At 39.0% G+C, this 130,064-nt stretch overlaps 2 protein-coding genes across 4 annotated transcripts in view; one reads left to right on the top strand and one right to left on the bottom strand.

The window, feature by feature from the left end:
- Positions 1–9,044: 9,044 nt before the first annotated feature.
- Positions 9,045–88,382, top strand: PRDM6 (PR/SET domain 6). The gene is made up of 8 exons (XM_050330194.1): positions 9,045–9,147; positions 9,746–10,279; positions 19,455–19,762; positions 60,118–60,245; positions 63,794–63,918; positions 66,787–67,129; positions 77,091–77,267; positions 84,203–88,382. Exons 2-8 carry the CDS (start codon positions 9,754–9,756, stop codon positions 84,315–84,317), a joined length of 1,722 nt encoding a protein of 573 aa, XP_050186151.1. The 5' UTR covers positions 9,045–9,147; positions 9,746–9,753; the 3' UTR covers positions 84,318–88,382.
- Positions 88,383–127,420: 39,038 nt separating this feature from the next.
- The window catches only part of CEP120 (centrosomal protein 120), a 39,244-nt gene continuing 36,600 nt past the window's right edge, over positions 127,421–130,064 (bottom strand). For all 3 annotated transcript variants that reach the window (XM_050330186.1, XM_050330185.1, XM_050330187.1), the window contains exon 21: positions 127,421–129,675. In XM_050330186.1, the coding sequence (XP_050186143.1) occupies positions 129,435–129,675 (241 nt within the window). In that variant the 3' untranslated portion in view covers positions 127,421–129,434. The remainder of the gene's footprint in view (positions 129,676–130,064) is intronic.

The raw sequence follows: 130,064 nt of genomic DNA, 5'->3' as shown, positions 1-130,064 counted from the left end.
CCAAGCCCCTCAGTCTATGCTGTTGTGAAAATTAGGACAATGTATCTTAAGATCACTGTAACAGTCTTTTCTCATTGGAACAAAAGAAGCAGTGGTGATCCTTTTGGGATTAAGTGAAAGGAGATATCCCATACATATTGCTCTAGGAACTGTTTTCATGCCAAAAATGGAGTTTGGGAGGAATAGCATTCCAAGGTTTGCTCTTGGCTTTGGGATGGAACTGAAGTCTTATGATCACAGCAGTGGATGCAAAGGATTTGACATCCTGGCATGGGAGTATGGTTTAACCAGTTGCTCTGATATGTGGTTGTCAGGCAGAAGCTGAAACTTTCATTCACGCTGCTTCAACCAGGCATCCATGCAGAACAGCATGCCATCTGAGTCCTCACATTCTGGTCAAGTTCCTTCTGCCCTCCAAGCCACTAGCTGTTCTGTAGGCAGTTTGCACAGTAAGGATACAGATAACCACCACTGCCTAAGTCTCTGATGCTTTCCTGTTTGTTGCCAGGAAGATAGATGGAGTTTTGTAGTTTGCTGTTTGATTCTTATCTCTTCATTTTCCTCACTGATTATTCCAAAATGTCAGCACAGGTGTTACCTGATCCCAGCTGCTATACACTGTCTCCCACCTCCTTTGTCCTTCCATTGTATCGCTATATACCACAATGGGGTGGTTAGCCTCATTTTTTTTCTATTTTTTCTCTATGCAAAATCATGTTCTGAAAAATTAGCTCTGCGTGTCTTACTTCCAATTAGGAATGATTACAAATGTACTGATGTGCTCCATGTCTTGGAGGGTTCATAGTTTTTACTGATCAGGTTTTCTTATTTTTATGAAATAAATCTGACCATTATGATTTGGTCTGGAACCTTTCTGCTGGACATATTTATTTCCTCTGTTCTAAGGTCCCCTGGGCATTTTCGCTCGGCCAACTCTTTTCTCAGTGCAGATGTCCAAAGCATCAACTGTTTTTCCATTTCTTTAGTTAGGGTGCATTGTATTCTGGAGATTTATGGGGGGTTTTCCCCATCTTTTTTACTGAAAGCCTCAAGATTGTTATTGAGTATTTTGGGGGGAAGAAGGAAAGCATACAGTTCAAAGAGATGATTTCTTTTTTAACTTTTTGGAATGTAACAGCTATTCCACAACTGCCTCCAACGTCAGTGTAGGAAACTTGGTGACCGAAGTGTTTCTTTCCAATATATGCTTTCTCTCTCTTCTTTCTAAACCCAAAAATTCATACATGCACTGCCAATGTAGCAGAATACCTAACCAGTTCTAGCCAAAATGTTGAATAGCTCAGTTTTGCCTTTTAGGGTTACCTTTTTTTTTTTTTTTTTTTAATATTAGTTCAGCTAGAGGGAGACCAAGTACCTATGGCAGGCTATGGAAAGCCTACTTGTTTTCTTCAAACAAGGGAGTTAGCTCCCAATACAGATTTAGCACAGGTGCACAAGGTAAAATAATAAGGTCAGTTTGGTTCTCAGAAGGCAAACAGGAAACTAGAAAAACTGATTCTTTTAGTCAGAAGGGAAGAGTTCAGGATTTCACAATGGGGTGCTCAGGTAGGTTTTTAGCCTACAGTGTGTGGTCATTCCATATATTTCACTACATCAGCTGTTTTGGTTTTGGCTCCTCTGCTGTGAATAATTCGTGCTGGAGGATGTTACAAAGTAAGCCTTGCTGCAGAAAATTGCCAAGTATGGTATGCTTGCTCTCTATTGAAAAGCGAGTTGTTTTATCTATGTAATTTTTTCTTTGAGTAGCTGTATTTCTGGATTCAGTTCTGGATGTCAGTTGCCAAGAACCCCTATTCTAGATAACTTTATGGAAAGTACTTAACCACATGAAGAAGTGAAACAAACATCTATCTGTCTTCTAAAGATCCAGAAACTGCACTAGAGCAACTGTTGTGGAGTGGCAAATACTCTACTGCTAAAACTACTGCAGTTTACTGCAGTAGAATACTAAATACTCTACTGCAAAAACTAAGTATTTCAGTTTTTGATTTAGATAGTAATCCTTGAGAGTTCGTCCTCATATACTGTTCAGTTTTGTTCATTTACCCAGTAAATTCCTTAGGTTGTGAGGTGCTGCTGTAGCAGCTAAATATTGTCTATTTGGTACTGAAGCTGTGACGAGACATTTTTCACAGTATGCATGATACACATCACACAGCTCTTTCAAAAGAGATATGACTCTTCCCCCCAATTCCTTCTTTACACACAAAAGGTTACTAATGTATCTGTTTTGTCTGGGGTACAGTTATTTTTTTTCATGGAAGGGCTATCTTTTGAACTTGTACTGAACACAGGGTTGATATATTTCTGTTATTGCTCAGCAGGGCTTGCACAGAGCCAAAGCCTTTCTGTTTTTTGCACTGCCACACTGGCAAGGAAGTTGAGGGTGCATGGGAAGCTGGGAGGAAACACAGCCAGGACAGGTGACCCAAACTGACCAAAGGGATATTCCATACTGTAGGACATCATGCTCAGGATATAAAGTAGGGGGGAGAAGGAGGAAGGGAAGGATGTTTGGATTGATGGTGTTTGTCTTCCCAAGTAACTGCTACCCATGATGGGGCCCTGCACTCTTGGAGGGGCTGAACACCTGCCTGCCCATGGGAAGCCGTGAATTAATTCCTTGTTTTGCTTTGCCTGTGTGTGCAGTTTTTATTTTCCTTATTAAACTGTCTTTATCTCAACCTACGAGTTTTCTGGCTTTTACCTTTCAATTCTTTCCGTGATCCCCCTGCTGGGTGAGTGAGTAAGCAGCTGCTGGGTGGGATTAAACCATGACAATCAAAATGGCTATCACTGAATAACGATAACAGAATGAACAATTATATTCCAAAATTTGACTTTGGAAGTTAGTTAGACGGATGAGCTTATCTTCAGCAAAAAAAATCACCTCCCATAGTCCAGTAAGAAAAACAGAACATTAGCAGGGTAGGTATTACAGAATTGTTCTTGTAGCGTGTTACCAAGTGGTACACAAAGCAAGAGAAGACATAGTCCCTGTTTTGAACTTGAGCCTATCCTGAGCCTGTCAGTCTTTTCTTTCCCCATCAATAGATTCAGCAGTGATTTACAAAGGAAAAAAAACCAAAACAAAACACTCAAAAAACCCCAAACAAACAAACAAAAAAACCCCACCAAACTAACAAAAAAATCAAGCTACCAGAGTTCAGGCCTAGAGAAATCTCTTAGAAAATTGTACATTGTGAAGTAGCACTTAAATGGAAAACATAAAGTGTGGGGGTTTTCTGTTAAAAAAACATTGAGTCATGATTATGATGCTTCACCAAAATTGGAGAAGAACCCCATAATTTCCATTTATTTCTGCAAATATTAAGGCAAACCCACATTATTCTTATGACAATATGAAACACTGAAATAGTACTATTCTTGAGTTTTGTCCAGACCTTATCATTCTCATATCACATGCAAACAATCCTATATAATAGATTCTGTATTTCTGAGGACTATTTTTAGATAAAGTAAACTCTCTGTGTTTCCCTGCTTTAAGTAGCCATGCAGTGTTGCATTCAAAATGTTGAGTTGCCTGATTTTGGAAGGCTTGTATGGGATTGTAAGGTAGGTCTACCTTTCAGACTGTTCCTTTACACTTTTTCTGAAACTGTGGTAAATGAAGTACATGTAAGAGTGTGCACTCAGCCATGCAGAAATAAAAAAAAAAAAAACAAACAAATCTCAAAAGCTGTACTTAAAGATGTCAGAGATTATTAAAGTATTCTGCCTATTAAACCTGTTATCACTCAGAAAATAGATTTTAAGTTCAGTAATCCTATCTGGAAAAACATCTTAATGTATTGAATTATAGATTTAATAGCGGTTTTGGGTTAAAAAAAAAAAAGGGAAAGGAAAGGAAAGAAAAGGAAAGGAAAGGAAAGGAAAGGAAAGGAAAGGAAAGGAAAGGAAAGGAAAGGAAAGGAAAGGAAAGGAAAGGAAAGGAAAGGAAAGGAAAGGAAAGGAAAGGAAAGGAAAGGAAAGGAAAGGAAAGGAAAGGAAAGGAAAGGAAAGGAAAGGGAAAGGGAAAGGGAAAGGGAAAGGGAAAGGGAAAGGGAAAGGGAAAGGGAAAGGGAAAAGAGACTAAAGACAAAACCTATGTTCAAATAGCTAATTTAATTCTTGAATAATTGAGAATACTTTCAGATGGACTGTGCGTGAAAATAGAAAAGAAAATAATACAAATTTGTCATGGTTTATTGCAACTTTGTACACTGAGTTGATTTATTTTTACTTGGTCTTTACAGCTGAGAATTCCTTTTCTCATCCCATCTGCAGCGTGTCTTGCTTGGAGCAGAGTTTGTTTTGTTGATGGACATAAATATTTGAATCTGTCTATGAGGAGGATTTGGTGGCTGGGGAAATTGGTAATAGACTATAGCGCATTTCGCCCCAAGGGTCACTAGTTCACATCCGTATCAGGTCAATAGCAGCAGAAAGTCATTATGGATCTGGCTGGCATCTGTCTTGTAGCCACTGCCAAATCATTTAAAAATCCCTGTCCAATTCCACGTGGCCAGGTGTTCTCCCTTTTCCCCGAAGCAGTGGTCTGCAGCAGACCTCCTCGGCTGGCCTCTCACTACCTGCTCCCAAGGAAGGGACACGGCCCCGTTTCCTGGAGGACCCCTTCATCTCCCGGGCGTCCCAGGCATCAGCGCATTCCGGTACCTGCCGCCTCTCAGCACAGCCCTGGAGAAGGCAGCAAGGTGCCTGTCCCGAGTTCCTGGACGTACATTCCTGGAGCGGGTGTCTCATCCCGGCCCCGGCCGCGGCCCCGCCCGCTCCGCCCCGCCGGCGAGGCCGAGGGCGCCCCCCGGGGGCCTCTCCCGGCTCTGCACCGCCCGCGGGCGGCGGGGCCGGGCGGCACCCGGCACGACCCCGGCACAGACACAAGGCAGCCGCCCCCGGCACCGACCCCCTGCCCTGCCCCGCCTGCCCCACACCCCCTGCCCGGCCCCGGGGGGCGCTGCCAGAGCCTTTTTCGGGCATTGTCAGAGATTCTTGCCGCACTTCGGCCGCTTTCTGATTTCGGGGAATGAGAAAGGGGAGGGAAATGCGTGACTTCAGTTCGGGAACCGCTCGGGAGGCGGCGGTGCCACCAGGCCGCCTGGCCCTTGGCCGCTGCTTGGGCCCGGGCAGCGGCGCCCGGCGGGGCTGCCCCGGGCGGGCCCTCGGTCGGGGCACCACGTTTTAACCACGTGTGTAGAAAGAGGTCCGTGTAGGACCATTGTGTAGAGCCTTCCTCCATCCCTTCTCCTCCCCCTCTTCTCTTCGAGGGGAACTGAAATCCGAACGGTGAGATGTAGGAGAGCGTGAATCCCCGTGAATCCCATCTGAATAAATGTCTATATTAATGAATTATTAACTCTGCCGCTCGTGACCTTAAAACTGGAATGAGGAGATGCCTAGGGCAAGAAGGAAAGCTGCTGAATCCTTTATCGGACTCCTGTCAGAGGTAACCGACCATTTGTCTTCCCCAGATCAGGAGAATTAATTAATATGAAAGGCAAACTTTTTAATTGTGTGTCAAACGAAATCAGATAGGGTGTCCCCGATTCAATCCCTTTCTAAAGAGGGTTTAGCTCCTTTTTCTACCCCCAGCGTAAAATAAAGCCTTCGAGTTTCCAAAGAGAAGGGCATCTCTCTTAAGTGTTATTTACAAAACAAAACCCAAGCAACCAAAAAAAAAAAAAAAAATCCAAGAAAAATCCCAAACCCGGCCAAACACCCTAAAAGGGAAAAAGAAACAATCGCAGGGAATATGATGAATTTGGGTAGTTAATTTATCGATCTTGGCTCCTCTTCTTGCTTGTTTTATTTTAGAGGTCATTAATCAATGAAGAAAAACACCACCGTGTTCCCCTTTTGCATTTAATACACTTACCCTCCTTATTTATTTCTTTTGAACAAATTCCTAGCAAATATTCACCAATCGATTTGTAGGCGATGGATTTTTATAAAGGTTTGATCGCTTTCTAAATGGTCAATGTGATTTGTTTCAGCACTCGTCCTCTAAATAATGAAAAAGCCTGAGAGAAGAGAAAGAAGCAGGCAGTAGTTGAAACCTTCCCCCCCCTCCCCCCCCCCGCTTCTCTACATCCTGGAGGAAGAAATAAAATAATTTTTAAAAAAATAATGAAAAAAAACCGCAGAGGAGAAATAGTAATAAACAGACCGTAGACAAACTCGGTGGAGGCAGAAGGGACGCGCACAAACCTCTCTGCCTTGGGAAGAGAGACCAGAGGTCAGGTCTGGCTAAAGACACCCCAGGGAGGCGCAGGTTCAGGGCTGGGAGCTGGTGGATCTGCCTACTCTGCTCTTCCCGAGGGGGTGAAAGGGGCCGGGAGCGGCGGTGTGTCGGAGAGGCTGGGGGAGAAGCCATCCTCTGCCCTGATGAGGCACGCCGCTCCCTTCCCGCCGACCCGGTGCGGGGAGCGCTGCTCTCCCCGCCCGCCGCTCGGCACCGGCACTGACCCGCTGCACGGCGACCTTCCCCGCGGCAGCGCTCCTGCTCTCCCACCCCGGTCGAGTGGACCAGGCACAGCGGGGTAGCTCGTCGTCAAGGAAAAAGGCCATAGGACAAGGCTTGGCTTATGGGGTCCGCCCGCCCCCGCCGCCCCCGCCTGAGCGAGTACCGACCGGACCGGCGGCAGAGCCGAGGCCGCGGGCCGGGATCCCTCCCTGCCGCCCGCTGCCCGCACGGCCCTGAGCACCGGCGAGGACAGCGAGCCCTGTACTTCTTTCTACTTCTTTCTTCCTTTGCTCCGGGTCGGTAGGATCCCGAGGTGTCAAGGGAACCTATGAATTTTATTCTGCCACCTTGATCGCTCAAGGAGCTACTTTGCTGTCTGTAAAAAAAAAAAAAAAAAAAAAAAAAAAAAAAAAAAAAAAAAAAAAATCACAACACCACAGCAACAGATTATAGTCCTACTAATATGAACCCGCATGGAATACTTCTGCTAACAACTCGAGGGAAGTGCGGATATTGACAATGTACTTAAGCCCATTAGTTAGGAGCTTTTCCCCACTTCATCACGTTTTTCTAGCACGAAACGAATTTTAGAGATTGCTGCCACAAAAAGCAATTCGGTATTTTTAAAAGGCGTCCAGTAAGGAATACAACCATAACGCAGATGTACACGTTTAAAAAGGAAGATAAATGGAAAGAGTCGGATGGGACGGAATAAAATTTGAGCTGGTTAGGGACGAGGCACTGTATTAATGCAGTGAAAACAGAGAAAACTAAGCGCACCCACTGTCAGTGTACCCAGCACCGCGCTGCGCACACTTCAGCCACTGTGGAACAGACTCCCAGCCCATACCTCTGTCCCTCAGCTGAGCGGTAGCGCTGTGAAACTTCAGAAAGTGGATTAACAGAGAGAGGGATGAAAATTATTACATGTTGCACGATGGAATTGATCGAAGACATAAAGAAGGTTTTTATAGCCAACTTTATAACCCATAAAAATGGTGGTTGGGGGGGTGTTCCTATTCGTGTTTGCCTTTAGCTTAGGTGTTATCAATCTATACAGCAGATGATGGATGACCTTGTCAAAATGACGCCAGTCAAAACATTTTTTGCCCCAGCCCTGTTCAAATTTGTGTTAAAATGTCCTGCCTTAGACAGACAGACAAAGTCTAAACAGCAGCAGCTTTCCCAGGCTCTGCGAGAATGAAGGGTGGGAAAGAAATAAACTAGAAATAGGGCGGGGGGGGTGGTAAGCGAAAGCAGTTTACACGCGCAGACGTTATGTTTGTAGGAAGTTGAACATTTCGTGTCACCTGTCTATGGAAGCTAAGATGTTTTGGTGAGATAAACACTTTGAGTAAGGATTTTGTCCTAAATGCAAGGCATACTATGTACACGTGATATATCTAATAGATCATAGCTCTCGTCTGGTTTTTCATATGGTGTAGGAAAGAAACTGAAAAAAACCCCAAACCTGTTAAATATTCACTGATACGTGACTGCTCAACAACTGAGCAGTAGAGCGGAAAACTTGTAAGCAAATTTCTAAGCTAAGTGGAGAGAAAAAGTCGTTCGGGATGCGAAGTTTCTTGCCACAGGTTTCATCTCCCTCTGTCATACTTCTTGCTCTCTGCTGTAACCGAGTACAAAGAGCAGGAGAGAGGCGTGCTAGTAGTGCTGGAGGGTGCGACGTCTGAGGAGGGAGAAACTAGGGCGGTTCCCTCAGATGTGTTGGGACCCCCTGGGACTAGTCTCAGGTAGAAGACGGGAATGGGAGGCAGGTCATCCCATCAGACACGTTAAGTAAAGTGGCTGGGACAGTATCAGGTCAGGGTGAATAGGTCTTTAAAGTCGGTCCTAGCCCCCGAGGGGCGAAAGGTAAGCGACGAAAGACCACAGCTAACGGGAGGCTGGCCGCCCGCGAGGCTCTTGGGCCGGAGGAGCCGGAAGCTCCCGCAGCCTGGCGCTGGGAACGGTGCGGAGGCAAGGATCCCGCTCTGGACGGCGCCGAGCCATTGCTCCCCTCCCGTCAGGATAAAAGCCCAGCTCTTCCCGGGGCGCTGTGGTCCCGGGGCTAAGGAGAGAGAGAGAGACAGAGACAGAGAGAGAGAGAGACAGAGACAGAGACAGAGAGAGAGAGAGAGAGAGAGAAAGAGAGGGAGGGAGGGAGGGAGGCTGGAGAGAAGGAGAGAGGGAGGGAAAGGTAGAAGGGTGAGGGGGAGGGAGGGAAGGAGGAGGGAAGGGAAGAAAGGGACACCTTTAAAAGTTGAGCAAGGAACAAAGTGGGGGAAGTTGCCAAAAAAAGGGCTCTGTATCCAGGCTCACTGGTAACTTCCCGATCCCTCCCCTCCCTCTCGTGCACACCACACACACTTGTATTTTGCGCTGTCGTAAAACCCACGTGTCTCGCCCGGAGCCTGCCAGAGCCGAGCCGAGCGCCCGGCCGCGACTGCGATGAGCAACCACGGCAGAGGGAGCCCGGCGGCTCGTAGCTAGCCGGCCCGCCGGTCCCTGGCACCTGAGAGAGGATCACCCCACCTCCCCGTGGACAAAGACCAGAGAAGTCTCTACTTTCGGTCCTCCTCTGGCTCGAAGGCTCCCGCGGCTTCCGATACCTCCGCCTGCGCAGCAGCGCTCATCCAGCTCAGGTAAGGCAGGCTGGGGCCGGGCACAGCGGGGCACTTTCGCCCGGGACAGGGCTCTGGCGGGCCTCGTCCTCCGCCTCCAAACGCCAGTGTGGAAAGCAGGAGCAGCCGGAGAGAAGAGACCTGCGTGCGTGTGCGTGCAGCTGAACTTTCCTCCTCTTTATCCTCCTCCCTGTTGTCAGTGGAGAGTCGTTTGCTCCCGCGAAGAGAGGGAAGGGAATCAGAGGGGAGGACTTCGTGCCCCTGCGACGCGGTGAACTGCGCTCCTTGCGGGGCGGTCGGGGGCTCTCCGGCCGTGGGCTCGGCGTGACGAGATACCCGCTATTACCCGCACTCCGGGGGACAGTTTTGTAGCCCCGGCCACCACGGTTCTCCCGTGTCCTCCCTGAGGCTCTTCGGGACGAGATTTTCTCCTGAGGAGCCCGACACGGGCAGGGGAAGTGGCGCGCGTACGGTCCCGCCGCCGGTCCCGCACAGCCGGGGCAGAGCCCACGCGTGGCCCGGCGTGTCCAAGCGTGGAAAGCGCCGCGGGGTCGGGGAGGCCCTGCCGGGGCGGGGCGGGGGTCTCACGTCTTCTATCCCCTTCCTCCCCGCTTCACAGGCAGAGCGATGCTGAAGCCCGGAGACCCCGGCGGATCCGCGTTCCTGAAGGTGGATCCCGCCTATCTGCAGCACTGGCAGCAGCTCTTCCCTCAGAGCAGCCAGCTCAAAAGCAGTGGGGCCCTCGCCCAGCTTCAGCCGCCCGAGAGAGCCGAGCCCCCGGCCGACAGCCTCCGCCAGCGCCCGACCTCCCTCTCCTCCGTCTCCTCCTCCTCTTCCTCGTCCACTCCGTCTTCCTCCTCCACCTCCTCGTGCGTCGCCGCGGCGGCCGCTTCCCTGGCCGGCCTGACCTCCCTGCCTGTGACCCAGCTCCCAGTCTTCGGCTCGCTACAGAGCTCGGAGCTCCCGGCCGCAGGAGTGCCCGCTCCCCTGCAGAGCAAGGACTTGTGCGCGGCCGTCAGCGGCGGCGGCAAATGCGGCGACCGTGCGGCCGCTCGGTACCGCTGCACGGCCGAGGAGCTGGACTACTACCTGTACGGTCAGCAGCGCATGGAGATCATCCCCTTGAATCAGCACACCAGTGACCCCAACAACCGTACGTATCGTGCCCCTTCTCGCAATTCTCTACCCCTCATCCTCCGCCTCTTCCCTCACCGGGCCGGCCTGGGGACGCTCCAGGCTGGGAGACCGCAGTTGGTGTTTGTACCGCTCTCCTTTCACGAGAAGCATCCTCCACCCTGCCCTTGTCTTCCCTGAGCTGTCTTTGAGTTGTTCCCAGTTTTTTCAGGAGACGGGCGGCAGCCCCTCGGTGGCAGTTTTTCTTGCCTGAGACCCAGGTCCTTCCGTGGAAGGCACACTTCACCGGGAAGGCTGTGGTGGGGGTTGATTTCTTTCGGAGGCCTGCTTAGGAAAACGGATTCAGAAATGGTTCAGACCAACTTGCTAGAAAGGTGGTCCTTTCTCGCCTTGAATACCTCACTTTGTTCCTACCTGGAAATCCCAGGCTTCGCTGAATACTCAGAAAGCAATTACTCCTCCGAGCTGGGCAGGCAAAAGTTGCAGTTTTCATCCCATGGTCTAGGACAAAGTTTTCCTCCCTCTTATCTAAGAGTATCGTTTTCCTTTCAGACCTCGTTAACACGTCGCTGGTTTTAGTTTTCACCTTTACGGAAATGCATGACATGGGCACTTAATAAGAAAAACTGATTTCTAGACGAAAAAGTCTGCATGAGTGTCAGAATTCATTTAGGACATGGTGGATAGAAAGTGTTTAATACAGTTGCTGTTGCCAATTATACAGTTGGGGTTTTTTTGTTTTGTTTTTGTTTTTTTGGGGGGGCGAAGGGGATGCCCCTATTATTAAACATCTGTATCGATGAGAGGTTTGTAATTTTAGAATCTGGTTCTGTCTCTCCTTTGTTCCTTTATCTGTCAATCCTATGCAATTGAGGAAATTCACGGGGCGAAAAGAACTATATGAACTCCTAATAGCTCAACAGTTTTATTACTAACATCCAGAGCACACGGATCTGCTGTTGTTATAACAGTGCACCATGGCTTCGGCGAGTGTACTTTTTTTTTTTTTTGCATTGCTTCAAACACTCTCCTTTATACTAAGTTTTCTTAAAACTATTTATTTTTTGTTGTTCTTCTCAACCCCCACTCCCTAAATGTCTATTTAAGGAAGGCTGTTGAACAGAAAAACGATACCCCCACGCCAGCGATCCATAAACACACGCCCAAGCAAAACGCAGATTCGTTTAATTTTATTTCGGATGCAGAGCTTGTTTTGAAAGTTTCCATGAAACTCTGCTGTGTGTTAATTGAACTGCGTAGATGCTAGCAAAGTCTTGGGAGTTGGGGGTACTTTCAAGAGAAAAGTTGAGTCGGAGTTTGGTGGAGATTTTTCCCGCCTTCTTAACATTGCAAGTCTTTCTGTATTGGATGTCGACTTTATTTTAAGTGACTTCCTTATGCTTAGTTTCACCCTCTAGTGAAACGTGTTCATGTATATTTCTATTCTCGGGTGCAGAAAACGTGATCTCATAAATTACATGCAGTAAATGTAATCCGAAATGCACTTCTAATGGCCAACCGAACCGTTCAGACAATACATGTTTTACTTCTCGGAGCAGCTCTGTAAATTTAAAAGATAAAGATTTTAAAATGAGAAAGGAAGATTAAAAAAAAGAATTTGTGGGGAGCATTTTTAAGGGTTGAGTGGAGTAATAGAACCCCGCAGAGTCGCAGGCGAAGCCTGAATATTTTCTTCCCAACCGCTATACTAAAGGGGAATTTCGGAAAGCAAACGGGTTGATTTCAGAAAGGACGCTTGTGTGTGGCGTTCAACTGGCAGGGGACAGCCCTCGTCTTCGAAAGAACGGGCAGGGGGCAGCCAGGGCCGTGTGTCGAGCTCTTTTTTTTTTTTTTTTTTTTTTTTTTAAACTTGTTTATAGGGCGACTTTCGCTCCAGCGGTCATTAATTGAGCAAAACTTTTAACGTGAGTGTTTCAGCCTTCTGAGGCCAGGTGCATTTGCTTTGGGCAACTCTTGCCGTAAAAAAAGGAAAAAAAAAAAAAAAGAAAAAAAAGAGTAAACTGCAAGTGAAGAAGGAGTGCGGGAACTGCATCCACTACCGTGCCACGCACTTCACGCACTGGGACGATCAGGGGAACAAGCTGCAGGGCACGGGCCTGGCTGCCCGTCTCCCCGAGTCCATGGGCAGGCAGGATTTCCAGCCGCCTTGACTTCCAGCCTCACTCCCCTTTACGCACCAGGGGTACCCGTTTGAGAGAAAGGAGGTGGCAAGCTGTGGGCGAGGTCAGGAGCCGTCGACTTTAGTTTGAGTTGTACTTGCTTGCTGCACTTCCATCTCCGGGCAGCCCTACCGAGACCCCGAAACGGGCTGGCTCTGCGCAGCCTGGCACAGACCCCCAGCGCCGGCATCGACACCCTCACCAGAGCGGGGGCGCCTGCCGCCGGCTCTGCCGGGCCCAGCCCAAGCACTGGGGGTGTCGGCAGCTCCCCGGCTTCTGCCTGGGTTCTAATCTTAGATGCATCTCCCTCGCCAAGCGAGCGAGCGCCTCGTTTCCCCTACTTTTCCAAGTATTTCCCCTCCCCCCACCACGAGCATCTTCTCCTTCTCGGCGGCACCCCGCGTCCCCCGGTCTCCCGAGAGGACCCGTTCTCTCCGAAGAAGCACCGGCGAGCTCCCTGTGTGCCGCCGGGCGCTCTCCGTGCGGCCGACCCGGCCCAGCGGGGCAGCAGGAGGCGGCGGGGCCCGGCGGGGAAGCCCGAGCGGCGGCGGCGGCGCTCCCGGCCCCCGCCACCCCGACTGGCCCCGCTCCGCAGCGCCCGGCCCGGCCCGGCGCCGGGAGACCGCCGCGGGAAGATGGATGGGCGGCGGCTTCCCCGTAGACACACGCCTTGATCGTCAAATACCAGTGCATATGGCACGGTCTTGGGCGAGGGAGGGGGCCGAGGGCCGCCACGGAGTTGCGGGTTAAGCGTCTGTGTTTAATTGCTTAAAATTGAAAGGGGGGTAGCTAGGGAAAAATAATAATAATAATAATAAACAATCAAGAGACAAACCCCTAATTAGGGCCCTGCAGTCTTTACTCCCAGGGAAGTAAAGGGGATTATGTTAAAGCCGTGATAATGTGGCAGGCGACTGGGGACCGTTTGCTTCCCAGCCTTGAATCTGGAAGGATGAGGGTATTTCTGGGCGCTGGGGGAGGGGCGCTCGGGAGGCCAGAAGGAGAGCTCCTAGGATGAGTCTGGGGGCTGCGGCTTGGTCCCATGGAGGCTTGCCCTTGATTGCTGAAGAGAGGCTTTCTCAATGAGAAGTCTGAGACTCCTCTACCTTCTCCAGAAAGCGCCAACCTGCCACTATAATAAATACGCTGTGTAAAACTGAAGTGTCACGCGACCAAGCACTTTGCACACCTCTTCCCATTCAATTTACGGGGAGACAGTGTATATATAACATGCTGTGAAGTGGATCGGTGTGGAAAATATTTGGATTTTTTTTTTTCCCTCTAGGCTGCTGGTAACCTGTATGATTTAGCTATTTTACATCATTAGTTACCCAGAACCCTTAAACATAGCAGATAGCCATACATTAGATTGAGGTTAGAGAAGGTGGTGACTGTTTATTTAGGGTGATAAAATGGTCCATCAGCAGTAATCTCCATCGATATGTGCCACCAGGAGATGAAGGATGAGGGGACAAGCCACAATTAATTGCCCTATAGTTTTGTAGGAGAGAGTGGAGCCGGTGCGGACTGAACTTCGATCTCCTCTCCCAGAGCCTATTCATCATCTCTACATTGTATATGGGGGTCTCTCAGGGGCAGAGGGTGGCAAGGTTTATCTACACACAATATTCTCCTACCCTTCTCATACCTGACATAGAAATTCAATTCATTCATACCTTCAGCAGAAGGCAGGGAAAATAAAGCCCACCTCCCTCAACCCGCCCCCCACCCGCCTGTTAAAAATAACCCCAAAGCCGCTCCATAAGCGGGACGTCCGCCCTGACCCACCCCAGGGTGCCCAGGCGGCCCTCGCACAACATCTTCCCCCGAGGAGCCGGCGCGGGGTGTGTCTGACCCTCGAGCGGGGTCTCGGACCCCGCGGCGCATCTTGCGCCGGTGCGGGAGCGGGACGAGGGCTTCTCTTCGTGTCCCCCGCGGCGGAGGCGCTCGGAGTCCCGCTGGGGGAACGGCAAGAGGAACAAGGGGGGAAAAGCCCATGAAGGGAGGGCGTCGGGCGCCCGGAACTCGGTGCCGACCGCGGGTCTCCACCAGTTGGCGGCGACTCGGCACCCCCGGGCTGCCATCCGGCCCCTGGGGCAGCAGGCTGAGCTTGGTCTCGCTCTCTGAAACGAGTATTTAGAATAAATAATCATATAAATACAGAGCACCCGAGGAGAAAATGCATCTGTGTTTTGTTCTGCCGCAAGTCTGCCTTGAGTTAGGCTGTCTGCGAGAAACTGCTATTAATTTTGAAAAAGGACGTTGATACCAGCTTGTTGATGAAGCAATTGAGGTACAAGGGCAGCTGTGATCTCCTGGAAAACTCCAACCCTCAGGAAAGCGAAGGGTACTGTCTCATCCAGCCCACTCTCCCGCTTAGCTGGGTACCCAGGCCCAGGAAGGGATGCAGGGCCAGCTGTGGTGATTTATACTTGCAAGTGAGTAATACCATGTGAAATGATGGCCACTTACACTGGATACCTGCATGCTTGCGGTGAATTATGAAGCACAGGGTCAGAGGCCACCCTTCTTTAATACCAGCAAACTGCAGGTATCCAGTATAACTGCACCTTTGAAGCATATTATTGCTGAGACAAAAATGTATTTCTTTCATTTATTGTTACAGCTGGTTTGCTGGTTACAACCCTACCTTTCACTGACAAAAGCTTTCTCCTTTCAGATTTCCTTTAAAGCATGCAGTAGTAGCATTTTTTAGTTTGGATTAAACCAACCTAAGAGAAGAGTGTTTAGAATTCTGGTTAGGGTCAACGATATGTCCTTTTGCTTGGTTTTAGTACTTTTAAGTGTACTCACATGGAGCTATAGTGCTGGCATTACACCGTGTTCATTTTTATGGAGGCACATAAACACTAACATATTGCAATTCTCTCAAAAGAGCCATATCAAACAGCTCCACTAGGAAATCCTTTAATTTTTTTTTCTTGCTTCCTCCTTTCCTCAGTCCTGCTGTCTACAGAGTATGAACATATAAAGCGAGGGACTGATCTCCTTCCGAAGTGTTTGGCCATATCTGGCCCTGCAGTGGAGCGTTCTCACTTACCTTACCTTCTACCTTCAGATTTTATCAGGAGACGCTTTGCTCTGGCTGCACTCCTACTTTCTTTTTCCATTTTCAGCAAATCCCTGAATTTTCTCACATTTATTGCTTCTTGGCTTGATTTAGGGTTTGACTGATGTTATTACAGACAGTAGAAGTGTTCATTTCATCTGTCCTTGGAGAAGGCCTGTACTCACACAGCTACTCTTCGAGGCCAAAACAGGAGGAAGGGCACAGTACATATCTCCTTGTTGCCCTGTGTGGAAGTTCTCTGGAAGGTCCACACTTACACAAGTGTTTTATGTGTAAAACATACTGTTTTATGTGTACTTCCCACACCTGCATGGGTTGCCATCCAGGCTGGAGACTCCAGCGATGTCAGTGGACCACAACACTCCCCCTCTCCATCCCCTTCCTCTCTTCTTTTCCATGTATTATTAAGTGAGTTGGTGCATTGTATTCCATTGTTCTCTGCTGGATACATGAACATGAAGATGATGCTGTTGATTCTACCTGTGGGATAGGGTAGTGTGCAAGTCTTGGAGTTCTTGCTTTTACCTCCTATCTGATATTAAGACATCTTTCCCTTGTCCTCTGACGCAAAGGAATCCACTGCCTACAGTGATGGTCTTTAAATGGATGCTTTCACATATTATGCAAAAGTTAGTCACAGAAGAGGAAAAGATGCACAGTAGCCTTTTTACTCAAGGCATGGTAAAATATGTCTAGGATGGGTTCCACTCCTTTAAACATTTATGAGAATTTTTTAAAATTTTATTTGTACAATTGCATAATGACTAAAGATAAATGTATAAAACATGGAACTAAGAAGAAATTCAGTACTGCTTAGTATTAAAGACAGATTCTTCCACCCTCATCAACAAGCTACTAGCCAAAGTAGTTTCAAAAGATGTTCCATTTTCCAAATTTTCAGCTTTGGCAGGACAAAGAGAAAGGAACACAGCAGGGGATCAGATACTGTGGTTGCCAAGCATTAAGACATTACCAGTATTTTTGGACAGTGGAAAATAAATATCACCATGTGTGACTTTCTGTAATAAATGACGGTGACACAGGGTTTGTTTATACTCCTTGAAAATTTCTTAGTTTCTTTTTCTTGGAAATGTAGAAATAAAATATTTAAGCCACACTCATGCCCATATATTGTCAGGACAAACTGAAGAAATTCTTGTTCTGGGTAGGTACATGTGTGTGAATTAGAAGTTATATATATGTTGTGTCAGGATGCACAAAATTGTCACTGAAATTATTTGAGTGGCATCATGAAGATACCTTAGAATGTTTAATGCAAATTGCTTCAGAGACATGGTGTCTCTAAGAAAGCCATTAGTAATCGAGTGGCTGTGAGGGGAGTTACACATCTAGAAGATGGTCAAAGAGTGCAAACAAGTCAAATTCAAGGACCTGCCCTAGGTGCTAATTGACATCATTGTTAGACACCATCTCTTTTAAGTCCTCAGTTTTCCTGTCAGATGTTTTTTTTCTAACTTGCATGGTTAGATGCCATATTATAGAATCATAGAACCATTTAGGTTGGAAAAGATCTGTAAAGTCATCAAATCCAACTGGAGATTATAGTGTTCAGCCATAATCTGCTTAAAGTGTATCACATGCCAAAATATTTGGGATCGTGGGTTTGGTTTTTATTTTTTTTCTTCTCTTTTCCTATTTAAGATCCTTTCCTATGTGACCTCCATTGCCAAACTCCAGTGCTGCCCCTAGCATCTTTGGATATGCCAAAAACACAGAGGTTTTTGATGACTGGTTTTGAAGAGGAGAGGGAAGAAAAGATGCTGTGGTGATACCTCACTTTCCAAAATAGCTGTGGAAATAATAGTAATAATAATAAAAAAATAATAATTAAAAAAAATCCAGCATGTATTTGCTGCCTTTTATTCATCATGCCTGGAACTGGCTGTAGGAATATCTACTGCATAATAATCTTCTCTCAGGACCAGCCAGAAATGTTTTCCCTGGGGTCCTGCAAACCTTGTCTTCCAACCACCTCTAACTGACTTGTCTGAGCGAGCAAACCCTTCTGCAGTTGCGGCTTAACCCAACAGAAGAGTCGTTTTGCGGCAGGGAGTATGTCTTTAAGGCAAGGCAAAATTTCACTCTCCAACCAGAAGTTGTGTTTTTGCCAACGTAAGGGCGGTCTCCACTAGGGGGCTTTATCCTGCCACGCTGGCCGACTCCCCTCCTTCCTGCCTCCTGCCCTGACCTGTCGGGGAGGGATGGCACGGGGCGAGTTTCATAAGCAGACCTTGTTCTGCAGGGGCACCCGTCGGAATAATGCACAACTCAGGGCTTGATGGCTTGCTTTCTGCTAAGATCTGTAATCAGTGGTACTGGTGGGGAACTTGGACAGACAAGCACTGGGTAGAGGCACATGAATTTCCTGCAAGACCAGAAGGTGTAATGATTTTGAGGGAAATTAGCTTCCACATGTAAGCGACAAGTATTTTCATATTGCTGAATGCACTATTTTTGTATGATAGAATTTCAAAGAGGATAACAGGAAAGAGTGCTTAGGTAGCACGTCTGAAAGTGGAGAATGCACATAGAAGCTGTATTTTGAAAATACCTCTTTTATTATCCTCTACTAGGTTTGACTGAATTGAGTGGAAGGTTTTCCTTTGAAGGATCTGTAGGAAAGAGGCCTACTTAATACACAGTACATCCACCTCAGAAAGAAGAACATCTGAATCAGGTCCCCTGAGAATTGAAACTGTGGTTACAGGCAATCTAGCAAGTCTAAATTTGTGACATAGACCAAGAAACTCCAGCTTCTGTGGTGAATACTGTTTTTATAAGAAGGGGTGTAAGATCTATAAAATTATTAGGGGAAAGATGTAGGACTTGTTACATGAGTACTATGACATGGTTATTGTTTTTTCTTTGTGTTTCTGGAATAAATTTAATGAAAACCTTTATTGTGCTACACAAGTGAAATGTGCAGAAGATACTAACTTATTTCAATTGATTTACTCGTACGTTAACATATCTCCAGATTTCTTGAACATGAAACATTTTCCTGGAAGATGTACATTCATGGCATGTGCCATAGTGTGCAGTGGAAACATTTAATCAAAGTTTTCTCAGGAAAGGAAAAGGATTGTGGGATCTTCTCAAAATAGAATCACATCATCTGTTCTTAAAACAGTTAGGAAAATGAACGTTTTTGGTGGTTTTTTTTTGTTGTTGTTGTTTTATTTTACATTTTTTTTCCCCTAGCCTCAGCTACATATAACAGGTAAAGAACATGCATTCCTATTCAATAAAAAAAAGTGTTCATGTGTGTGCTAGGAATCAGTAATACTCGCTACATAATTTCAGTTTTAATATTAGACTTGGCTTTAAGAAAGTAAATGTCCATGTTCCAAATTGTCATTCATGAGGTTCTGGTTTATTTATTTTATTTTCTAAACAAGCAGGCATGCACACACATGTTAATGTGAAAACCAGAGTGAATGTTCATTTAAAATAAGGATTAAATGAAATCCTGTTTCAATTAAACCCTTGGGCTGAGCTGTGGTGAGGCAAATGAGAGGGACTGGTAAGGCACTCTGACTGTGCTTTAAAACGTCTTGCTGAAACACATTGGGATGGTTTAAATGGGCTATTTATATTAGTCAAAAAATGAATCTTAAAAAACTCAGTTAAAATAAATGAGTCTTGGCAGGTCTGTGAACATACCAGGCTTGCAAATTGTCTGCAGGGTTTCTGCTCAGCCTTTGGAATTTTCTTATTTAGGGCTTTGGCGAGATTAGGAAAACCATCCTAAGCAACGCACAGAGGGGCACGGTGTGTGAGTGCTGGGCTGCCGAGAAATGGCAGGAAAAGCACAGGGATCTGCATGGTCTCGCCCGTGGCATTAGTGGTGGTGGTGGCCAGCAGCACCACACTGATGGTGTTTCTCCCTCTTTGCCCCTCAGGCTGTGACATGTGTGCTGACAACCGCAACGGTGAGTGCCCTATGCACGGGCCCCTCCACTCCCTGCGCCGGCTGGTGGGCACCAGCAGTGCAGCCGCAGCAGCCCCTCCACCTGAGATCCCGGAGTGGCTCCGGGACCTGCCCCGGGAGGTGTGTCTGTGCACCAGCACTGTGCCTGGCCTGGCCTATGGCATTTGTGCAGCACAGAGGATTCAGCAGGGCACCTGGATTGGGCCCTTCCAGGGAATCCTGCTCTTGCCAGAGAAGGTTCAAGCAGGTGCCATCAGGAACACTCAGCATCTCTGGGAAGTAAGTTATCATCTTTCCTTCCTTTGATCATTTTGAAGTAGACATGGAATGCAATTGTATGTAGTACCAGCACTGTCCACTAGCCATGAAAAAAGCAAACAAACCCACAATTTAAGTAAGCTGAGCAAGCAGATTTGAAAATGTAAACAGTGCAAGCAAAAGCAAAAGGTATCCAGAAAACCAGTGGATACCACAGATACCAGAGTGGTTTGCAGAAGAGTACATTGATGCAGAGGCTGTGATGAAGAGTAGAGAGACATGACCAGAGAAGTTTGAAGCTTACAGACCCCAGTGCCTTCTACATTTTGGCCTGAATAACAAGAGCTGATGGAGCTCTCGGGTCACAGCACCAGCTGTATCATCTTAGAGTAGCACTTGTGGGTTGAGATGGCATACTGCACCATGACTGTGAGGCACAGGCAGCCTGAGAAAGCTGCTGAAACATGGGCAGGGGTCTATTCTACAGCCTTGCTCTTTGCACAGTGAAGCTGTTAGTGCTTGTTCACAGTGTAGTTCAGCTCTGGTCCTGTACTGACTGTGCATTCCCTTAATGATGCTTACAGTGCTTTTGTGTGAAAGCCACTTTCACATCCCCCCAGTTTTGGTGGTTTTTTTTTTTTTTTTTTTTTTTTTTTTTTTTTTTTTTTTTTTTTTTTTTTTTTTTTTTTTTTATATTTTTCTCTGTCTTAAAGAGGGTAACAGTAATAACTACTAGGGAAAATGCATGATCCCTGTATGTCAGAAACAGCTTACTTTCTTCCCAGTATCTTCCATTCATTTTTTCTTTGGTTTATGCTGATAAGTGTGATTTTTTTAGTTCTGCTCAGTCCTCTGTAGCTTCTACTCTTCTCTCTAGACTAACTTGTACAGTGAGTCATAGAAACATGTCCATAGATCTGCAGGTGGTATTTGCTCATCAAGACCAAATCTGAATCTTCAGAATAGAACGAGTCCATGAAGATGAAAGAAGTGTTTTTGCTGTCTTCAGGGAGTATAGAGTAAAAGTGGATGGATTTTTGAAAGATTTTTGCTGGTGTGGAGTAGGAGTCCTCACACTTTCCCTATATGCAAACAAATAGTAAATAACGTGTTGAGGTCTTTGTCTCAAAGTCTTTACTCAAAGGACCATTGTGGCAAGCGGATTTTCACATTAAAGAATAAAAGATCAGTCTCAGAACACACTCAAATGTGCTCAGAAAAACTGGATGACTTGCAATCCTTGGAAGTTTTATTGCTGTCTCCATCAATGGAGATGGAATTTCTCTTGTATAGTATATATTGATGATTTGGTCTTAAATCTGTTCCTACCAAAACCCAGTGGTTATGAGAGAATTTTGGGATATATTATTAATCAAATATTTTTTATGGGACACCCTATATGCATGTTGGAGGCTTTATTTTAATTGTTGAGAGGGGTGTTGTCATTTAGACTATTCTAATTAACAGAACATAAAGTAGTAAAATGAGCTTGCCAGATCCACCGATTACATAAAATATTGAAATTTAGATAATATAAATGGACTCAGAGAATTTTACATAGTCCATAAATATTTAAACATTATCTTTTCTTTTTAAGTGTGAATCAGTTTTATGCAAGTTAAGTTGCAAATCTTGACAATATCTTTTTTTAGAGGCAAGAATTTTTAGTCAGATTTCAGGGTAACTTAAAAACTCTTTTAAAACAATGAAAGAAAAGCTAAAAGCAAAGAACCAAAAGATGTTAAGCAAAAATAAGAAATAGTGCTATTGAGTATGTCAGATTCAGGCCATCAGCAGGTCTCAGCTGAGTTTTTTTGTGAGATTCCTCTTCTATTCTTACACACAACACAGATTTCCTGCTGGCTAGCAAAAAGAGTTGTGTGTATTTTAAGTGAATTATCTTAAAAATAATAATTGATTTATTATTATTGTATTGTTCGGCAACTAATGGTCTTGAATTATTTCTGGTTTGAATTAATGACAAACTGTTAGCAAAGAAGCACATACTCTAAGCTTTAGTTTTGGCTGTTTCTCATTTGTTTTGACTTTCAATTTGGTGTGTTTTATCTATTACAGAACAAATGTTTAATAAAAAAAAATAGTAAAAGAAAGTAATCAGAAAGTGTGTGTGATTTTACAAAACCTGACCTATGAAAATAAATAAAAGCAAATGAAAGTATATATCTGAATAGACTGTATTCTTTTAGTCTGTATAGTATACGAGTGTGGATTAAATCCCTGAAAATGAAAAAGGAATGACTCACCACTGTTCCTTTACAACTTTGTGGCTTTAGTCAGTTCTCTTCCACTAATATTTTAAAGATATCTGCAAATACAATCTATCTACAGATCAGTTACTCAGCATTAGGTCTTGATGGACCTTAAAGAGAGAACTTCTCTTTCTTAGTATTGCTATAACATTTTAACATTTTTCTCTCAGCGCTGTAAAGTCAAGTTGATAGATATTTGTTTTAGTTTACAGTTCTTTGTTTTCAGTGTACACCAGAGAAATAGAACTGCTATTGCAAAGACTTTCAAGAATAGTTACTGCTTTGGTGTTTTTTGTTTTTTTTTTAAGCTCTTTGTTGTGGGAAACATCAGAGGCACGGCGTTTGATGTATAGCTCAACCTTGTGGAAATATGCTTCAGTCTGTCTGCACAAGTGTTCCCACCATGCACTCGATGTTAGCTTTGTATGTAGTCCATGCAGCATAATGTACAACAATTCAGAGTAAATTACATACCATTCCATTACCTCACAACAGGCCTTGACACCTATGGGTGTTCATGTGAAATTATAGAGCTCTCTCACAATCATTCAAGATTTTTTTTTTATAACTTACAGAAAGATAAGCCTTTCAGAAAGCCAAAAATATTAGTCATTTTCAGTTGTAGTGCTTTTTTTTCCCCTTTGGCCCACTTCTAGTCAATCCAGAGTTTGCTTGTATTTTATAAAAATACAATAAACTCTGATTTGTTTAAAACAAAAACAGGACTGGGTGTATTAAGTAAACACTCTCTTTGGTAATACAGGCATTTTTTCCAGCAGTGCTTGATAATATTTCTGATCTCCTTTTTTTTTTTTTTTTTCCTGAAGTAGTGAGAATAATTCTTTTGTTATTGCAAAGCAAACAAAGACTTTCTCAGCAATTAGGTCTTACTGATGAGAATGAGATAATTTTTCCCTAATGTGTTTTCTAATAAAGAAGTGAAAAGGCACACTTGATTCCAACATATATGAAAACATTATCTCAATTATTAATGTGTCCTTACTCCCTGAAGATAAATTAATCTAGTTGCACATGGTTTCCCCTTTCTGTTTAACATCAAAATTTAATAAGAGTAGACTTCAGGAAAGTATAAGATATCCACTTAAATTCTGTTAGAAAAAAAAAGAAGTTTAAAAGGAGCTGCATGTTGGTAGTTGAAGTTTTACAGGCTCCAAACTTTAAACTGTGAATTCTGGAAACAGCCAATTTGTAAATGGTCTTTCCCCTGCAAATGTAGTTTAGATGAAAAAACTTTTACTGACAGACATATCAAAGAATACAGTCTTACAGTTTCCTTTTCTTCATTTGCCGGATAAAGAGTTTGCTGTCTTATTTATTTATTTATTTATTTATTTATTTATTTATTTATTTATTTGGTCAGAGGTCAAATAGTTATTTTTTTCTTAAAATAGTCCAAGAAGGTCAAATATATTATTTCACTTTATTTTAGCTTGACTTAATTCAAGGTTAGCATTTCTGGGAGAAATGCTTTTTCATATGCCACTTTTCTTACGGGCATGAGCAAAATATATCAGGATGTTCATTAGTGAACACAAAATGGTAAACCGGTGTAACTGATTTTTCCCTTAAAAATTTCTCCCCTCCCCTGACTCCCAAATTAACTGGTGTTACTAGAACGTGTGCATGTCATTTTTATAAAGTACCACTTGGGTACTTATTGGCCTTTTCGCGTGTCAACTGAAGTAAAAGAAAGCATTCTCTGTAACTTCATCTGGACCAAGAACAGGTATTTTTCTGGGATGCATGTTGGCCAGAGCCCACGCAGCAATACTGTACATTTCTAAACAAATTAATAGGAACAGAGAATTTTTACCTTTCAAATGAAGCACTCATTCCAGCTGTGGTGATAGATTTGTATTCAGATTCTCAAGCCTGTAGTTTTGGACTAAATTCGCTATTACAGCAAAGCACTGGGGAACAGAATTATGCGCATGCCGTCGTTCTATTAAAGTGAAAATTATGTTTCTCAGCAATCCATCATCTAGTGTTCTAGACTGCTTGTCAGCCTTTTCTCAACGTTGTCATGTTCATGAAATTCAAATAATTATGTCTTGAAAAAACCCCTTAGTTATACTACTATTATATCTTTAATTATGTGGAGTAACAGCTGATGCCATTCTGTTACTTTCTTGGTTTGCCATTTCTGAGGATTTTGCATTGTTTATCAACCTTGCATTTATTTCCTATTGGAAAAGCACAATAATTTTTTGCTTTACATGGATTTTAGGTTCATGTACTGCCTACTGGAAATATCTGTAATGTGTTCAGTAGCTTGCTAAGCTGTAAATTCAGTATGAAGTGCCACGGCTTCCTTAATGTGTGTAGCTTAGGAGAAAATTGCACTAAGCCACTACAAAGCAACTTGCTATCATTAGTACTTCTGGATCATTTAGTATCACATTTTTCCAGATCACTTCTGTATGTTACAGATTCCTTTCTTAGGGTCAATGCAGAGTTGGTTTGATCAGAAAGGTACATGGGAAGGTACTTTATATTTGATAATTTTTGTTCTTATAAAAGCTAAACTAACCCTTGATTTTTTTTTAGAAGCCTTGTGATTTTTATAAGACTTTCTCACACATTATCTTCATGTATTTCCATATCTTTGGTATCTTCATTTGATCTACAGAATGATCTACAACAGATCTACATTTATCTACAATAGATGTACAGATCTAATGTATGCCTGGCAGATAAATAAGCCTAAGCACATGTATGCCTGGCAGATAAATAAGCCTAATTTGGCACGGGGACGGATTCTCTTCCTACTTCACAAAATGAAGTTTGGACTAAACTTTGGTGTTGGGAGTTGGATACAGCACCAGAATTTTAGCAGTGTTACTGAAAATAATAGTTCTGTGGACTGCGTGAAACGTGCATGCGTCTGGACACACACTATTGCCAGAAAAAAAAATATTTTCTAAATTACCAGATCATGCAGGGACTATCTGTTTTTCCATGGCATATAATCTCACCTTGGAGATTTCATTATGTAATATGCAAAAATACTGAAGCAGAACACAAATAAATATAAAAGCTCAATTCTGTCCTTATTTGACCACTACCTTTCTGCATAGCTGAAAAGTGATCCAATCACCAATATTATGGAAATACTTGACCTTTTGGTTTTTTATTAGCTAGTAAAACCAATTTTCATTGTTGGATGAAATCTAGTTTGTAAGGCCCGAAATTAAAATTAATTCATGACACCATTAACAGTTAATTATTTCTACTGACGTTTGATTCAAAATTGGTGCATGAAAGCAGTACTTTAATGCCCTATACACATGTCCCAACAGTGTTATGTATCTGATGCCAATAATATATTTTTTATAGATTTGACAAGGTGAAACCACGCTATGCACTTTTCCAGGTGGTGGTGATGCTCAGTATTTTGCAGAACTGTCTCAGATTCCATGGCATCAAATGTGCAAGGACTTTAAAGTGTAGACCTTTGAGCAATTGCTTAATGTAAAAGCTAGAAAATTCAGCCCAGGGTGTACTTTCCCTGCACACATTCGGCACCTTTTCCAGATAAGTTACAGAATTCCATTATCCAAATTGTTACACATGTGTGACAGAGGTTGACCTTTAGTCATGTCAATCCTTTTTGTGTAGGCCTCGGGCTCCAGCCTAATGGCTCAAAGCCTGATTTACTCACTGTAATAAGGGCAGGAGGTCGAGCAATTGTCAGCCTGCCTGCTCATACTCGTCCCAGAGCCTGGTTGAAGGCTGTTAACACAAAGCTTTTCAAAGTGAATTTACAACCACCACCACTGACATAGGCCAATCAGTACACCATAAATGTCAGGTTAGTGAGATTGAGCAGTAAGTAAAGCACTGGCAGCCCACTATTGGCTGAAATCAATTGCTCAAGCTTTAACTGAGAATAGCAATCCATGTACAACTAAGTCTGCAGAACTGGCTTGAGGGTGGAAAACGACTTGGAGGGTGGTTTAGGTAGAAATACTCACCAGCCACAGCCGTGGCATCATGTCCTGCTTTTTTTCTTCCGTATGAACAATGCCTGCACTGATGGCATCCATGGTCAAAAAGTTGTTGGACCTGCCTCTTAGTTATAGAAATGAGATTATTCTTTTTTTATCTATGGAAAAAAAAAAAGGTAAAACAGTGTGCTGTCTTAACTGGACAAAGAGGGCTAGGAAATTTTTTAGTGTATTATTTAGTAATACTCTACTATTTTTAGTCCTCAGTTCCCAGAAGGCTTTTTCATAAGGAAACTGTGTTGGTTTTGCTGTTGGCTTGTAACTGGAAACTATCACAGATTTCACTAATGAGTGATTATGTACCTGATGGTCTGAATATCCATGAGATGTAGTTACCCACAAGACTGAATGTTTTTATCATTTTGTGTAGTGACAGCTTGGACAACAATTCATTTGGCTTTGAAAGCATCAGCATTAAAATGTAGAAATCCATTAAAATGCTGTATGCCAAGATTTATAAATTAGGCAATTTCCTTGATTATTGCAATCATTTACAAAATTGATTGTCCCAGTGTGGTATAGGCAGATTTCAGCAATGATCATTGACAACAGGCACGTCCTCTAATATCTATACTCATTGTTCCCTAAAAGAAAAGCCACTCTACTGTGAGGTTATTCTCCATCTCAAGGTCAATTATGCATTGAAAAAGTCTACTAATGTGGAAGATCACACATCTTTAAAGGAGAACCACATCAGTCATTTATAGACTATAATGATAGCCCAAACACTTTTTTTTTCTTCTGTTTGTAATTTCATTGACGGTCAAGGCATTCACTGGAATCTGTAGTGCATAAACTTTTTGTGATCTGCTATTGAAAGGTAAATAATTTTGGCAAATTGCAGCTGTAAATATTTATTTGATTGAAGATTTAAAAGTCAATAATATGTTTTATTTGTTGCATCTTAAAGTTCTAATTAACCAATAGATATAGTGTCCAGTAACTTGATTTGGGTCAATTATTTCCGCAAGACACAATCAAGATATTATATCACAATGCAAGTATGCTCTAGAAGTTTTCCTATATTAAAACAAATACAATAAAGCCACAAAGTGCTAGCCACCAACCACAAAACCACAGTGCTTTCTACTTACATGGAAATAAGCAATTTGCATGGTAAAAACCTATAAATTCTAAACCTTAAAATACAAGTGATTTCAGGAGATTCTTTTTGCAAACTGCAAATGACGTCCAGTCATAGCTGGCGACAAGGTAATTTGTATCAGGCCTCATGCATATTGTGAGCTTCCAGGACTAATATCCTACGGTTGTTAATCAGTCCTTCCTCAGACAAGATGATAGCCATTGATGTCACAAGGAACTTTGATTTAATGAGATCTTCAGGCATGACCAAATACACAGTATCCCTGTAATCCCAATTCTTAAATATTTTTTTTCGAAGATAGGCCAACCCTTCTTTCAGATCCAAAGAACCACCTGCATATTGCCTACCACTGTCCATACAGCAATAGTAGCACGCAGTTAATGTAAAGGTAACCTTGTATAAATGCATTCACTTGACCTAAAAATATTATTTTAAATTGAAGAAAGGGAGGATTGTGTTTCCAGTGACTATGTGGTAGTGCATTGTGTTTAGTTAAATTAGGATCAAAGAAAAAACTTATTTTTGTTATGTTGAAAAAAAGTTTGCAATTCATAAATTTATTGTATGTACTGCATTGCGTATTTGTTGCCTGGATTTAGCAAGATGTACATAAACAATTCGTTATTTTATCAGTAATTCAACCTAATACTTTCTGTGCAGAGCCCTATTAGTGTGTAAGATGGTAAATTTAGTGACCTGAGGGCATTTGTAAAGATGTTTTGATTTCATATGTGGAACTATAAAGTAGGAAAAAGTGGTTTTACCATAACTGCAAGTTCCTACTGAAACAGAGGTCGTGAAGGCTCTGTTATTTGTGTTGTTCACCTGTAATGGAGACCTAAATTTGGAAATAGAGTAATGGTCAGTCTTAAACTAGAAATCTGATATTAAGTGAAGTGTCATCTGTTAAGCAAATCTAGGGTTCACTATTTTTACCTAGGCTAATCTTTCAGTTGTGTAAACATCAGTGTTTTGGTATTTTTAAATATTTTATATGTTCTTTTTGCCTGGTGCCATGTTAGCATTCACTGTGGAAAGCAGGGTATTAGCTTTTATCAATCTGTCAAAAGAAATTTTACAGCAGTATGGATTGGTGACTGATACTGTTTTTAGATGACAATTTTATGAAAAGGGCTCACCATTGAAGTAAAAAATAATTTTGGAAAAAAAAGTGTTTTATTTTCTATATTCTATTTCTGTTTTTTTTTCTATTTCTGTTTCTGTTTCTATTTCTATTTCTGTTTCTGTTTCTATTTCCTTTTTAAGCTGTCTTGAATGCTGTCTCCATTTCCACTGCTCCAGTAAAAGAAGATGAAAGAAATGCACAATTACTTAGACAAAAATGACAAGAACTTTTGTTTTTGGCTACTTTTTTTTCCATTTGTAAGATTTATTTTGCTAATAAAGTACATCTTAATTTCCAGTTGGAGAGGTGAAGAGAGAGAAATAGATATTAGCCTGGGTTTGTGTTAATTAATTTTATTGTGACCAGCAATTTTTCAGTGACAGCAAAGTGGCATTTGTCCACCACTAAAAAATTATTTGTCTTTCAGAATAAACAATCTGAGAAGATTTTAATTTTGATGGTAAAAAACAAAAACTATTAAAAAAAAATTGATTCTCACCCACAACAAAGGGCCATTCACCATTTCAGAGCAGGAAGACTGGTGTACTGGTTGCTTAGGTGTCCTAGATGGCATGTATTCTGAACATTCAGGAAGGAACACTAACATTTAGTCAATATAAATATGTTTATATTTAACTAATGCAAAAATATCACAGTACTTAAAATTAAAAAATTATGGGGAAAAAAAATTTGATATTTTTAAATATTTGGTTTTCATCCAAAAGTGTAAGTTGCAGATTAGTTTTTGACCAGTTCTAACAGAGATGCACAGAAGGTGACAGAGACCTGGAAATTTCACTCAAGGCTGCTGTAACCCTTTGCGTCATTTATCAGTGTACCACCCTAAGACCTTAGCTGCGTTTTCAGCAGCGTCCTCTTTTCCACGGACCCAAACCTAGGTATTGTTAAGTACTGTATTCTGGCTCTGGCATTTTGCTTCCTTGATAAATCTAAGGTCTTGTTTCTGTGTGGGGACCAAAACTTTTCACCCAGGTGGACCTCTTTTTTTTTTATGGACAAACTCTGCAGAGTTTAATTTGCTGTGTATCTTTCAGCATGTTTAAAAGTCAGGTAAGGAGTTTAGGAAGCTCAATTTCTAATGAAATTTTATCACAAAGATAAGCAAAGTAAAGATGAACATTGGCCTTTTCTTAGACCACACACTAAGCATGAAGATGTTTAGGAAAAAAATGGGTACCATATTGATGATCAAATCTTTGCATCAGTTTTGTCTTATCTGAATTTCATTCTCTTTTCTGATTAAACCAAGATCACATTCAAGTTACTTGGAATAACAGGTAGTATTTTAGGAATATTAACTTGTTAGCTGGTTTCTCCAGAATGGTACTGACATTTCCCCAGTCTAGGTATCTCATGAATTTCCAACAGTGAGAACTCTTCAGAAGAAAACTTGTGGCCTGAGCTCTGGGTGTCTGTAGCCCACCATATGGCAGAGGCACATGTTAGAGTAGTCTAAGTATCTGAGCCTGGGTGGGCTCAGAGTGTAACTCCATCTGAGTAGCTATTTGACCTTGGGGTCTGCCATTCCCAACAAAAGATGGCTGAAGGTCAGGTTGAGGTCTGTAGCCTCCCTATCCTGCAAACACTGCATTTGGCTGTCTCTTTTCTTAACCTTTGTTTTTGTTTACTTAATAAGATGTTAATTTTCATACCCTAATTACCCAAAAGTGACATGACCCAGAGGCATTAGTGTGGCAGTTTTTCCTCATTGTCTGAAATTTTTCTTTTACTTTTGAAAGGCTAATTTGTGTACAATTTTATAGTTTGCAGCCAAGCCAAATCAGAAGATTTCTCATTCAAGGATATAGTAACTGTCATTTTGGATCACTTTAAAGGCCTTGGTAGAGTCTTAATCTGCTTAATCCTTCATTCATAGTTTATATTTCTTCCACATTATTACTTATCTCTTCTGAAATCTCACAGGTCTTCATATTATCCTTTACACTAATCTTTCACGCTCTATGGCCTGCATGTCATGGTGGCTGTATTTATGGTCAGAAATAGCTAACAGTGCCTCTCAGGATGCTATCAATCACAATTTGGAATAACAGTTATAGCCATTGAAGAAGTTTGTGCAGTGCTTTCTGTCCTCTCTAAAGCTGAGCAGCACGTGGCTTCTGTACTGGTGGGCAGGTTAGGAAAAACGCCCCTTTCTCTGTCCCATTTGACTTTGAACCATCTGTTTTAAGGGATGAAACGCATCAAGAATTCAAACTTTTGGTTGTATCCACATAGAAAACAGCTGGATAGAGTGATAGATAAGCCAAAGCAATTCCATGTATTGGCAATAATTTATTATTAGAATCAACTTTGTGAAGGTATGGACCATCATGCCTGCCATTGTGTCTGTTTCACAATTTTTAAACTTTTCCTACTTTTGTTTTATTAATTTCTACTTTTTATTATTTTTATTTTTTATTAAATTGTTATTAATATTATTATTTACTACTGTGAAATTCTGACATTAAAAATGCTTTTTGTGATTTTTGCTCAAAAGTATGTGCATTTGTCTCAGTGCTTCCTGCAAAGGGGACAAACATTCCGGCATTTTCATTCTGTGGGGAAGGTGATTTTATTTATTTGGAGAATTATCAGTAAGCCTGCTGTAGAGAGCATCCATTCTAGCTGTCATCAGACATTAACTGTGGAAAAAAGTTTTCTCTTTCAAAGGCAAAGCTGGACTGAATGTACATTAAGATTTTGACATTTAATTCCACTGTTTTATTAAAATAATGCTACAGTCATTCATTTCAACTTCGTATTGACTTATCTGGTAAATCTGTAGCAGAAATAATGTTGAGAAAGTTCTATATAAGAAAGACTTTGTATTTCAGCATCTAAGGGTCAGATTGCCACAGACTGAAAGTCTGCTTGAATTTCTCCCTCCTTCATACTCTTTCAAAGTCTCAGCACAAAAATCAGAGAGCTAGATGTTTTTCTCAGCAAATTCATCTATATGGACTGAAAAAGTGGACCTTTAGATTATAGGGAAAATTGGGGCAACAGACAGATACAGGCTGCTAAAACGATGTGTTTGAAGAAGATGGAGAGCAGGACAGCAAGGCGGTGTAATGCCAGTGAGTTTGGAGAAAGAGCTAGGGCTTTCTCAGACTATGACTCTTGTAGAAGATTACTGCCATTCTTTCTCTTTGTTCCCAAAGATTACAGGTAATTTTACCACTCTCTCACAAACCAGGCTAGACACATCTCATGAACAGTACAGTGCTATCACTCAGTTTTTTGCTGATGCTGTCTGATGATGAGTTGGGGATATCCAACAGAAAGTCACAGGCAAAACATTAAAAAATGGTAGCAATCAGAATTAGTAATTTTCACCTGCGTGTTCTAATGGTTTTCTGCTCTGGATTTTTTCCACTCTCTTGTGGATAAAGTTAAATATTTTATCTGCTTCAATATTTCAAAACTTGCAAGTACTACAGAAGATAGCCTTGTGAATATTCTTGAGCATGCAAAGCTTTTCTTAGACAGCATTTAGTGCCCTCAGCATTGCACTGGGAAATAGTGGACCATGGGCAGGCACAGCTGGGCACAAGCTTGGTGTGCGTTGTAAGCCATGTGGGAGTGTGTCTGCTAGCACAGTGCAATGCCCGAGGGAACAAGTCCTACCATGGTTAATGGTCTTATGGGCTGAAACCGGGTTGTGCCCAGGCAGTGTTTATTATGAATAGAGTGAGCTGTCTCTCTGTGCCTTCTGACACAACACTGTTCTGTGCATTCTAAGAAAAATTTTTGTGATTATTTAGTCAACATCTAACTAGATTTTCTGAAAACTGAAGGATAAGTTAGTCTTCCACTTAAGCTGCAGGTGATTTTTCCCAGCAGTAATGCCGACTGGGCTACTTAATGGGACCAAGTCAATCAAGAGCAAATGATGTAATTGCAAATGTTAGAGGATGTCTTATATTGTGTGCTTTATAATAGGGCAGTTTTACGCATATTCACAGGCCAGGTCAGTTCTAACATTTGCTAAAACTATTCCCAAATCTTATGATTGAAAGTAGAATGGTTTCGTATTAATGACTGGAAAACTCCTAGTAGACTTCATTGCTTAAACAAAGCAAAATAAAACAAAACAAAGCAATCAATTGCTATGCCTAACTACAATCAATTTCATTAGAAGATTCTTCTCTTGAGTGCATGTCAGCTATAAATAGTACAAATGGAGGCCTGGGTGCTTAAGCTCATACTGCAGTGTCACTGAAAAATTCTGAGCTTTCATTTACTCCTTTCAGCTTTGTTGGGAGCTGGTGATGTTGAGGAACTAACAGAAAACATGCAGTGGCTTCCAAGATCAGGACTCCCAAGATTTGTCCTGATATCGTATTGTAGGATTTTTTTGGTATTTTTATTCTGTGTTTCATGGTGCTTTGTACTTGCTAGTGAATAAAAGACTCAAATGTTACTTTCCATCCAAGCAAAACCAAAAATGCTAGGAGTTCTAAAGAGGGGCAAATATTTTTAATTTATATATCAGTCTCCTAAACTTTTCATCCTGGAGGAATCTGTTTGAAAGGCACCGAGGGACAAGGAGAGAGAACTTAGCTGTGTGCATGAGCACAGGAATTTATGTTTGAGTTGCCCATGAGCATTATGGCATTTAACTCTCCAGCAGAAGAAGGGTCAGGGTAGCTATAAATTGTATAGCATGACTAGTATCATGTGACTGAAATATCTTTGAAGAGTTACCTTGTGTCTAGAGAGCACAACTAGAGTACTGTGGTAAAAGAATACTTTGGTGAGTAAAGGGTGGCTGTGGTGGAGATCAGGCTTTCTGGAAAAAAGCCTTTGAATATAGTTCTTCATGGAGCTTTCATTAAAAAAAACCTTAAACTTGGTTTGACTTCTTAGTGTGGATACTTACATATGTAAATAAAAATCCAACCTGGCAGATGGGATTTTCTGTTCAATGGATGAGATGGGATAAAAAGAATACCATGACTAGAAGCTGAGGCTGAAGTTAGACAAAATGCCTTTGAAAAGAGGAAGATAAATATGTTTTACAGTAGATAAACATAAGAATTTCTAGCTAAAAGAGACTGCTACCTTTGACTTTTGAAAGGTCTTTAGATGTGCCAAGTTTTACATCTTTGGGTTTGATGATCTCGACCTTTGCCTTCGTGGCCTGTGAAACTCCAAAACACTTACTTTACCTCCTAGGCCATACATGAAGAGACCAAGACTGTCTGCATCTTCCTTGTAGCACTTTGCATAAGGATTTCATCTTCAGCGGGGTGTTTTCTGGGTATTTCTTCCCTCAGCTGCCCAGGTAGATTATTTGCTTTTTTGGGGGGCCAGACAATTGCCACGGGGACTTGGGTCAGGGATAGTGGTATGAAGTACTAGTCTTTCATTTCACTGCTAGCACTTAGTGCCCTAAGCTAACTGCCACTGTCCTTGCAGGCTTGTCACAACCTCTGCAGCTTCAGGTATGGCTGTCCTGGCTTTCTCTGGGTCTCTGGGCATTTCTTGCCTTAGCAATTCTTTGCCGATATGGGGGCATCAGGCAGTCATATCACTCAGTCCTCATGCATGTACTGGTCCTCCCACTTTTTTCTTGGTCTTTTCCTGTGTAGCAGTTAATGGTCTACGAAGTGTAGTCTGGACCAGATGATTGAACAGTCCCTTCTAGCTTTGAAATCCATAAAGCTATGAAGCCAACCAAGAAAAGTCACTGAGTCTGTGTAAACCTTATCAAAACTGAGCTCTGCTCATTCTCCTAAGTAAGAGTTTCTGAACTTATAAATTCCTCTCAACCTCCTTTTGTGACAGAGTGCAGTGCATCAGAGGAATTGTCTGATAAAGATGGGGAGAGAGGAGAGGGATTATTATAAAAGCTGGCCATGTGGCTCTGCCCGGAAGTCTGCATATTTCTCTTATACATGAAGTGGCATATACACACTGCAGCTTAACCCAGAGCTCCGGAGAAATAATAACATGGAAGAAATAGCAACAGTAGCTCTGAGTTTTCTTGCAATGATCTTATAGCCAGAACACTGAATGGATGTGCAACCATATACTGCAACCCCCACAGCTGTCACTTTGGCAAACCTTTTGATGAATTGGATCTTGATATTTACAGAATCTATTAAAATACAGCCCATCATGTGTTTGTTTATATGTTGACAAGATGATGTACACCCTGCAGGTCAAGGGTGATGTGAACTGTTTTGGTGTTCTTGTCAAAGCAGCTAAAAAAAGAGCATTTATATAATTTTTGTAGAATAATTGTCTAAGAATGTAAGAGCAACATACAAAATTCTTACTTTGAAAATAAAAATCTCTACTGATCTGACACAAAAATCTGAACTTGTTATCAATCAAAAAGACTTTCCTAATTCTTCCCTAATATGTTAGAAAATTGGCAGCTCAGATAGAAAAAAAAATAAATAGAAAGGAATTGATTTAACTACTTGGGTGGGTATCTAGTACTGTATAAAATTTTTCATTTGGGCTTGTCACTTATTAAGTATTTTTTTTTAACTAATGAGGCTATACAGCACATACAAATCTTTGCACTATTTTGCTATAAATATTCTAAGTCAGAATTAGCTTTATGAGGCATCATATGTATTTTTTGATAATAATTCATATATGGTTGATTTTTTTCTTGCAGTTATGAAGCAAAAACGCTTACTGAACTAAATCATGTCAATCTAGGTGTCCTCACAGACATACCTTGCAATTCCAAATGCAGTTGTACTGCGAGTGTTACCTGTGTAAAATTAGACCCCCAAACTCATTGGATGAAGGATTCCAGAGCATTCTTCCAGGTTCATTGCATTGTTATTAGATTATATTCTCATGAAGTGGGCTAAGAGCTAAGGCAACTTAGTGTGGAAGAATCTCTTTTCATTTCATGTTTTTATTGCTTGCTTTTTTTAGTTCCTCAGAGTCCTGTGCCTCATAAGTAAATAAATAGGGCATGTCCCAACATAACTCTAGCTCCTCATCAGTTTGGTGCTGTAAAAGAAATCATGGAAGAGGACAGATAAAGATGAGTTTCAAGGCAAAAAACCCACAAACAAATCCTGTTTTTTGGGTTTGTTGTGTGCATGTTGTCAAATTTTTGAATATCCAAATGCTTCACTCTTTTAGAATGGATTAGGTGCATTTGGAATGCAGGGTGGCATTGGGATGAAAAGCCTGAGAAAGAAGAAGGCTGTGTGATGGTGAAAATGCAAGAATGGGTGGATAAAGGGAGGAGATGGGGCAAATAAAGAAATGGATCTAGGTAGTGTGAGAAAAAGTGGGTTAGCAATGCTGTGGATGAGAAACACAAGGTGACAGCAGGACATGAGCTGTCCTGAGAGGTTGTGCTGAAAAAGTGGTAGTGTTGGCCCTCATGTTGCTCTTTAGAAGAGGGACATGAGAACAACTGGTAACAACATCTTCAGATTTCCTATTCCTAAAGGTAACAGGCTATGCTCTATTTCAGCTCGGTGGAAGTTTATTCCTGGACCCTGGGGTCACTCAGAAAGCTGCCTCTTGGACCAGGTCTAGAAAGGAAGCAGAGCAACCTATTCTCTTATTCATACCACACAGAGGATGTTCAGGACTTTTCTGAGCTGAAATGCTGCTAGCTTTTTTCCTTTCCTTCTTCCTCTCTTGTTATAGATTTCTAAAGCTGTTCTGGCAAAGAAAAGTGCTTATAACTTTATTTCAAAAGGAAAACCAAGAGATTCCTTCATATATCTGGAAACTTCTCTCTTCCTCTTTATTGCTTCAACTTGCCTTAAAATTGCTCTAAACACATTAATTTAAACATTTTTCTTTCCCCTAACACCAGTCGTTTCGTTGTTGTGGTTGTTGCGGTGGTGGTTTTTTGTTTGTTTGTTTTTGTTTTGTTTTGTTTTTGTATTTTCTGTTGGGATTGCCAACAATGAGCCAGTTAGAAGTAGTTATGAGATTGCCATCTACAGATGCTTGCCCAGAGACAGCTGAACTGATACCACTGAAACCAGAGGCATGGTCATCAGATATTAATGCCCTTTGGTCACTAAGGGTATATCTACCTTCTACACTGAGGTTTCAATATTGCTAACCTGGATGTGTCATTTCAGCGTGCCTGTGTGAGGCACAGTAGGCTTCCTTAACAAGGTTTGAGATTCCAGTTCCGAAGGCACGGAACTCAGTGATCTGAGCAGAGCTCAGTGATTAGACTGAATACAAGATGCTAGTGACCTACAAAGAAAAAAAAAATAAAAAAGGTGTCCCAATTTTTCGGTTGTTTTGAGCTATTATTATAATGGTCCCTAATTACACGCTAAGGATCTTTCAGGTGCATGGCATATCCAAATCTCAAAAAAGAATTACTTTTGTTTGCTTGTTTGTTTTTGTTAAACTTAATTTCAAACATTAAGCTCACAGCAGAATCAGAAAAATTAGTTATCAAACCGATGACAAAACTTGCGCTTAATTTTCTGGAATCTTACATTAAGTTTTGGTGTGTATCATTTAAAACACTTAAGCAGTACACTGTAAAGTAAAGGAAGAAGGTTTTTGAAAATTGAGTTCTCTGCAAAAAATCTAATTCTCTTTAACCTTATTTTATTCTATTTTATTTTTATTTATATACAGGTAATAAAAGTCACACTGTTGTTTATAACTCTGTAAACTGGAGCATGAATTATAGACAAGTGCCACACTTGCATTACATTTTCCAGATTTTCCAAGTTTTTCAGACTGAATGCTCTTTGGACAGTGTTTCTGACGGTTTAATTAATTATAATGGAAATATAACAAAATGCTCATTCCTTTTACTGTATTCCTTGGCAAGTATTACACTTTACGAAGAACTTTAGAACTCTAAAAAGGAAAGAATCCAATATATTAGTTAAGCTTTTTCATTTTTATTAATGGTCTTTGTTATGTTCTTGCTTGTGAGGGAAGCAGACTTTCAAGCAAGAAAAGGGAAAAAAGAAAGAACCAAAGAAACATCTCTTTCAGTGTCGCGTTAATAGGCTTTCATGAGCATTATGGACAGATTAGTTCACATTCGATGATTTTGCTTAGGAAAAAGGGGTGTGGGATTTAGTCACTGGTTATTGGTACAGAATTGTAGAATGGTTTGGGTTGGAAGGGACCTTCAAGATCATCCAGTTCCAACACCCCTGCTGTGGGAAGGCCACCTTCCACTAGACAAGATTGTTCAAAGCCCTATCCAGCCTGTCTTTGAATACTCCCATGGCAACCCTTGGCGTTAAGGTCAGATGTTAAAAAGGAACAAGAAAACAGCCAAATTGCTTACTTGTAACTGTGGCTGCTTTCTGCAGAGGCTACTAAGCTGCTGCCCATGGCTCACTGGTGGTCTCCAGGACCTTGCAAAACATCCTCCAGATTACACCAAGGAATGAGTTCAAAGGAGTCTCACTAGGTGGTATATTCCTGAGCTGTATTTCAGCACCATCATGACAGATGCTTTCCCTGACACAAGACAGGACCAGTACTATGCCTAGCATTGTCATTCCACTAGGATTTCCATACACGCAGTTAAGGATGTCTGTGCGCTCATCAGAGAATTGTTTGCAAATGTCATATTTTTGTATGGATGCACTCAGTTTGCCTGTCAAATCTTGCCCCAGCTCAATACCCAGTGTCAGAGTATGGGCACAGCTCACCTCAACAGGGTGAAAACTGGCCTTCTGTGTAGCTGGTTGCACTGTCTGAGTAATAAGATTATGGCGAGAGTCACTAGATGACACTGCTACATAGTTTCATACAATCATTTTTCTTAGAGCCTGTGTTTAGACTTTGTAGATATGCTGTACTGCCTCCTGTGTCTCAGCTCCTATTAGTTTATACTAATGCAAGCATGAGGATGATTTTCTGTCCAGTTTAATCTTTGTAATTAGATTCTGCTGGAAGGTAGAGTTGGGACTTTATTTTGGACAAGGCTGAGGATAATTTGTGTCCTGGAGACCCAATTTTGGCAACAATGACTTCTGGTCTGTTATTAAAAAGATCTGTAAAGACCTCTACCTTTACAGAACTCAGAAAATAGTTATGTCCACCATGGGACAAAACTATGTTTACACAGGGACTGCTGGGTGATCTGGGATGATGTCGATGGAGAGGAAAGGTTAGCAAGGGGAGCCTCAGCTCCTTTACTGGAATCCCATCTGCCCTCGAAGTCCAACCTGGTTCTGACATAAAGTGATGGACTGTTTGGAGCCACTTCATCTTCCCTGCAGAAACTATACCTTCTGTTGGGCCTTCTCCCAGTGGAGAGATAAGAGCTTCTGGTCTTAAGTAAAGACTTTTTTTCTCCTCCATCTGATTAGGCTGAAATAGGCTCACCAGGCTTTACTATTTTATGCTGTTGTTTGCCACTTCAAGATTTTGCTGCAATGCAAGCAGTGATATTCTAATATAGCCAGGCTCCAGACATGGTCATATTCTTGCCACTCACATATTATCTCAAGGCTTCCAGAAAATTACTTGAGGCATCCCAGCCAGTCAAGTCTTGAAATTAAAATTGAGTGAAAGTGACACCTTATTTTTATTTATTTATTTATTTATTTATTTAAACTATTAACCTTTATTTATTTATTTATCTGTTAACCTTTAGCATGTGTCTGAAGAGCTTCCCCAACACAGTAGTTTTGTGAGAATGTGACAATTTTTTTTTTCCTTTTGTTTTTGAGTTACTGTGCTGTAATCATTTACTTGGTAGTAAAGGTCATTTTAGGGAAGCAGCTTTCTACAGCATTACAAACCATAGCTCTCCTATAAAACTGCTCTTGCTGTTGTGTGCTCTACAAAAAAAAAAAAAAAAAAAAGAAAGAGAGAGAGGGAGACAAGTATATTTTGGAAAGAAAGCTGGAAAAAAAATCCTGGTTGATTGATTGTGTGCTTGCATTGTCATAACAGAGGCTAAGTATTTTAAGACTGATATGATTCTATACATTTATTTTTAAATGGATCTGTATAAAGATGTTATTGTTGTTTTTCTATTAAAAAATGTATTACAACAGTGACACTTGAATGTTAAGACTGTTAATACCATTTTCTTCAAGAGTGTGAGAACCCAACCAGTATGAACGCAATGTCTGAATTTTTCAAGCATTAGTCTCAGTAAAACCCATTTAGGGTGTGGCAATTTATGGCAGGTCATGCTTGCAGCATCAGTCACTAACATTTGATATCAGTTAAGCATCTGATCTAAGTGAGTTAACCTTGCTTATGATGTCTTGCCCCCTGATGGTGCCTGTTTCTCTCCATTGTCTCTACAAGGACATTCCATAATAGGGTTAGGTTATATACTTAACCTTAGTTGGTTATTGCTATGTGAAACGAATCCTACCTTTAAGTGACTAACCAGCTTCAATTTTACACTGTCTGTGAGCAAAGAAAATAACCAATAGTGCCCCAGTATTTATTATCAGGTTCCTCTATTGTACATGCAACCAAAGATGTTTCTGCACCTCTGGGCGGGTACAAGCCAACCAGTTTTAATCAAGGTAATTGTTTCAGTCTTATAAATAATGTAACTCCAGCAAAACTGAGTTTACCATGGGATACAAAACTTGCAGTAAAGCATGGTAAATAGCTATAAGTACATCCCATGCTGCTGTGATTGCTCTGCTGTCATGACCTAGGTGGCTAATTTACACCCAGATTCATTTGCATCAGTCCCAGTCACTTGGATTGCACTGTAGTCATATTCTAAATCAGTAGGATTTTTTTAATCTATGATTATAATTAATATATATAAAAGACTCTTATCTTTTCCTATGCAATGCATCTGATATGTCTACTAAAACAAAGGCTGCTTAAATTAAGTGTTCTCTGTTTTGCAAATAAAAAAGCAGCCAATGTCTTTACTGGATAACATTTGTTCCCAATCATAGCCATCAGAAGGTCAGAAGAAGTTCAAAAATTACATGATGGAATTTATCTTTTTTTTTTTTTTTTAAATGACCGAGTTATTGCCATAGCAAGTTATATTAAATTGTTCTGGTTGTGTGATATAGGAATTTTATATTAATGCCACATTTAAAATATATTTATAAAACAGTTGATCTTTGACTATTATAATTCAGATCTGTACAGTTTTATAATTGAAACATTTGCAAATTTACAGTTAAAATAATTTTGTCAGGCCTAAGCATAGATACATTTTAGAAGAAAAACTTTGGATAATTGCATCATGATGGATCTTTTGAGTCTTGTTCATTTTTGCTCTCAAAGATATTAAATCAATACAAATCTCAGAACTCTCTATATATAATATGTGAATGATGTATGTGATGAGGTTTGGGTTTTTTTCTCATTTATGTGCACAGTATATGTAAATGTAATGTTGAAGTCGACATACTCTTTAAGCAGAGTTGCAAAGTTAATGGCATTGTTTACCCTAGCTGTAAAATGGGAATTGCTATACATTGTAGTTTTGTAATTACTTTTTAATATTGCAGGTGAAAATTAATGCAATCATTTATTATGAGTGAGGTAAGGTCTTCATGCTCTTTCTCTCCCATCACCACAATAGTTTAGAAATCTGCCAGCTTTCTGCTTTGCCAGTCATTATTGTACTTACTTCTAGAGGACTTACACTGTAATGAAGAGACTGAAACATAGATGCTCTGCGTTGTGGAGCATGATGATTTTAGCACTTTGGAGTTTTTGCTTGCAATTTTGTGTTAAGAGTTGCTCATAGTGGTACAAATTCGTGTCTGATTCAAATCCTATTTACAATGTTAAAAACTGTATTAGAGTCTGAGGGTTTGTTGTAGTGTCTGATGATTTTGAACATTTTTAGTTAAAATAGATTTTAGATTGAGAAAATATCAGGAAAAATTTCGTTTATCTTGGATGACTCTGAAATGTATCTAAAATTGAGCTGTGTTATTGTTAATGGTTTACCTGTAGTGATTAGAATACGTTTAATTAATAGTTGGAACTATAGTAGGAATACAGTAATCCCTCCTGTATTTTCTCTAAATTTGATGAAATAGGTATAAAGCTAAATCTCTTGAAATGTGGAAAAAGTAGCCAAAAAAACACAGGAAATGTCATTTTCTTCTTTCAGGACTGCTAGACATTCTGTATAATACAGGATATCCTGTATATATAATGAAGTCAAATATGAAAAACATACAGGGCACACTCTTTTTGGTATTGTCATGGCAACTGTGCTTTTCCAAACATGCAACAGCTAAAATTTCTAGAGATTAAGGAAAATAAGAGCTGTATCTGGACCTATGGCCTATGTAATCGGTCCAACAAAGGAGGTTTGTTTAGCACATGCAAAATGTGCACTTCTGTCCTGAACGATTCCAGATTTCATGTTCTTGCTACTTCACATATCACGAAGTAACTTCTAGAAGTAGTTATACACTTTTGGGATGCTTTCAAGAAGATTATTGAAGATGTAGATGGGTATTATTTGGGATCAGCAAAGCTCACTGACCCAATCTATATCATACCTGTTAAGCAAAGGTCACTAGGATTTTTTGTGAGCATTTTTTGTCACTGCTATACCTCTTCTCTACTTACACTCTGCAAGGCAAGATATCCCAGGACACTATTTCTCCTGCACCCACAGTGACTGCATTGAACATTTGTATCTTCTGTGTGCTGAACTTTCAGTGATATCAGTAGCAGTGCTAAGTACATAATAACTGGAAAGTGTTTAGGTATCAATATTATACACTGGAATGAGTGTAGAAGTGGAGATTATTACAACAGTGAAGGTTTTGGGTACAAAGGACACACAACTGTACTAAAACCAGGCTTCATTAGTCCTGCTTGCTGCACAACTTTCCTTTAAAGTATGGAATGCTCCTGAAGGTACCTCATTATTAAGCCTCTGGTGAGTGTCTTTTCCTCTCAGTCAGTTTGTTTATTCATCCTTGATTCCAAGGATTTGCTCAATTTTCTAGTAAGTATAATATATTTCCTATCCAGATGCCACATGGGATTACTAGACAATTTACTTATCTGGACAAAATAAATGTCTTTCCTTTGAAGCCTGGAGTAACTCAGATCCTTCTCTGCTCTCTACTGGAGAATGAAAAGTCTTTGAGGAAAAGAAGCAAAATCTACTACTATCATATTCTGTTGGATGAATCTCAGTATTTTTTGACAGAAGAGTCAGCAGAGGCTAGAATCACAGTGCATTAACCTCTCCTGTCTCACTCATCTCATACTCCCAGTTTGTTGGAGAGTTTTTAGACAAATTTGAACAGGCTAAGATGACAGTCCTGGGATTGCAGCAGCTGTTTGGGTTGTCTCAGTACAGTGTCTTATCTAAATTTGGCTGTGACTCTAATAGCAGCGACTCCCTAATGTTAAAATACTTTTTGTCTTCTCTGCTCACCTTTTACTTTGATTTTTTGCAGAAAACATTGGTCTCTAGTTTAATGTTGTTAGGTGGAATGAGTTAAAGGTACTAAGTAATGGAGGATTTTGAGTTTAGGAATGTTTTCAAAACTACTATAAAATATTAAATTTACATTATCCACAATATGTTGAAGGTCAGTACACACTCAAAACACAATGTCTGACAATTGGGCTTTCTTAGTGTGGGTTAGAAAAAGAATATAGTAGACTTAGGAAAACATCATAATTTAAGAAGTGACACATTTCAACAAAGACATAAAACTGTAGGCAGTACAGAAAAGAATCAAAACCTTGGGAAACCATTACTTCATTAGGACAAATATTTTATGTCTTTTAAAAGACTCTTTATTAAAAAGGGTGAGCTCTAGGATATTCATGCTTGCATGAAATCATAAATCTGCCATTTTAGAACAAAAAATGCTTCTTTCTATAGATAAATTGATTTTTAGTACAGCTTCATCAAATTCTTTGTAAACAGTTAATCTGAGTGTGTGGTTATGTGTAGGCACACAGTTTTTTTAATATTCTCTCTTCTTACAAGTAGACACAAGTAGAATGGTCAAACCAGATAGGAAAGGCAACCACATACAGTAGGTATGCAATCTGTGAGGCATTAAAAAGATGCTGAACAAGGACTCATTTACTTACTATTGTCAGGAACCTGTTCCTCTTGAGGAATCCCTGAGATAAAATATATAAATACACTCATTTATTTTCAACATTATTTAGTTTCTAGTTTAGCCCTTTCTTTAGTGTGCTTTCCCTTTTCCTTTGCCCCCAAATGTATGGGCTAACATATACGTGACTTACCATTGCCTTCCTTCCCAATGTACTGACAGTCAGGCCAAGAAAGGGCATAGGTTTTAATTTGCCTGCACATACATTCAGGGTTTATTTTCTCCATGCATGGCAGGGTGCTGGTAGAGATCTGTAACCCACTGGGAAACCAAAGATTTTCTTTCTGGAGAGGGGAAGCATGACAATGCCTGTGTAACTCAGGAAAACTGTGAAGTCGCACTCCTTATTAATCTTGTATTTAAGAGGAGAATTTTTGTGATTATACTTGAGGGAGAAAGAGACAGGAAAGGAGTGGGAAAAGGTTACACTTTCATCACATTTTCTGGGTCTCTCAGTTCATTTAGCCTTATCTGTGTCTTTTAGATTGCAAGCTCTTAGGTGCCATGACTGTTTCTATGCATGCCTTTAATAGCCTATCACTGGGGTACAACAGATAACTACTTACAAATTGTTGGAGTTTTCCAAGGAAACAATTATTTTTTTTTCCAGAGAATGCTGAGAAACTAAAACTGTTTGTATAAAAATGTCAGTTTCATTTGAAGGTCCCATGCAAAAAACTGGGGAAAAGGTTTCTAAATTACCTGAACATGAAGTTCTTGTAATTTCTAAGCAGAAACATTATTTCTCAGCTCAGAAAGCTCCTTTCAGTTTTAAAGTTCAGTAAGCTTTTAAGGAACCATTGTATTATGGTTTATAAAATCTTGAAACAATCAAATTTAAAAAAAAAAAAAAAATCTTGCTCCAAACCATTCCGGTATTATTTCTTTACAACCATTGTGAGGTTTTGGCTATATCCAGCAAAATAATTTTGCATACAGGACTACTAAACAGTGAATAACTTGCCCTTTGTGTTAATTTTTGAGGATGGTGGGGAAATCATAAAAATAATTGGTTTATATTAATTTTTTTTTTTTAATTTAGACTTTGGGAAAAATAAAACTTGCTTTTCATGAATCATTTTACTGTTAAAATTTTCAACCTGGATTAAAATCACTCATTCTACTGGTTTCAAATTATTCAATTTGCCTTGAGTGCCTCAGTAAAAAAAGTAATCATTTGAGGCCAGTACAGTCGCTGCTCAAACTACTGTACTATTTCTGAAATGTACATCCTTCATCTGTGCTGGCCTACATAAGCCATCTATACATTTTCACTTACAGCTGTTTTGGACAAAAAAAAAATTGCCTCTTTATTGCAAATTATTTTGGCACAGAGAGGAGACTTGAGAAAAGCTATAAGGATAAAGGTAAGGTGTGTATTGTTAAATGTGAAAGTGAAAAATGCAGAATGTAACAGAGAAAAAGACCAACACAAACCTTTGCAATTAGTCCTTGGTTTTCGCTCTAATGAGCCTTTCTTGGGTGTTTTTCTTCTGCCTTGATAAATTGAGGGACAGAAAAAAGGAACATAATGAGGCAGTGGCTGGTGGGACAGTAGAAGCAAGTAAAGAGAATTTTGAGTAACATTGGCTAGCTAAATTAGAGAAAGCTGGAATTAACAGTAAGAAAAAATATTTCTTAATCTCTTTAGGAATTAAGGACAGAGAAGGGCAGTAATAGCATAAATTATATTCTTGTAACAAGGTTACCACCTTGGAACAAGAATCATGGAACCACAGTCATCGAATGGAATAAAATGGAGATCCAAATTTATAGAGCATATATGTGTGCTGCTTTTAATTTTAGGAGTAGCAGCATTTGATTCATTCCAGGAACAAGGAAACATGCTTGTGGTTGAATTGTTAACACCATGAACAGCCAGTGTCTCTGCATTGCTTGGGCATCTCTGGTCCTCCTCATTGGCTTTGTTAGATACCAGATAGCTTTAGAGAACTGTCTAAAGCCCTGCAGAATGTAGCTTGGCTCCATGCTAGACTTTTCGAGAGGGGCTAATTTATATTTATTTGTAAACCTGAATCATTCCACAATTTTTAAAACTGAGTTGTGTATAGTCCAAATGAAGAGCAGGCTTTACTGTCTATTTCTAGATCATATCTTTCTGAACTATGCTCTTTCTTGGCGTGAATCTAGAATGTGGATACCTAAAGGCCAAGTGCTTAATTTTTGTTATCATCCACGTAATTTTCCAAACTAAATGCTTCCATTCTCATTCATTGAGGCTCTCAGTCAGGTTTTAATTTTCACAGCATGAAGATGTGATGAATACATAAGCAGTTATTCAGATTTGCTGGTTATAGTTTGAAATTAATTACAAAACATAGGTTTGTAATAATGACCTTGCCAAACAAAATCTATCAACCATTGATCCTTTTCTGTGTCAGCAAATATGGAAATGAAAAGGATTATGGAAAGCTTGAACTGAAGAGTAATTGGAACCTGTTGCATTTCATCCACCTCAAAAGATATGCAAAATGTTGTAATGATGAGTCCTCCCTTTATTTACAGTATACACAATTCGTGACAGTGGTTTTTATAACTCTAAAAATTACACTTAATAAATATGAGAAGATACAGGTTTTCTTGATTACATAAACGTAAATGTTTATTCAAGCTTTCATGAGAAGTTTGTCTTAATTTAAACAGAGCTAGGGCTGCTGAATGGATGCCATTTTTTTTTTTGATGTGGACAAGAAACAAGTTTAAATAACATCCACACTCATTTAACCAGTAAATGTATTCTCCAGAGGCTTTGCTCCAGTATGATTTGCCTACTGCAATCAGAATGACTTTATTCATAGATAGATGGTATTTAAGGGTTTTATCCTTCATTACATGAAGGATTGCCGGCTTTAATTAAAAAAATCAGAAGAAATACGTAAATATTGCTGATGTAGTTCAGAGCTGTGCAGTATTACTTGTATTTTCCCTATTGGTCTTGATATATGTAGAAGCTGGAGACACTAGCACATTGTGGATATTGCTGCTGAGAAGGGGAAGGGAAAAAGATAGGCTTGAAACACAGTCTGTGAGATGGCACAAAGCCAATGCACTGAAAAATGGTAAACGTCACATTTAACAGCTGGACATAGAAATATTTCTCTTTAATTTGGAAGGAGAAAATTTTTTTCACAGCAGGGCACTCTCAAAAGAGCACAACATCAAAGAGGGTGGGTCTCCCCAGTCAAATATCATCTGGCTCCAGTGATGGAGCAAAATGAATGAACTGTCAAGACTTTTTTCCAGTGTGTATGTTTTTGCCAAGTGAAAAGTAAAAGGTTTAGTGGCTTGTTCTGATCACAGACCAAATCCTGATAATGGAAAGCTGATTCCCTAAAGTCTTCCTCTGATCAGCTGACAGGCAGTGTCTGAAGAAGACTCCATATTGATTGATGGTCCACTTTGTATTGATGGCCCCTGCCACCCTTAGAGATAAGTGAGATATGCCAAATGCTTAACAGCTCTGGAGGGCTCCTGTGATTGTGTCTCAAGCAATGTTCTAATCTAATGTTATAATCCTCACAGAAACAAACTCACTTCCAAAGAAACTTAACATGATACTTACCAACACCAGACCTGCACTCCAGCAAGAAAAAAAACCCTGTTTCACAATCTCTACTCTACGATCACTGGAAACACTAGCACTGCTCCTTAATGCACTCTTTTAATTTGCTTTTTGACTCTTTAACTTCAGCCATGAAGAAGTTACAAACTAGCCATCTGTGCTGTTTTTCTGACAATCCTATAACTGAACAAATTTGAATAAATAATACAGTGCAGGAATTTTTTTGATATAAAAACAGAGTGACACAGTTTGTACAGCCATTACTCATTTGTTTTATGAGGAATCTCAGGCATAGTTTATCATATACTTTATTACTTGACCTTTTAATCATCATCTGGGGAACTTGACATTCCAGACATTCCAAAATATTCCAAACTAAAAATATCATTGTGCCTCATTATTTAAAACTCACAAAGGAATTAAGTACATTTTCTAAAGAATGTAATTTTTACTGAAATTCCACATTTATGATGAGCCTTAATGAGATGTTTAAAAAAGGATTGAAAGAATTATCTGTGTAGTCTGTATTGAAGTAGTAAATGGGTACTCTGCTTAGATATTCTACACATACACTGTAAACACAGTCCCTGCCCATATTTACTTACAAACTCAGAGAAATGGTGCACAAAAAATTTTATCAAAATCCCTGTTTTCTACAACCACAGTATCAAGACACAGAGTATAAGCACTTGCTGTAAATCATGTGACAAATCTTTTTCAGAGCAGGCACTAAGCCTAAGCATCTGCAGGAGAATTCAAAAGTCAGAATGGAGATGCTGAGTGGGATTTTAAATTCTGTAAAGTACCTAAGACATGCAGACAAGGCTGACAAGTCGTGCTCAGAACTAAAGGAGAACTGCTTGTCTTATGGAGCAGCCACTGGAGATGCAGTGGGATACTCAAACCCATCAGAAACAAAAGTGCAAACTTATGTTTGCACACCTGAATAAAACTATCTGTGCCCTAGTCCAACAACAAACTTTTATCAGTGGGTCATAACCATTATACTGTGCAGCAATGCTTTTATCAGAACAAAGTAATTGTCTGACATTGCTTGAAAGTGATGTAATTTGTGGACAGGTTTTCTTTTCTGAGAGTTTTTTCACATGTAACACATTTTTGAATTTGAGGTTTTTTTCCCTGTTCTATTTGATTATTGTTTGGTTGTTTTTTTTTTTTCATTGAATACCCATAAACAATGAGTCAGGAATTTCAAAGTGAAGATATAGAAGTTGTCACTATCTTGTGAGCTGATGAGCTACTCTCCCGAGATTCCTTCCAACCTCAATGTTTCAACAGTTCTCTGAAGTGCCTTACTTCAAATCAGACCATAGCCATTCATGGTACATTCAAAGGAAATAAAAGAATTCCTTGTTTCAAGGCAAGAAGTCTTGCTTGGAAAGTTAGAGCAAATTTTATGATCTTTTACCTGCCTAAAAGGCAGACAGGCATGTATGATTCCAAAGTGTCCAAATAAGTTAAAACTTGTGTCCCATTGTCTTCAATGGAGTTTGAAGTCTAACTTGCTAAAGGATTTTTTGCCAGTTCTTCTACAGGATTGAGAGTCTCTCAACAGAATCAGAGAATGTTTAAGGTTGGAAGGGACCGCTGGAGATCACTTAGTGCAATCTCCCTGCTTCAAGGAGGATCCCTAGAGCGTGTTGCTCAGGATTGTGTCCAGATGGCTTTTGAATATCTCCAAGGAAGGACACTCCACAGCCTGTCTGAGCAACCTGTTCCAGTGCTCAGTCACCCTCACAGTAACGTTCTTCCTCATATTTAGGTGGAACTTACTGTGTTCCAGATTCTGCCTATTGCTTTTTCTCCTGTCCCTTGGCACCCTGAGAAGAGTCTGACTCCACCCTCTTCACAGCCTCTCTTTTGTTGCCTTCAGAGTCTCTAGGAGCTCTGTGTATGAGCAATAACTTTTATATTCTGATTCTTAAGGAAACATGGTATTGGAGATTTTAAAAATCCTAAAGGTAATGGAAAGAATGAGAAGTCCCAAGTGCCGCAAAGTGAAACCAAACAAAAATTGTAATCTAGCAAGTTTCATTTACAGAATGGTAACTGTGCCATATATTCTATATGCCATACTTTTGAAAGTATCCTAAGCACTGAGTCTAGGATTTGTAAGTCTAAGATCTTGAAAATGTACTCAACAGAAATTACAGGAGTGAGGGATCAAAAGCTGTGCTCATCTTGTGCCATCAGCTTTCTCTTACCAGTAAGGTAAGTCCTGAATTATATTTGAATATCAGACCTTCCTTGTTCTTATGCCTTCTCACATGTTAGAATAAGGGGAAATTTAGAATTATTTCCATTTATGAGTGTCTTTTGGTCCTGAGTAGTTTCTCAAAGCTCATTGCATTATCAGTAAGTCACCTTAGGAGCTATGTACCTGCTCACTTGTTTCAGCTGTCCAAGCTTGATACTGAGTGACACAGTCTGCCAAAATCCTACCGGGATATTTGGTTGCATAGAGGAATGAAAAGACATGAAAAAATTTTTTTAATTTCTCTTTGCAATGTCTAAAAGTTTTGAGAAGTTGCAAGAAAATGGTCAAAGCTATGTCCTTACCTGTGAAGGAAACAGTGCTCTTTTTTCAGAGGTATCAGAAGCAACAAACAATCACAACAGCCTTGATTTCCTGTCTCAGAATATTGCCTTAGGAGCTTTGTTACTGAGTAAATTCATTAAGGCTTTCCAGCTGAATGAGGGTTTTCAGCATTGGGCCCTTACAGCCTTCTTGTAGCTCTTTCCCTGATATACTTAATGGGATATGCATCTACCAGTCAATTGGTGTGAGAGTCTTCTGCTTGGATTATTTCAGCTTTGATAATTTGCCTCTCTGTTTTTAAACCACCTTTTCCTTTTTAATCTGGTTTTTTTTTTTTTTTTCCCTGGTCTCTCTGTACATTTAGCCTAGATTGGCCACACTTTTTCTCTTCGTGCTCCATGTCCCACATAGAAAAGACTGCAGAGAACAACTTCAGTCTTCTCCCTCCACGTGGTCTTCTGCTACCAGGGCTGCATGGGAACACACTGCAGTGAGCAGGGTGGAAATACCAGTGTTAAGCAAAAACATCTCCATTGCAGAATGGCTTGTGGCTAGAGCACCACTGCTTTACCTGTCCTATCGCTGAACCTAACAGGAGAGTGCCGAAGTGCATATTGGCGAGGTCCTGTGGTGTCAGTGGATACTACAAGAGCATTGGTTCTTTACAGACCTGTCTGCATGTGTGCAGATTTTCAGCTTCATGTGTGGGTTTTTTTCTGCTGTGTGTCTTCCCCTCATTGCCCTGGTGTTGAGTAACGCTGGTTTATGTTATGTGAAATTCTTTCCTATTCCAGGACCTCCATGGGCTAGTGTCGAAACCAACTACTGAGACTTAAAATAAAACTACAAAAAAATTTTATGAAGTCCACATAATCAGCAGGGCATTGCTGTCATGACGCTTTCTGGAATAAGGCCCCAGTCCTCCAACCGCTTACACAGATGCTTGATTTCACACACGAGTAGTCCCATTGAGATCAATGGGACTACAACATGTGCGTAAGTGTTTGCTGGACTGGGGTCTAAGTGAGAGATGAAGCCTTTCACCTAGCACAGACAGTTCAAACCAATGTTTATAGTTTCATATGCTATAATCCTTTGAGAAACATTAAAACTAAATAGCTTTTAATATTATTTGGCAAGTATTCTCTTTTATAAAATTTGCTAGATGATGCCTGCTAGATTAAAGAGAAGAAACATTAAGCAGATATTACAAGACATAAGATTCAAATCAGATATGGCTAATTGTAGAAAATTGCTTTGAATAGTGTGAGCAGTTAAAGACCATTGGCTGTCAGGATATATTTCTGTGCATTTTCACAGAGGGGTTGCATCCCAGGGAGTTTATTGCCAACAAGTGTTGGAGAACATTTTGGTATTAACCAGTGAGGTCTCCTGATGTCTCCTCCTTGCTCACTTATTTCAGATTTCTATTCTGTTAATTTTTTATACTGGTTCAGAATGCTTTGGAAAACTTGATGGCAATTTGAAGTGTAAACAAATTGACACTGTTTTGCCTGTAATATGAACATTGCAAAACAGAAAAATTATTTTTTGAATGAACCGTTACATTTGCTACATGGCAAGGAGATATCATCCACTTAGTTACAAAATAGAAGCACTTCAAAATAAGTAACTTGTTATTGACATAGATTATTTCACATACATGTAAAGACTGTAGTAACCAGTTTTATTTTCTACATAACAATAAACCAAAGCATACTTATTTCATCCTAAGCCAACAAGCTTGAATGTTATCTGTAGCACATTTATATTGTTAATTTTTTCTTTTTGTCCATAAAGAATCTGAAGACATGTTTTAAGTGGCAAAACAAATCTGATAGTCTTATCAAGCAACGTGAGAAGTATTCATAACTAATGCCTTTCTGAAGTAATGTCCATGCAGTTGAATAGGGAACCTGTCCAAACATTTCTGCTTATAGTAGAATGAGGTTGATGACATTTATAGTACTATTGTTACATACCAGTTTTATGTAAGTTGATTACTACAGATTCAGTAATATTTATTAGGAGTCAGAGTTGGAATTATCACAATGTGATGAACAGTCATTTCTTTATACTGGTTGAGAAGAATTTGCCTGTTTATAGGTAATCTAAAAGATAGAATGTAATTTACATTAAAAAAAGTATTTCAGTGTTTGAGATGTGCTCTTTGTAAAGGGTGTGATTATGTCATGCTATTATTATCTATCTACATCAGTGTTTCTTTTTAGTTAAGCTGTATTTGCAGACTTTTCCATGTGTTTTAGTTTGCTTCTGACTTCCATTATATTTCATTTTTCTTTTATGTAGAAACACTAAGAGTTGTTCTTAGAACATTTGCTGAATATCCATACTCAGTCATCAAGACAGTGAAAGAAAAGAGAAAGAAGTGATGGTTAAATGCATGATTGTTTCTACACATCTTTCTCATTCAATGTGTAACAAGGAGGAGATGCATATTTAGAAGGGCCCTACTACCCTAAATCAGATGGCCAGCTCTTAATATTGACACATTTAAAGTATAAAAGCATTCATTCTTTGAACACTTGTTATCAGTATAAACTCAGCTGTACTTTTGATTTTCAGCCTAAACTATGCTCCTTAAAAGTAGTATTTTCAGGGAATTCTGTACTTGTGTTCTCTCAGTTTATGCAGCTTCCTCTGAACATTTCAGACTTTCTAGATAATGAGGTCCTTTGGCAGTGTGTTGATTTCAGAGAGAGCTAGGCACCAGTATACTCACAGAATCCAGTCTAAATGACTAAGTTATCAAGTCACACATACAATCCAGTTTGCTTTCAGTTTGACATGATTAAAAGTGCTAACAAATAAATAATGTATACTTACCATAACAAACACTAGAGCTCATTGGCATTTTGCTTAACAAGCGCTGCCTTAGGCAAGTCAAGTCACTGAATTTTACTGTGCAGTTACCTGTGTGAGTCTCAGAACTTTTCAGGAAAGAGACTGCTATTTCTTCTTATTTGTGAGAACTAACCTTCCTTGTAATTTGTTAAGCTGGCCATAGAGCTCTCTTCTACCAGTAATGCTACCAAACACTCCTTCCCCATCTCTCAGAGCATATATGTATTCAGCTTTGCTTAGCGTACTAGTTTATTACAGAGGATAAGTAAAATACTGCAAAGCGAATTAAAAAAATATAAATAAAGGCAGGGAAGTTTCCTTCAAAAGAAGAAATTGTGATGATTATGTGAGTGTTTATGGGTGAGAACCAGGAGGAAGGCCAACAAAGCAGATAACCTGGAGGGAGTCTCTTGTAGACCATCAAACCAGGATGAGGAGGCAGGTGAAATATTCTGTAAGCAGTTGGGAGAAGTCTCATAATTGTTATCCCTTGTTCTCCTGAGGGACTTCAATTTACCAGGTGTTTGCTAGAAACACAGCACAACAAAGAGGAAACTGTCCACCAGGATCCTGGAGTGTGTGGAGGATAACTTCCTGACACAGATGGCGAGGGGGTCAGCTAGGGAATGCACTCTGTTAGACTTGTTTGTGAATAGAGAAAGAGACTTGTGGGTGGTGTGGTGGTTGGAGGATGTCTTGGGCACAGCGATCACAAAGTGACAGAGTTTTCAAATCTCAGATAAGTAAGAGGAGGGTCAGCAGAACTGCCATCTGGGACTTCCAGAGGATAGACTTTGGCCTGTTTAGGAGACTTGCTGACAGAGTCCCTTAGGAGTAGCAATCTTGAATGGCAAATAGTCCCAAAAAGGTTGGATATGCCTTAAGAAGGAAACCTTAAAGGCACAGGAGCAGGCTGTCCCCTTGTGCTGAAAGATGAGTTGGTGGGGAAGAAAATCAACCTGGCTGAACAGAGAGTTTTGGCTGGAAGTTAAGATGAAAAAAAGGGAGTTTGTGAGCTTTGGAAGAAAGGGGCGGGCAACTCCAGAGACTACAAAGATATCAAGAATTTATGCATGGAGAAAATTAGTAGGCCCAAAACCCAACTAGAATTACTTGCTATAAAAGAATATAAAAAAATATTTCTATAAATAAATTAGTGACAAAAGAGGGCTAAGGCGAATTTCCACCTTTTACTGGATGAGTGAGGAAACACAGTAACAAAAGATGAGGAAAAGCCTGAGGTACTTAATGCCTGATTTGGCCCAGTCTTTAATAGTAAGACCAGTTCTTCTTTGAGTACCCAGCCCCCTGAGCTGGAAGACTGGCATGGGAAGCAGAATGAAGCCCCTATAATCCAAGAAAAAAATGTTCAGGGACCTGATACACCATTGAGACACACACAAATCTACAGGACTGGATAGGATCCACGCAAGGGTTCTGAGGAGCTGCTGAAAATGCTCACCAAGCCACTTTCAATCATTTATCAGCAGCCATGGCTCATCAGGGAGGTCCCAGTTGACCTCAGGCAGGAGTGATACCCATCTACAAGAAGGGCAGGAGGGAGGATCCAGGGAACAACAGGCCTCTTAGCCTGGTCTTGGTGACAGGGAAGGTCTTTGTAGCAAATCATCCTGATTGCCATCACCAGGCATGCACAGGACAATGAAGGGACTGAGCTCAGCCAGCATGGGTTTATGAAAGGCAGGTTCTGCTTGACCAACCTTCTGTGAAAGGGTGATCCACTTAATAGATGAGGGAAAGGCTGTGGTTTTTGTCTACCTGAGCTTTAGTGAAGCCTTTGACATCACAGAATTCTCTTGGATAAAGTGACTGCTCATAGCTTGCACTCTTCACTGGGTAAAAAACTGTCTGGATGGCCAGGCCCAGAGAGTGGAGGCAAATGGCGCTAAATCCAGTGGGTGACCAGTCACTAGTGGTGTTCGCCAGGGCACAGCCATGGGGCCATCACTGTTCAATATCTTTATTGTGATCTCAATGAGGGGACAGAATGTCCCCTCAGCCAGTTTGCAAATGACTAGTTGGGCAGCAGTGTTGATCTGCTGATGGATGGGAAAGATCTGCTGAGGGACCTGGACAGGCTGGATCAATGGGCTGAGTTCAGTTCCATGAGGTTCAATGGAAAGTGTCAGATCCTGCCCTTGGACCACAACAACCCCATGCAGTGCTGCAGGCTAGGGGCAGAGTGGATGGAAAGCTGCCCAGTGGTAAAGGACCTGGGAGTGCTGAGCCAGCAGTGGGCCCAGGTGGACAAGAAGGCAAATGGCATTCTGTCTTGTATCAGAAATAGTGTAGCCAGCAGGACCAGGGAAATAGTCATTCTTCTGTGCTTGGCACTGGTGAGGACACAGCTGGAATCCTGTGTTCAGTTCTCGTCTCCTCACTACAAGAAAGACATTGAGGTCATGGAGTGTGTCCACAGAAGGGCAACAGAGCTGGTGAAGGTTTTGGAGTACAAGTCTGATGAGAAGAGGCTGAGGGGGCTGCGATTGTTTAGTCTGGAGAAAAGAAGGCTCAGGGAAAACCTTATAATTTTCTACAACTACCTGAAAGAGGTGTAGCAAGGTGAGGGTTATTCTCTTCTCTCAGGTAACAAGTGACAGAATGAGAAGAAGTGGCTGCTTGTTGGGCCATTGGAGGTTTAGGTTGGGTATTAGAGAAAATTTCTTCACCAAGAGGGTTGTCAAGCATTGAAACAGTCTGACCAGGAAAGTGGTAGAGTTACCATCCCTGGAGGTATTTAAAACAAGTGTAGATGTGGCATTTAGGGACTTGGAGATGGGCTTGGCAGTGCTGGGTTAATGGTTGGATTCGATGATCTTCCAACCTAAATTATTCTATGGTTCTATAATTGCATACCTTTTACAAACTGTAAGCTAAGTACCCAGGCTTATAACCATTACCCTCTTTGGCATTGTTTTCAACTTCTGCTTAGGATAGACAACTGTAGAAGATGTACTGTTGTTACATCAAAAGCCAGGTCTTGCAATAACAAAATTTTCCCAGTGTAGATATTATTCAGTTCTGATGTCCAAGTCAGCAAAGGAAGAAACTGTCAGTGTTACTGTGGCTTGTAGGTACATGCACTGTTTGAGAAAGAATATAACTTTTATGGATGTTACCATATCTGACATGTCAGTCTGGTTACAACCTTTATCACCATATTTCCAGTAGTTTTGAAGACATCTATAATTTTTAAGTGCACAGCTGATGATTTATGAAACACATGTACTTGTCAAAAGTACTCTGCTATCTTGAATCTTCCCATTGAAGTCACAGGTAAAACTTCTTGTGGGAGAAGAAGGCTCATGCTAAGTGATTTGAAAATTCTATGACCTTAGGCATGTGATGTCCAAAAGAATAGCAGTGAACAGGAAAAATCAAGACTCTACTAATGGTAAGAATTAATTCTTGGATATTTTGTGGTTTTGTTCACATTTCTTTTGATATCTTGCAACATAAAAATTTATTCTAATAACTGCTTTTACAATACAAATGTACATGCAAAGAAAAAATCTTTTCAGGATCAGTCTCTTCTCTGACTGCCTGAAATGAAAATGAAGGGTCAATTAGGCGCATATATGAATACATTTATTATATGACTAAATGAAAAATAAAATGTAGGCAGAATTTCTAAAGACACAACCCTTTAGCAGACCATGGAAAGGGAGTAAGGTAAGCAACAGATAGCGAGGAAAGAAGGTCGATGAACTAACTTTACTGTCTGTTCTGTGAAATTGTTTTTAATTGCTTCATAACTTGGCTTTCTCTGCATCTGTGCTATTATATTTGAACTCCTTCATTCTAAAATTCTGTGGCATGTACATCAGAAACTGAAAGTCTTTAGCTTTGGAGTTATGTCATTACTGAAGTAAAAGTAATTGAGAGTTCTCAGAAGGCTCTTTAGCATTCTGCCTAAATACTGCTAAATCTTAGATAGTCCTTTTTTATTTTACTTAGTAATCGTTGTTCAGAGATTTTAGAGCATTACTCATATGAATGTGCTTTAGAAGTTGTATTATTATTGCTATTATGCATCATTATTATCTCTGTCATTAAAAGTAACAATATCTATATCCTCCAAATAATTATCAGTGACCAATCCAACAAGTGATAAATCCAGTCCTTCATATTTGATTTATATTTGCATGCTATTACAAGATGAACGTGATCTCTATGTATGTCTTGATTACTGAGTAAAGTGGTGTTTGTAAAGAAAGAAATATAAAAAATGGGAAAGACTTGTATTGTGATGGCTATGATTTGGACTTTCTTGAAAAATGAAGCAGTTTCTGTTGTATTCTGAAGTCAAACGATGAAATTCACAGAATAAAAACATGCATCACATTCTGAGTCTCTTGAAATGCAACATATGAGTAAAGTATCTGTTTAAGTCAAGAACTAGCCAAGACTAGTCAAGAACTTATTCAGAAGTTGATTAATTATATGGCAACTGGCAAGGAGTAACACAATGCATGTCAACTGAGAAGTTGAGTGCAGTCCTCTTTTATCAGATTCCAGCCTCTGCTAGGAATCTGGTTCACTCTGGGGGAAAAAAAAATAAAGCAAAAGCAAAAACCCCCCAAACCAACCAACCAACCAACCATAACAAAAAACAACAACAAACCAAACCAAACCAAAACAAACCCAACCCCAAACAAAAACCCCAAAACAAAGCAAAACCAAACAAACAAACAAGCAAAACCCAACCAAGACCCAACAAAAAAACCCGGACCAAACCAAACAAAAAACGATAAAAAACCAAAACAACCCCCAACAAAGCCCAGACCCTTGAAACTCAGCGATATCAACAGTTATCAAGCAGTTTTTGTTGGAAGAGGGTAAAGATCCAGTAAGCAGTCTAGATAATACTTCCAAGTGTAATCCAAGTAGAAAAATGAAATAACTAATTTTCCTTCCATCTCTTAGATCAATGAATGCTGTGAGATACAGAAGAAAATAAATGCAATCTCCACAGGGACTTGAAGAAATTTTATTTTGCCCTGAGACTATTACTTTGTCATGAGACCCTTGCAATGTGATAAAAATTGTGCCAGTGTAGATGCATGTAGTGATCTAGTGAGGTAGTCAAGGAGTTTTGGTAACATCATTTTATCACATCTTTATTTTCCTTAATAGATACTATTGTAGTGTTTAACTACATATGAATGTGCAATAGAGATGCAGGTGAATATATATGTCCGTATAGTTTACTGTGGTGTCTGAGTTCACAGTTTGTACTATGGTTTTGCTTTTCCTCTGCTATGGCAGGTTGTGATTTGCTCCCTTGTGATGATTTCTTCAAGCAGTTATATAGTGGTTGCCTGACTTAGGTAATTGTAAAATGAATAAGAACTGGTGCACTATGGTAACATGAATAATAATAGCCATATCAGAGTGGGGGTTTTTTGGTTTTGTTTTTGGTGGGGTTTTTTTGTTTGTGTGTTGGTTTTTTTTTTTTTCCCCCCAGATTTTAACCTGCATTATGCAATTTGACAAATAAACAGATACAATGTGGTCTTGTTATTTCCCTGTTAAGCTTAGGGCTTCTGCTTCCATACAGCTTTGTCTACAGTCCTGTAAGAACAGGGCTAAGAATGATATTGGATGGATTCTGACTGCAGCAATGTCAGTAATATCTTCCTAGGAAAGGAAAGGATATTGTCAATGATGCATCACTGCTTGCAAAAATAAAGTATTTGAAAATATTTGGTCTTGCTTGTAGTGCAGTCCAAGGCCCAAGGCCCAAGAAAGCTCCACTCCTATGTTTCCATGACAGTAATTTTTCTTGTCAGTTCCTGACTGTCGATTTACATGAAGTTCTGAGTAGGACCCTGTGTGTCAAGATATGACTGTCAGTACTGATTATGGCAGTCTTCCTTGTCTTTCCTGTTTCATATCATCTGGGTATTAGGAAGTTATCAGCTCTTTATTTATGGGAATTTTTTCTGCCTCATGCTAAGCCATATATTGTTATGTGAATAAGCACCATGTAAATGGATAGATAATAAACACTGTGCTGAGACTGTTTGCATAGATATTGCCAAAATGGTCCCAGCCAACAGTTAGTCATTAATTTCTCCTTCTATTCCTTTTGGTAGGCTGACTTCCTGTAAAACTTTTCTGGTTCAGTTACAGATTTTTATTGTTTAGCATATTTTGCTCATATATTCAACATACTCTAATATATGTACAAAAGAATAGGTCCTTGTTGATAATCAGCATGTTACCATCTATGAAAAATAAACTTAATCCCTGGTATTGGAGTGTTTGTTTGCCTCTGAGGACTCCTAATTTCTCTGACTTTATTCCACTCAGTGCATGTTGAGGTAGCATCTTTCTTATCCAGCCCAAGAGTATCTGGCCAGGTTCCACCTGGTCCTTGTCACAGACACTCAGAAACAAATGACAAGGATCACCATAGACACTTGATTTCCATGTCTCTCATGCTCTAGCACTGGATATATTGCTCCTGATTACTCCCAGTCCCACTTGGCCCAAAGCAAAAGCTAGACTGGCTCCTGAATTTGAGACTCTCTTGTGGCGGAGTAAAGAACTAGATTCTGATTCCTATATATGTTTTGTGTGAACTGATGGAAACACTCTTAGTAAATCTGGAGTTTTGAATATAGTCACATTATTTCTGAGATTATTCTCTTGATATTGAAATAGACATGCAAGGTTGTTAATTTGTATGCTCTAGGAATGTTCAATTCAATGTAATAAATGTGCTTCCTGTTTAGTTAGCAGAATTATTGCTTTCAAGAAGACATCAGTTTAGGCTCATACAATTTCAAAAGGGATAGCATTTTTGGGGTAGGGCTATTGAAGCAAATGGTGTTCATAGAGGGGCAAAAGATGGGTTTACTTCGGACAGGCATCTAGTTGTTTTTGATGTATTTGTGAATTTTGACAAAGTAATTGTGTAACGAGCTGAGCTCATCTGCTTTTACTAGGATTAGACCTACCTAGATAACATTTTTTGAAGCAGTCAAAAGGGTAGGTGTGCGTGAAACACTTATCTTTTCATTTCAGAGCCTCCAGAGCAACTTCATTCTTTCATTTCAGAGGGAACATCCACTGCCAAGCAGAGACATAATACTGTCTTTTTTTTAAATTACTGGAACTGGCTCTCATGTCCTTAGCAGGGATGTCATGTTTAGGAAAACAATGATTCCCTCAGGACTGATTTCTCATTTACTACTTCAAAAAAATATATGTCTCAAGGGAGCTTCTAAAGGCATCATCAACTCTCTTTTTCTTTCTAGTCTCATTTGTTTTGGTATTATGAATCCTACAACTCCCTAACGTATCATGTGAGGTTGCTGTAGTACACGCTCTTGCTGCAACTGAGATGTGAAGGAAGGGATACTTGTTTAGGGATTACTACTGCTTCTTGCTCAGATGTCCCAGCCATTTCAATGCACGCTTTACATCCAGATTTTCTTGTTTATCTGTCAGTTCATTATTTAAGGCCAGCTTGTCAAAACAGGTTAAATATTCTTTGGGAAACATGGTTACATCTCTGAGACACCACAAATATGTTTAATACGAAAAGATTGGCTTGATAAAAGAAATATGATAAACTTGCATCCCCTAAAATACTTTTCTGGTGTTCCATGTAGATTTCTAAAAGTATCAGTACGCAATGACAAACTTCATGGCAAGACATTTGTGGAAAAGGCGCAGAGAGACAAATCAGTGAAAATGATTGCTGATGATTTGTTCTAACTACTTGACCTTGTGACATCTCCCCCAGATATATGACCAAGATGGGACACTGCAGCACTTTATCGATGGTGGAGAACCCAGTAAGTCAAGCTGGATGAGGTATATCCGATGTGCGAGGCACTGTGGAGAGCAGAACTTAACAGTGGTTCAGTACAGGTAAAGTGTTTTCTGACTTACTCAATGATACAAAGTTTTAGTGGATGGTCAGGCTGTAACTGTCACCTGTCCTGTTGCCTTTGGTTGCAAAGACAGGAGCAGAAATATGGCTATGCTCATTTGGGGCAATAATAAAAAACTGCGGTGTGAAGCTCCTGGGAGCCCGAGGAGCCCTGTGTCACTGTGTGACCACTATGCCAGACCGAGCCCTCTTTTTTGAATGATCTGATCAGAAGCAGACCAACACCAGCAGTCTTCCACCCTTAATAGAATTGTTCAACTTCTGTGTTGAATGCACCTGTTAACCGACAGTGCTAGAGCTTGTACCTCTTACGTTGCTGGCTGGAGAAAGTCAAAATGCAAAGAAAAATGTAAAGAAATTATGGTGCATTTTACTTTGTACTCGCAGACACATCCAGAAAACCCAGACAACACATTACATAAATACATGATCTCAGCTATAAACAAACCTTTTGCCTCAGAATTAGAAGCAACCGCTTGACCTTATTAAATATGGTAGGAAACACATCAAAGAATACCCCAGGCTTGCCAGTTGCAGTGAGCAATCCTGATTTTAGAAAGCAGAGTTTCTTTTATTTAGGAAGAATCTTAAACTTATTTAAAGTACCTTTAAAATTAAAAATAAAACATACAAAAAGAAATCTAAAATGAAATAAAGTTTGATTATACCATAGGGTTCCAATTTAACAATAGTAAAATTGTTCAATTGCATTTTCAGATTTTTTATTCTTTATCCAGTTGACTAAATAATGCCACAGTTAAAAAAATAACAATCCTATTTATACATTAAAAATCTTTTATTATAGACTTAAGTATCTGCTATCTATAGCTAAAATACCATAGGATTTTAAATAAACATACTGGATAATGAATAAAGATTGCTGTGATGAAAGAGTATTTTTGTGGGTATCTTGTGGACTATTTCTCAATGTGGTGATGTGTGACTGCACATATATACATAAAAATAAGAAAAAAATATATACGCATACATATATATAGACGACAAACCCAAATGAAAAGTGAGCATGAGAAAGTCATTACACATCTGTCAATATTAAGTGGATTTTACAACTCTCCTTTCATGATGGAGTTTTTACTTAGAGTTCCCCCTGTTGATCTGTTTTCTATTACTTCAGATCTTTATAAAATGAACTACAAAAACACAATTTAAAAAACTGGCATCCATCACCAGTGACTGCATCCAAGTGTAAGAAAATAGAAAAGTTGGACACTGAAAAACCAGCCTAATTTTTATTGTACATGGACGTCCTCCTCACAGAAAGTCAGCTGGTTTAAATTCATTCTGTTATGATTTGTAATATCTAAATGGAATTTTCTTCAAAGTGCTCTTGATTGATTGACCCTTAGCTGAACGTTTTGTTTTTATTTTGAGGCTGACAATAATGTTTGTTGGCATGTGTTCTGCTTCAACTGCGTTGGGACGCCATGAAGCTATCTTTATGAGTCATCCAACCACAATACTAAATACATGTCAGCAAAGGAAATATTATCCGAAAAGGGAAAAATCCCTTTGATGTACTTCAGCATGCAGAGATTTCTGCGAGTTTTGGAAGCTCTGCACACTTGTAAGGGACGGTGTACACTTACACATTTTTTTTCCCTGCCTACTCCAAGCCTCACAGACCACCCATTGCTCAAAAACAGTTCTGGTCTTTCAGCGGCAAAGTGTGTCATTTGGTTTTAGCACATTCATTTGCTGGGCTGCTGTGTTTATCTTAAGGGAAGCCAAACTGAGAGATGAAATGTTACAAGGGTGAAGTACAAAGTAGACTCAATTTTTCTCAAGTTAAGAGATGCTGGTAATTTATAGCATGGCTTCAATTTTCATTTTTATGTAACAGTGGAAAAAATTAACTAAATGCGTAGCTCTGGGAAGAAAGAGAGGGAGAAGAAGAGGAGGAGAAGGAGGAGGAGGGAAGGAGAAGAGGAGACACAAAGGGGAGAGTTTTTGTCAGATATTCATAGAAGGCCAAGAAAACCGTTCTGCTTAGCTAGCAGTGCCCTCCTGAGACAGGGTGGCAGTAAGCGAGGAAAATAACAAGATAAATGAAATTTTTGCAGCTGCTAGTAAAATATTGAGAATCTGCACTTTTTTATTGATCTTTATGATCCTGTTGCCAAGAGCCACTTTGCGGTGACAAAATATGTTGACAAGTGCATATCTCACTGCCATGAAAAATGTGGTAGAAGATTCTCCTTATGTCTGCAGTGTTATACAAGGAACAAATTGCATTGCTACAGCCAATTCTTTATAGAAAGTCTAAATTTAAGGCCTACCAACCCTAAACACTTTTATCTTGAACTTCAGAATAATGTTTGTAGCAATTCTTCACTCAGAAAACTGGTTGAGGCCTAACAATTTTTTTTTTTTTTTCTGGTCTGTAGATGTTTTTCTGCCTTACATAAGCTGTTATAAAAAATGGTCATTTCTTGGTACTTTGACTGTATCATTTTGGTATGTAATCCTTCAGCAAGAGTGGACTGCTCTTCTTGTATGTATTGAATTTCTATCCATCTCACAGGAGTGTGTTTTACTGTTCCATGTGAAGCACGAGGGAAAAGCCACTGCAAACTGATAACATTTCTGTTTTATCTTGTGCCTGATTCTAATCTTACACAGTTTTTACTACCATGTAAATCTGTTAACTGTAGAAGTATTACTCTGAAGCTATTTACATCAGTGCAAGATTAGAATAAGGCTCTTGTTTTTATGCTAAAGACACTAGGATTTTTCCTTTTTTTTTTCCCCCATCTGTTCCCACTTCAATGGTCTAGAAATACCCACAGTCTTTTATCACAGGAACAATATGATATCACACTTATGGTAACACTAATTTATGCTTACTGGAGGATCATTGACATTGCCTTCACATTCCATATATGGGAAAATTTTATGATTGAATGTTCTGATTAACCCAAATTTTTTATTTCCCCTAAGCCAAAGTCTATTTTTCTCAACAATCCAAAATCTCTTTTTTGGTGGTATATTGCTGCAATGAAAGGTCACTTCACACTACTTCAAACCTCTTGCTGAAAGAACTTATTCACATAAAAGAGCTGTGGTCCATTTCCCCATAAAGGATGTTAACTTTAGCTTAGATGACAAATGCTAAGCTGTTTAAGTGGCTGTATTTGGTGAACTGTGTGCACCACTCTGATGCCTATAATGCATAAAAAAACATACTGTTTCTAAAATCACTTTGAAAAAAATCACTTTGACATCGCAAAAAAATACCTGTATTTTCTTAAAATCTTGGTCCTTCTAAAACCTAGCTGATTAACATATGCTTGGTACAAAGTGCCTGTAAGGTCTTTTTTAGCCTGTGCAACAGCAATAAAATCCTTCTCTATTACAGATTTACTTTTGAAATAAACAGTAACTTATTCATTTAGTTATCTGCAGAAATGCTTCCAAAGCAATGAATTTCTACTATAACACTGTGTATGATAACAGAAGAATACTCTATTCCAAAATCAGGCTTTTTTTTTCTTTTTCTCTTGATTAGGTCCAATATATTCTACCGGGCTTGTATAGATATTCCCAGGGGCACTGAGCTGTTGGTGTGGTACAATGACAGTTACACATCTTTCTTTGGAATCCCTCTCCAGTGCATTGCACAAGATGAAAATTGTAAGTTCTTCCTTGTATTTTTACCTCAATAAGCCATAATTCCTGTTTCATGCCTGATGAGGTATATTTCTAGAGTGTTTTAGAGGGTGGCCCATCCCTGGAAGTGTTCAAGGCCAATCTGGATGGGACTTTGAGCAACCTGGTCTAGTGGGAGGTGTCCCTGCCCACAGCAGGGGAGTTGATGATCTGTAAGGTCCCTTCCAACCCAGAGCACTGTATGATTCCTTGATTCTCTGATTCTGTGATGTTAAATGAAAGCAGTTTACATTTAAAGTAAGCTGATACACTTCAGCTGTGCAAAATTATGGTATGAATCAACCTTCCACAGAAGTGATTAACTCCTAATGTATTGTTAATCGATTTGCTTGGTCCTCTCCATTGTTACTAGACTTATCATAAGACACTCTCTTCCCAAAACAGTAATAGATTGCAGGCCCAGAGGGCCTCTCTTAGTGATTCTTTGTTCTGTTACCACTGAACATGTTGAGAAAAGCTTTGACTTACTAATTGTAGAGGTTAGATCCTTGTAGTTAGATGCAAAAAACTGCTTCTCTAAATACAAGCTGAATGCAAGTAAACAGAAACAACGAACATTCCATCCTGCCAATCCCCATTTCCATCCATTCTTCTACCCCTTCTCAATATTTTATTTTTTTGTTCACTAGGAGTCCTCACAAATCATGCAATTTATAACACAGACCTGATCTAGTGCTAGACACATTCGTCTGTAATGGGAATGGGTGCTCCAGGCACACCCTTCAGTTTTACTGCTTGTGGGTGGAACTTGATTAGAGCTTGCATCCATTTTGACAGCTGTGTGTGTCTGTGTGGTAGAAGAAACCAATAATGGGCACCTGATTGACTTTGGTCTAAAATAACCCTGTGACTGCCCACTCTTAATCAATTATATATAAGATGTATATTTTTGGTCAAGTACTTGGATACTTAAACAGGATGAACTGCAAGGATGAACTGGTGTCTTGTAGCAACTTAAATACTGAACATCCAGCAATAAAACAGCAAGATATCAGAGATTAAACTGTCAAAAATAAACATCTTTCTTCATCTTGAGTTTTCAAATCTGTTGGGCTTGAGAGAAGTTTAAAAGAAATTTAGTTACTGGCAGTAATATTTGCTGATAAAACTCATGCTCTGCGGTGTACAATACAGAAATATTATTTTTTCTTTCATGAGCTGAAGCCTACAAAAACTTTATTTGAAAAGAAAAACATTATGGCTAAAAGCTCTAAATATTGCCAGTTGCTATTTTGCTGAGAGAGAAACCAGAGTTTCATCCCCAGAGACACTAACATGAGTAGATGAAATTAATCTCTGACCATGTAGCCAGCTGCATATGACTTAAGTGCCATTTAAACTCTCAGAGTACACCTTCTGCTGATCTTCTGCTCAGGGGGTATATTCACCTACACAAACTCTCCTTAGGTCTGATCAGGCACCCTGATCTTATTGCTTCTGTGGACTTTCATGAATACAATTAAAAGAAAAGGAAAAAAAAAGTGATCTGCTGCTTGAGAGTGTGTTGGGGCAAAATGGAAGTATACAAATTGCTCCCTGTACAGAAGACACATAGAAGATGTATTATATATTTGGAAACCAGTAATAGACAGCCCCACAGATGTCACTCTACTTAGAAATTAGGTTCTCAGATACTCCAAAAAAGAATAGATTAGGAATGACCTCAAGTGACATAAACTAAATAGCTTGTCATATTATAAAATTGGAGTCATTATGATTGATGGAAGAAATTAGAATATAACTCTAAGTAACTGGCATGATTTAAGATATTACAAAATCATTAATTTGTATCACATTTTCGTTGTATCTTAGATAATGTTGGATGATTCCAGCTCACAACTGAAATTTAATTCTCATATTTTCTCTTAGAGATCTGTCATCATGACTAACCGAAACCAAGCTGGAGTTTTTAATCAACAGTTTAGTACATACTACGGACCTAGTTATAGATAGAAACATTTTATGACAGTAACTAAATAACATAAATAGGCATATATGTATCAAACATATTTAGTTTAAAAATTTACATCAAAATATTATCTCCTGAGACTGAGTGGGCCAAAATTAGAAAGCATTAGAAGTTATTTGGCCCAGACTGCCTAAATTATGTTTATTTTTGCATTGGGGTACAAGCATTTGTTAGCTGACTACTTTTCCACAGGATCCTTGCTTCATTCATTGAATGACCTACATGGGACTCAAGGATTGAGGCAGCTATTCAACTTTCTTCTACATGCTTGGCCTCTTGCTTTCCTCATCATGCAACATTCAAATTCAGCACTAAAAAATTTCTTTGTGCATTTGTTGCTGAAATATATGAATGCCTCATAAGCCATAGTTAACTGATGATCATAAGACCTTTGTGGTACTGGAAATGTTTTTTTTTTTAACCTATTTTGTGTGCAGGAAATTGATGCACAAAGATAGCTCTGCCTATACTTCGTGTTGTCTCTCAAAATTCATGCTTGTCTGTAATATAGCAGTCAGACATACTGATTGCAATATACAGAGTCAGGGTGTCATAAGTGCAGCAACATTTTTTTTCAGATGACAATCCCACTGTGTAATAAATGTGTATCACAGTCAGGCTTCACTTGCTCCTTTCAGTCTCAGACACTCCTTTGCATGACTTTTCATTTCAGTGTCACAGAATCAGAACCATCCTTTCTAATTCAAACATTTTTTTTTTCTTTCTGTGCATGATTAAAATAAATTTGTTTAATTGTAGTGTCAAGAAAATGGATGTTGATATTTTTTTGGTCTCTTCCAAAACTGTGTTAGTTTTAAAAAGGCATAAAAAAGATCTTATTTACTTTTCTTCTTTTCTCCCAGTGAATGTCCCTTCGACTGTAATGGAGGCCATGTCCAGACAAGACACCCTACAACCATTTAATAAAAGTAGCAAACTATCCCCTGCCACTCCACAGCGATCCATAGTATTTCCACAGACTCCATGTAGCAGAAATTTTTCTCTCCTGGATAAGTCTGGGTCCATCGAGTCAGGATTTAACCAGATCAGTGTCAAAAACCAACGAGTTCTTGCAAGCCCAACTTCAACAAGCCAACTAAATTCTGAGTTCAGTGACTGGCATCTTTGGAAATGTGGGCAATGCTTTAAGACTTTCACCCAACGGATCCTCTTACAGATGCATGTGTGTACACAGAACCCTGACAGGTAAAGCCCAGACTCTCTTTATTTCTGTATCTACTGATAGCCAGATTCACTGCTTTCTTCTTTTACCAAGCTGTTATCATTTTCAAAACCAAGCCATTATTACAAGGACTCCATATGACATAATTCATCTGCAGCTCTGTGAAGTAAGCTGATAAAAAGTATTGCTTGACTTCACTATTTGTAAAAACATTTGGTGCCTAAATGTGCAGATAAAAGGAAATAGCTAAGGATATAATCTTGTTTTCAGAATGGTTTGGTACATCTGATGGAGGCAACAAAATAGAATGAAAATTTATGAATATCATAGATGGAAAAAATGAGGTCAAGATAATTAAAAGTCTCTCTGTCTTCCAAAGATAATCTAACTTGCTGCTCAGTGGCTGTCACAGTCATTTCAGGGTTCACCTATAGTGTGCAATGTGTATGAACTTAATTAAGTACTAAGAGGTAATGAATTGGAATTTTTTGCTTAGTACTATTTTTCTTCATAGCACGCAAACCCATAAATCGTATAAAGCTGTCAAAAGGAAATACCTACTCCACTAGTGATGTGGAGGAAAACAGATGCCACTTATTCAATAAACTAATATCCACACAGAAGAAAAATGTTGACTAGATACCTCAGAGTCAAAGTTGGTTTGAAAGTTTGTCAATACAGAATTTTATGGCTGTGAACTGAGGATGAAATTTAGCTGAACAAGTGAATTAAAATTTCAGGTACTCTGACCGGTGGCACAGTAAATATAATGGAACCATTATTTATGAATCAAAGCTGGTTTATTTGACAATTTTGATAGCTGGCAGGACAAAAGACAAAAATCAAATTAATTCAATAAAAAAGGCTGCCCATGTTTTGTCTCTTCTTCAACTGTGAAGATTTAGAACAACCTTCCAGTTGAATCCCTGGAAGGTTGTTCTAAAAGCAGCATTTAATTGTGAATTACAGTTAACAAAAATACTACCAAAAATAGCAAAGAGTGAGTCTGTGCACGTGTTTGTATGCATGTCTGTGTCTCTTTGTGTATGTGGTTATCTAAGTGTACACATATGCTTGTGTGATTCTTGGGTGTGAGGGTACTAGACAATAAATCCATTTTTCTGGAAGAAATGTAAAGCATGGGCAAAGATTCCATTGCAAATCTTCATAAAAATAAAGAATTGATAATACTGTAAATGTATACAAGCCCTTTCAACATTTTCTGAATTTTATGCTGGCCTTAGCAGAAACAAACGCCCTTGTGAGGAATTCCTAGAGCTGTGGGACACAACTACTGATTTAAGTGTCACAGTGTAGAATATCTGTCTCCAAAGGTTCACTCTCCTAAATTTCATGGACTCTCATGTTTCCAGTATTACATCCTAAGCATAAAATGGTGCAATCATCTAGAAGAGTCTAGAGTCTAGAAAAGAAGTGGATGAGGCTTTTCACATATTTTTCCAGTGATTCATCCAATTAGGTGTGACACCTAGATTTCGTCCTTTCCTTTACTTGAGCCTGTGTCTTCCTTTATGAGGAGAGAAATTGCAGATAATAGTTAATTAAAAAAGAATCTCACTAAAAGGGTCTGTTCTTCATTTTAAGTGCCAGTGAAATACTCAATTTGTCAGAGAAGGAAAATGAGGATAATTTTGTCTTACTATTAGATATTTCATCTTGGAGTGAGGGATCTTGGAGGTGAGAGATTTAATTTTTTGAATGAATTTTATTTATTTTTATTTATTTTCTCCTAAATATCTTGTGTCAAATAGTGTCTGAAATACACACTGGTTTCAGGTCTTCCCTCTTAGAAGTGAACCTTGTCATTAGTAGGGTACAGATTCATGATGTCTTACCATTTAGTCTCTCCTGTGCCTTCAAAAAGAAAGTGTGAAACATTTTAGTTCAGAATGTCCTAGAGCATAGTAGGAACATTATCTTGCTATGTTTAAAGTCACTATAACTCATGCTATGTTTGAAATTACTGGAATAACAGTTACTGCAGATCATAACTACCCTAGGATCAGGGATCTCATATCTGTGGCTAAATCATTACACATTGAGTTTACATCACAGACAGCTTTTTGTCTTTTAACAGAGATCAGCAAATCACTTATTTAGGGATACTGCATCTAGAAAAAATTGTCTTAGGTTTCTTAAACATATTCCATTCCTTTAGATGAAGACTTCCTTAAGAGTTGTACAAAATTTCCAGGAGACAAGAAAATAAAGTATGATTTGTGAAAGAATACCTGCTTGCCACCCTGAAGTACTGGATGCAGCTCTCTGGTTTGTATTTTCTCAAGGGTATCTGCAGCATCTCTCCAGCCGATAAACAACTCCCCATTTATTGTCAGCAATTTGTGAGCACACCAGTCACTGCATCTTTGATGTGACTGAAGCAGCAGGGCCTGTCATCTCTAGGAAGTAACTTTAGACTATCTGTTCTGGTTTGGTATTTGTTCTTCAAAAATGCTGATTACCTACAGCATGAGGTGCAGGGAAAACATCTTTGAATCTATACAGGAATCCAATTCATGGTCTGAAATCTGAGGAAAGCAGATCACTTGAGAATCCAAATAAAGATATTACAAGTTAGTTCCAGAAAGAATCTGAATGAGAGTAGACATAAAATGGGCCTAATATTCTTAATTCAACTAGGCAGTAAGAAATAAATGGTCCTATTTAACAGGTAGATAATATAATAAATAAAAATAATTAAAAAATATTAATAATCCAAAATAGGGGGAAATATTAAAATTATTTGCTGTGTTCTCTGTTTTAGCTTAAGATTAGGATTTTAATTTAAACCAAATTTAAAATTTTTACTGGTTTACTTTTATTTTACTTCTCACTTTCCACATAGATTTTTTTTAGCTTGTTATATTTTTTAGGGCGTGTCTTTGAACTGAACGGTAAAGGAAGTTGCAGTGGACGTGGGAGGTGGAGATTTAAATCCATCAAGTCTTGAATTCAGGGACTTTCTGAGCGAGCGTTTGGGATTTTTTTAAGCCTTGACTAGACAGAAACACTTTGAGAAACTATTTCTTGAAGACAAAGTCAGAAATCTATTTTCATGGGGATTTTTTTGGTTTATGTTTTGGTTTTTTGTTTTTAATTTTTTATTTATTTATTTCCTCCCTTCTGCTGCAGCAGTCCTATTTGAGGGGCTCAAAAAAGGGGTAATCAAAACTCTTTATCATAGTGAATAATACTTAGAGCAGTTATTTTTTTGTTACTTTTTTAACAGCAACCATTTTTCTGATAATGATGCAATCTTTTTTAACAACACGGCTCTTCCATCTCACTATGATCACCAGATTCAGAACACACCGGTGTTGAGGGAAGGCAGATGGCTGCAGTTCCCAAGAGCTCTCTGAGGCACGTTTTCATATGTAAAATGTACATCTGTGTGGTATATATTCTCACTGATTGCCATGTATTCAAGCTGTTAATTTGAGGGAAAGCCCACTCTCATAGTGTGTCCATGGCTGGTAGATTATGGCTGTGATCTGGCACTCACAGTTCTTGTTTACTAAAAAGGTAACACGTTTTGCTGTAGCAACTCAATGTTAAAGGGCTTTTTGAGGGCTTGTTTCTTTCTTTGTTTTTTGTTTCGTTTTGTTTTGTTTTGTTTTGTTTGTTTTTTGTTGTGGTTGGGTTTGGGTTTTTTGTTTGTTTTGTTTTGTTTTGGTTTTGGTTTCTTTTTAAACAGGAACTTGACATTACTGATTTAATAGTCTTTTTCTCTAAGATTGTGGTTCAGTCCACTTTGTGTTTATATTTTTCTTTATAGGTTCTGTGCCTTTGACCTTGGTGTTCTTCCAAAGTCCATTAATTAATTTGAACATCTCCAAAACAGACTTAGAAAAAATAAATGCTGTGAGCAAGCATTGCCTCTCTCTGTTAATTGAGTATTTCTCAATTGAAGTAACTTTGTGCTTAATTTAATGCTTGTTCTTGCATAATTTTTTTATAAAGGTTTGCAAACTCCCAGTACTCAAAGCTAATAACAATAATGGGTGTCCAGAGCAGCAGCTCTCCCTGACAGCTTCACATTTTTGCAAATGCTTCAAGTGCGCCGGCTTTCTGCTTTTGCTAGTTTCTTCACAAACATTTGTAACTGAGCAACAAGAGCTCCCAGCGGGTCCAGCTCTGCCATCCCTGCTGCTGTTTGGTGCCTGAGGTGCTCGGGAAGCAGCTGTGCTGACTAAGGGGAAAACCAAGGCAGCAGGGGATGTGGAGTCCAGGGAAGGTAGCCCACCCATGGCCCCACTGATGCTAGGGATGTTTCTGTGTGCAAGTTAGCAGTGTTCTGAGGTATCACTTTGTTCTCCTGCTGTAGTTCAACTTGCTCGAAGAAGGCATTCCTCAAAAATAGCTTTCTGTGAGAATAGCTGTGACCTAACTCTGCTGAGTGCAGCTGTGCTCTTAATGCTGCATGTTGTACCAAGGCATGGTCCTGAAAGCTGGTGTTGGCACTGCTTCAACATGGCCTGCTTTTGGTTTTTTGCAGAGGCTGTGGTGTCGTAGCCTTCCCCCTGTGTGAAACCCTGTCCTGAGATCAATGGAGTCCTGTGTCCCATGCCTTGAGACCCTGAGATCGATCATCACTCCTAAGCTCAGGAATAATGCTTCCCAGCAGAGAGGAAGTCAGGCAGAATCACCAGAAGTCCTGAATGGATGAACAGGGAGCTATGTGATTAATTCAAAGATAAATAGAAGCCCACAGAGAGGATGGAACCAAAGACAGGTAGTCTGTGAGATATACAGTTGGATTGTCCAAGCAGTCAGCAATCAGCGTAAGAAAGCTGCAGCCACGATCAGTTTAAGAAAGCTGAACCCTTCAATGTGGGCAGGGACATGAAGAGCAACAAAGGCTTCTGTAGTTATGTTGGTGATAAAAGGAAGATTAGGAAAAATGTGGGGCCTCTCTGGGACGAAGCAGGAGGCCTGGTGACCTGGGACATGAAGACAGTTGAGGTAGGCAATAACTTTTTTTGCCTTAGCCTTCATTGGGAATAGTTCCATCACACCACCCATGTCACAGGCAAAGAAAGGGACTGGAAAAATGAAGAATTGCCAGCTGTAGAAGGAGATCAGGTTGGAGGCCATCTAAGTAACTTGAAGGTGCACAGCCCTAGAGGACCTGATGAGATGCATGTATGGGTCTTGAGGAACAGGTAGATGAAGTGGCTAAGTCATTACCTATGGCTAAGTCACTATCTATCATATTTGAGAGGTTATGGTAGTCCAGTGAAGTTCTCACCGTCTGGAAAAGGGGAAACATAACCCTCACTGTAAGAAAGGAAGACCTGGAGCCAGCCAGTCTCACCTTGGTACCTGTCAAGAATGTGGAGCAGATCCTTCAGGCAACTGTGTTAAGGGACAGGGAAAATAAGGAGGTGGCTGATGACAGCCAATATCAAGAGCTTCAGTAATAGTCCAACTCTGCAACTTCCAACATAACAAGAATGTGGATCTGCTGGAGACATTTATGAGGAGAATCCTAAAGATGATCAGAGAGATGAAGACAGGCTGAGAGAGTTCAATTTTTTCAGCCTGGAGAAGAGAAATGTTCAGGGACACCATATAGCAGCCTTGCAGTACCCATAGGGGCCTGCAAGAAAACTAGAAAGAGACTTTTTACGAGAACATGTAATGATGGAAGAAGGGATAATGGATTTAAACTGAAAAAAGGTTAATTTGGATTGGATGTAAGAAAGAAATTCATTATTTGAGGGTGGTGAAACACCAAAACAGTTTGCCCAGTGAAGCTGTGGATGTCCCATCTTGAGAAGTTATCAAGGCTAGGTTGGATGGGGCTTTCAGTGAAAGGTGTTCCTGCCCATAGCACAGGGGCTGAAACTAGATGATCTTTAAGGTCTCTTCCAACACAAATCATTCTAGAATCAAGTTGGTTTTTTAGTTCTTAGTCTTAATTCTTAGTCCTCAATAAGGAGAAAAGCACTTTCAAACACATGCCAGTCTCTCTTCTTTCCACTGGTGCTTTTCCAGTTGTTTCTAAAGGAAAAGAATTACAGTACTGTAATTAACTCCCTGATCTGGGAGTGTTTCAATGATAAACTTACAAGTACTCAGGAACTCACTATTACAGCAATTTCTATGAATTGCACTAGGATTACATATGCCCCTTGAAAAGACCAAATTCTTGTCTGAAAAGGCCTCACTAGAAACCTGTTCATCATAAGAGAACTAATTTAAAAATTCAGTGGAAAATAATGATAGAATTTTTCAGAATAATTTAGGGAATTAATAATTTATGATATATAAATTTCTAATGGATAGTTATATTTGGGAATCAGAAAGTGGAAAGCATATTGTTTTAGCAGAGGAATAATACAAGATAAAAAAAGCTATGTCACTTTTGCTAAATGAAAATATAAAAGGATCAATCTGAATGTACTGTATCAATTTGTTTGTCAGTAGTTGTTCCAGGTGCATAGATATGGGTTTTCTTTGCTTCTCTATTAATACACTTTGTGCATGTTAAGGGTTCTATATACCCTGCACAAAGCCTGAGCTTTGTTGAGGCTCAGTAAGCCTCACATGGGAACACACATTTTGTACTGGTCCCATACATGATGTAGTTTCACCTAGAAAAAAAATCAGCTACAAATGTGATAAAATTGTAAGACAGGAAAACATATCACTAAGGAGCAAAATCATTCAATATATTGTCTAGGTTAGAAAGCAAAATTTATTCCTTAGTATTTTCATTTTGTAAATGTGACTTGCAAAACTTGGGAAAGCTCAAAATACAAATAACTACAAAACCTGAAAACTATTACATTAGAGTTGCTCTCTGAATTTCGCTTTAAATGGTCTGTGTTCCTATCATGGGCGACCATATAGTCAGAGACTGTAGGGTTAGAGTCTCTAGAAAAAGTTGGATTCTGTCTTTCAGCAAAACTAGATAGCTGATCAATGATGCAGGGGATTAATGACAACAGTGTAATTCCTTCAACAGCAGAATTTACTTCTAGGTAAGTAGATTTCCTATCTTCAATCTCAAAAGGAAGGTGTAGAGCTAAAAAAATAAGTAGCTAGATGATTAATAAAAAACCTTAGAACTGCTTTTGGTGGCTGTCAGAACAACATTCTCATCTCCACATTGCTATACATCAGTTTGGCTGTTCTTAAATGTACCTTAAAATTACTACATGAGAAGATTTTGATTCACAGGATATCCTGAAGCTCAGAAGGTGTGATAAGTTCTTGGTTCTTTCAGTGGAAATTAGTTTTTCTGAGCTAGGAGTGCATTCAGTCTCGTAGCAGATCTTTGAAAGTACAGCTTATGAAGACCAACATTTCTGTCACTGTGTCCCTTCTGTCTGCAAAACTCTGTCACAAAGAGGTCACCATCCTAATTCATTGTCCTGGTGCAGACCAAAGTGATGGCAGAAGACATAACTGCTACATCAAAGGCAGGCGTGCTCTGCCCATGTCAATGTACTCACTGAACCGAGCACTGCTCATGTTCAGTCCTTCTGCACCACTTTCATTTTTTTTGAAAACAACATATTGATTTTATTTTCTTCCAAGAAAAATTTCTGAGCTCAGTAAAATGGTTACCAGAGAACAAAATGATAACTTTTATACTCACTGAATGACTTTTTTTGCTCTTGGAAAAGTAGTAGTATCCAAAAGTTGTCAAAAGTTGGCATACTTAAATATGCATTCATACATATTAGAGTATTTTTAAACTATTACTGTATTTGAATGTATTTATCAGCTCTCTTTTTAAAATGAGCTTTCTCTAATATGTGTCATGTATCTAAGCTTTAAAAAAATTACTCATTTTAGTATTAATCAGAATCACCTCTTATAAACTGGAGAAAGCATCCCCTACAAGAAGAAGGGTGACTTCTTTAATATTTTTTATCCCAAGATGTGGATGAATGGAAAAAATACAGTCAGGGTGATCTAACAATAGGTGATTTCTTACAGGGTTTATTTTCTTGAGCATCAGCCAGTGATATGTATTGAGTATTTTGTAAAGAAGCCATTTATTTTGAGCCAATATAGGGGGTGAACCCACATTGCTTAACATCACAACATTCAGTTACAACTGGTTTGGAATTTTGACTGTTTACAGACAAGTTACAGTGTGAATTTTCACTGTGTGAAATTAATCACATTGACTGTTAAAAAAATAAAAGATTAATTGGTTTTATATAGTGTTTCTTGTGGTAGCTGTTAAAAATAGATAACCAGAGGCTAATAGATGTTAATGGTCCGCTTCACTATTAAAAAAAATCAATGTTTCTTGGATACAGAAAATATTATTGCATTATTTTGCTTATAAGTGTTTGATATGAAAATATCCAAACAAGTAAGTCTGCATTCAAAAAGTCACCTTTGTTTTACCAGCTTTTAAAATTTCATGCTAAATTTGAACAATATTTTCCATGCAAAAAAACTTCGCACTTCAAGAAAGGAGAAAACTAGGCATGTTACTATTTGCCTTTCAATAAGAGAAACAGATAATCAGTTTTTATTATTTTCTTAATATATTATTTTACATGTATTTGTGTATTTTTAAGGGCCATATTATCTAAGTTACCTTTCCACAGCTATTATATATTACTTTTAAACTTGTTGGAGAGTAGTTAGATTTTCAAATGCAAGTAATTAAAATAGTGAGCTATTGAGTTATTGATGAATACTGAGCTATTAATCAAGCTAAAAAATTCTACAATCAGGGTTCAGTGCTCTGAAGCACTGTAAAATAATAGTATTTGTGTTCAGTGATGCAAGTAGCCACAATTAAGCAGTTCACTTGACAAATGAGATAGTTCACTTTATTTTGCACTTAATTGAATTGTACATGCTTGGTCACCATTGTCTCCTTCCCTTTACTTTTGGTTTCTAGCCATTTAAACATACACATTTATTAAAGAGAGAGTAATTAAGTTGAGTTGGCCATTGGCTCTGGAAATGCAGATATTAAGAGTAAAAATCTTGTGCAGGGTAAAAATCATTATTATCCCTCTAGAAAAAAAAAAACCACCTTACTTTTTAAAGAAAAAGTTGGATAAGCATTTAGGACTCTGCCACAAACTTAAAACAAATGTGAAATGGAAAAAACCCCTCTGGGATGTTGATATTAAATCACTATTACCAAGCAGAAATATAAAGACATTGTTTCTTCACATTTTATTTTAGTTACCATTTCAGCAGATCTGTCTCACATTACTGTCTTGTATCCTTTTCTTTCTGTGTCTACAGTCGTCTTATTAAGATTCCCAATTTGTAACATATCACTTACTTTTGTTTGTTTGTTTGTTATGTTTGCTTTTAACAAACTGTGGCATTGAAAACCCAAGTCCTGTGTTTCCTTCCAAGATCCCAAAAAAAGGTATTTTTAGTCTGGATGGGAGAAACATGTTAATAAAATGCAAATATTTTTAATAGAAGTAGGAAAATAGAAAGATAGTTGTAACATAGTGGTTACTTTTTCCAATGTCTCTTACTGAAATACGTGATCTCAAAATCTACTAGATTCCTCCAAGAATTTAATTGCAAACAGCTACAGAATACAGGTAGAATGCAGGCGTAACGATGAGATATTTGTAGGTAAGACTATAGCTGGCACCAACAGACAGGGTTTCATGAGACAATTGCTTTCAAAGTGTGAGGACTTTTTTATGATTGAGGAGTACCATGCTTTGTTTGAGAGAATTAAGGCAGGCATACAATCTGTAGTGCAGGGTGAGTAGCTTGCTGAATTATGTTTTGTGGAGCATGATGCCCCTGGACTCTCAGTTAATTCCTGTATAAGAATTTTACATTTGTTGAAAAGGTCATGAAGTTCTGGGTATGTTTCTCCCAAGAAAGACCCAGAGAAGTGCACCTGCAGTTCTCTTTGAAAGTCACTGGGAAGATCAGTGGTTCCATATCGTTTCCTGAGCATGTCAACAAAAGGCACTGATGGCGTGCTGTTTCTTTCTCCCACTGCAGGCCCTACCAGTGTGGTCACTGCTCCCAGTCTTTCTCCCAACCTTCAGAGCTGAGGAACCACGTAGTTACGCACTCCAGCGACAGGCCTTTCAAGTGTGGCTACTGCGGTCGTGCCTTTGCTGGTGCCACAACACTCAACAATCACATCCGGACACACACTGGGGAAAAGCCCTTCAAGTAAGTACTTGAAGCCAGCAGCCTTTGCCAGCTGAGATTAGAGAGGAAAATTTATTGCTGCTGCTCAGTAGCATCCCCAGCTCTCGGCAGAGGTTTTCTTGAAAGCCAAGACTACCAGATAAAACAGGTAGTGGTGAAGCTAAAATCAGAACTAAAACAGATTTGATTTTGGGTTCCTTGACAGCCCTGAACAATTTTCCATTCTCCGATGAGATCTTGATTGTTTTAATTAAGTGGCAAGCTGCTGCCTGAGAACCACGGTTGAAAATACCATGAAGACTGGGACAGGTCATGCTGTAAGAACATTAATACAATTCCTAGATGTCTGTAGGTTGAGGCAGATGGAACTTCAAGTTAAAGCTAATTTGACTCTGGTTAAATATGGGGGAGAAGTGTGCATCTTCTTTTAGTCACAGAATCATTGCATAGAAAATGCAACTCTGACTTGAGACATAAGTTTTGTAAGATCATAGTAGTAAATTGATAGTGCTCAGCTTTCCAAGATGTATAAAAAACCCCTAACCTGGTCAAGACAGTTCTTAATTAAACATACTTTGCCTATTTCTGCAGTTTATGCTTACTGAAATTTAAGCTAAGCACACCCCTGAGTCTCAGAAATTTTTCCCCTATGCTCACCTCCATCTACAGCACAGTTGATCCAGGCTTATTTTACCTTGTTGTGCAAGACTGCCTACTTAACAGGAAGTGTTCTGCAAGACAGAAGAAATACTTCCCATATTTGTATCTTTTTCTTTGCTGAATTGGCAGACCCAGATTGTACATATATTGTACCTAGAACAATCCCTCTCGGGAGGAAAAATAATATATCAATATCAACATATAATGTATTGATATTGTTTCTTTTGGAACCTGCCTGAATGTTCCTAGGAAGAATGGGAATAAGTGTAGAAGAGGGTGTGTATCTCTCCCAGTTCTCCAAGTGCTGTCTGTTCTGTCTACTTTTCTCCTTTTGTCTTTCTTTTCTACTTTTGCCATACTGTGCTTTCTGTCTGGTTAATGTAAGAGAGCTCAGTTATAGGGCCTGTCAGAACCCCTCATAACAATCCCGACAGAGATACCGGTGGACAGGCTTTGCCTCTATATATGGTTGGAACAAAGAATGGCCTCCATCCATGTCTTTGCTGGCAGCAGGGGGACAGAGCTGGAACAAAATGCTGCATATCCAGTACAGAAGAGGTTGCACAGCAAAAATCATGGCTAGGATAGTGTTGTAGGAGGCAAAACATGGAAACTCAGAACATCTAAATATTGACTTCTCTTGAGCCAGTATGTAGGATGCTCAGAGCCCGTAGAAAGTGAACCAAAAATGGTGTGAGCAATCAGATTGATTTTATCTAGTTGCTCTGTAAATAGATTTTAGTAATTAATGGAAGAGGTTTCCGGGTCAAAATGGAAAATAGATTTCGTTTAATGTTAATGTGTTACTTATGTGTAACCTTGTTGACTCCACTTAATTTTTTTCCTTAACATCCTGTTTTTGTCATGTTTCCAATAGACCTGCTATTTTGCCCCATTTAGAGTCATTATTTTTCCCCTTTGGTTTAGCAATTTTTTTTCCCCTTTTCCAAAATGGTCTTGATTACAGCACAATTTCATCTGTGAAAGGGCTTAATGCATGCACTACAATTAACCAGTTGTCTGGGATTTGTTTGGGTTTTTTTGTTGTTTTGTTTTGTCCTGCTTATGTGGAAGTATTTAAATATTCCAGGATGGATCCACCTATTTTTAAAGTTGCAGGGCAGAGGAACAAAAAATGTATGCTCTGTACTGCTTCTTTATGATATCCGGCATAATTTCAATCTTGGAAGATGTTTATTTAGTTTCTTCCTTAAGCTCAACAAACAGTGCCAATTTCTATCTGTAAGACTTGTTGAAGTACTCACAGTAAGCTGACTAGTAATTTCACATGAAGCTAAAACTGGAGCTGCAGATCTTCCCATCACTGCTAGTCAGATAAGAGGGCACATGTGCCTTGATCCTGCAAGCTGTACAGAAGGGCAGATTTGCCTCCCACGCAGGACTGCTTGCATTTGAGAGAGGAGGGGCAGAAAACTTATGCAGAAACTGATCTACACTCTCTTCTGGAAGAAAAAGAGAGAGCTGCAGCTCATCTTGATGTCTTATCACCATTTAGATTCTCTTTTGAAAAAGGGGTTCATGAGACCAGGTAGTAAGAAAGTTTGGAAAAAAAGTCCTCAACAAACTCTAGTAAAAAAAGAACTATAAATGGGACAAACAAGATTTCTGACTCTTGATCATGCAATGTAGTTTTTAAGTATTTATTTACAATGGAATTTAGAGTGTACACTTACCAAAAAAAGTGTGAGATGGAAAAGTTCATTGAGATACGATTTTTGTACCTCAAAAAATCTGTATTTGTGTTGGTGCACACACTTCTGTTGACTAACAATTTTACTATTAGAAAGAATGACCATGCGTGGATAGTGATAAATTACTTAAATTCTAGCTGTTATTTTAAAAATAACAGGCATAATTTTGAAGGTGTTCCTAAATTAATTTCTAAATTTGCTCTTGCTCTGAATGCAATCTCATTATTTCTAATTAAGTAAGGCAGTTAGTTTGTAAGACAAATTACAGTGAGTGTGGATTAAGCTGACAATCTTAAACACTGAGTATGTTTGTATGCATATTATTTTCTCAAGTTGGTTTAAAAAATTGTGAACATGGGGTAACAGTGTCTAAAAATATTTCAAAATAATTGTGGTGTAAGAGGAAGTTTGTGATTGGTTACAAAACTTATTCTCTGAGAAGGTGTTTTCTTTGTAGGTCCTAGGTAACTGGATATATGGTGGAAGACTTTTCTATTTGCTTTTCATTAAGATAACAATGCTAAGTGAGGTTATCTGTAGTCAAAGCTTTAGCCGCATTGCCTGGACTGCAGGTCCAGTTAGAAGGGATTTCTTTTCATGTCATCACAGGCTATCAAGCCAGCGTCAGCACTGTAAAGTTTTTGTGTATTCTTATCTTACTGAAGTCTCCACTATGGCTGCTAGTCTGGGAGCAAAGCTCTTAAGTAAATTAAAAGGTAGGAGAAAGAGGAAGATTATTTGTCACCTCCCTTTTCTTAAGTTCTTTTCAACACTTCCCACTTCCATTTCAGTAAAATTAAAAAATACTTAAGGGACTTGCCTGCAGAATCAGGGTTATGCAAAGATCTAATCTGCCAGATTCAAACAAAAAGAATTAGAGGAAAGATTCTTTCAGCTTGCAATAGCTCAGGTGTTTTTAATTTATTCTTATTGAAATATAGAACTGTGGAACAGTCATTTCAGGTTGAATATTGTACCTGCAGTGACATCTCAGCTTTACAATATTTTTTTGTGGTTTTGGTTTGGTTTTTTTTAACCCCTTCAAATGAATTTAAAATGTAGTGTTAAATGCTCTTCTTGAATGAAATCCTAAAGTGCTTATTTTGAAAGTATCGAATAAAGATTTCCCCCCTAAAATAGACCCTCATTTTCTTCCTTCAAAAAATTCCACAGAGGTTAACATAAATGTGCAAATTAAACCAATCCTATCTATAATCCTTAAAGCACTGTGAAGCAAACAAGCAGATCAGTGATAATGAGGGCTATCTAAGCAAAATCACAAAACAGAGTACTGTAGAAATATTCAAAACCTCTCGATGTTCTTTGTGAATATAAGAACAGTTCTGTTTCCACCTCCACTCAAGCAAATCATATAGGGAAACCCTATGGTGGATTGAAGTCCTGTGTTTGAGGGGATTGAATGCTGTAGTACATTGGTCCTTACAGTTACAGTGAAGGCACACACACATTGTAAAACACACATGGATCTAGTTTTCGTTGATGGTATCTAATTGTTTGAGGACTTTGGAATTCCTTCTTTGGATCTACATTGTGTCTGGGGCTGTTTAAATTACTCTCAAATGCCATCAAATGACCCCAATTGGAAATTAAGCTGTATCTCAGTTAATAGGTATCATTATTGGCAATACATGTATCTGCACTTGAGGCTTAACCAAAATTTGATATGTCTAGAAGTCAGGCTTGGGCTCATGGTGACTTTGTGGGTGATCACATGAGAGATGGACTCTTTTTCCTTTCTGACAGTTTTGACTACTGTTCAACTTTCCAACAACATATATATGGCTTATAGTACAGAAATATGCACACAAAAACCTACACACAAAGACTCATCGATCTCATAGGCTTATGGCAGTTGTTATTCTGCTATGTTGGGCTGGGAAAGAATGGTTGATAAAGGGAGAGAGTACATCATAATTCAAGAGAAAAATATTCCTGCTCTTCCTCCCATTCCTACCTACTGTGAGATAGTAATGCCGACTGCTATGACATTATTATCTTCACCTTTTCTATCACTTTGTATCCAGCAACAACTTCTGTGGACCATGTTGAAAAGAAGAGTCAGGAGCCTATTACAGATCTCTGTCCATAAGCCAGGTACTTATATATATGAAAAACTATAGTCCTGGAAACACCATCCACATCATTTGGAAGTGCCTAGACAATCCTCGGTACCTTGGGTACTAAAGGAACATCTGAAGGTTACCCAGGTACAAGAAAAAGACAGGGAAATCAGGCTTTATCCTAACTGGTGTCCAAGGGCTGTGTAAGCACAGACAGCAAAATCTGACCCTCATCAACATTTGGCATCCACATCCCTCCTATTCAAAGGGTGGATGCTTGTAGCAAGAGATTTATTCTTTTTCTGTTCTCTCTTTAGCATCCTTCTTTCCTGTGCCTTTCTGGTAGTGTATCAGAACAGCCTGTACCTGGGAAGTTAGAGCACTCATATGGCAGAAGAATCTTGTGGGTAAAGGGTGAGAACTTGCATTTTAAAGAAATACCGTAAGCCTTGCGCTGAGCTTTCAAGAGCATTGCAAGGTGGTGAGTGAATGCAGTGCCCAGCTCTAGCCTCCGAGATAAGCTCCAGAAAGGATAAGGAAGCCTGTCACAGCTTTGTGCCCAATGGTTTCAGTGAGTAACTTTGTCTCCATGACTGATGGTGCCTGGACACCCTGATGCCTTGTATTTCATTTATGTGGCCAGACTTTTACAGTAAGGTGTTGCCACATGTGATTTTGCAGGTTATTTTGCAACTGTATCACTTACAGCTTGGTTAGGCAAGGATTTGAGCCTCCTATTAGTCAGCAAACAAAGTACTTGTCTTTGTAGACATCAAAATAACAAAACTATCAAGTTCAAGTAGATGGTAATATCTCACACAGACTAAGTTAACCCTCCAGCCTTAAAATTGATTCTAATGCCTCTGTGATAGATATATATGTATGTATATAAAAATAATACAATAATTTGCAAGTTTGTCAGGCAATGAAATGTAGTATATTTTGACACACTCATCCAGTAACTAATCAGTTTTCTAATAAACAATCAGCAGTACACTAATGTGTCATCAGCACTTCAGGAGCTCTGGAGAGTGGATGATCTGCACATAGACGTTAATGAATACCCAAAAAATCATTAAGTAATCAATACTTCTGAGTTATTTTCATTGAGCTGATAGGTCTGATACATTAAAGCTGACACTTTACATTTGTCAAGATCACAGTGCAGTTTTTAACAGTGGAACAGGATGCTAAAAATATTCCATGAAAGACAATCAAAGAAACACAACTTAGAAGTGTTGACATTTTAGATTGGGACAGTAACGTGGATGAATGACTGGGTAATGTCTGTGCTAGATATTCCTGAAGAAGAACTTTATTAATAAAATTTACTAATGTGAAGAACACCCACAATTATGCATATGTAAATATCTTCCTTTTTTATTATAAGGAGCTAGGTCAGTTACAGTTTACAGTTCACTTTCTATCATTCACATCAGGAGAGAGAGAAAGATTAATATGACTTAAAGTCCTTTGTTTTCCTTACTTATCCTTTGAAGGTGAAGAAGTCATCGTTGTGATAATTTTATGATAATCTTCTTTGAAGATAAAACATCACACAATACCATCAAATCAAAGATGATTTTTGGAGAAAACACAATACAAGAGGAATATGCTGCATCCATATTCGTAACTCATCAAACACCCCTCTCTAGTGTTCAGAATGCAAAACAAAAGGGCATTATTTGGGAGATTAAATACATATATTGTCTTTAAGAGCAGGGATAAGAGATTTATTCCAAGGTAACAATAATCCCTCTCCTGTCTCTTCCAAAATTCAATCACTTTGTTCATTTATTCACACATTATTTTTATTGCAGATTTTGATTCTCTTAAGAGAGGTCAGGGTAGAAGGATAAGTGAACATAAAAGACAGTGAAGCAAACACTGGTGACTGTGATGAGTTCTTGCTCAATCCACAGATTTCTCAAATAGTGTGGATGTTGTCAGGTAATTAAGTAACCACTAACTCTGTATGCCTACTTAAAATGAACCCCACTAACATAATCAGATCAGATAAACAAAGAGTTTTCTCTTATTCTAGGACTGAATGATTATTGCTTTGTGATTTCTCATCCTCCAATAGGCAATTGTGGTTTTTAAATTAGCAGAAGGTGAAATTCTATTTGTCATCAATTTCTCTTAGGGGTTACAGAGCAGAAAACTGCAGACAATCTGCTTCTTTGATGGCTCACTCCTAAAAATCTCTTTTTGTTCTTTATCTATTTGAACTGACAGTGATCAGAGCTACAGCAGGACAGGCCTCTCTGGAGAAATCACCTTCCCCCTGTCTATTGACAGATTCCTCTGTTCTGAATCAGACAGGCCTTGTCCCATCATAGGCATCAAGGCCTTGGAAGTAGCCACCAATTAAACCTCTTGAGCCAGTAAAATCTGAAGCCACTTTTGAGTGTCTGTTCTGATTAGGCAGGATGTGACAAAGCCCATCACCCTCCTCCCAGAGCAGTTCCCTGGTCTCAATTTTCTCTCTTGCCTTCACCAGGTGCGAGAGGTGTGAGAGGAGCTTCACACAAGCTACCCAGCTGAGTCGACACCAGAGGATGCCCAATGAGTGCAAGCCAATAACAGAGAGCACAGAATCAATTGAAGTGGATTAACTGATTGACTGGTTGGAATTAAACTGCAAGGAAAGTCATGATTAAATGTCACGGACACTTAAGCAAAACCAAAGATTTCCTCTGAGCAACTTTCAATCAGTCCCAGAAAACCAAAAGCAGTAATAAAATAAGTAAGATGTTAAGAGATATTGATCCTGGCATGGAAGTGAGACCAGGAAAGAGATTATTTATTTATGACTAGGGATGAGTCTTATTTCAATTGACAAGTTACTTGGGGCTGTTAACATTTCAAGTCCCTCCATGTATTGCTTTAATTCTAAAAGCCTTTATAAAAGTTATTTAATGCCAAAGTGAGGAATCTCAAGGGTTACTCTGCTCATAGTTATGACCAAGAATGCACATGGACTTGTTTGTTGTTGCACCTTTTTTTGTAGCATGACTCAAAGGACCCAGATGTAATCTGTACATTTGGCTAAGTTGATCGTGACATGGTTGTAATAGAAATTGCTGTGTGGGATGGCAAGTGATCAAGAGCTATACCTGGGTCAGTGTCAGCCGCCTCAGACCAAAGGGCATTTCATTTCCATATCTCATGCCTCACACTCTGTGCACTTTTTCATGCAAGTAGTTTGCATTGGCATTGGCATAGATATTCGGGGGGGAGGGGAAGGAAAAAAAAAAAAAAGAAAAAAAAGGAAAAAAAACAAGGAATGTTGTATATCTGCAAATATATGTTATATAAAGAAACAAGTAGGAAAACTATGTTAAAGTAATAGAGCTTTCAAATTCAATCTAATAGCTATGAAAGGCAGAGGTGGTAGAAAGTATTTTAAACACTTAAGATTCAAGTATGTGTGCAAATCATATTATTAGGAGCAAAAAACCATGAAGATATTTTTTGTTTGGATGACTAGTTTAATGTCATGCTGATTTCTAGGAAATCTGATCAGAAATCCAAGCTGTAGTCCATTGATATTTTTATTCTGTTGGTTTGGATCAAATTGGAAATGCTCCTGTATTAGATGAAGATTTAAATATAGTTGGGCTGAGTTTCAAAACAAAAGCTAAATCTGAACTCAGACACTATGTAAATTTCTTGGAGGCTTCATAGTATTCACTTCATGGAAATTTGCCTGGTACAGTGAATGAAAGAAAGCCAAGATATTCCCAACATCAGTGTAAAAAGCTCAGATGTCATTACATTGGTTTGATCTAACAATCTCCATATTGTCTTTTTTTCATGTCTTTTACCTGTGATGTATTTCAGATTTCATGATTTTGTCTATGTTTTTCACTTCTAGAGACCAGCAGTGAGCAGTTTGTTTATGTATTGATTGTCTCAATGCTAGAGCTGTAGATTGATAAAAATGTAAAAAAAAAAATAAAAAAAGAAAAGAAAAAACCCCAAAAACACACACACACAGAGGGGAAAAAAAAAAAAAAAAAAGAGAAAAAAAAAGAAAATAAAAAAAAAAAACCACCACCACCAAGAAGGAAAACCTAAAGTGTTCTGAAGTCATGCTATATCATAAGGTAAAACTGCAAAATAAAATTGTGGAGATTATGGGGATTAAAACAGAATAATTCAGTTTTGCACCAAAACTGAAGTGCTGACTGGCTCATAAGGGCTCAGTTGATTATATTAAATATTTTAAACACATTTATGGGGATGATTTTAAATATGTAGAGAATTAAGTATCCAGTTCTTTAAAGGGCTAGACAGAATCAGCTTCAAATTTAATACCAGGTTCAGACCATTTATGAATCCTGCAGAGAGCTCAAGCAGAAAAAGAGCCTACAGTAAAATACAAATTCATTTAGAAGGAGTTTAAAAGCTAAGACATCCTTATTGCATGAGGTTCATTTGTTATATTGCAAAAACTGCACTGCAGAATCTGGAGTTTGCAAAGCTTTGCAGGAAATTACTTTGGGAGTATTTGTGTTCAGCTGTGTAAAATTTAAAAAACATTGTGGGGGATAAAAAAGATTTTTTTTATCATTGTTCTAGAAACTACCAGATTATTTCATAAAGAATCTTCATTCCTGTGAGTTTCCAGCTCTGTTTCTCAGTGCAGAGATAAGAGGAGTAAGCGATTCTGTCATCACTTGCCTGATTTTATCCTCAAAACTATGAGAAACTCTTAGCTACTATATAAATGTGTTTGTTTGTTTGTTTGTAGGTTCAATGAAGCATGGGAAGCTGGGTAGGAAGACTTGTAACGTAAAGGGGTCTATCTGAACACTATTTTGTTCCTAGCAAGGCTAATGAAACAGAAGAAACCAAAATCGGATCCTAAACCTTTCAGACCCTCATGCCTTGTAGTTCACATCTTCCCTTATTTAAGTGACTTAATCTAAAGTAACATTCTGGTGGGGCACCAACATTTAGTTAACATTTGAACAGCAGCTGTAGATCATTTCTGCAAGCAAATAGTTTAAAGAGAGAAAAAGAGAGCAGGAATTAATAAATAGAGAGAAAATGTCACACTCTGAAAAGCAGCTATGTTAGATCAGTGACTTGTGCTGTTGTATTATCTAACCGTGCCCTTGTGTTCAAGGAAGTGGTTAGTGACAGTGCAGAGCAATCCACTCCGTGCAGAAAGGAATTTGTAGTTAAATCCTGTAGTGCAAATAGTATGTAAGTATGTGCTTACAGATATTGCAAGTTTCCTGCTGACTACAGATAGGCTTACTTGTATGTTTTTTATTTAAACATGTGTCTAAATATTCTCCTGAGTGAGTATGAAGTAAAGATCAATTATTTCAAGATTTTACTGGATTTTTTAAAAAAATGCACTAGAGTAGTATGTCTGCAGAACTTTTTTTTTTCTTCAGAATAATTCTTTTTTGTGTAAATCACTATGTGTTGCCATGTGCCTAAGCACAATTTCAATTATTGTATTATTTTATACATGGCATTTTCACAACAGATTTGGCAGCATACAAAAGCAATACGGTGAAAACCCATGATTTCATAGTGGGATGATCTTGAATACAATGTTTGGCATTCTGTTACAACATAGCAAGAGTAAAACTAACATTAAGAAGCTAATACAACCCAAAAATCCAGTTCCTGCCTGCACTCCTAAATGCTGAGTGAATTTCAGCTCATGTACTGACAGAACAAATGTACATTTAGGTCTATTATGCATACAGTATGTGTTTGCACACAGTAAACTGAAGCAGTAAGTGTAGTACAATTATCTTTAAATGTAATGATTACGTGCCTACCATTTCAGAATTTCTGAAGCACTTGGCATCTCTGTTTTGTAGTATGCTAAAAAGACCAAGCTTTTGCTTTTGGGATTTTTTTTTTCATCCAACCCTGAACATTTTGGAAGTCATATTTAAAAATTGTGCCTAATTCTGATTTTTTTTTTCTTAGTGTGGAATTAAATTTTATGCATTCATAGAGTCATGCCTTTCAGAAATACTTTAGGTCCTTTGTAAACCTGCAGTTACAGCCCCTAAATATGATAATTTTTAATATAATTTGATTTTCTTCCCATGAAAGAAAACTGAGTTGGGAATAATGTAATAATTTCAGCATATGACATACTAGAAACTTACAAGCAATGATGTGTATATCTTTTTCTTTGGGTGACATCATCTCTCCTCTAATATTTATTTTTGTATGGTACCATTGCATTATGTGTACTGTCTTATAGCTGAAGAAATGATGTTATTTCAAACAAATAAATAGGTGAATGTCCAAAAGTAAGTCCTCATTGCTTTTGAGAGTCATCAGTTGCTATGGTTTTTTAGAAATTACAATTAGAACACTATTGTGTTCCATCCAAGTCCTTACTGTATATAAGATTCCAGAAAATGAAATATTCTGGGATTGCATGAAATTTATTTTTTTCTCTAGATTTTTGAAGTTTTAACATCATCAAGCTAGTCTGAAAAACTACATAAATCCACCCTATAGATGTAGAGTATGTAGAAGGGGTCCTGTGTTGTAATAAAAATACTTATAACACTGTAATTAGAAAAATAAACAAATGCTTGCATTTGTTAAACTTCATAAAATACATCTTTTTTACTGCAGAGGACCAACTAAGTCATGCATGTAACTGTATTCTTGTGGTATCAATTGTAAAGATTACATTGTGTTTAAATGAAAATAACAGGCACACATTTAAAAAAAAGATGAAGAAATGTAAATATATTTGTTTAATAAAACATTTCTATTACTGTACTCTAAGCCTTTGTCTTATGTTAATATTAGATATGGAATTTTGTGCATGCTGTGCAGAAAATCACTGTTTCATGCTGTAGTTGTCATCATCAGTTTCCAAAAGGTGTTTGTAACTTGGAAGTTGCAAACTGTTTTGCAGCAAGAGTGAGATCAAATTTAGTTTTCTTGTTCACTCGGTGTCACCTACTTCTGTTGTTGTTATGATGATGGCACGGTGCAGTCATATGCTCAACAACTGGAATTCATTTCATAGGTTATGATGGAAATCATGTCATACTGTAACCAAGTCTTTCTATTCTGTGTACTCGAGTGTGGGGGGGTTTATGGTTGATGGCCTGAGTCTTTTTTAGTTACCCGAATCCTGATTTAAAAGGATCACCATCTAGTGGACTAAGACAGAATTTCAAAATTCCAGTTGGTGTGATCTCTGAGCTCATTCTTTAAAAGTTGCTCTAAAACCAAAGCTAAAAGCAATAATCATACTCCACTACAAGGGACCTTCAGTGCCTTTTTTGGCATTATTTCATTGTTGTTGTGTATGTTGAAGAGGAGCGACTCGTTCACTAAGTCATCCCCTGTTCCACTTGAAAAAATATCACTTAAGTATGAGAAAAATGTATCAGCTTCTATCATTTTTCATGCTATATGACCTTTAACATAGCACAAGAACCACCATGGTAGAATAATTGTGCAAAACTACTGTACTTGAGAAAATACTCAGGTAAATGGGCCAGCAGACTGCCTGCTGGTTTGCAAGTAGCAGGGATAGTCAATCATTCGAGCCAAGCTCCTATGCATCCAAGGAAAGTTCTTTATAATAAGAAATTGTATTGAGTCATGCTGTATGAGATTATATCACCAAACCCACATAATCTGTGATGGGTTAATGAGACACAAATGCCTAAAGGGGGTGGTGGGTGGAGGAGTGCTTTGGCCGATGGCCCAATCTATGATGTAAAAGAGTCCTGGGGTCCACCGTTCTGAAACTCCTTGGGTACATGATTTAGAAGAGGTGAGGCTCAGGTCTGCTAATACTTTTATTTTAATGCATTTACTGAACTTTTTTAGTTTGGCTGAGGACTAGGAATGTGCTGCTTCTTTACTTTTGTCTCTGAATATGTTTACTGAGATACAGGGAAGAATCAATCCTGTATTAAAATGCAAAAGACCAGCAGAACAAAATAGCATCAGTTTTATTGTTTGGTGGTCGTTTTTTATCGAAATAAAGTGGACCCTTCTTCCCAAAGAAATACACAAAAGACCAGCAGGGTCTGAGTCACTGCACACCCTATTTAGGCAGCCTCCTTGGCATCACATGGAATCTACCAGTTAAAACAAGTCCAGCGACATCCTAACACGCAAAAAAACCACAAACCCAAGCTACACTTGAACTGATGACACACAGATGTTGAAGCTGCACTCTGACCTCCATGTACTGAATGTTGACTCTCACAGCCTCAGATGTCTTTTGCTACTTGCTAAAGGACAGTCAGTAAAACAGTTTGACAGCAGACTGGGACAATCTCATGTTGCATGGTTGCTGGGGACCTGATAACCCTTTGGACTAAACCAATATAATGTGGGGTGCTTAACATGCCCAGTTATCTGGTGAAATATGAATCACTTGCACAGGTGTAAAACAAACTAAGAAGACCACAGATATCCAAACACAGCCACTGGAGGTTTCTTATCCATGTAAGTAAGGATGTCAATAAACTAATGGTGTAGGAGACCTAGATAACCAAATATGAGGGGAACTAGTCCAAGAGCATGGGGAAGGAAGAGAAACATATAGTCTATCTCAAAAGGGATCCAAATCTTTGCACTCAAGTCAGTATGTCTCATCTCTGAAGAAAGCATTGACAAACCTTATTTTTTTTTAAACTATTTTAATTACAAATAATGTTAGAGACACCCCAGTCTTGAAAAGCCACATTAGTGAAGTCTAAGTCATCCATTGTAGCCATAGCTGGATCACTCTTTCTCCCAAGTATTGTCTTCAATGACCACAGCAGATAAATTACCAACACTTCTCCATGGATTTAAATTTTTTCCAATCTTTACTCTTCTCCCCCCTCCCATCTTGTCATAATTTTCATACATCATACTTTTATTTTTCTCTTCCCCTCTGACATTATTGCATTCAATCATTCTCCTCATCTCTAGAGTTTCTCCAAGTAAGTTTGCAAATGACCAGGGAAGGAACTTGTATTTGTTTATATTGGCACGACAAGTCACAGAAATACATTTTTTTAATAATCTTAGCCTCAATAGAATGAGTCAAACCATAACAGTCATGCAGAGTTTTCAACCTGGAATTTGGTGGGGTTTTTTTTAGGGAACCAAGAACATTTCAGCCTACAGCACACACATTACTAGTGATCAAATATTCTTCTGGAAGCTATTTGGCTTTTTTTTTTTTTTTGTTCATTAGCCTTATACTGGAACAATTGTTTTCTGTATTTCTCATGGCATAAAAGGTAGTTAGATATGGAGTAAACTAAAATTTTCAAAAAAACCCCTGACTTTCTAGCAAGTGAAAAAGAGCACGATAGCCATAGCCATAGCCATAGCCATAGCCGTATGTTTCTCCGAGTCACTCTTCATTTTCTGGTTTTGTTTTGTTTTGCTTTATTTTGTTTTCTGTAAAGCACAGAAAGCCAATTTCTTCTGCTTATGTGTAAAATCTTCAGGAATGGGGATAATATATTGTTGTAATACAGCACCATATTTCTGCTCAATGAAGAACTGCAGTAGTGCCTGATTGGTCAGTGATAAGAACACCCTGTAACTCCCATCTCAGTTTTTGAAATAGCTTATGTGACGAAGATGTATGTTCCATGAATAGGGAGGCAGATACAACAGAAACAGCATCTGGTTATTAATATCAGTTCTTTTTGTTTGTTTTTATATAAATCGCTGATGATAGAAAGGAGTCTACACTGTTTGTTGAGAGGTAAGCAGATATGTGAAGTTTAAGCTCTGAAGGAAATTTAGAAGCATATTTTGTCTGCCTTCCATTTTAGTAGCTTTCCTTTGCTCTTACACTAATAGTAGAGCTCATAGAGAAAGATCTTCTTTCATGTATACATTGTCAGTACAGATTGGTCACATTGTTTTTCATATTTTGCCTCCTAGAATTTGCTTCTAGAAAAGTAAAGGGCTTGCTTGAAGTGAAAGAATAAAAAAGAAGAGGAAAAAAAAAAAGAAGTAGAGAGAAATATCTTTCATAAATTTTAAGGAAAAAAAAAGTTTAAAATGTCTTTATCAAATGGACTGCTTTGTGCATGATTCCTCTGCTTCAAGAGCTCATTTTCATCTAAAAAGTATTTTGAGAGTTGCTTTCTGTCTAGATCTAATTACTAGAGCAAAAAATTATGAACATTTGTATCCCGTGAATCATGATTCTTCACGGAGTCTTTTGGTTATCTCTTCTGTGTAAACTTCTTAGTAACACTGTTGATTTTAAAATTATTGCTTTACTTTTTACCATGGCAGCTAACATAATTTATCTCTTTCAGTCTTGCATGATCATATGGCCTTAATTCGCCTCAGTACACTAATGAAGGTACTGCATTGTTCATATGATATGTATTAACAGGTTATACTCTAGATTATGGAAGAATTTTAAGCCATGTGTAGCTTTTCTTTTCCCTCTCATTTGTTTGGCGGTACCATTCTAGTTCAGGATTTTCCTGTGTCAAATAAGGTTGCTGGTTATCTCCCTTTCTATTAACAGCCTAAATACAAGGGCTCTTTGCCCACAAAACCCCATGGTAGTCTCATGGATACAGACATAAGGCTTCCCTGATCTGCTTCCAGTCCACTCTGGGACAGGATGGCTTCTTTTCTATTATTAGGTCATTAATTGAAACAAAATCAGAAAATCTCAAGGTAATGATACAGATGTTGGTTTTGATTTCATTTGCTCAAATTTTCTCTTCTATTGTGATTCTTACCATCACGGAAACCACACATTTTAGAAATTGCAGAAAAGAAAGGAAATCTGCATCACTGTTTACTTATGGTTAACCTTCACTTTGTGCCTTAATTTGGTTTGTATCCCTCTCACCTTTAAATGTATCATTAACAGCACAGGAACCAAGAACCAACACAAACTACCAGGCTGAATTATGATAAAAGCCTTAATGAAATAGTGCAGCAAATACATGCTAATATTGCAAAGCCATTAAAAATTATAATTAATTTTTATTATGGCAAAGAAGAGTTGTCAGTATACTGGAAATTTTTTTTAATCCATGCAGCTTTTACATATGTAATAAATTAATTGTCAAAGTATCTTGGAGTGATGGCTTCATGTAAATTTTTTGAGGGGGGGAGCTGTTTTTCACAAAATACTCAACCCATTCAACCTACTTAGTGAGGCTGAGACAATGCAATCTATCCTCAAATCTGTCACAGCCATAGCTGTAGTTATTTAAAACAGCCAATCCAATCATCCAGCTCTTGATTGTTTGATGTTCTTTCTGGCTTTACACTTTTGATTAAGAGGCTCAGCAAAGAGGTGAAGTTGCAGAATAGCAAAGGGTTCCTTGACCTAAAGAACTTGAAGTCAGCAGGTCACTTATAGTGACTGTGATTTATTGAACAATAAACACAGCCTCACCAAACCCTTTTCTTTCCTTACTGGCCTATTTTTGCTGGCATCATATTCTTGTTCAGAGGACACATGCAGAGACCTTACAGTAAAATTCTTCAGTTTCGATATCAAATAAAATGTATCTTAGATTTTGCCTAACCATAATCATGTATTTAATAAACTGTCCTCAGAAATGGGATAAACTAATAATAATAACCTATGCTACTGAAGGATGTCAGCATACTGTACTAAAACAAAGAATAGCACTAGACATTTCATTAAAAAATGAAACTTCAGCAATGAGTCTTTTTCTAGAGACAATCATGTGAAATTTTGGTCTGAGAGTAAAGAGTATTTTTTCTTGGAATGAGGCATGCGAAGCATGCCTTTTCAAGCTAAAATATCTAGTAGGTTTTGGGGGGGGGCCATAAAAGAGAAAACAAATGAAAGAAAAAAGCAACAGGGAAAAAAAAAGTCCTGATTGCTTAGCAATAATTGTTTTCACTGCTTTAATTCTTGAAAATGTAGTATGATTTGTAGCGATTTTAAGAGATGGCTTTGAAGCACAAGTAAATTAATCACACTTAACTAAAGATCTAGTCCAGATTTAAGAAATAATGATTTTTATACTCCTTTTGTCTAACAAATTTTTCTTAATAAATCTCTCCTGTGGTATATAGCCTTACTGGTCTGTATAACTCACAGATGACAAGTACAAGCTCTCTTCCTTGTGTAAGTACAGGTACACACACAGGCATTCACTCTCATTCTCTCTCTCCCTAATCTTTAGTAATTCTTCCTTCTTCAGAAGATCCAAACATTTTATAAATGGAAAGAAAATGCAAATATAAGGGAATAAAGTGATACAGTTGAGTTTTCATAAAAACAGGAGAGAACTTTCTATTAGGATATCTTATTGTCTAACTTTAATAAGCTTAACCAGAAGAACATGTATATATCACACATAATTTTTTCATTAAAATTACTTTTCAGATAAGCGCTTCATTTGTCTCTGAGTCAACAAACTGAATTTTCCCTTGCGTTAATTCAAGGTAATCTTCCACATGATAGATCATCTGACTGCTGTTCTTACACACAGTAGTACTTGGGACTTTTTGACAACTTTTACCCTACATTTAAAATTAAATGCTCCATAAAGGAATGAAAAATAAGCTTATTGTAACCAAAACCTTTCCAAAGGAGATGGATGACTCCTATTCTGCTCCAAGAGACTTCATCTAGCATATGTTGCCTCAGAGAGGGTGACTGTACCCTTGCTGCTCTGCTGCCTGGCTCTGGGGGCTCTGTGAGCACTCAGTAAGCTCTGATCCCTAACAGGATGACAAGCTGGTTAGATTCCTTGCTAAATGTGAAACTTAGCAATTAAAAGCATGGAAAGAGAAAGGCCACATACTACATTCCATCTCAAAGTTAACCACATTTTAAAAGGATGTGTATATAAAGATAAACAATGAATGTCTTTAAATACTGATCGTCTAACAAAGGCGATCACATTTTCAGAAAGGAACTACAGGGTTTGGAAGATCAGGCTTTCTGTTTATTTGCTTGCTTGCAATGGTGTTTTAAATGAATTCAGCCTGACGTAGAAAGCTAGTAAGCTGGGGACTGGCTCCACATTTTGCTCAGGGACTAGGTTTTTTTCTGTGCCCACACATGTCACTATGGATCTGCAGTGTCTGAGAGGAAAGGTAGGCACACCAGTTCTGGGACTGCTTGTGTGACATAATTTGTGTTCCTAATGCTCTTCCATGGTACCCCTGTGTTTCCAAATGCTTAAAACTGCTAGGAGTAAATGATTTCTTTCCACTACAGCTCAAAGTGCCAGGAGGCAGGAGAAGTTTAAACACAACTAAGATCAACATTGTGAGTTTACTTGGCCTCCACATCTAGCAACAGTCATAAATCTCCTAGGCTTCTATTTGAGAATTTAAAAGGTCCTATAGATCTGGCAAGTTTTCTATCACAATGCTTCTCTATATAGTTTATAATATTGGAAATGCCATGAGTTGCACTTTGCATTGTATTTGATCAAAGGGGGTCACTATTTGCATTCAGGTGCTGTTCCATGGTTGACCATTGCAGTGGTGGCAACATCAAAATACTGAAAGCAACAAGGAATGGTGTATTTTCAATTCCCAATCTCCTTCTTTCAGGTATTGTTCATGCTTAGTAAAAATACTATCTCTGATAAAACATCAGATTTTTTGTCCTTGCAACTACTATGGTGCCCCTGCTGGGTACACACATATCTGAGAGCATTATGACTGATCTAGCAATAGTTAAAAGCTCAGTATCTCATTGGGATAGGGACATCCTGTCACTGGCAGGAGGCAACTGAGCATCATTTCTGGTAGGGGCTCTTGATGTGATGAGGATTATGAAAGATTAATGTCACATTCACACTGGCAAGCCCTGACTTGTATCTATGTCAGTGCATCATGCAGCCGTCCAAGCACTGATAGTTACTTTCCATCACCAAACTGCAAATCAATGAAATCTGTATTGCTGCACATCATGTAACCAGTGATATTCTTCTGTGGAGTCTGTGGTAACAGGCAGCCTTTGGGTGGCCAGTAACACTGGCTTAACTCTATCAAAGAACCCTTTATTATCATAAGTCCACCCATGCAAGCTCCTTTACCCTCAGTTGGATTACATTTCCCTGTTAAAAAACATACTGTGGTTGAAGTTAGTGAAGCGTTTTTCCCAAGTTGTGTATTATGCAATATGGAAGGTATTTCTCAAAGGGTCCACTATTGTTTGCTGTGAGTGACAGCCTCCTAAGGAAAGATAATGCCAGCTTTTGGGCACCATGAAGAGTGCTTCAACAGCACTGTCAATAAGTATGACAATAATGATTCCTCCTTTCCGCCCTGGAAAAGTGGAAGTGCAGGTCAACTTTATTATTTTTAGAAATTTATAACTGCCTTAGATAATGTTATCTCAATTTCTGCTGGCCTACTCCTGTAAGGAAAACAATCCTGCAACTACTGGACCAGCATCATGTTATAACCTAAGAAACAGAGAAGTTTTAAAAAATTATAAAAATCCCTTGTATGTATTTTTTCCTCAGCCCCCTGCTCACTTACAGAGGTGCAAGAAAACTCTGAGCCATAGAGATATTTTTTGTGATCACATCCTCAAACTTCCCAAGGCCCATGTGTGATGAAAAGGTTCAAACAGATACAGAAAGGCACAAAGATCATCCAACATCATCCATTAATTTTGTTCGCCCCCAATGGCATTGACTTCACTCTCGGCTTCATGAGTCATCATTTATGATCCTGGTAATTTACTGCAGTGGGCATGAGATATACCACAAAATCAATGAAAATAAAGGCAAATTCAGAACTAAGATCAGGACCTGTAAGTCACTAATGTTTGAAAATGATGGAGTAAGAATTATTACACGGATTCCTATCGGCCTCAACTGTCCATGGTATAACTTGCCTGAGTGCAGCATGCAGATTCTTTATTGTACAGGATTCAAGCTGCAGTCTCTGCTGAACCACCTGGCCTCCTTAGCACTTAAAGATGAACTGCAAATCAATTATGAAAATAGAGTTTAGTCCATATTTATGGGCTGAATGTCCCTACTAGCCAGACTCTAGGGGACATTCAGAACAGAAATACATTTCAGCTGTTCCTTTAAATAATTAGTTTTCCTCTGTGAAATCCTCCTGATAAAGCTTGGTTCCCTGCAGATACGTCTGAATACATCAGTCTCTGGTACCACAAGCACAATGAACCATAGGGCAATACCAGTGCTACTTAAATGTCTTCTATTCATGAAAAGTGTGATCAGGAAATGCAGTTTCCTTGTGGAAAGGAAGGTACATGCTATCTCTATGGGATGATTTTACTCATCATTCTGTGAAGCTATTCTCAAAAGACATTTGGGCCCTATTCACTGTTTATATTACTTCTTCAGATAAACTTAACAATATAAACAAGATGCTCTCCTTCAAAATCACTTCAAAATTATTTGCCAATCTCTCTTTTGGAGTAAAGAGGTGATCAAATTAGGCAAGTTCTGGATATGTTATCAGAAATGGAAATATATCAGACACAAGGCCAAGGAATAGTATAGCTGCATCACAACAGCATTATTTGTCCTTGCCAGAAATGCTGTTCTCAAAAAAATCCACTCCCTAATAGGGTTTATTGAGGCTCATATTTACTAAGGAAGACAGAAGCAAAGGAATTAATTGTGAAGAACAGTTCTCATTTTCGTAGCATTTTACTGTTTCTTTTTGCTGCTGGAACTGCACAAAGCACATTCAAACACCAGTTTAAAAGGCTTTGTCAGTCACTCTCTCCTCCTAATCCAAAGGTCCACCTGGGGAACTTCTTACAAAACAAAACATGCCAGGAAGGAGGGGAAGGAGATGATGGTGAGTCTAGTGCAAAAGAAATGCTTGTTTCAGAAATGAAGAAATGGAAAACAGACTCAGAAATAGAAATGGAAAAAACTTGGAGAACACTTCTGAGAAGTGTTAGACAGTAGGCTGGAAGAAAGCTCTTCCATAGGATATAAGACAGGTGTACTGTTAGGGAAATTGTTTAAAAGCTAATGTGATGGAAGAAAATAACTTAAAATCCAGTTCAAAACTTTAATTAACTTAATAGAGTTTAAAATAGTCCTTCAGGTTGTGCCAGGAAGAGGTGCACTGCATAGCATGTGCCACAGTTTTAGCTTCATTCTTCATCCAGACCAGGGATATGGCTGGAGTGTGCAGAGATGGAAAACGTAAAGCAGACGGATGAAGTAGGGAAAAAGGGGATCAAAAGTACCTGGACCACATTGCATTTCAGGGTCAGATGAGTTACTGCTCTAGACACCTGTCATAGGAACTGGGTAGTCTTACCACATCCCTCAGGTTAGACTGAGCCTTATCATTGGAGGAGTCTTGGTGCTTCTCCCCCTGCAATACCAGAGGATATTAAGAGCAATGGATTACAAATAGAAAGTAACATAAGCCCAGTATTTTAATAAGCAAACTTTTTTTCTTTTCACTTCAATAATTTGGTTGTCAGCTCAGTTACAGAAGCTAACTGGATCCTTAAATCTGTTGTAGTTCAAAATATAAAATGTGGAAACAATGAAAAACTGAAAAGCAAGCCCGGAGTCAAACAGTTATCAAGGGTCATAGGACAGAAGAAACTTCTGTTGCTGGTCAGTTTTTCCTAATAGTCCCCTTTCATGAACAAAGCAAATCCCACTGACTTCACTGAGTTTTTATATGTTCTCAGAGTTATGCAGCTTTACTGTCCATAAGACAACAGCGTTTCCTGACTTAGGGCCTTTAGTCCATCTTATTGAAAGCCGTCGACAAACTTCACAAAGTCATTGTGATAACCCCAATATTAGGTTGGTTCATAATGCTACAAGACTCTGAGGGATACTTGGATTTATATTCTGTGCCCTAGCTGTAAGATCTCTATCCAATATTTTGAGATTATTAGAGGATTTTCGTAAGGGAAAACATGCGTTTGGCAAAATCACAATGAAAATTATCCTTTTGCCTTCATTCAAGGGTACTTTTCATATACATTAGCTTGATAGCAAAATCTAAAAAAAAAAATAGAGAAAAATACTCTGAATACTTTTCTTCCAAGTTTTGATTAAAAAAAAAAAAGATAAAAGGGAGTGGAAACAAATTATAATCAATATGTTTCATTTTGTACTGTAGAAAGGAAAATAACTCTGCTAAGAGCCTATGCATAACCTTAAGCAATACCAGATGTAGTACAGAGAGAAGTATTAAGTAGTACAGAGAGAAGTATTAACTACTACTCATCATTTGGAGTTGCTTTCAATACAGCTAAGAACAGGTAAATTTGATGAGTGAAAGTGTTATGCCAGAAGAAAACAGCTAACAAAGCAGAGTCAGATCTGCTAAAACCAACTACAGCACAGGGCTCATGCAATTTGTAAAGCGTGGAATGGCAATTCTGAACATGAGAAATATAGAGGTTATTTTCTTTTTCTTTTTTTTTTTCCTCAGTTTTATCCTAGCAAAAGGGAAGTTTAATATAATTCTCTGAGTACATGACATAGTTCCTTCCCTTTTCAGCCCAGCCAGATCAAGTGTGTGCTGTTTTGTAAGCCACCTGTTTTCCACGCAGGATGCAGAGGGCTGAGCCTGCAAACTCCACATGGTGTGAAAAGCAGGGAGAAAGCACCCACTGCAACCAGACTCCCTAAGGGATTTCTACCGCTCACAATACCCCTTTTGGGGTAGGCACTGTGAGAACTCACCTAAGCTCTGAAGTGTTGCTGCATTCCTGTGGTGTCCAAGTGATCTAGAAGTCATAAGGCAGAGCATCTACAGGCACTTCGGAGACTCTTTAAAGTGGTTTGATTGATTGGGCTTTTTTATTTTTTTCTTTTCACATTGTGGTATCTGAAAACTATTGCTGTGTTATGGTTATAATTTTTTGGGGAGACTGTTCACATGTGATTTTAATTCTGATGAATAGGGAAGCACTACTGCAGTGCAAATAATAAATTACAGACTCTATTACGATGCATCATTTACGTGTCATGCAGTAGCCCTTAATTCTTACCTCAGGTGAAAGTCAGCTCAGGTAGTGGTTAACAGTTCCTTCAGATTTGTTTGAAGCACAGGTTATCATAAAAATAAATAGTCATGTAAATCTCCTGTACCAAGGTATACAGAGAGGTGCGGGACAACTGTCTAAATTCTAGTGTGTTTTATCCAGGAAAAAATAAAACAGCAATAACAACCAACAAACCAACCAACCAAACAAAAAATCAACCCCTTCCCTTAAATAGCAAACTCCTCTGGACAAACTTTCCCCTTTTCACTAGTTCTAGATTGTGTTATGAATGCTACAAAAACAGACTCCAGGGAACGATCCTTCACAAAAAGGCAGACAGACTAAATGAGGTAAGGTTTTTGCCAGCTGTAATTTTTCTGATCTCTGATCTGTGCAGTATATTCTAAAAAGCCAAAAATATCTACATACTCTCAGAGGATAGGTCAGATCTAGATGGAAGGCCAAGAAAACTCCACAGATTTCAACTTTAGAGCTGGCCAAGATAAGGGAGCTCAAGCTTATTAGTGCTCCAGCTTTAACATTCAGTTCCTTCAAACTGAATGTCTGCAGCCCTCTCATTGTTTTTCCTGTCCTAACCTGTGTGAACCACTGCACACTCCCTCTGTTTTTAACAAACAGCAAGCAGGCTCAGGAAAGCCTCTAACAGCTGGGCATGGGAAATAATGTGAAACTCCACAACAATGCAAAATTAGAGTAACTCAAGTATGGCTAAAGAACAGCTTAAAAAACTTGCTGTATGACTTCCATAAGACAGCAGTCAGTGAACACGTCTGCTCCAGTCCCAGGCTTTACTCAAGCTTACTGGTAGGATAGTCTCAGAGAGCTGCACCAAGTGTGGACTTGGCCGTACATGCAAAGCCTTTTAAAGGCTCCTCTTATTTTTCCTCTGTAATTTAAAAAATGCGCCCCAGTGCATTTTAATATTGTTGCAGTAGGTCAGCAGCCCAGCAAAACACATGGAATCCCACTAAATGTAATGAATTGGAGTCATCATTCCCTGCATATATATTTGTGACAACCCTGTATTTGTGTGGTCCTACTTCTAGTCAGAGGAAAGTACTAAATAATTCCTGTGTATTCACATAACTTCACCACTGCCAGAACTTGTTTACCCATTGACAACTCCCAGTATGTTATGTAGACTGTATTTCTTTCAAAAGGTTAATTTTCTATCATCTTCTACCTCACATGTACATTTGAGAAGTGATTATTCTGAATCATAACACTGAAGATGTTATCATCTTCCACTTCTCTATGCTTTTATTTTAAAGAAATGTGGAGATCTTTATACAGGAAACCATATCTAAATGGTATTCAAGATATTCAGCCCGAATCCTGTGGTACGCATTCAATCTTTATCCTGGCAGAGCTTTTACTGAGGTCAATGGGCTTATAGCCTGAATAAAGACTAAAAGCTGTGAGATGGGGCCCAGTGGGCAAAATTATTAGAGATGGACAAATTAGTTTGGATAGACTAGCACTGAAACAAAATATGTGCTCAAATACTAGACTGAGCTGAAGCCAGTCCTTTACATTTAGCTGTGGGTATAACTTTTGTGAATATTCATATTCACAGCTTGGATCCCTCTATCCTGGCCTCTAGAATGTGTGTACTGCTACAGCCATCCTTTCTCCCTGCCATGGTGGCCCCATAGCAGGAGAAGGCTTCCTCCCTACAGGAGTTCAGATCAGCAGACAGGCGGTTCTAGGACATGGACAAGGCAGCTCTTACTGAAGAATCTTGGGTTGGTCTTCTCCCTGCAAAAATGTTGGTTTAGAGAGCCTTAAAAAAACCTTCTTCCTGGATTTCTGGTAAACAGTGATCTCACATTGCTGCTTCTGGTTTTCTTTTGCTCCTTTCCTCTGCTTACACAGCTCTACCATGCTCCAAGAGACGCCACTTCCAAGGCCCTCTCAGGAGATCCCTCCATGCCTCTGCAGCTTGCTGCCTGAGGCAGAAAATTTACTTTCTTCTGGGTCAGGGTAAGGCAGAGCCAGGGCACAGAAGAGTTGTGGAAAAGTATCACCATCTTGTGCCAACGCGAGGTGTCAAGAGTCTTTTACTGGTTAGAACAGCACATGCAGACTCATTTGTCTTTCATGCTTGTCATTTGTCTATTTAAAGAACTTAACTTAGAACGGAGGGTCAAACTCTAAAACCTTTATTCACATACTCACCTTTTCACCCAGAAGTGGAGGTGAGATGGCAAAGTGCTTCTGCTGACAGCGGATCATGCATGACAGTCAGATTTCTTCACAAAAAACTTGAAATTTCAGATGAAGTCTGCTTGCTGGGAAAAGTCCAGCTGTATTTTGAGACCAAAAATGTTCAGACAGGCCATAGAGAAAGCATCAGACCTGTGAATATTTAGAAATATTTAGAAAATCAGAATGCACTTTTGCATTTTTGCTAAATGTTAGACTGCTTTTTGTCTGTGGGCTCTGTAGGTAGAAGAAAGATAGCATGGTACTACTTTTCATTCTCTTCTGGGAGATCATTTATATAATTTCTAGTTGGAAAACTTCGTTTAAAAGTCTGATTTTGTTGTTGAGTGACTGGAAAACATTCATTAATATTTTTGAAGATATTGAAGACAAGTACCATAAATTTGATTTTCAGATATTATGGATCTTTGGTGATAAAATTTAAAAATAAATAATGAAGCATCTCCTCCAGGTTATTTAAACTGCAAAGGCAAATGTACCTGCTATATATTAAAACTGTCAGGCACCTAGGCATTACAGTGGATTTTTAATGTGTTTCATCAAAACACTTAAAGGCACTTTTTAAAATATATGACCCACTAAATAAAAAAACATAGGACGTAATCTTCAAGGCACACTGATTAATGCAAAATTGACTTGAGCAAATGCAGCTTATGGCCATAGTCCAGGAAGCTCTCTTGGTGCTAAGGAGTTTCATACAATAGTTTTCCATTTTCAAAATCACATCAATTTTTACTTACAACGTTTTGAAAACAGGTACAGCAACTTTCAATCAACTGTCCAGCAATAATTTAAAATCCCTTCCTATTAAATTGTAAAAGTTTGAGTCATGGGAAGAGGACAATGCTGTAGAGAACTGATTTCCTGACTGTCACAAACCCAGAGCTGTCAACTGCTGTGCAGTATTGCCTGTGTGGAGATAGAGATGGAGTGGACCAAATTATTCATGGTGGTTAAGTTATGTGATTAATTTGCCTCTTTCCTTTCTTTTTTTTTCTGATTTCTTCAGATATCTTCTTGACAGATAGTCTCAAAATATTTATGGCAGCAAACCTCAGAGTAGGATTTGTGTGGAAATACCCATGTGTCAACAGATGCTGAATGAGTATATTACAGTAATCAAATCACACGAAAGGCTCTCTGCCTTGCCTATGAAGCAGCACCTTGGGAAAAATATCTGTAACTCTTTCCTGTCATTATTTCCTGTATTAATATTTGAATGTTGGCAATTAGTAACAGACACTCAACTGCCAGTATAACACAAGCAAGTATAAACACTGCCTTTCTACCAAGGAAGATTTAAATGGAAAAAAAAGCTTAGCCAGCATACAAATACTGGGAAAAGACCCCTAAATATTTCCTGAATAATGCCTTCATGCAATAAGATAGTCACAATGTACGCACTCTGTGGTCGGTGCTGGGGCTTCAGACTCAGCAGTGAATTCACCAGCATTTCTGCAGGCATGAGGTAAGGTGGGGCTCAGCCAGGAGTGAAAATTTGCTTATTTTTCCCACTTGGGAAGGAAAAATTAACTGAAAATAGAAAAATATTGTATCTGCTCTGTGTGCTGGCTGCAGTAGCTTGTGATGATATCGGTGTAAGCTCTTCACAGAAAGAATGTTTTTCTGCTTGAAAATATAGCAAGTCATTCAGTGTGTGCACTACTCATGATGCTCCTTCAAGGGCCTTAAAACGGTAGAGGACTTTGAAGTGCAGTTTTTCTCCCCACCTAATCTCATGTTCTTCCTTGCCTTTGTAAGAAGTAGAAGGCAGATGAAGACATCCCTTTCACAGTTCCTAAGAGGTCATGGAGACCTGCTGGTAGAAAATGGAGATAGGCAACATGGAGGTGTCATTTGAGACACCTCTCCCATAAATGGATCAAAAAGCATTAAAGCTCTAATGAAAGCATTCACATCATAGAAAGAAACGAAAAACAGGAAATGAAAAGAGAAGTAAAGAGAATAAAAGTTCAGACAAAGTCTTCAGGGTTCCAGCATCAATAATCTTTTTATAAGACAAAGAAATTTTAGTCGTTTTTTTATGAAGAGGAAGGCCTGTTTTATTGACTGATGAAAGCTTTATGATAGCTCTGTGATCTGACCTATAATATCTAAATTGTTCCTAAATTTCTCCCTTCACAGAGTCTCTGATGGCAGCCTGGGGAACTCACAGCCTCAAAGACTAACAACATCATAGCCACCACCAGCCTTCTGAAGGAGGGATCAGGGGTATGAGTACGGCTGTGTACCTGTACCAAACAAGTAGCACAGGGAAAGATATGGGTAGTGTGATGTTCAGCAGAACCTTTGCCAAAGAAGAGTGATCTTCCACTCTTGGTAATGGAATTGCTGCAAGGCTGCTGTAGGGCTTGGTTTTACAGCACTTTGTTTACCGTGCAAGGAAAGAAACTTGTATTTTTCTCATGTTTTCTATGTGAGGAAAGATGGGCAAGCTGGAGACATGGCAGATGAATCCCCCTAAGATGAGGTCTTGGGGCTTAAAAACCATAGAATCATGGAATATTCTGAATTGGAAGGGACCCACAATGGATTATCAAAATCCAACTCTTGGTCCTACACAGGACAGCCCCAATAATCACACCATGTGCCTCAGAGCATTGTCCGAACCCTTCCTGAATTTAGTCGGGCTTGCTGCTGTGACCAGTGCCTCATAAGACTTCGCCTCAAGGCCCTTCACCATCTTCATAGCCTTTCTTTGGACACTCTATAATAGCTTTATATCTTTTGTATATCGCCCCACCCAAAACTGCACACAGAAGTGAGGCCACCCCAGAGCAGAGCAGAGTGGGACAATCCCCTCCCTCAACCAGCTGGTGATGCTTTGCCTGATGCCCCCCAGGACACTTTTGGCCCTCCTGGCTGCCATGGCACTGCTGACTCAGATTCAACTTGCCATTGGCCAGGACCCACAGGTACATATATGCAGGGCTGCTCCATCTCAGGCGCATAATTCAGCACTTGCCCTACACATCATCAGACTGGTGATTGTCCAGCCCTCTAATTTGTCAAAGTATCTCTGCAGGGCCTCCCTGCCTTCAAGGGAGTCTCCTCCCGATTCAGTATCATCTACAAACTTGCTTAGAATCCCTTCCAGTCCTGCATCCAAGTCATTTATGAAGATGTTGAAGAGCACAGGGCCCAAGATGGAGCCCTGTGGAACCCCACAGGTCACCAGTCTGATGTCACCCCATTCACTATCACCCTCTGTGCTCGACCTATGAGGCAATTGCACATCTACCACATGATGTGTTTATCTAGATATGTGCTGGACATTTTGTCCAGAATGATTCTGTGAGAGTGAGTAACAAAAGCTTTATGGAAATCCAGAAAGATTGCATCCACTGCTTCCCTTGATCATCTGAGTGCGTTACCTTGTCCTAAAAGGAAATCAGGTTTGACAAGCAGGACTTTCCCCAGTGCTGGCTGTGACCAAGGACTGTGAGATTGTCTTTTGGGTATTTTTCAATACCTACCAGAATAATCTCCTCTATAATTTTACCAGTCACTGAAATGAGACTGACAGGCCTGCACTTACCAGTGTAGGTAATTGTTCTTGCTGTTCTAGAAACAGATAACACTATCCATGACCAAAGCAACATATATGCAGTAGGGGCTAATCAGAGCCATTGTCCTTGTGAAATACAATCTGTGGCTGTTCAAGCAATTTCTGGAATGAAACTTTCTACTTTAAAACTGATGGAAATACGTCATATGCAAGCAACATTTATTCTGGGAGTGTAGCAGCCTACTGAGTTCCCATATATGGGGACCAGGAAAGATTTAAAACCTAAACTTTAAATCTGTAATGAAAGATTGCCCTCACTAGGTCAAGACTTTCAAAAAACATACAGTAAGGACATTTTCTACTTCACAGTGATTCACAGCTGCCTCTGGGGGTCACTGAAATAAACTGGAAGGACAATCTCGCACATCACAGCCCAAGTAGTGGGTGGGAACAAAGGGTCGGTCATCCCACCAAAACCCCTTTCTCAGCTGTGCTGGATCACAAGAGATGAACACTGGAGTTGACACAGCAGCAACAAAGCTCCTCTTTGCACACAATGCGTGGTTTATATCCCCTCGCTACCTCGATACATGAACAATTCCAAACAAATGACGTGGAGGCTCCTACATGGCTTCAGAAAATGAGTGGGAGAGAAAAGATAGAGATGATATATTTTTTAGCATTTTTCCACTAGTAAGTCTCCAGTCTATGGGAAACCATTAGGATGTTTTCTATGTATGTGTGGTATGAGAATGAACACATCTTTCCTCATAATGAAAAGTTATTGCCTTTTGGTATTGTCATAGTAATAGATTGTCCTCCAATTTACCCCAGTAGTGTAAACTTTTCTTCTGCTGATTTGTGGATTCTTCTGGGTTTTGCACTTATGAAAACCTGGTAATGTTATGCATATTCTGTTCATTATTTTACACAGGGAGGTTAATGAGTGTATGCAACATGATAACTATGGCAGAGGACCTCTGTGGGCTGTTGCCAGCTCAAACACCAGTTGATCCAGACCAAATAAAGTTGTTCTGTAGCATCTTGAATTATATGATGTACTTATTTAAAAAAAAAAAAAAAAAGATAAATTTTGCTGCAGAAAGAAGTTTATAAAGGGTATGAGATTTCTGGGAACCATCAAGCTGATGCCTGGGTGCTGAAGCACAGCACAGAGGAAGACTGAAAACTTAAGGGCAACAGAGCATTTGGCGCTGAGGATGCAGCTTCTGAGGGATAGTGCTTGCCTTCTCCATCTCTACCAAGCACGACAGTGGTGGGCTTATGCTGCAAAAAAAGGTCAAGTCTGCCTTTCTGCCTCTCTGCTGTGCATGCACAGCACCAGTCTCTTTGCACTGCTTTTGGCTCCTCTGAGTTCAGTGAAGAGAGTTGTCTGCAGCTAGCCAAGGGATAACTTTTTCCCCAAGGCCATTATTATCTTTCACCCTATAAACCAGTTTTCATTTCAGTGAAGGACCATAGACATGGATTAAAGACTCTTTGGTGCAGTTTGGTAAATGAACAGGATGGTTCTTATGCTCAAGATGCTGGTCTTGAAGCTGTCTCCAAACTTGGCTTGGATTTCTACTCAGACACCCTTATGTTCATTATTTCAATGGGGAAAAATGAGCTGGAAGTAGCTAAACTTATATAATGTTTTTCTTTCCTTCCCCTGCCCCCACTCTCTCCAAACCTTACATTCTTTTGTGTTGTTCAAGTTCCCTAGTGCTTTATATGAGGATTCAGAAGTCTGGTTCTCTGGAAACAATTGTTATGTCAGCTGACATTAACACAGCAAGCACTTTAACTATTTTTCCAACATATCCATCAAGTTCAATGGTCAAAACATTAATTCTCATTAAGCTTCAACAAAGTTGCTCATTTTGCTCTAATTCTGTCAACATACTGCCTCCATGCAAGACTGCTTTACAAATACATCAAGTCATTTAACTAAAAGGACTTAGGGAAGCTTTATTTTTAGTGACTTTGTACCTATATGTTTATGAAGGTTCTAGGCCATTTATGACATGAATTCGAGCCCCTCCTGTCCTAAGTTAAAAAAAAAAACCATATATGGTTTAAATCAGCCAAAAAATATGAAATTGTATATTGCTGTTACTAGTGTGGAAACTAGGCATAACCCTCTAGGATTATCAGAAAATACAGAGAAAAAAATAAAGATGAACTCAGTTGTTGAAACCTGGATCAAAAGTTTCTTGTTGCCTACAAGCATAGGGTTATATGGGCTATCCCTAAAAATCTTTGAGTCAGTTTCAGAAGTCTCAATTTTGGTTACTTGCTCACTGGACAAAGGATGTTGAACAAGGACATTGTTCAAGGAAGTATAAAGGATGGAGTATTTCTTTTTTTTTTTTAAGTCATTATTAAACAGTTGCAGATACCTATTCCTCAATAATGAAGGTGAGCTACTCCAGTGTTTGAGAGTTCCAACGTTTAGACAGTCACAGAATTATAACTGGGCTGGTCTAAGGCCATAACATATATAAAAACCTATCCACTAATAAAAAATTGATGTGCACTATAAGATATCACAGTTTCACCATAGGCAAAGGCCAAAAAATACTAATAATATCTCAGTTTTTAGTATAACAATTGATAAATGTTCCCATTTTACAACTATAATGCAGTAAATGTACTAAGCAGAGCGTGTGCTTTCTTTTTAAATGAAGCATGCAGCCCCATCCCATTTACCAAACTACATTTTCACCTTCAAATATCACCCAAAAAATGTGTGTCAGAGCTATGGCTGGGGGAAGTAAGATGCTGGTTGTGTCCCTAGAGAGAAGAATTGTGCCAGATTGACTCCCATGTCCTTTCTGGGTGTGCTGAAGATTTATAAAATAAATTCCCACCAGCATTAAGAGAGGTTAGTATAGGTAATTGACCTTGTAAATCAAGAATAGAATAGACCTTATAATGTATAATATTTTGAGGTATTTATCACTTTGCCAAGGCAGACAGGATTTGAGCATGTAAGTCGTTATAATGGTAACAGTAATTCTACATCCCCGTGCCTGTGTGTCAGTGAGTGCCCTCAGAGCTGCAGGGAGGGTTTTCTCTTTGCACCCCCTCACACAGCCCCGACACTACTCAGACTGATGGTCCACAGAGACCAACACAAATAGGACAAAGCAGTACACCAAATTACATTCTCTTTTTTGTTACTTCTGCAAGTGCACATCTAATTTTCTATGCCTTTTGATCTGCTCACTAGTTTTCTCTAGATTTCTTCCCAGCTCTGCAGGATTTTCTTTCCTAAGGAGAAGGTGCATTTAGGTTATTCTCAGTTCAATCCCATATCATGATAGAAAAGCGACATGAGCCATGGCTGAATATATATTCAAAAAATTTCAAAACATTTGAAGTGGGATAAAATAAATAATCCTGAGGCAAATGACATGTTGAAGTCTCCAATTCTGCTAATATATTCCAGAAATACACAATGACTTTAAGAATACATTGCACCCTTCAGATAATTGTTAATGCATGTAAGTGTTTTGCAGGAAAAAAGACATTTTGTGTTATCTGCAAAAAGCCCTCTTGAGTAAGAGTCCATATCTCCAGGTATTTCTTTTAAAGGGGAACAGTTTAATAAAAATAACAAAACTAGAAACCAAGAACATTAACTTTCACTTTGCCTAGCTACATGCTAGTACTCTTGCTGTAATTATAACACAGAGGTCATTCCAAAGGAATTACCAGCCTTCAAATGATATGAGACAATTATTCTCCGGGGAGTCGGACAAATTCGTAAGACAAATACAGTTGAAATTTCAGACATCAATCTCTTTTTTACCATAGCATGGGAACAAGGGAGCTGTGAAATGTAATTTTACCCTAAGGCCCAACAAATGATCGCATTAAAATGATTTAAAAAAAAGACTTTACATCTATTATACCTTAGGAGTGAATGGAGTGTTAGATTTTTCTAAGGCTTCCTGTGAATAATAGTGTTTAATAGAATCTGTAAAGAGCACTTTACAGATGCCCATGTTTTTCACTAGCCTATAGGTAGACCAGCAGGGCAGTCACTCCAGGCAGCTCCACGTGCTGTGGTGTGGGTGGTGGGTACCCTGCCGGGGAGCACGTGGTGCCAGGAGCTGGCTCCCACTCCTCACACAACCTCCCAGCTGGGGGCTCAGTTTAGAGCCTGCTGCACAACCTCCTAGCTGGCACACAGTTCTTATGGTCACACTGTACAAGAAGAGGTTTCCCAAAGTGTCTGGTTTTAATGTGCCAAAATATCCCCCAAACTGGAGGAAGCTGAGCCAGTTTCGTGCTCACCTGTGTCAAGAAGCTGCACTGGATGGGAGCCTCATTTCCCTGGTACCGGCAACCACAAGTGGAAATTTTAGGGGAAAAATACACCTATCTCAAAAGCACCTTGAAGGGCTTTCAGTGATCACCCCTTGTGAACCACAGGGGCACCCATTAATGGTGTGCACTGCTTGAAGGTGCAGGAGAGGTAATAAAACTCCAAAACATGGGAGCTGTGGATCCACTGCTTTCTGTGTTTTCTGTGCTTCAGATTTACATCACTTCCCATGAGCTTGGTTTAACAAGAACCCTATATGGTTTGAGCCTATCTAGCTGAGAAATTGGTACCGCTTTCAATATTCATGTGCAGAAAGCCTCCTGTTCCTCCTTGTGTGGAGTCACTCAACTTATCTTCTGCCACTTACATGGTGCCAGTCATGCCAGTATCGATTTGAATGGATTACTTATGTGAGCTGAGCAGGATTGAGCCCAGTGTGTGTGCTGTAATCAAAGTGTTGAAGTGGAAAATGGATATTAAGGAACTGCTCTTTGGCTAGCGTTTGATTTACAGAAACCTATAACAGTCTCATTCTTCAGATAAGTGCATTTCTCCAACTGCTATTACTCAAGAAAACAGGCTCCTTAGAAATCTTTACAGCCAACACATTGCAATGTGACCTTGCACAACTTGGCAGTGCAGCTCTGCAAGTTTTTATTGTATTTAAATAGCATCATTAGTTTTATTCATATGTGGAAGTTAAACTTTAACTTTAGTGATATTCCTGCACTGCACATGGCATTGTGTTCATGTGTGCCCCGGTAGGTGGTTTATGAGAAGCAGAAGAGAGAAGGGGGTGGGGGTGATGTGAGGAGTGTGCATATGTTTATGCACATACATACGTGCACGAGTTTTTTCCCAAGGATGCATTCCTGTCCCTGTGACACTAATGTCAACAGTTGCCTGAATGATCTTATTAGGCATAGCATCTGCAAATATTTAGGTTTACCTACTGACTTCCATTGATTGTAAAAGAAGACTTCCCAAATGGGAGCTGACAAATTAATGAGAAATGCAAACACATCCTGGATTAAATGAGTGCAGAAGCAGAGCATCACCTGTCTGTTTGATGAGCATGGTTGACTGTGGAGAGTTGAACTGAGCTGCCATGGTATTTCAGATTGGGAAAGTGGTTAAAACACCATGTTTCCATTTACTAGACAAAAACATATTTTTCTATTCCCACAACAGTTTTCTAAGGTAAACTTTCCCAAGAGATATAGTGAATTGTTAGGAAAAAAATAGAAAACTGGTATGATGAGTGATAGACACCTCAAAGCTGCCATGTGATGTCTCACCAGCAAACACTTTGTCCACCTTATTTTGGGAACATTTTCAGTGCCTCAGCAAGTTCCCAGAAGAATAAAAAGTTATGAGTCCCTTATGCTACATAGTTTCCTAAGTTAGCTTTAAACTAACACGGTGTTGTATTATTAGACAGGCAAAAAGGAAGGTAGTAACCCAGGCCAGTAAAAAAACCCAGAAATGCATATACATATTTCATACATACATATATCTTGTATTTGACTTAAATTACCCTTCCCCCATGACACAGGTGGCAAATTTTTCATTGTTTGCCTCTTGTCTGAATTTTATTTTAAGGGCACAGAAAGTCCAGTTTGGTGCCAGTACACGCAGTAGGTTCAAGGGCTGGGAACAAAGTGATTGCCTCTTGTCCATGAGAAAGACAAAATGAAAAGTGAATGTTGGTGTATGGCAATGGTAGAATACGCTGAGGCACTTGAGGGAGGTGTCACACGAGGCCCAGAGATGATAAACAAACTTGTGTGAAGATTTCTGTGTATTAAATTCCAAACTAAATTGAACTAAAACTTCTTCTCACTATGTTCTCTTGCCCATGACAAATAAACTAAGTTCTAAATAAAAAACTGTCATGCCTCTTTACTGTTGTTTGTCAGAGATATGGAGGACATCTTTGCTCTTTACTCTTTCCATCTTTGTCTGATTCCTAAAGTATGTCTCTATCACTTTTCATGCAAGTAATCGTGTTTCTTTATGACCATCACACACTCTCCATTTTTTCCATTACCTTTTACTCTATTCATATGAAATACTTGTTTGCCATGAGAGGGACTGGGGGTAGGGAATGACCTAAAAGCACTGGAAATATCAGTCTTAAGGCAGTCAGAACCGTGTATCTCCATAAGGACTACAGAATTAGACAGAAAGCAAATCAGTTTAAACAAACTTATTTTATTTTTTATTCTGATAGAAAAAGAGGAAAAACTGAAAAAAATAAATTGAAAGACTGTTTTCACTGTAAATCAGTACAAACAGATTCAAGAACTGCTGTACTTGGATTGAGAGTGTATCTAACCCATAGTCAACCCAACAGTTTAATTTTCAAAACTTGGCTTTTAGTGTTGTAGGCATGAGATCAAGCCAAGATACACTGCCAATAAAAGGCTGGAGCTCAAAGCCGGTGTTGAATTACAGAGCCCAGAAGGTTTACGGAAGTATTTAGTGAAAATTGTTTGCAAATGGGTTTAGAAAATTTTTCTCCCTCTTGCTGGCTGTTTCAGGATCTGGCCCTGTCAGAATTGCTGAAGAGCTCTCCTCCCATCAACCTGGCTGGGATACATAGGATCGGCATGTGGGCAGGCAGGATGCTTAGTACCTAAACCCAAGTCCTCAAATTCAGCTTGAGAGTATTTCTGAAAGATATGCTTTAGCCAAGGAAAGTGTTCTCCAGCCAAAGGGGCTTTTGGGCCATATCCAAGCATAGCTGGATTAAACATAAAGCCCCCTGATATACAAAAATGAGGTTGCATGATCTAATGGTCCCTTCTGAACTGAAATATTCCACCAAAACTGCCATATTTAGTGCTATTTATTTTTTCTGTTTATCAGATGCACTGTTAAGTGGAATAGTTCGACAAGGAATAGGAATAAACTATGAACACAGGATTTTTCCCTGAGCAAAGCAGATTTGTATTTGATTTCTCAGCTTTCATCTAGTATCTGATATCCATTTAAAAAAATTTCATGGGGCCTGCAGGAATTGTGCTAATCAATGGGCAGTAAATTTATGCTTTTAAACAGTTTTGTTGTCCCCATAACTAGCACAGTCGTCACTTAGGTCAGCACTTGCACAGGAGTGATTTTGTCATTACCTCTCTTTCAGAAGAGCCCTGGATGCAGGTTGGTATTGTTAAATGCATAGTTCCAGTTCTTTTCAGAGCAGAAGAGAAATACAGATACTCAGTAAGATAAGCACATCGTAGAGGTCACAGGGAAACATATTTGCATTTCATTGAGATGCACTTATTTCTATTTCCTTGGTCAGTAATACAGTGCTTTTTAGTGAAACTGATTGTATTTGATTTGTAGCAGCATCTACTGATTTGTGATTGCTGGTTTATGGTTTTTGGTAGTTTTTTTTGTTTGGGGGGTTGGTTGTTTGTTTTGTTTCGTGGTTGCTTTGTTTGGGGTTTTTGTTTGATTGTTTGGGGCTTTTTCACTTGGAATTTTTTGAGAGTTTCTGATTCTCTTTATACTTACTGAGCTCATATATTTAATGTGAACTGGGGGAAATGCAGTTTTCATAACCTACTCCTCCCCTCTAAAGAAAGCCCCGAGTTTGGTCCTGTATTTAACATTTGAAAGAGCCCATTCACTCTACCGTGAAGATAGAGACCTTATTAACCGTGGATGAGGTACCTTCTGCCAAAAGTCCCCAGGGAATCTCTCAGAAGTGCTGACATAACTCAGATCAAGGATTTTCTATGATTTTCTTAAAATAACTCTGGGGACTCTCTGAAATAATTCAGCTGGTTCAGGAGGTATTAATGTGTATAGCTTATTTCTGTCCTCTGTATTTGTTCTGCTAGGACTGTTAAGCACCCATTTGTTTCTCAGCATGTCCCTAGGATCCAAATTAATAGAGTAGGATCTTGTTGTACTAACAACAGTGCAATAGGATTTCTAGGTTTTTCCTATTGAAAGTCTGCTGGTCCCAGACATTCAAAATAAAGTCTTATTTGTATCCTTGGAAAACTACAGTGAGATGTGCTGCAAATACTCTGCCAGTACAAGTTACCATGGTCTTATCTGATTATTTCCTCATTTTTTTTTCCTGAAATTCTCCTTCTAGCACCAAATCAGCAAGGAGAGTCCAAAGTACAGATATTTGTATTACTTAAACCAGATGTAGATATTTTTACTTTTTAAACCAGACAAAGTTCTACTTAGGCTGGTAGCACTGGGCAATCAGTCTGGCATCTGTCATCAGCCTGACTTGCATTCTTTGAGGGATGTAAACTTCAAAACACCTTGTTTCATTCTCAGTTTGGTGTTCAAAACAGGTTGTGAAAGAGATAGGGTTTTCACCCATGATGCCACTAAAGTATCTTTGGCTTTTCATAGAATCATGGAATCATAGAATTAACTGGGTTGGAAGAGACCTCCTAGATCATCAAGTCCAATCCTTGATCCAACCCCACTGTGATTACTAGGCCATGGCACTCAGTGCCACATCCAGCCTTGTCTTAAAAACCTCCAGGGGTGGCAAAACCATCACTTCCCTAGGCAGCCATTCCAGTGCCTGAGCACTCTCTCTGTAAAGAACTTCTTTCTAATATCCAACCTAAACCTCCCCTGGCAGAGCTTAAGCCCATGCCCTCTTGTCCTGCTGCTGATTGCCTGGGAGAAGAGACCGACCCCCATCTGGCTACAACCTCCTGTCAGGGAGTTGTAGAGAGTGATGAGGTCACCCCTGAGCCTCCTCTTCTCCAGACTAAACAACCCCAGCTCCCTCAGCCTCTTCTCATAGGACTTGTACTCAAGTCCCTTCACCAGCCTGGTTGCTCTTCTCTGGACCCTCTCCAGCACCTCAATGTCCTTCCTGAACTGAGGGGCCCAGAGCTGAACACAGCACTCCAGGTGTGGCCTCACCAACGCAGAGTACAGGGGAAGGATCACTTCCCTGCTCCTGCTGGCCACACTGTTCTTGATCCAGGCCAGGATGCCATTGGCCTTCTTGGCTACCTGGGCACACTGCTGGCTCATGTTCAGCTTCCTGTCAATCAGCACCCCCAGATCCCTCTCTGCCTGGTTGCTCTCCAGCCACTCTGTCCCCAGCCTGTAGCTCTGGGTTGTTGTGGCCAAAGTGCAGGACCTGGCACATGGCCTTACTGAACTTCATCCCACTGGAATCAGCCGAACTCTCAAGCCTATCCAGGTCCCTCTGCAGAGCTACTGACCGCAACCTAAAGAGTCCTTGTAGGAACTCAAGCAAGTGTTTGGAGGGATGAGACATGAACACTGGAGCTGTAGACTTCTGCTGCTGTCTGAGAAGTCATACGACCACTCAATCTCCTTTGCTTTGTCATAAAAAGCTTACCCTCCTCTAACCTTGAGCAGGACAAAAAATATAGCAGAGAGGAACTGTGCACTATCAGCACAAAGCAACAGCAGTAGTCTTTGATACACTGCTTAAACACACCCTGGTGATCACTGTGTGGTGGTACTGGTCTTGCCATATCCCTCACCTCACCTCACCCCTGTGACACTTCAGCAGTAGGTCAGCCTCTGCTCTGAGTTTTTAAGAAGATGCAAAGAAGTGAAAATTAATCACTTCCCTCTCCAGGAAACAGGTCCTTGCTGAAGAGGAAAAATCCAAGTCAAGAGCACCCTTCCACATGAGCAATCAATGCTGAGCTGAGCCGGGCAATCTCTTAGGCTAAAACCTTTTAGCCTAAGGAAGAATAAATGAGACTGTTCCAGCAACACTCCATCTTTTTAAAGCCAGTTGTGCACTTAAGTGCTTTCCTAAATAACAGGTCTTAAGGAGACTGATAATGGTTGAAAGAACCACTTGCTGATCACATGCATGTTCTGCTAATGCAGTATTTCTTCTTGAAAAAAAGAAACATTTGTTATTAAACGAAAGTTATCAGTGATGGGCTGATCGGCTGCCTGCTGTTTTACACTGAGAAACACATTGCATGCTTACCTGCAGTACTATTCTCTCTAATTGATTCTTTCCTAAAGGTGTTTCCCACTACTCCACCTCCTTCCTTTGCCCTGATTAACAATCATAGCATGATCTCATCAGGCCTCGACAAGTATTGATGGGCCACAGTATCATGAGGCTAATAAAGTGTGTTACCCAGTATTTTCTGGTGACATATAAAAACTCCCTTATGAAAGACACAGGAGACAGAATAAAATATAAATGCTGTTTTAGTAACAGCAGAGTACTCTGGACTACACAGTGCTGGGCACGAGCACGCTATTTAATGGAGCTCTATGGGACAACATCGTTCAAGTGCATGGTGGGGGGAGGCAGGGGAGAGGGTAGTGGGGGCCCTGGGACTGGGGACCTCTGTATGCAGCCATGGCAGAGGGGATGAGATAAGGCATGACCTGGAGAACTTTGCAGGAAAGCAAAACCCCCCCGGAACCCTCCCTGTGTGCTGCCCCAGCAGCTGAGCAAGGTCCTCCGAGATGAGCAGACCTCTGCCATGCTGTGTGCACTGCCTCCACTTGCTGTTGCTGTTTTCTTTTCCGTATTACCTCCACATTGCCCTGTTCATACAAGAACATTAGTAGAGCACACTATTAAACACTTGCCATGTAAGTCCATTTCTTTAAAAATAGGTGGAAACATACATCAGGTATTTTGTTCAATTAACCTCTCTTCTATTCACAGTTCCTCCCTGAGCATGTGTCAAACATTAAACAATAAGGCTTAAAAAGGTTAAATTATTTTCCCCTCTCTACCACTTTATGACACAAATGTCAAGCCCAGCAAAGCCACATGCTATGAGGACAACAACATCAGTTCTAGGCCAGAGCAAAGCCTTGTTCTTAGCTTTGCAGTTATCTCTGGATTCTCAGCTGCACTGGGGCTGGTGGATACTGGTCCCCACCAGTATCTTGGGGAAGGGAGATGGGACAGATCCCCAAGACTGCATGAGCACCTGCCATCTCTGCAGATGCCCTGTTTGCCCCAGGCTCCCTGGGGTACTGTGCTTGGGGGTAATGGGCTCATGGAGCCCTGGGGGAAACTAGGCTGAACTGTTCTCCCCACATCCCCATTTCAGAATGAGCCTCACAGCTCCCTCTTTCAGGTAATCCTCAGACTCTCCCCTCCTCTACCCATTCCCCAGTGGAACCCAGTGGTTCCTCATTTTTAAAAAAGTGTAGATCCTGAAATTTCCATTGCTGAGGGCAAGATAGAGGACAGTCACAAAGTTAGCAATTTAGGGGCTCGCCGGGGCCATTCTTGTAATGGAAGAAAAGAGAAAGAAAAAAAATCCAACACGAGGTACAGCAACAAAGAAAACCCCTTTTTGATCTATCAAGCCCTCTTTCCCCAGCCTCTGTGAATGCCTCACCTCCTGCACAGTCTCTGAATATAAACTTTGCTCAGCACACTCAGGGTAATCTTTTCACATCATAAAACTTATAATCCTCTTAAAGTGGTTTTGTAGAGTTTGAGGTATGATGCACTTATCAAACAACTGAAACAAATAAATCAGCTTATTTAGGCTGTGGTCAGTGTGTGTAGCTCTGTGTATGCAGGGAGGAAGCCAGTGCCATACCAGCATTTGTATACATTAGCAACAAAGCTGTCTGTGACAAGCTGTCCTCTGCACAACTAAATATTTAGTTGCATATCATAAGTAACTTCTTAAGCGATTAAAGAGAGAGGGTGCTCTCTGTCCGTGCTGGAGCGGGGAGCCAGGTCTCCAGGGCGAGGAGCGTGACAGGCTGGGGAGGAGAGCCCTCGGAGCGGCCATGTGGATGCAGAAAGGGAGGGCGCCCTTGGCAGTCCTCAGGAACAGGCTCTGCAGGGCCCCGGGACTGGATGGGGCAGCTCTGCCACCTGGGGACAACCCCGGCTCTGGCCAAGGGTGCACGGCCTCGGGCACACTTCTCTGTCACTCTGCCCAGAAACTGCCTCCAACCGGGCTCCACGTGGATTTCTTGCATATTTGTACAGAGTTCTAGTTTTCAAATATTTGTTGCTGGTTTTTACTGGTGTTAGAGCAAAGCTTTCTTTTAACCGTGCCTGTATTTATGGGTTCCTGGGGTTGCATATTTTTCACATGTGCAAAATTAAACTAACAAAGTGATTTCATATTGAAGAAGTATAGACTATATGCATCCTGTTCAATATAAAGACATTGTTAGTAAATTCAAAACCTTTTAGCTTGTAAAATTTAACTTTGAACAACAACTAGCTACAAAAACCATCTGAAATTTGCTCCTGGTATGTTTCCCTGTGTGTACACAAAATGCTGTCTTCAGATGGTTCAAACACCATCACAACAGCACTCACTTGAAATGTTGTGGTTGTTGGGATGTAGATACATGCTTAACAGAGTATCTTGAATTTGATATTTTATCTAGAAAAACAGAGAATTAAATCAGCCTGCTTTAGGAACATGGATTGAATTTTTGCATGAATGGATGCCTCCTTCTCCTGCTCCCTCCTGCCCCTTCTGCTTTCCAGAAGAAAATTCAGATTTTTTTTTTTTTCTCTGAATGGGAAAACTCTAGAGGTAATTTAAACTATTCTTAAGGTTACTGAAGTATTTTCCATTTCAGTGTGTGCAGACAAAGGGCAGACCAGGATCAGGCCATCATCCCACATGAATGAAGTTTGGAGGGGTCTGATGGTGGCAGTGTCCTGCACCCCACAGCACCTGACATATCATCTTGTCTCCCAGCTGCCCACGTGCCTTGGCCACAAGGAAAGCCTCAGCTGTGCCACGGCTGTTGTGAGCACCCGCAGTGCATTGTGCAACAGCAAGTGTGGGGTTGGCAGCAGCTCCCATGGGGAAAGCAGGGACTTAGCCCTCCCTATTTGTTTACACTGAGATACTGGAAATATAAAATGTTTTCCACTACCAAAAAAAATGACAGGAGTTTGTTCTGGTGTTGATGGCATGGAAGAACTTTCAAGACCTTGCTTCCACAAAACTCTTCAGAGAGATTTTGTTACTTGCATCTGGGAGAGGAGGAGGAGAAAGACAGTAGCATCATCATCTTCTTTTCTAGCACATATTTGGTTAATAGGAAAATTAAAACTCAAATAAATATTCACCAGAAAATAATTTGAGTCTATCATAAAAATTATCTACATTTTAAGTTATCTAAAGTAAAGTGAGTAGTATTAGCCTCCAGAAGCTCTGAAACCATCATGAATTATTGAATAAGTAATCTCTTTTTTTATCGTTATTGACATAATAAATATATTTGCTTGAAAACATCCGGAGCTGCATAGGCATAGAAGTATTTATGAGCCTGTGCTCTTTATGGCACTGTTTTACAGGGTGCTGTCAACTGTGGAGGGGAAACAGAGAAAGAAAGGTTTCACCTCTGATGTTTTTGTCAGGAGACAGAGTGCTTCAGTCAAGTGCATCTCTACAGGCCCTCATATTGTGAGCCACCAAAGAAATAAATAAGAAATTTAAGTGAAAATGGTGTGACTCAATTTTCTATTTCTTTGATGGTTAGTTCATTAACTACTAGCAAGTCTGCTGTCCTACAGAATCAAATAATACTGCTAAAATGACAGACAGCATCTTAAGTTAACATTAATTTGAGAACAGAGAGAGCTTAAATTAACATGAATTTGGTAACCAAGGACAGGCTTTAAATTGCCACCAGGTCAGCTCTGGAAACAATGAAAAATTACAGAGTTTGGGGCCTAAAATCACTTTCAGAATGAGGGAGATTTGTCAGTCAGAGACGAAAATCTTTGCTTGCAGCACCTAGGGAGAGGGACAGTGACCGCAGCCACAGCAGAAGCTGCCACTGTCAGTTTGCCAAGCATTGCATGGGATGTCCTGTGGCACAGAATGCATTTTCACTGAGGAAGAGTTGCTGAAATATTGAAATAACAGGTAAAAAGTACTGCCATGGGAATTGCTGTGTGTAAGAGTGTGACCACACAACAATAATTGAATCAGTCCAGGCTACGTGCATTTGCAGTTGGGATGTCTTTGCTAAATACTGTCCTGGCACCTGATGGGTGCTTGGGCAACCCTGTAGCCAAACAGTAACATCTGGGACACTTTAGGCTCTCCTCTGGAACACTTCAGGGTGAAAAGTGTTTGTGAGGAAAAAAGCTCCCTCTGCAGTAAAAGTTGCATCATATTTTTTGCCTCTTACCTTTAGGCAGTAAATGTATCATCAGTGGCTCTTCAGTTTTCCAAAGTAAAAAAAATTATCAATTACTAGCCATGAAATCACAGGAGTGCTTGCTGGAAGTGAGAAAAAAACCCCAGCAGCATATTTTAAAAAGTGCTTCTCCTTGGAATGTAAGCCCAGATAAAGATTTAGCCTGCTTTTTTTGTTTATTTTTTTTTTTTTTTTTTAATTTAAGTCCAGTGGAGCGACATGTTATACCTTGGGTAATTACAACAAATCAGTCTTTATTCAAGTGTGAAAATTAAGGCATAAATGACTGACTGCTTAGCTCTCAAAACAATGTCACATTATAAGAAATGTGATATTTTGAAGAGAAACAGGAAAAAAATTATCAAAGTTTTTGTTACTATTGCATTATCCTCCCGCTTGATCTACTGGCTATAGATACTTGGTGTCTGCTTAAGTGCTTTCCATTCTTCCCACAAGCAAATTCTGGTTGAAGACTATATATCATTTTACTCTTGATCACTGCTAGTCCCAGTACCTCATTACAGCAGACCACTTTTTGAAACTGAGCTATAGCTCAGATAAATGATTGTATAAAGTTTTAAATAAACATACAACATCTATGTTATGTTGTTTCACAGGGATGATTTATAGTCATTTTCTTCATCCAGTCCTGAGCTCTGGACATAAAAGACACTGAGCTCTCTGCTGTTTATCCAAGCTAAATCCTCTGTTTGTTCTGCATAAGCGTTCTTGATTCTTTAATATATTGCAGGCTTTAGCTTCAGGTTTATTCCCTCTGGGACGGTGGAATTAGATACATTAACTGACAAAGATAAGGTACGGACATTGTAGCTTAATAGCCATTAAAAAAGATACTGTGATAATAAAAATGGAGTTGGGAAAGGGAGTCAAGGTTGTGGCATTTTAAAAATATGTATTTATACAACTTAGATGAATAAATGCAAGAATCAAGAAATCTCTATGAGGAAACCCTCAAATGATGGTGGAATTTCGATTGGTTGGGGTTTTTTGTTTGTTTGTTGTTGTGGTTTTTTTCTAAGGAAAAGAGAATCAGAAATGGAAGATATTGTGAACCAGGTTACATGTTGCCTCTTGTGTCCCCAAAGAGAATTTTGTTTCTTACTAAAATGTACACTATGTAACATAATCTGGCTTCCAAGCCATTGAAATATTGCTCTATGCTATGAGAAAACGAGGATAGCCCTCTGATACAAAGCAAGTTTCTCTGCCTTAAAAACCCAACCAAAACCCCATGTGGATTCTGTTTACTACGTTCCTTCCTTCATCAGGATGTTTAAATACATATACATATGTTCAAACTGCATAGTAAATAAGTCTATTTACTTCATACTGCTACTCTTCCTTGCAGCCCTTGTCCCTCTGTTAAAAAAGCAGACCACACTAAATACCTGTTTTGTCTTCCACTGTGAGCTTAAATAGAATGAATTTTGAGCTAAGCCCACTAAAACTTGCTTTGTAGTTTGGCTCAGTATTCATTCCTAATTTTTTGTGTAAAAAAAAATGTTAGCATTTAAAGACCTAATGCCTACAACAGGGGAAAGATTTTAAGAATTATAGTCTTTAATGTGACATACTCTAAATCATCTCTTACCATAGTATAAAAGTTACGCTAAGATTTTAAAGGCCCTAAATGGACTTTCAATTTTTTCTAAGTCAGGATTAACTGGTGTATAAGTAACAGACTAGGCACTTTCACTGCCAAAAATTATCTAACTAAAAGTTTGAATCTGGCAGTATAAACAGCAGCCCTACCTGTACTCATACAAGCCCATACACACTCATATTTTGTGGTACACAAGTTAGTATATTGTCTATGCTCTGTAACAGATTGCATTCCATAAAGCATGAAATGCATTTTTATCTGAAAATTGAGTGGTAAAATAAGCAGCAATCAAAATAAACATATGGACAGGCTTTTCTATTTCTTTCTTTCTTTCTAATTTTTTTTTCCTGTGTTGTTATTCTACAAGCATTTGTTTTAGCTAAGATACCTCACTTTATAGTGGTAGGATACTTCCAGGAATAATGGTGCAGATGATGCAAATGACTTATTCAATGAGCATAAAAGAAAACTCATTGAAACCCTCAGGTCTTTCTGAAAGATTGATTGAGTAAGAATAAAAATTATCTTAAAAAAACCTCAAACAAACGCTTTCTGTAGATGTTACGTTTCAAAAAAAGATTATTAGATCAAGATTGCTTTCAATACAAAGTATATAAAGTAGCACATAATTTCTCTGAATGTTTAAGTAACAAACTTTTTTATTATTTATTTTAAATAATGAATTTATTTGTTTGCTGGGTAAATCTGCTCATCATCATGTATATATGTGATAACAGGAAAAGGAGAAAGAAGAAAAAAGTAGGGTGACTAAAGTCCGCTCTAGCAAAAAACCTCAGGAATTTCTTGTTATCCAGGGAAAGGCTTAGGTTTTGTGAGCGGTAGCAATAGTCTTTTCCATATGAGGGCAAGTGCAGGGATGCAAAGTCACCTCCTTCACTTTTCAGTGCCCTCTGTGGCCCAGCAGACCCTGAGTTTTCATACTGAGCTCCAGACCTGGATGGAGAATTGCAACCATCTCATGGGCACAGTCAGGTTTGGTATGTGGGTGCAGGCATCCTGCTTGGCAGAGGCCAGTGGGTCCCACATCATTTGAGAGTAACTTCAATAAGAATTGGCCTCCCCCCACCTTCAAGACTAATTTCCAACAGTATCTGTAATGTTTGTTAGGATAATAGGGATTTGCTTTTATTAGTATTTCAATACTAATAAGTCATGAAATGATTTTCCTATAAAAGTTTTCACTAAACCTCTCGTAATTACTTATTTACTCAAGAGATGGGATATGACAAAAAATGCTTGACCTTTTCTTTTCCACACAGCTGTGACAACCAAGAATTAACTAGCTCTTCATCAAAGCATCAGTATAATGAGGAATCACCTTCATCTTGTCAAGAGAAAAACAAGAGCAAGTAGTACTGCCCCATACTACAAAAAGTCTTGTTTGGGGCAGGCCCAAAACTTTAGATATTTTGCCTTTTTTCCTGTCCTCACTGAATGATTTTATTTAATTAATCTCTGAACAAGATTAACCTAGCCTTTCCTGTAAGGCTGCAGCCTTAGACTCCCTTAACTTCCCTAGAAATTAGAGTTATACATAAGGATTTAAGTTTGGGGTTTTTTTTTTTAAGCTTTCAGATGAATTGATAATTAGCCAGAAGAATGAAACACCAATTTATCTGCTATAAAATAGCAAAGTAAATAGCTTGTGCTCATTTGCTGAAGAAGTATCCCAGTAGAAGCTATCTACCCCTTTTAGGGCATTAAGGCAACTGCAACCAGCACAGATTGCAAACAGCAGCTTGCAAACCAGTTACACAGAAAAGCTTTTCCCACATTATTCTCGTTTTGCTGATAGGAAGTGAAGGCCTAGAGCCCTGCTCAAGATCACTCAACACCCCTGCAACCAAGATGGGCAGAGAAACCACAGACTTTGTGTCCAATCCTCAGCCTACCAGTGGGATCACCTTCATGGAGAGATTTTGCTGTGTTGCAGAAAGTACTGCAGCACAAGTTATTGGTCAGAATGGTAAAGCATTGCTTTTCCCTTACACAACATTTGAGATGGCTTTTACAAGCCATCTGCATTGATGATGATATAAGTAAATGAAATGGGATCAGTAACATAAAAATTTCTATTCTTTGGTCAAACTTTAGAATGGTTTTTATGATGTGTTGTCTATATGCAATAAGACGATAAAGTCACGGAGTCAAAAAAAAAAAAAAAAAAGCCCACCTGCTCTGCAAGATATTGGGACAGGTAAAACTCACTTTAGGGACCCATAATCATGTTGCTGAGGTGTGGAAGTTTTTCCACAACTAGCAGTGCCCTCATATGGAGATACACCTACCAATTCCTTAGGGTTCTGGTGTGTTCTTTCTTGCTTTTGACACTCGTGGTTGTATTTAATTTATTTTGGATTATTAGTCCCATTCATTCAGTCCACTTGCATTATTGTCAGAAGAGACAGGATAAACCAGTAAGTTAGGGTATTGAAAACATCACTGCATCCATATTCAGAAAAACTGCAGTAAAAACCATTATTTTTATAGAAGCATCAAAAAAAAAGTTATCTAGGCCAAACATATCCTATGCATCACCTAGATGATTCCTGAAGCAGCAGGTAGGCTCTGCGGTTTACACCAAATATGCATTGGTACTCATGAAAGCACACCCACAGTGCTGGTTCTAAGAACAAACTACTAACTAAGCTGTCTTATTTATTTGGATGAGAAGCATCCTGTTGACTTCGTGTCTGACATGAATAGGACTCAACCTTCGCTGCTTGCACATCTAATTATAAAGCAAATAGCAGCTCATGGTGCTTTTCAGCCCTGATCTGGATGACATATTGTATTACTGTATTAATCTTGTTGCCAAAAATAGCCTTTTCAATCAAACATACTGATGGTCTGGTGTCAAGGAACATCTCTTAACGTGAGATCAATAAAAATTATTTTCTGTACCTCCAGATGTGAAAATCAAAACACCAAAACACCCTCACTTTATTCTAAACTACTAAGCAAATACAAAAATGTTGTAGACTTACCGTTACCACTTAAGCCTAAATTTTACAAAAGAAGTATTAGTTTGATTGCCTGCTCAAAACCAAGTAATTTAATCTTGCTGCCCTATTGACATTTGCATTTGTAAAACAAAACTTATGATGTTCATAGTAAATCATAATTTTCAAATTTTCAGGTTTTTTCATAGTATATTTACAGCTATGAGCGATGTATGATAACTGCTGAAACAGCACTGGGCTGTGACCTGTCCTACTAGACTCCATCTGTTCCAGTAAAGCCACTCAAAATTTTGATGCCATATTATCTTGTCAATGCAGTTACGACTCAGCAACTGCATTAAAACCCTTTGCTCAAAGAGTCAGTAACACTAAACACCTCCATAACCATCTACTCTCCATGTATGTTGTTACAATGAAACTTTTTTGTAGCAACACATACATTGCTTAAAATGCTGTTGAACTACCACAAGTGGAAAAAAGAGCACTGCACTACAGAGTAGGGGACCTCAGTTTTCCAGAAGCATTATTAATGGGGACTATTTTAGTCTTTGGTGACGGGGAATGACAGGCTGTAGCATTTCTTCAAGTTAAGAATAGAAAATAACAGTTCTTGCAAGAATTCAATTACTCTGCATTAAAGCTGCCATGGGGTTACTGTACATTTATACATCAGAAAGTCAGTAAATTATTTTTCTATAAATTAGTCTCTCAAAGATGATTTTTTTTTCCCTTTCTGTTCTGAATGCCAAACTCCTGACTGCTTCTCCACCACAGAGACTTCATATCTGGATAGCCGACATCTGTAAAAACATTTCTAATGAAAACACTACTAATACAACCCCCTGGAGAAACAAATGAAATGAGATCTAAGTATGCAGCCGCCTTTCTACAGCTCTGTCGTTAACAATAGCGAGAGTAGTGCTTCCCATCCAAGCCTTGACACAGGTCATGATCATTTAGGCACAGTAGTAGCAAAATAAATAATTGTGTAAATATGTATTAACTAGTATAAATACTTCAGTAGCACTTAGAAGATATGATAAAGGACTTCTGTTTTTAGTTGTGTATTAAGGTTTATCTCGGTGGATGGAGGGAGAAGCATTTAAACTGCAGTGAAGGAGAACTACAGATTGAATACTTGAAAGCTCAGTGCCAGATATAACAATGCTTCTTTTATGCAACAGCAGTTTTGAAAGTGTATTAGTGTTAAAAGTGTCAGATCACTGCTAAAATATTATCGAAACAGTGGTTATAGCTTCACTCCAAAAGAACAATATACTGTGAAGATCCATAGTGTAACTATATACTTAAATAATTCAGATTAAAAGCAAAACAACGCCATCTTATTTTTAAAATAATTTGTCTTTTTTTTCTATAACGTATTCCATTGCTTTAATGTGCAAATCAGAATTTAGACAAAATTTTCCTCTTAAACAGTCTAACAAGGTCTGTTTCTTTGTAACTTCTCAAGATTTCAGCTAATGCTCCATATCAAGATGTATAAACACTCTATATCCAGGTTTCCTGCCTTACATTTAAACCTGTAATAAGTAATTTGAGGTAATTCTTTGGTAGCAGCAAATTCCCAGCGCTGGCAGAAAAATTAGCATATACCAACACAGGAGGGGATCCTCTGTCTGAAGATTATCAGGAAAAAACAACAGTATTTCTAAGTGTCCTCATTTCCAGGTAGGTTAATGCTTTCCCTCTGAAAGATTGATTATATCCTGTATTTATCGAATCCCAAGTTTCTTTATTCAAAGTGAACTGCAAATTCTGAACCCAAATCCTAAGGCAGATGCAGGTTGGAAATGATTTGATGTGGAACTGATGCAGAACAGCCACCCCACTCCCCCACTCTCTCCAATTTGGTTTCACAGAAACATACCGGTAGGAGTACTTGTTTTGAAATAATTCCATCAACTTCCCTAGTGAAATCTGGGCACAATAAAATCAATAGGAGTTTGCCAGAATTCCAGGAGGGCCTAGCTGCTGCTCCTCTTCCTGCCACATTTTCTCTGGCAAATGGAACCAGGACTGAACCTGTAAACACAGGTCTCATTTCCAGCAGTCTTTTTATGCTGGGTCAATTAAAATGAGCTCCTTATCTAATGCATCTGTTTCAAATGACATTTCTTCTGCAAAGAAAAGAGATTAAGGTAAAAATCTTAAGATATTTTGAAATGGTATTTGGTCTCTCTACTGAATAACTATAATCTTCAAAATGGCTTTGAGATAATAAAAAGGCAAATGGAACCCAACATAAAAATCTTCTTTAAAGAAGAGTTAATATTGAGCTCATGTCCGAGCTCATATGATCCATATCTACTACAAATACACATCTTGCTTCTGGAATATTTCAGTCTAAAGCACATAGACAAATTGTTCTGGAAAAAATTAAATTGAAATATCAAGCTTAGAGTACCCTCACTGTAATACATTTCCACATTCTAACACAAACAATGAACACTATGAGTAAGGACTATATAACTAAACAAAAATGTTAAATAAGTGTTATGCTAAGTTTTTTTAACAATCATAAAATTCATGCTTTGCACATTGATCTTTCATATGGCTAAGTGGACCCAAACAGCTTAAATTAGCAGGTTTATAAATGATTTTTAAAAATAATTATTCTATGATTTGTTTTTACACAATATTTTGACTCTAGAGAGAAAACTCACCCAACTTCCTTTTTAAAACACACAGCAACATGACCACCTTTTTTTTTTCTTACATGACACAGTAGTGAAATTGACTGTCATTACCAGGTTCATTATTTTATAGATTCAAGCACTAAAGACTGTCATATTATTGGAAATAGTAAAAAATTTTTTCTTTCAAATATATAGTTAAAAAAATTAATGCAGAGTCCTTAATATTTACTTAAAAATCAAATTTTATTTAATAAAATAATACACCTGAAAAGTCATAGAATACCAGTCCAAAACAAATGACCAGTTATGAAAATTTAGTCAACACTGTCTTTGTAATATTTAAGTCTCAGGCACCCTCCAGTGTTTGGAAAAGAAACTACACAAGTGAGCAAGTATTTGAAGAAAACCAGCGTGAACAAGTTTTCCTGTCAAGACAGAAGCTCCCTGGGTCATTAACAGTAATTGCATATAATCATGCATCAGTGATATGACACAGCCATGATGAAAAAAATATTGTAAAATTATATGTCATGGATCTCTATGGGATTTAAGGAGGTGATATTTTCTTTGCTAGTGGAGAGGGATCTTCTTAAGTACACTACTTCGAAAAATACAGTAAAGTGTGCAAAGTATTACAAAAGCATTTCTTACTAAGTCTGGTATTGATAAGTATTCAAGTATTCCTCAGCTAATATGATCTCCATTTTATTTTACAGCTTGTTTATAACTTTTCTAAAGAGTCTAAATTAATAGTTTATTTAAACAGGAGACATACCCATGGTAAGGAGGAGGAAAACCAATGCATTTAGAGGTAAAGCCAGATAAGATACACCCCTCCCCCCGTTTTATAATTAATACAAAATTATTTGTATATTTTTGTATTAATTATAATTTTTATAATGAATACAAATTAATACAATTTATAATTAATACAAAACAGGAAGGTCAAATGAAGGTCACCCATGTCTATGAAACTTCACTGATTTTATGTAAAAAACCTAAACCAATAATTTTTCCATTGTTATCTTCGTTAACTTTAAAAAATTTAAAAATCCTAAGACAGTTTTTGTACTTGACATTCAAATGGAAACACTTGTGAGTATAGGACAGACAAAAATGCCTATTGAAAGGACAGCACTGTAAATTAATGTTGGGTAGATCCACACAAATATCACAGAAACAGAATGAAGGCTGGAAACCAAAACTTTTTCAATTGTGATAATGCAGAAACTAACATTGCTTGCAGATTTCTGTTCTGCATCCTGTTCATACTTCCACAATCAAACAAAGTTTTATATACAGTTAAGTGGTAATGAGATAACATGCTTTGAAATACATGTTAAGTAACTTCAAAGTGGTTACATCTTGATTGAAAACAAGAACTTTACTTAAACCAAGAGCTTTTTATGTTTGTGTTCAGAACTTATAGTGTATAAATTTACTGAATTGTTGCTTCAATTACCTTTCCTCATTAGGGATCAATGTAAGAATGCATATACACTTCTGAATATGTTCTTCACTCTCCTGGGTTCACCCTTACTGGTCCACATGCAAAACTGCCAGGGCAACAAAGGGATTTTATCTGTACAACCAGGCTAGTTAATAACTGGTTCAGCTTCAGTTCCATAAGGTTTGATTCCCTCTGACACACACACACACACACACAGACACACACACTCAAAACCTTGTCTCTTGTTTACTACAGAACTTAGTTGTGTTAGCTACAGTTAGAGAAGCCAAAATTGATTACCTTGTCATTTAGTAAAAAAAAGTAGTATTTGGTCAACACTGCAATTCAGTTCAGAATTAAGAGCTTTGTCAGGGAAAGCAGCTGACATCATTTTTCCCTAGCATAGCTGAAGAGATATTTTTAAAAATTATAAGAAATAATGATAATATTGACCAAAAACCTCTTAGAATGAATATTAAAAAATTACAAATAAACCTAGTCAGGGTGATGCAAAAAGAGGTAGTAAACATTTCAGAAGAAAGTACAAGGATAAATATATTTACACAAACACATATATATACACACATGTGAGTACAAAAACATTATAAACCAGTCATTGCACAACTGTGCTTAACTTGACATGTTCCAAATATTTACATTGACTTCAAAGAGAGCTGGCAATAGTGTGCAAAACAAGGCATGACATCACATATTTTGCAAAGTCATATAGATTTATAAAAATCACTCTATTCAGATTTGGGCTCTTTTTAACAGCTTTTTGTATGCTTTTAAATAGTGATGTTCCTTTTTGCAATAGCTTCTCTGATTTGACGATCAAGTTCACTTACAATATGATCTTCATGATTATAGACTCCTGTTCTCAACAGGGTATCCCTCTCTTCTATCAGACGAGAGAGGTAATCATCTGTGTTCTCATTTAGTTTTCTACAATGAAGACCATCTACTCTACCAGCAGAACTGTCTTTAGCATCTTGCAATTGCTTTCTCTCTTCTTCTTGTTGCTTTAGCCTGATGGTGATAAAGTAGAAAGAATCAGACAATGAGACATATTAAAATCCACTCTGATTATCTTCATATTAAGTCTTTAGTTTAGCTATTGAAGTACTTAGTAAAATAAAGAAATCTGTAAAGGTAACAAATTATTCTCTCTCTGGGGAAAGCAACTCAAAGAAATGTTAATATAACACTTAAGTTCTAAGAAAACTTCTATATGCATGTATAACTATGATACTTGCTATCAAAGCTTCTACTTTGATTATGCAAACTGTACTCAAAAAGGTTCGACATACAAAACTAGTGCAGACAGTTTTTGGAGGACAGCATTACCTAAAATTTGAATGATTTGAATGTATTCAAAATAGGAACAGTACATGTCTTGTTCTTTTCTTAACACAGCA

Source organism: Myiozetetes cayanensis, unplaced genomic scaffold (genome assembly GCF_022539395.1).
Source record: "Myiozetetes cayanensis isolate MyiCay16 unplaced genomic scaffold, myiCay2020 scf4, whole genome shotgun sequence".
Taxonomy (NCBI): domain Eukaryota; kingdom Metazoa; phylum Chordata; class Aves; order Passeriformes; family Tyrannidae; genus Myiozetetes; species Myiozetetes cayanensis.
Note: the sequence above shows the minus strand (reverse complement) of the source record. Positions and strands in the feature narration are given on the sequence as shown.

What these genes read in the sequence shown, in the direction of transcription:
- PRDM6 (XM_050330194.1), top strand. Translation starts at nt 9,754, where the DNA reads ATGCTGAAGCCCGGAGACCCCGGCGGATCCGCGTTCCTGAAGGTGGAT. An exon ending in CATTGCACAAGATGAAAATT is followed by an intron (nt 63,919 to 66,786) that starts GTAAGTTCTTCC and finishes CTTTTCTCCCAG; the next exon opens with TGAATGTCCCTTCGACTGTA. An exon ending in TGTACACAGAACCCTGACAG is followed by an intron (nt 67,130 to 77,090) that starts GTAAAGCCCAGA and finishes CTCCCACTGCAG; the next exon opens with GCCCTACCAGTGTGGTCACT.